The following is a 144,179-nucleotide window of genomic DNA, read 5'->3' on the forward strand; positions in this document are numbered from 1 at the left end:
ACGGGTAAGAGCCATAAAGCCCCTTTCCCACTGCAGCTTTTAAACGGTAAATTACCGTTTAAAAGCCGTTTTTGTCCCATTCCCACATACCCATTTAAACTAAAGACCCGTTTAAAATGATAGTAAAGATGGAGGGGGGGGGGGGTAAAAAAACAACGACGTGGGGTCCCCCCCACTGCCGTATCCAGCACCAGGCTGAAAGGGATGCGGTCATCTATTAGAATGAACTTAGGTCTACAGTCATTAGGTCTACCCCACTAGGTCGACTGGCAGGAAGGTCGACCTGACTTAAGGTCGACATGGGCCAAGGTCGACATGACTTAAGGTCGAATTTGCATAAAGGTCGACATGAGGAAGGTCGACTGGTCATAAGGTCGACATGGGTTTTTCACTGTTTTTTGAGCCGACATGTGCCGACAGGCGGTATTTCATGCCCTACCATCCACTAGGGCGTGGTGGGAGAATAAAATAGTGTGCCGAGCGCAGCGAGGCACCGTGCCCGAAGCATTGCGAGCGAAGCGAGCGATGCAAGGGTCCGATTCTCAATGCCAACTGTGTCCATGTCGACTGTGTCGACATTCGGATAAAAAAACAGTGAAAAACCCATGTCGACCTTATGACCATTCGACCTTCCTCATGTCGACCTTTATGCAAATTCGACCTTAACTCATGTCGACCTTAAGTCAGGTCGACCTTCCTGCCAGTCGACCTAGTGGGGTAGACCTAATGACTGTAGACCTAAATGCAGTCTGACGAATGATCCCATTCCGCTGAAAGAGCCGGGGCTGGTATTAAAAAATCAAATAGGGGTTCCCTGATTTTTTAAAACCAGTCCCAGGCTCCAGGTCCGGGGCTGGTTCCCAAAATACGGGGGACAAAATGACTAGGGGTCCCCCGTATTTTAAGAACCAGCCCCAGGCCAAACCAGCCAGCAGGGTAATGCCACAGCCGGGGGACACTTATAATATAAGTTCCAGCGGCCAAAACATTCATCCCTACTGACCAGTCAGCCTGGCCAGGGGCCCTGGGGGAGTGGGGACCCCCCCCCCCCAATGAAGGGGTTCCCCCCCCTCCAGGACTTACCTGACCAGGCTGAAGCCTGGTGCTGTCCCTGATGCCCCTGTGCGGTGGGCATCGGGCTGATGGAAGTGTAAAAAAATAGAATAAAAACTATTGTCTTTTACTGTGGAACTATGAGTCCCAGCAAGCCTCTCCCGCAGGCTGGGACTTGGAGAACCACAAGTCCCAGCCTGCGGGGACTTGTGGCCAATCAGAGCCGCTAGGCCGCAAGCCGGCCAATAGCGGCATTTGGGGGCGGAGCCTCACGATGCAAACAAACACACGTGCGGCTCCTGCTAACAGTTCGTGGGTTTCGCGTTATACCGGTTTGTTATTTTGCCAAGTCCCGGGGATGCTACATGGAAAGAAGAGGACGTGATCTTCGCCGGAGGACACTTGTAAGTATAGTTTCCTTCCACAGCTAAACCTATGGATTGCGTCGGAACCGGACACCGACACCGGAGGAGGATGCCGACACCGACTGAAGGCTACCTACAGGCTCAAGATAGGTAAGTATCAGTATGTGTGGGCTGTGGATGTATTAAACTTTTATTTTTCACGTGTGTCAGTGTGTGTTTATTTAACTATTTCTTTTACTGTGGAACTACAAGTGCCAGCGGGCCCTTTAATGCCCTGCAGGCTGGGACTTGTGGTTCTCCAAATCCCAGCCTGCGGGGGAGGCTTGCTGGGACTCATAGTTCCACAGTAAAAGACAATCGTTTTTATTCTATTTTTGTACACTTCCATCAGCCCGATGCCCACCGCACAGGGGCATCGGGGACAGCACCAGGCTTCAGCCTGGTCAGGTAAGTCCTGGAGGGGAGGGACCCCTTCATTGGGGGGGTCCCCACTCCCCCAGGGCCCCTGGCCATGCTTACTGGTCAGTAGGGATGAATGCTTTGGCCGCGGGAACTTATATCATAAGTGTCCCCCGGCTGTGGCATTACCATGCTTGCTGGTTTGGCCTGGGGCTGGTTCTTAAAATACAGGGGACCCCTAGTCATTTTGTCCCCCGTATTTTGGGAACCAGCCCCGGACCTGGAGCCTGGGGCATGTTGTAAAAAATCAGGGAACCCCTATTTGTCGGGTTTCCTGATTTTTTTAATACCAGCCCCGGCTCCTTCAGCCTGGTGCTGGTTACGGCAGTGGGGGGGACCCAATGCCAATTTTTTTTACGGGTAAAAGGGCCACCCCTTTTCCACTGCCGAAAAAACGGCTTTTAAGCGGGTACAGCAACCTGGAGCATTCCCACTGCAGCTGTACCCATTTAAAAAGCCTAACAAAATGGCAAATTACTGTGTAAAGGCTGCAGTGGGAAAGGGGCATAAGTAACAATACATGGTTTCTCCCAGCACACTGAATGGTATTAGTAACCAGTCTAGAACACTACATATTAATAGAATTCAGAGATATTAGTTACATATATTTGCGCAAATTTATGTGTAAGCCCCCAAGCCGTCGTCAAGGCTTCTCTGTGTTTTGGGGGTCCCTAGCGCTATATCTAGGTGCAGGGTGCGGCACCCCAAAAATCAGCACAAGCCATAAAGTCCAGAGCAGCACACCAGTGAAAATACTATAGTGTTAATAAGGATTAGTGATAAGAAGCTGAAGCTATATATAGGATAGTGAGAGAGAGAGAGAAAATAAAAAAATATAAAATGTAATTAAAATATTAAAGAAAGTGGCAGTGAGAAAAAAATAGTGCAGAGTATTAATATAAAGTAAAGGTGTGCCACACTAGAGCCAACAAGCCAAACCTGTAACCAATATCTCTGAATTCTATAATTATGCAGTGTTCTAGACTGGTTACTAATGCCATTCAGTGTGCTGGGAGAAACCATGTATTGTTATTTCCTGGATTCTCCCTGAATTGGTGGCAACCCTCCAGGACGTTTTTGCAGTCTCCCGAATTCTGGGATTCTCCCGGAATCCGGGTGACTTTGAAAGCCTCCACAGCCTCCCAACTGAGTGTGCACACTGTCAGGGGCATAGGGAGGTTGATTCCAGGTGCCAGAAAGGCCACAGGGCATGCATAGTGTGTCTCCAGCAATTGCGAGTTCCTGCCCGCCCCACAGCTCCCTCTACCTTCAGAAATATTTAAACTGGGCCGCGGGAGAGGAGAGGACAGAGGAGCACTGTGCAGCCAACAGCTTAGGATGCTGCAGCAGTGCTTCCTCCCAAACTGAGCCTCAGAGGAGAGATAAGCCGGCTGCTACTGTGTATCAATCCCAGGCAGGGCCGTTTCTAGAGGCGGACAAGCCGTGCAGCAGCCCGGGGCGCCGCACGGCTTGTCCGCCTCTGAAACAGCCAGGGCGCCCGGCAGTCTAACCCCCCCGCCCGCAGCCGCTGCCGCTGTCTCCCCGGCCGCCCGACTCCACGCTGGAGAGGGGAGGGGAACGCATCGTGCGTTTCTCCGTCCCCTCGCCCACGTCACTGGGCTGCCGCTGTCAGCCAATAGGAGCTCGGGCGCGGGATAGGAGAGAAGCACGATGCGCTCCCCTCTCCAAGTAAGTTTGTTACTGGGGGCATATGTTTGTGACACTGGGGGGCATATATCTGTGGCACTGGGGGGCATATATCTGTGGCACTGGGGGCATATATCTGTGGCACTGGGGGCATATATCTGTGGCACTGGGGGCATATGTTTGTGACACTGGGGGGCATATATCTGTGGCACTGGGGGGCATATATCTGTGGCACTGGGGGCATATATCTGTGGCACTGGGGGCATATATCTGTGGCACTGGGGGCATATGTTTGTGACACTGGGGGGCATATATCTGTGGCACTGGGGGGCATATATCTGTGGCACTGGGGGCATATATCTGTGGCACTGGGGGCATATATCTGTGGCACTGGGGGCATATATCTGTGGCACTGGGGGCATATGTTTGTGACACTGGGGGGCATATATCTGTGGCACTGGGGGGCATATATCTGTGGCACTGGGGGCATATATCTGTGGCACTGGGGGCATATATCTGTGGCACTGGGGGCATATGTTTGTGACACTGGGGGGCATATATCTGTGGCACTGGGGGGCATATATCTGTGGCACTGGGGGCATATATCTGTGGCACTGGGGGCATATATCTGTGGCACTGGGGGCATATATCTGTGGCACTGGGGGCATATGTTTGTGACACTGGGGGGCATATATCTGTGGCACTGGGGGGCATATATCTGTGGCACTGGGGGCATATATCTGTGGCACTGGGGGCATATATCTGTGGCACTGGGGGCATATATCTGTGGCACTGGGGGCATATATCTGTGGCACTGTGGGGCATAATTGTGGCACTGTGGGGCATAATTGTGGCACTGTGGGGGCATATATTTGTGGCACTGGGGGCATATGTGTGGCACTGTGGGGGCATATATTTGTGGGACTGTGGGGGCATATATTTGTGTCACTGTGGGGGCATATATGTGTGGCACTGTGGGGGCATATGTGTGGCACTGTGGGGGCATATATGTGGCACTGTGGGGTATATATTTGTGGCGCTGTGGGGGCATATCTGGCACTGTGGGGGCATATTAGTAAACAGCATCGGTTGTGCGGCAGCGGCACATGGGGCATAATGTGTAATGGGCATTACGATGTGGGGAGTATTGTGTAATTGCCATCACAGTGTGTGGTCTAATGGGCATCTTGGTGTGCGGTGTAATGTGTAATTGTCATCACGGTGTGCGGCGTAATATGTAATCGTCATCACAGTGTACGGCGTAATGTGTAATTGGCATCACAGATAAATAGTGTATAATGATTTAAGTAGCCTGTCATTGTGAGGCGTACTAGGTCATTGTGTGGCCTTCAGCCAGCCAACTTAAGTGCGGGAGGACAATAACAATTCCTGCAGCAACCAATGTCTGGTCTTGCAGGTTGCAAAAGTGTGATATAAGGTAATTGTTTTCCTGCTAGACCACGCCTTACATTAAGCCACACCCCTTTTAATATCAAGCCACACCCCCTATTTCGGCGCGCGCCTTCGGCGCGCGAAATTACTATAATACCATGCTATGTATTGGGGGGGGGGGGCGCGCATTTTTATTTCTTCGCCCTGGGAGCTAAATTGTCTAGAAACGGCCCTGATCCCAGGGGACCTCTGCTCTCTGTGCTGTCAGCTGAGGAAACGGTGAGGATTGTTTTGAGGGGGGGGGGGGGGATTTGTATGTGTTGACGGTCAGTGTTTGGGGCAGATATGCATGTTAGAGCAGTGAGGGGGTGGGGGAGGTTGCTGTGAAGTTTTTGTCACAGGTGTCAGGGTGAGGGGAGGATGTGTGAGGTATCTCTGTGGAGGAGTTGTCAGTAGGGGAAATGTGTTATTAAATGTAACAATAGGGACTTAAATACATGTCTGTATTAGAGGCCATGCCCACTTTTATGAAGAGGTGATGCCCATTTTACAAAGACACGCCCACTTTTACGGGAGCGTACGCGCACATGAATGAGTGTGTGGAGGGAATCTCGTGGAATCGAAGATGCCTGAGGTGGCAACCCTAGCAGTGATCCATGCTGTACTACACTGGGTGGGTGATTTTAGGGTCTAGACCAGGGGTGGCCGGACTTTTGCTACCCGGGAGCTACTTTTTGTACACTAATGTTCCGGAGATCTACCGGCGCCAAAATATTGCCCTCCAAGTGCAAAACGTCCTTTACACATTATGACACGTCAGGGGTCAAAATTGACATTATGACTCATGGTACGTGCCAAAATTCACATTACGGCACACGGTATGGGCCAAAATTCACATTATGACACACGGTATGGGCCAAAATTCACATTATGACCCATTTTAGGCATCAAAATTCACATTATGACACATGGTGCTGTCTAAAATTCACATTATGACACACGTTAGGGGTCAAAATTGACATTATGACACACGGTGCTGGCTAAAATTGACATTAGGATACACGACAGGGACCAAAATTGACATTATTACACACAGTGCTAGCTAAAACTCACATTATGACACACGGAATCAGAGCAACACTGTCCACTAACCTAACACAAAGGGTCATCTATGCTGTGCCCATCCATCCTGCTACCAAAACAAATTTTCATATAAAACCTCATTCCCTTTCCATTGAGAAATAATATAATTAAACTAGGATGAAACCCTTTCTCCACCCCATCCACAGCAACCACAAACAAGTATTTTGCACTTACAGTTTAGTTTCTGGCAGCTGCCCTTTGCCGCTGTATGATGCCCTCTGCCGCTGTATGGAGACCGCCCGCTGCTATATGCTTCCTGCTGCCGCTGTATGGAGACCACCCGCTGCTATATGCTGCCTGCTGCCGCTGTATGATACCCGCCTGCTACTGTATGCTGCCCTCTGCCGCTGTATGGTGCCCACCTGCTGCTGCTGTATGCTGCCCTCTGCCGCTGTATGGTGCCCACCTGCTGCTGTATGCTTCCGCTATATGCTGCCTGCCGCCGTTCAGTGTTCCTGCTTCTGCCGATCAGCTTTCCGTCCAGAGCCGGTCCTAGCCTAAATTATGCCCTAGGCAAGATTTTGGCTGGTGCCCCCTAGCACCGCCACTAGTTCCGCCTCTGACCCTGCTCCCCTTTTCCAGCACCATCAACCCTCATCATAGCAGTCATCATTTTGGTGCTCTTACCCGCAATATTTTAAATAGAAACAGTGCACACATTTGGTGCGCAGCCCAAACAGGGGTGTGTTCTTGCTGGGAAGGGGCAAGGCCACACAATTTTACCCCCAATTCAAATTATGCCACACAGTAGTGCAACTTTATTCACATTATATCATGCGATGGTGTCCCTTATTCACGTTACATCACACTGTAGTACCACTTTACCTTATATACATTACTCCTCACATTATTCACATTATACCCTTAGAAAAAAATCCTGAGAAAATATTGTATTTTAACCACCTCCATAGCCACACTGCAACCCAGCACAAAGCAGTGTGTGCTGGGCAGAGGAGAAGAGCTGCAGCTGCTGCTGTCACTTAAGGGGAGGGGGCCCGGGGCCCCCACTGGGCCCTCCCATCAGACTTTGGCCTGGGTAATTTGTACCCCTACCCCTTTCTCTAGGCACCCCTGATAATACCACACAGTAATGTCCCTTACACATGACACACATTTTTAATGTCCTTATAACCATAATGCCCCTTACAAATTATGCCAACCTTTATTAATGCCCTTCATACACATGACACACATAATGCCCCTTACACATATGTTGCACATTATTAATGCCCTTATACACATGACACACATAATGCCCATTACACATATGTTGCACATTATTAATGCCCTTATACACATGACACACATAATGCCCATTACACATAGGTTGCACATTATTAATGCACTTATGCACATGACACACATAATGCCTGTTACACATATGTCGCACATTATTAATGCATTTATACATGACACACATAATGCCCCTTACACATATGCCGAACACTATTGCACAACCAACCCACCAATAGACAGCACTCGCACAGCCGCTAACACTGTGACCTCTGCTTGGATACAGATGTTTCCTCATACATCTTGTCTCAATAGGCCATGCAACTCCTGGCCAGTTCTGCTAACGTTGGGTGCCTTTTTTGCTGAAAATTCGTCTTATTTGCATTGTTATGACCAGCACACACAAGGAGCTTCCGATGATTAAAATTATATGCGGCATGCTATATTTTGTGTGCGACTGTGGCTGTACCTGCATACGGAATGCTATGTTACAGTGATTTCCATGAATACACTATTTCATATGCAGATACAGCCTCACTCACACACAGAATATAGGCATGCTGCATATCATTTTAATCAGCAGAAGCTGCTGATGCCCCAAGGCTTTCCAAATGCCCTAGGCAATTGCCTAGTTTGCCTATGCCTAAGGCCGGCCCTGTTTCCGTCAGTCAGACTGCTCAAGCTTCTCTCAGCCCTTGCAGTGCGCGGTGACATCAACTTGCAACTGTGCAATGCATTACTGGGACCGCTGGAGCCAGAAGAGGTGAATACCTAGGGAAATGATCGCAATCTACTGGTGTAAGGTCCACTGCAGCGCAGCTGAGCCCTCCTTCAACTATATCGGCGCACTGTACACACTCGGTAGGTCCCTCTTGGGTGGCTATCCGAGGGGTTTCCATTCAGCAGCTCTGCCGAGCTGCTACCTGGTCGGGTAGACAGACCTTTGTCAGGTTCTACCAATTTGATACCATTGCAGACTCTGCTTCTCAGTTTGGTCGCGTGGTTTTGAGGGGATCTCAGCGCTATCCCGCCCGTGTTGAGAGCTCTGGGACGTCCCCACTGTAACTCCAGTGACACCTAGTGGATGAAGGAGAAAATGGGATTTTGTACTTACCTTTAAATCCTTTTCTCTGATTCCACAGGTGTCACTGGACGCCCGCCTCTGCGCTGAAGCTCTTGTTGCTTCATTACAACCAGGGTGTTTTCTTTTTGTGTTTTTTTAACAGCACCGTAGGTCTGTTCCAGTTTGGTTTGAGTTTCTGCTAGTTGCCTTTGCTGAATCTCTCCACAGTTGTATGTGTGGTCTAGGTTGTGTGTTTCAACCTTCTTTCCATTTCAGTTCTTTTCTTATACTGTTCTGTGTAAGAGAGTGTTTTCGTTTGTACTAACCTCCTCCTGGGAAGTGTTTTCCTATCTTCTAGCTCCCTCCGGGCACAATTCGGTTGACTGTCTGGGGGAAGTAGAAGGGGATGAGCTGTGGGCGATGGTGTTGCACCTTATGATTCGAAGGGATGGTCGAGGTGAAAATTATTATCACTGTCATGTTCTTCCCTCCATGATGACGCACCTCACTGTGTTAAACTGGAATGTCCAGGGTATAAATGACAGAGTCAAGCGCTCCCTAGTACTTAAGATGATCAAACAATATGGCTCAGATATTACTTGCCTGGTGGAGACCCATCTGGAGGGCAATAGGTTACTATCATTACGTAGGCCCTGGGTGGGGTTATCATGCCATCCACCCCGACGACTGTCCCTCAAACTTTGCTAATTACATTATGTCGCTTGGCCTGTGTGATGCATGGCGTGTCAAACACCCTAATGCTGCCCAGTTCTCATGTTACTCTAGGTCACACCACTCATTTTCGCGAATCGATCTCGCTCTGGTCTCCCTGTCTCTCTTATCTAGAATTATAGATGTCTGTTACAGGGCGAGAGGTATCTCAGACCATTCCCCCCTCATGCTAGCAGTAGATATGGAATGCCGGAGGGGACAATCCTATTGGAAATTACATCCCTCATGGCTGCTTCAGTTTGCTGAGTCCTCAGATCTCCAGAATTTATGGGAGGGATATTTTAACGATAATGTGGGTTCGACCTCTACCCCAATGGTTTGGGAATCCTTCAAGGCGTACCTGAGGGGCACTCTAATATCCAAGATCGCCTCGCTTAAGAAATCTGTCAGAGCTAGTGAGGAGAAATGTTGGGACTTGGAGATTAGATACTTGGGCAATGGCCTGGGGGAAACTAGGGTGGAGTGGGATCTGGCGCAGGCTGAGTGGATTTCACACCTAGAGGATCGAAATGCCTGTAGTCTTTTATTCCGATCCCATCGTATGTATATGAGCGCTGACAAGACGGGCAGTCTTTTGGCACACCTGGTGCATTCAGTCCGACCTACGAACTCAGTTGCCCAGATTTATGGATCTGATGGAATACTGCAGACCTCTACTGAGGGTATAGCCGACGTCTTTTTTTACTTTTTTTCAGGATTTATATAGTTTTAAGTTGCTAGGTTCACAGGAGGATCTCTGTTGATACCTGGAGTGCATTGACCTCTCCATGTTATTTACTGAGGCTAGAACTTCTCTAGATGCCCCTATTACAGTGACCGAGGTGGAGGCCCGGGTATTGATGGCATACCGGTGGAACTGTATAGGTCAAACTTAGACTTGTTTGCCCCCAAAATACTGAATCTATTTAATAGTCTTTTTGACCTTAGTGTTATGCCAGACTCTATGTCGGAAGCGGTCATAGTGTTCTCCCTAAGCCCGGGAAGGACCCTGATTACCCCGATTCCTCTAGGCCTATTTCCCTGATTGCAACAGATGCTAAAATCCTGGCCATCCGGCTAAATGGCGTAATCTTGTCCATAATCCACCCAGACCAGACTGGCTTCATGCCAGGCATGTCCACCTGTACCAATCTGAGACACCTGTACACACATGTTCAGGCTACCCATTTGGAGGAGGCGCCCTCAGCTTTAGTCTCCTTCGATGCTAATAAGGCCTTTGATTTTGTCAAATGGCCTTATCTATGGCAAGTAATGAGACTCATGGGGTTTGGCCCTCAGTTTTTAAGGTGGGTGCAGCTGCTGTACCTCTGCCCGATGGCCAGGATTTCTGTTAATGGCCACACGTCACTCCCCTTTCGGCTGGGACGAGGTACTAGGCAGGGATGCCCACTTTCTCCTAGCCTATTTGCCATAGCAATTGAACCATTGGCATGTATACTTAGAAATCATTCTGATATAACTGGGCTGACACTGAGACAGCGAACTGATACTGTGGCGCTTTATGCAGACGACCTGTTGCTCTTTCTTAGGGACTATAGGTTATCTATTCCGATTGTTTTACGAGTAATGGAGGAGTTTGGCAGCTTTGCAGGCCTTACCATGAATTGGTCCAAGTCGTCTATCATCTTAACCCGGGTATCTCCCTTCTACTACGCTGGGTTTCCCAATTCAAATACTTGGGGATCCTTATTACTAATAATAGCCATGATTTTATTCCTCAGAACTTGACCCTGATTCTATCCTACATTAACCCCTTACCGCCGCAGCCTGTTTTTGCCTTCCCGACAGAGCCCTTTTTTTCAAATCTGACATGTATCACTTTATGTGGGGATAACTTTTTATTGCTTTTACTTATCCCAGTGATTTTGAGATTGTTTTCTCGTGACACATTGTACTTTAAGTTAGTGGTAAATTTTGGTCGATACAGTCTGTGTTTATTTGTGAAAAATACCAAAATGTCGTAAAAAAATGGAAAATTTTGCGATTTGCAAAATGTTAAATTTTCTGCTTGTGAGACAAATAATCATACCACTCAAAATAGTTAATAACTAACAAAGACCATAGGTCTACTTTATGTTGCCATCATTATTTCAACCTCCTTTTCATTTTTTTGGACACTAGGGGGCAGCAGAGACAAAATTATACACAGAACACAGAAAACGCTGCAATTGGCTGTTCACATTTGAACAGCCAATCGCAGCGATCGCCGATGGGGGGGGGGGCATCGCTGCCCCCCCTGGGCAATGAGGGAAGATGTCTGCTGTCAGGGACAGCAGCCATCTCCCCTCTGTCACCGCGTCTATAGACGCGGTGACACTTTAAATGCATGACGTACATTTATGCCATGCGTCGGGAAGTACATCCCGACCATGACGTAAATGTACGTCAAATGTCGGGAAGGGGTTAAAGACAAAACCTCAGTCTGGAGTAAACTGCCTTTAAATGTCCTTGGTAGGGTTAGTCTAATTAAAATGATCGTGCAACCTAAGGTACTATATGTGTTGCAGCAGGCGCCAGTTTATGTCTCGGTTTCCTTTTTTTAGACACCTCAACAGTCTGTTGTCCTCCCTGATATGGGCAAACAAACGCCCCAGGATTAGTATTGGTACACTCACTAGGCCGAGGATAGATGGACTGGCCCTGCCACAGTTTAGACTTTATTACCACGCCTGTCAGCTTTCCCATGTTAGGCTGTGGGTGCAGGATGATTACCAATCATCGCTCCCCGTTGCATTCTTACAACAGATTTGCCCCGTGGTGACACCCCTACAATTGCTGCTGGGTGGTAAGTTGCCCAGATGTGCTCCCCCACTGGTTGTCCAGGCTGTCAAGATTTGGCAGGAGGTCCAACGATTAATGGGGTATTCTGATATTGACCCGGAGGCTCCCCTATGGCATTCCATGCAATTATTTGAAACCACCCATTTGTCGGGTAGGCGGCTCTGGTTGTCTCGGGGAGTGGTGATTATTGGGCAGCTCTACGAGGCCAGTGTTCTGAAATCATTCCAACAGTTGAAGGAGTATGGACTGTCCCAATTCTACTTTTTTAGGTACCTGCAGCTGCGCCATGCCTTGGGTACACAATTCAACAATAGTCTCCCTGTATTGACACCCTCCCCAACAAAAACCTTTATAAGCAACCTGGGTCAGACTAGGGCTATTTCCTTGACATACTCGCTTTTGTTGTCCTATTTACATAAAGATTCCCTTCCCACTCTGAAGTCCAAATGGGAGGCGGATATTGGGCAGATTGAGGATGAGGAGTGGGAGGAGGCAGTGGCACTTCCACGACACGCTACAGTCTCTGCTAGATTTCAGCAGGTGCAACTATTTATATTGCATAGGAAGTTTCTGACCCCAACTAAACTTGTGAGGTTTGGAGGACGAGCTACTCCAGACTGTCCTAAATGCCACTCCCTCCAGGGGTGTTTTTTACATCTCCTATGGGATTGCCCCTTGGTGTCCTCTTTCTGGGCGAGTGTTAGGGCGACCATAGTTTCCACTGGGATCCCTAACCAGGCACTGACGCCCAAGCTGTGTGTGCTGGGCAGTAAGGACAACACCCCACTTAATAACATAGAATACCAATATGTGATAAATCTCTGTTCTCTCGCTAAGGTGCTGATAGCTAGGTACTGGATGGCTAGCTCGGGACTTCCGCTGGTGGAGTGGAAGGCTCTGGTAAACATCACTGTACAACATGAAAAATATGTATATATGTCCCGTAGTACCATGGCTAAGTTTGACAAGATTTGGAACAGATGGTTGGAGTCCCCACACTCTTCGTCTCCTTCCTAATACTACTGTGCCTGATCTTTATTGGCCACTTTGGGGATTGATGTCTGAGGTGGGGACCTGCCTTGGATGCACATTGTGCTGATTCGTACCGACCATTTATTTACTGCCTACCTATTTGTTAAGTGAAGAAACCCCAACGTAAAGGTGGCCATACACACGCAGATTTATCTTCAGATCTGGCTGGTTGGAACAAAAACATGGTTATGGATGAGAGCAAATGACAGTTGACCATTTGTATGGAAATGCTGGAAAACTGACAAACTGTCACTCATCCATAACCATGTTTTTGTTCCAACCAGCCAAATCTGAGGATAAATCTTACTAGTGTATGGGCACCTTAAGGCTCTCCATACATGTGGATTGTGCCCCTCTGATTGATGATTGTTATTTGCTAATTGGTATTTGCATGATACCCCTTTCTTTCCCTATTTTCTCTCATTTATTTACTATAAATTGATATTATGGTTTAGATATCTAACACACATGGGACTCAGATAAAGTGTATACTTATTATTTATTTATTATTCTTTATTTAGGTATGCATATAATATTGTATATCTATTACACTTGCATTTACGTTTCAATTCAGCTATGCATAATCATTTCTGTACATGTACAACTGTTCTGATATGTTGTTCTGTGTTATAATTTGTATTGTCTAATAAAACAGTCTTTATTCAAAAGATATTAAAAAGCACTGGTCCAAGTACAGATCCCTGGGGTGCTCCACGGGAAACCTTTCCCTCCTGAGACTGCACTCCATTTACTACAACTCTAGTTAAGCCTACAAGTCTAGATAAGCTATATCTACAGCCCCACCTTGATCTATTACTTTAGTCACCCAGTCAAAAAAGTCAATAAGATTTGTTTGACATGATCTTCCACCAGGAAACCCATGCTGTTTAGGATCCTGTTGCTGGTTTTTAGACATTCTATAACTTATTTTAAGAGTGTGTCAATCAATTTCCCTACTACTGATGTAAGGCTCACTGGTCGGTAGTTGCTTACCTCTTCCTTGCTTACACTTTTGTGCAGTGGGACTACATTTTCCTGTTCTCTGGGATTACTCCAGTAGCTAGTGACTGGTTGAATAATTCTGTTAATGGTTTTACCAGCTCCCCTTTAAGCTCTTTTAGTATCTGTGGATGTATCCTGTTTTGAGAGATCTGTTAGGACTTCCACCTCTGCAAATGTACTTGTTTCCCCAACACTGGCCGTGACAGATCGCTCAGCACCCATCGCTGGTGCAGCGCTGTGCTGACCCATCTGAGCTGAGTGATCTGTGTATAGCGCATTAGGGAAGATGTGGGCTAGTTGAAACCTCCAGGATATTTAAAATTCTTCTCTACTGTACTACTAGATCTTTGTGTTAGATCAGGCATGTCCAAACTGTGGGAATTGTAGTTTCACAACAGCGGGAGGGCTATAGTTTGGACATGCATGTGTTAGATGACTCTTCGTACTTTGCCATTCTGGTTTTCTGCCATAGGGAGCAATTCATTTTGTTTTACCCCATGGCTGCAGCTGGATGGCCTGGACAGAACAACTCAATGACCACAGGGAGACACATTTAACTCGAAATATCCTAAGGTGAGGAACTGAAATGTGCAATGACGGGAGTTTGGGTGACCAAAGCAGTACTTTGCACAGCTAAACCCATCATTTCTGGATGCACACATGGCTTATGCTGGGAGCAATAACTTTTTTAAATTGACCATTAGGTTTGGGAGCATACAAAACAATTGAAGCCCTCCCATAATAGCCATTAGAATGGTTGGAAAATGTTTTGATACGTAGAAACCATTCACCTTAGATCACTTGCATGCATTTTACATCATTTGAAACTATAAACTAAAACTATTATAACTAAAGTATTTACATAATGGGTGGTGCTACAAAGGAAAAACAAAACAAAAGGACTGGGGCACCCCAGTACTTTGGGAACCAGTGCCGGGCTCCACTAGCCAGGGAGGTAATGCCACAGTCAGAGGACACATATCATAGGTCCCATGACCGAAGCATTCAGCCACAAGTCTAGTCAGCCCAGGCTGGGGATTCCCGGGGAGGTGGAGACCCCTTCAAATAGAGGAGTCCCCTCTCTAGTGTACCTCAGGCATGTGCTAAAGCCCAGGGCTATCCCCCACACTCCTGGGCGGCAGGGTTAATATGTGAAAAAACATTGTTCAGTGCAGGAGGACTACAGGTCCCAGCATGGTGACATTTGTAGAACCACAAGTGGCACCATGCCAGGACTTTAAAGTATTGCTGGAACCTGGAAGGCCCCTGTAATGAAAATAATACACACAAAGTTCTGGAATTTTTTTTTTTTATTAAACAGCATTCTTCACCTAGAGAGCAACAACCTTTTAGCTTTTGCATGGCTGCTGCCATCTACTAGGACTTTCCTTGTCTTCTTCCAGGCATTTTCACCAAGGAGGACCGTGGCCTACCACCCTCCCATGATATGCTATTATTGCATGGAGCATCAGCAAAAAAGTACATTGAGACAGATTATCCTGAACCACCAGGTTCTCAAGATGAGTCTTGAAAACGGAGCCCTGCAGATGAAATGGAAGGAAGGAACACCGCCGCAGAGGGAAGGCTAACCTCTGTCGCCCACCCCCAACAGGGACAAGAACCCCTCCACACCACTGCTGCCGAAGTGGGAGTGGAGGACCGTGGCTGAGGGTTTGCAGATCTCCATCACCCACCCCGCCATGGACAAGGGACCCTGCTGCCGCCATTAAATTATACAGAGCACCACTAGTGGGGGAATGCAGATCTCCACTGCCCACCCCGAACAAGGGACCCTGTTGCCATAGGAATACACATCACAGCCACCCACAGGAGCTCAGCAGTCGGGGAACAGCAAGTCTATTATAAATATATAACCGTAGGACATTTACCCCACAATGTATCTACCTCTCTTCCCACCCTACAAGAAGCCCCGACCATATACGTGTATACCAGTGTATCAGAGTTTTTCCACAGCACCCCTAGGTGTAGAAAAAGAATTATAAAATTAAGTAGATTGTATTTATATGTGATTCTTAGGGTCAGTTATGTGGTACAGGGCAGGATTTGCTTGTTTGTACACATTTTATGATTGGCAGCCATAAATAATTGATCACAAATAATTAGAATTGGTCCTGGACCACCAACCCGAGGCACCCCTGTAAGTGTCCCGGGGTGCTACGCCACAGTTTGGGAACCACTGCTGTATACATTAAAAAAAGAAACCCAAATCAATCAAGATTTTTAAACAATGTCTTAAAAGCTGATTAAGCAATCCCGATCAAATTTTGATCAGAATCGCCAGAAGGGGGAGCCCACACATCAACTTTTAATTGTGACAATCATCTCCAGAACGGAGGATTGTCACAATTTATCGCAAGTATATGGGCCGCAGTACTTAGGTTGACTTGAGGTTACAGGGTTATTTTTTTGTGTTCGGATCACAAAGGCCACAGCGGTTATTCACTTGTTGCAGGTGCATTTGAGATGGGAAAGCAAAGAGCCAAAAGCACATTTGGAAGTTGCTGCAAGACAAGTGGGCTACAATGGGGTACAAAGCACGTGTATTTGCCAAAATAATTATATATTCAGACTTCTTTTGTTTTGTATATTCTGCTTTTGTCCATTACTTTCCCCAAAATCAACAATTTGGGTGGAATATTGAAATGTTGTGTACAAACCTGTAGAATAGCTGAAATTTGTTATATCATTCCAAGAGGCACCTACAATCATACATCAGAAATGCATAGTTCACTATCCTGTGATTTGATGTCAACAAAAGTTTTAGGATCCCTCTAGGTTGTGTATACCGCAGTGATGCTCATTCGTTAAATACAAACAGCCTTCCCTGTCGTATTCCTCCCACCACCAAGTTCCTATTGGGGTGTATGGCACAGATCCGGCACTCGTTATAAACGTTTTCAGCTTTAAAAATAGTATGTATTTTCTGTCCATCCTCGTGGAAGAATGCAATCTGTTGATAGTCTGTCTGACTTCCAACCATAAAGCAGTTCTCTTGATTAGGGTCCCAAACGGCTCTGAAATATCCCGGATGATAGCCTGAATACATTTTATGCCTGAAACAAAGAAGACATTTATCAAAAATCATTTGGTTCTGTACAGTAGGAGGTTCCACCTGCATTAATATAGAATAGAAGGCCCCGAATGGATTTTTTTTTATAATAAAGTCAACACAGAAATAGCATTGAGCCTAGGTGCTCCATGTTAATGTGTAGTGATGTAGAAAGCAGTCTGTCACTGTCAAGGGTGTGGATGAGGCTCATACTCTCAGATGCCCTCTATTTGAAGAGACTTCTGTGCAGCCTAGAAAGCTTCTGATTGCCATTCTGTAGCAGTCTTTCTGGAGGTTGACTGGAGAGTGATCATAAGTTCCCTCTTATCACCAATATCTGATGCCTGACTATAAGCCCCTCTGCTATTTCTTGCTCAGAGGGGACTAATTGGTCCCCTGTGGCCTAAATGCTACAGGCTCTGCATACATTTTGTATAAATTTAATTCTGCCAAATGTGTGACCCTTCGCTTATATAACAGGCACAATTTTTTTTTATGTATTAAAGCTTCAATACACAGCAATAATACAGGCACAGCTTTTGTCCATAGAGTGTAGTGTTCACACTTGGCTGCCTAAGCAGCTCTCTGCTAGAACAGCCGGCCCATCCATCCCAGCGATGTGCTCAGGAGAAGCCCAGCTCCACCGCAGATGCTAGGCACACCCCCCACATTAATGCCAATGGACCCGAGCCACCCCAGCAATGATGCAGATGGGCCCAGCCCACCCTCAGCAGTGGTGCCAGTGAGCCCTCCCCAAACATGGATGCCTGCTGACCTGTAACAGCGCTACTGGGGACATGATATGTAACGAGTATATGTGCAAGGACAGGATTGCTTAGCATTCAACTTTAGTGCCTGAGAGTACACAAACTTTGTTTCATGTTTTGAAACCTTGTTTTATGCACAAATAAAATATATTTGTATGTACAGTATTTCATGTATTTGTACAACATAATTGCAAGATAAATAACTGAAATCTGAAAAATATTGTGAAATAAGGAATAATCCCTTACCCAAAATTCTTCTGGTCCCTGAGCATCCAGGGCACTCCCAGCAGCTGCGTTCTCTCACACAGAGGAGAGGCAATTGTGCAAAGTCGCCCTAAACACAGCACTTCAAGGAGCAGATTTACCACCCTGACAGGCCGTGACAGCCCCATTTCATGCAGGGATTGATAGAGGACCACTGAGGACGCTCCCGATGCTGGCAATTGGTGTTACCAGTATTCAGAAATGGAGGTAACCTTATTAACCATTTGTGGTTTATTAGCTGGATATCCCTGTATGACTTTAGTTTATGCTGGACAGTTCCACCGACAGCCAATCCATGTAAGGATTACATCTTAGCCAATCGGGAATTAAAGCCTTTTCTTGCATATAAGCCGTCTTCCATCATGATCAGCATACCTACTATTACCTGAACAGATGGATACCCACTTCTAACTTTACACCCCCAGGTGGGTCATTCAATTGCTAGTTGTCATTACATATTTATTATTTTTTGTAGTTATAGGTTATTGTCCATTTGAGACTTTTCATATGTATTTTTTTATAAATTGGTCTTTAAATATTGCTTTTGACTGCATTACTAAGCGCCTGACACTTTTCCACATTACTTGTTTAAGTTTTGGAGGCTGGCAATCCTCCATTGTGGTGGCAGCTGTGTTCTACATCACTAATTAGAGTTCCCTAGCACTGTAGACATCAGTCTTTAATTTGCTAGACCGACTTTAAAACACGTTAGATTTGTTTTGTCCGAAATGGCCACAAATTCACAGTCGTTTTTGGACAATTCGTGGCAGTTTTTGCTGATTTGCGGACTTTCCACCAGTTGGTAAACTGTCAAGTTCCTGTTGGAAGGAACTAAAAATGGCCTGGATTTCGTCTGTCAGGATGTTCCGACAGTTGGAATCCGGTACTGAATACTCCGCTTAATGTAGGACAAGAATGTACATAATAAAAGTCCAAGCTAAATACAGTATGTGAGCCTCTCATTACAGAAGATCCCCCAAATAGTGAAATTACAGATTACCTGATTTCTTTGTGGAGTTTAACACTGCTGTCCCATGTTTTGCTTTTAAATACTCTGGAATGACAAAAAAAAAAAAAAATTTGTATTTCAGTTGTATGATGAAAATAAACCTCATTATGTACAGTACCATACAATTGGTTGGTTGGTATTACAATTTCGAGTGCACCCATTTGTCCGCCAAATGCATTTGAAGGTACACACCCACTTACATGTCCTTGTAACTGCTTAATAGGAAAAAAAAAAAAAAAAAATCTGTACCTGGCCTTAAAGATTTTGGAAAACTGAAAAACCACATGGTGGAAATAATGTCAATGAGTGTTCTGTTCTAAATAGAACAACTAGAAGGGTCATCTCAATTTTTATATGAATTCATTAGAGGACATGGAAGAATCTGTTACGTTCACTAGCCTAAATGTATTAATGGTCCAGAGTTTATTCGCCAGTGCTGGATAACAAAATAACTTTTACAATGTGCACCACTGTGGCAGTAGGTCGGAGGCATTGGAATAGTGGTTTCAACACTTTATATAACAACCCAGAAGTCAAATGTCCTGGGCTCTAATTTTGGTCTGGGAAGGAGGAGGCAAAACCAGTAATATTGGTTGAAAATAACAATAACCTGGACACCACCTTAGGAAGGTGAGAAGGAACAGCTCGAAGTACCGCCCGATCAGAATGGAAGATCAGAAATGGGGACCCACAGGACAGAGACCCTTCTGGCTGAAGCAATTTCCAACAGGAAAACGGTCTTCCTGGTGAGCCAACAAAGGTCCACTGACTGCAAGGGCTCAAATGGTGGGGCCTGAAGTGCAGAGTACCACGGAAAGGTCCTACGGGGCTACCAGGGGAACAAAGGGAGGCTGGATATGTAGGACGCCTTGGATAAATGTGCGGACATCCAGCAACAATGACAACTTCCTATGGAACAAGAGGTACAAAACAGAAACCTGTACCTTCAAAGATCAGTGCAATCCGGTCTCCAGGCCCTTCTGTAAGAAGGACAGAATCCTGGCCAAGTGGTAAATCGTGGGATAGAAGTGGTGAGCACGACACCAGGAAAAGTAAGCCGCCAGATGCGATGGTAAGCACCGGCAGAAGAAGGTTTATGTGCCCTGAGCATAGTTGAGATTACCCTGGAGTTAAAGCCTTTGGCTCTCAACAGCCACCCTGTCAAAGCCAGATGCTGCAAATCTGGGTGTAGACACGGTCCCTGAGAGAGCAGGTCTGGACATAGAGGTAGAGGGACCAAAGGGCCCACTGACCAGGCCTGCAGGTCCGAGAACCAGATCTGTCTGAGGGAGAGGAGCTGCGAGTGGACAAGTTCTGTTGGTTGGGCGACTGGTCCGGATCTGGGGTGAGGACCAACCGCCCAACCAACAGAACTTGTCCACCCACTCCATCACCCCCTCTGGACTTCCTCTTCACCATCTTATGGAGAACACTTGCCAACATGCATCTAAAAATGGGATAAAATCACCTGGTGACTGCACTGTGGTAACTATAACCTATCTGCATTTGCAGAGACTGTCATATTGGTGGCCCCTCTGTGAAATTTGGTGGCCCCTCTGTGGGATTTGGGTGTATGCTTTACGTCACACCACCTGCCAGTGCCTGGTTTGGTTGCCTAGGTAACACCCTAGTGGTGTAAATGAGTTTTAGGAAGTTATCCAGAATCCGATCTGCCAGGTCTTTGAGGGACGCAGCTGGGATAGGCAGCGTAGAGGATCTCACTAGCTTAGCCACATGTGAGTCTACCTTAGAAGCCATTTCCCAGTGGACCTTATCCTCTTGAGGGAGGGCGTATAGGGAGGCAAAACATCTAGGTAGGGTAAACATTCTGTTTGGTACCTCCCAGGCCTCAGAGGATTTTTTCCAAGTCGGGGGACCGGGGGAATAAAGGCAGAGTCCGCTTAGGGCCTCTTTTACCGCTGTGACTAAGGCCGCCACATCAATGCATGATGGGGTGTCCCCTTTGGCTGAGGCGTCCCCTTGTCAGCATCTACAAGTTCCTCCTGGTTATTATCTTGTTCATCCTCCCAGTCAGTGTCAGAGTTATGTTGACATAGGAGCTGAGAGGAAGAGCTATCCCTGACCATAGCCCTGCGCTTATGAGATCAAGGGCCAGATTCTCTAAGCTTCAAAAGTGATAAAATGAAGAGTGATAAACAGCCAGCCAATCAGCTCCTACCTGCCATGTCACAGACTGTGTTTGGAAAAATGTCAGACAGGAGCTGATTGGCTGGCTGGTTATCACTCTCCATTTTATCACTTTTGAAGCTTAGAGAATCTGGCCCCTACCCTGTAAGGTTTTTGCGAACACTGGACAGAGGCAGATCAAGTGCTTACCCACGGTGGCACTACACTAATGCCAGGGGGGGGGGGGCAACCCGGCCAGGGATGAGCATGGCATCACAGGCTGCTGGGGCAGTACAGATGAAAGCCTATATAAGTAAGCAATGTTGCCCAAGCAGGCTCCTGAGAGGAGGCTGAAGCTGTGGGCGGCGCCTATGTAATGTAGCAGCTTGCGCATAAGCCGTCCTGGACATAGTCCTGGGGTGATAGGCCAGCACTACAGGCTGTACAAGACAGCAGTGCTGGGGCCCCTGTTTTACTGGATTTACCACTAGCAGATATCACCAGGCACTGAATATGCTTAAACAGTGAAATAGACAGGTAGCTTTTAGGTACAGCTAACACAGTATCTTCTGACAGGCAGTTCTAGTGTTAATGCAAGCATACAATGCAAAGAAAGAAAGGTCACTCAGCTCCCTAAGCAGCTATGGCTGTCTGGAGCACAGCTCTGTAACCGGTGTCCTTGCAGGAGAGGTACAGGGAGGACTAGCCCAGGCTCTCTGGCAGTGAAGAAATGGATCTCTGGGTAGCTGAACAGCTGTTCATGTCCCTAGCTGCCTAAGCGGATGGGCAGGAAGGATCAGTGGCGGGAATCACTGTGGGGTGTGCCACCTACTGTCCACAGGGGAGTGGCTGTGTGAGAAGAGCCCACTCCCCCTGCTAACAAATGGCCGCCAGGGAAGTGCCTCACGCAGCACCAGAAAAATGGCGGAGATCAGGCGTGGTGGGCAGCCCCGCTACCAGCGCTGCTGCACACATATTTATTACCCTGGTGGTCCAGCAGTAGTGGGTGGTGGACAAGCCATCCATTTGTTAGCGCAGCCCGGTGGTCCCCACCAAGCTGCACAGCTGCTAATTGCCCCCCATGTGCCCGGGGAGCGTGTTACCTTAATGGGTGCCCGGGGACAGCTGCGGTCACATACCGATACGTGGTGTTGCAGCCGCCAGGCCAGGGGGATGGAGCAGCAGCGCCTGCATCTTATAGACCCCCTGCGCTGCTGCTCTGTCACTGACTAAAGTCAGTGTAAAAATAATTACAAACAAAATGAAGAAGTAAAGCTGCATATAGCAGCCCCTCTGTAAGGTGCATGTTGGCTTCTGCCAGCACAAAAAAAATCTGAGTGGCCTGGCCTGGAGTAGAGGAGGAGCCTGATCTTGGGTGCTGGAATCTCTCTCTCCCACTCCACTACCCAGCGTTAGCCTGTGGCCCCTGACGGGTCCCGAAGAATGAATACTTTTAGACTAAAGGGTGGGTGTAGAATGTTCTCCAACGTACTTTGAGAAAAGGATTGAAGGAGAGCACAAGAATCAAGGTCTATTGCATCCTATGCATGCACTGGTAGTTATAACTCTGAATCTGCAACATGAAGTATCGTCTTTCCATAGGAGCATAGGAGAAAAACATACATACATTAATAAAGCTAGACTCAAAAGGAAAGGGGATTGAATTTATTACCGTAAACAACCATCAGTACAGGTGGTGAGACAGGTGGTGAGAATGCGGTTGCCTGTGTTTGGGGAGAAGTATGCAGATATAACGGAGTGTGTGTGTCCTGGTACCGCTAAAGCAGGTTGGGGATTCCTCTTTCGTATATCATAAATATACACACAGCTGCAGAGAAACAACAAGAGAAACTGGTAAACCATATTATTTGTAAGAACACTTTTGTGAGACCATTTACAGGAGGCAAAGCATTTGGTAAAAAAAAAGTATCCTGTCCCCTGAAACATTCTGCACCTATACCTTCCAATTTTTTTTTATAATTTGTCTGTCAGTATCCTGTCGAAGGATCAGTCACATGGGAACCCCCTTTCTTCCCTGATTGATGGACTTGCCCTGAGATATCTTTTTTTACGGACAAAATACACAGCACCCTAAACTCAATGGAGGAAGCTTAGAGTCCTAAAGACCCTTAGATTTTCCCTGATCTCCTCAAAATCACGGTCAATTCAATGACGACATACGTTTTTCACATACTTTCAGCTACCAAATCAGTGACTGCTTACAACTTTCCCTTTGTCTCCAGATTTTGCTTCACATTGCCCAGAACCTGTATTTACTTATTTTTTATCTTTATTTTTTTATTATTAATATTTAGGGATGCCAATCCCAGGGCATTTTTTCAAATCCGGGATTGAAAAAAATGCTCAATCACGGGACTGGCAAACCGCTATTTACTTACATATGCAGAGTGAGGTTGCTGAGTGGCCGGGCTGATCGGGTGTCCGGGAGCCGGGTTGGTAGGCAGGCTCATACGGCAGGGTGGCCAGGAGCCGGGAAGGCTGGGTGGGCACCCTGCGCAACGTAACCTCTGACCCGATTGGCCACCCTATTAATATCTCTATTTTCTTCATATTCTTATTCCTACGTCATATGCTTAAATTACATGTATATTAATTTTGAATTTATTTAGCATACTTATCTATAGATTTTTACTGTATCTTTAGCTCTATAAAATTGTATCATCTATATTTCATATTTATTAATATATCCACCTGTCCACATATAGCTATTATTGTGTCACCGTATATGGACATTTGCAAGTATAGGCAGATGTATCATTTAAAGAAGTATACACCCCTAATAATCTGGAGCGTACATGAATAATGCCTATTTATTAATACCATAAAGGATCTATCTATAGGTCTGAAGAGGGGCCATAGAGCATATATAACCCCAACGTTAGACCATAAGATTAAACGTATTATCTATTAACTTAACGTGTTCATATCCCTCCCTCCCCTTCCCCACCTTCCCTCATGTGTAATAACAATGGTATCAGCAAAGTTAAGAGGGAAGCCTATTTCCCTAAAGACATTGTTACAGCCTTAATGGTGAATATAACGCACGTGATGCCGGGAACAAATAAACACAGAAAGTGTCTAACAGTTTCCATGGATACCCACGCTACTATAGCAACGAATAGACAACACCTCATCATGGACGATGATGGGCAGGTTTCCCGTACATCACTGCCCAGTGGAGTAACCTAGCGCGGAAACACCGCCTGGATCAGGGCAGAAGTTGTGAAGAGAAATGGGCGGAATTGGCATCACCCGAGATGGCACCGCTGCACAGGAGAAGCGATGGAAGCTGCCCACAGGGGAAACACCAACCCCGTCTATACCTCCAGAATAAAGGAGGAACAGGGAAGCAATCCAGACACTGCGACCACCCTGAGGAAGCCAGTTACCTGGCGAAACTAGTTGAGACATCGCAAGTATCTGGAACTGCCGAACACCCCTCTGTGCTAAAAGGATCATCGACGGGAGTCTGCCGGCAGACACTTCCATGTTTACCCCCTTTTGGAATAGGTACCATAGCCCTAAGTGGCACTTTTTAAAAGACTGAGACTTTAACACTATTTGGTCTGAAGACCGTGGAACATATCTCAAAGGACATCTCCCTTGTGTGTTACTCCCTTCCCCAACCAACCCAGTGTATGTGTATACCGGTATTAGTATAAGAACTATACCCTGCATTTTTAAATACTGTATTACCATTTTAGAACTGTGGAATTTATAACATTTGAAAGAACTTTCTCCCTATTGTTTTATTTATATTTTATTCTTAAATAAACACCACATATTTTTTTCAATTAAAAAGTGCTCATTCTCATTTGTCGCTTGATTATGCAAAAGGTTTAGCGCCCCTATTTCACCTATAGGTGTCTCCTAGCGCAAAGTGACACTGCAAGGTGTAAACCCTCCCACTATTCACTATCTCAAAAGGTACTAGTAGCATACCTAACACTATGCAGCTTGAAGACCTTCCCACTGTCCACAGCGCAACCTTCCCGTAACCCCATCCCCAAAACACTCATAAAAGCTGCCAGATGGCTGAGGTACAATGTGTAAACATACATAGAGTTGACATGATGATATCACTAATCATCTAAACACGGATGACATGTTAGAATGGCAATATATTGCTGGTTGTCCAACACTCCCTTACCTGCTGCAGCCCACTTTTTCTCCAGTCACTTCAGGGGTGGATCTCTGATCCTACAGTGTTCCGATAAACATCAACCCTATCCCTAATCCATAGCCCTTTCTCTAGTTACTGGCTCTAATGCTGTGTACACACGGTCCGATTTCCTTTCCGATGTTGACGATATAGTCAACATCGGATCGGCATCGGATGCAGATCGCAAGGGTTTTAACCCTTGCGATCCCGATCCGATCCGCAAAATTTTTTTGAAAACAACGGATGTGTCTTTGGCGCTAGAGACTGAGGGGGTGTATAACTTGTAACCCTGCTGCCAACCACGTGGGAGGATTGCCAGCCTCCACAAACCAAAAAGCCAAAAAGAGAAATACGTGGGGCGCTCAAAGGTAAACAAGAATATGAATTTTATTAAAAACACATACACACAACACAATAATCACAATACATATGTATACATAAAAAACACTAAAATCAATACGTGGCACTGTGTCACAATTGTAAGCACTAGATGAATATGCACAAAATAGCGTGGACTCTTTTCCCTTTCCAATTGGGGAGAGATGGTATATGTTAGGGTAATCCAATTATTTTAATTGAGTTAATGTCCACTTCTGCTTGAACCATATAGATTTGGAATAAATGGCCAGTGTGCACACTTTAGCAGTCCACAGCAATGACGTTTGCTTTTATGAGAATAGACAATACTGAATGGGTGATGACAAGGACTTCTGTTATAGATGGTGAAAACCATCTATAACAGAAGTCCTTGTCATCACCCATTCAGTATTGTCTATTCTCATAAAAGCAAACGTCATTGCTGTGGACTGCTAAAGTGTGCACACTGGCCATTTATTCCAAATCTATATGGTTCAAGCAGAAGTGGACATTAACTCAATTAAAATAATTGGATTACCCTAACATATACCATCTCTCCCCAATTGGAAAGGGAAAAGAGTCCACGCTATTTTGTGCATATTCATCTAGTGCTTACAATTGTGACACAGTGCCACGTATTGATTTTAGTGTTTTTTATGTATACATATGTATTGTGATTATTGTGTTGTGTGTATGTGTTTTTAATAAAATTCATATTCTTGTTTACCTTTGAGCGCCCCACGTATTTCTCTTTTTGCCGATCCGATCCGCGTTCATGTATCGGAAGCCAGAAAGTCTTGGCTGCCTTGTCTATATAGTGCAGATCTGCACTATATAGTCAAGATAGGATGCAAATCGGATGTGCCTTAAGATCCTATCCACGATCCTATCTGATCAGATCGTGGATAGGATCTTAAGGCACATCTAACGTGTGTACACACCATAACCTCCCTCTAGCCTAACTCTGATGTCTAAATTCCTTCTTCATTCAGCCTCATCACGGTAGTGTCAGTCACTTTCACGGTAGAATCACTACCCCTCTGCATCTGGGTCCTGAACCAATCCATACAAAAATGCTGAACAAGACAGCCCTTGTATTAGTTAATTTGGTATTTTGCCCAAGGCATAACAGACTGAACAAATTAATTTGCCCAGTGCTTAGCTTTTTCCTCTAATATGAGGTGTGTTTAAATTTTATCAATGATACAGCGGCTCCACCAATAGGCAATTGCCTAGTGGCTTCACAATCTGGGGTGGTACCCCGGTGTCCCACTATCCCAAAATTAAGGATGATTTAGAGGCATCCTTGTTGAACTTAACCCCTTCCCGACATTTGACGTACATTTACGTCATGGCCGGGATGTACTTCCCGACGCATGGCATAAATGTACGTCATGGCTTTAAACTGTCACGGCGTCTATAGACGCGGTGACAGTTTGGAGATGTCTGCTGTCCCTGACAGCAGACATGTCCCAGCATGTCCAGGGGGGGCGGCGATGCCTCCCCCCCGTCGGCGATCGCTGTGATTGGCTGTTCAAATGTGAACAGCCAATTACAGCGTTTTCTGTGTACCGGCGAATAACGTTCGCCGGTGACACAGGGATCGGTGGTGATTGGTGCTGTAAAGTACAGCACCAATCACCACGGGGTGTAAGGGTGACACTGGTGTCACCCCACCTCACCCCACCCGCCCCCAAAGGCCGTGATTGGTTCGTCGGACCGACGGACCAATCACAGCCATGGAGGGTGATTTAAACTAACGGTGACTGCACTGCAGACGCCATTCCGGTCTGGAATTGCGTGCAGTGCGGTCACCGTGCCTATCTGCCGTGATATACTGACCTGATCCTTGCAAATACTTACCTGATCACTGCTTGTAGCGTGCTGGATGCTTCCTGGATCTTGTGACTTCTTGTGACTTCCTGTGTTGTGCTGCTGCAGTGTGATAGAGTTATAGATAGAGAGATAGAGAGAGAGATAGAGAGAGATAGTGACAGAGTGCTATATTTTGTGTCTGCTGCCCCCCCCCCCCCCCCCCCCCTGTTGTGCTGATCAGTATATCTGTGCTGATCAGCAACTTTTTGGGGGTGCTGGGTTTTTTTTTTATATATATATACAGCTGTGCTGCGTGTGCAACTGACTGCTGCCCCCCCTTTTGTGCTGATCAGTATAAATTAACTGATCAGCAACTTTTTTGGGGGTGCAGAGTTTTTTTATATATATACCTGTCAGTGCTGCTGCTGCAGTGTCAGAGTGATAGATAGTGAGAGATAGAGAGAGATAGTGACAGAGAGTGCTATATTTTGTGTCTGCTGCCCCCCCTTTTGTGCTGATCAGTATATCTGTGCTGATCAGCAACTTTTTGGGGGTGCAGAGTTTTTTTTTTATATATATACACCTGTCAGTGCTGCTGCTGCAGTGTCATAGAGTGATAGATAGTGAGAGATAGAGAGATAGTGACAGAGTGATAGAGAGTGCTATATTTTGTGTCTGCTGTCCCCCCTTTTGTGCTGATCAGTATATCTGTGCTGATCAGCAACTTTTTGGGGGTGCAGGGTTTTTTTTTTTATATATACCTGTCAGTTGCACCAAAGGTTGTGCACCTGCTGCCCCTCACTGGTAATCAGTGTCGCATCAGTGATCACCTTTTTTTTTTTTTTTGAGGGTGCTGTGGGGTCTTTTTTTTATTTTTTATTTTTTTTACACACACTGTGATTTTGTGGGTGTCCTGTGGCCACTGTGCGCTGATCAGTGACGTACATCACTGATCAGCTTTTTCGGCACAGGGTTGATCTATTTTTTTTTTTTTTGATCAAATTCCTGTTGCCTTTGAGCGCTGTTCAGTGACGGACGTTACTGACCAACACCTGTGCTCAATTTTTGGCGCAGGACCTTTTTTTTTCTGCACTACATACACACTACATACCCCCCCCCCGGGTTGAAATAAAGTTTGTACCCCCCCTACACTATACACGTGTTGAAACATTTCACTACCAGAAACACAAAAATAAAAATGGCATCCCAAATGTCATCCCAGTCATCCAGAAGAATGTATTCAGCGGAGGAGGCATATGCCATGCTTGCCTCTGACTCTGACACAGCCAGTGAGGCAAGCGGGGAATTTGAAGGATTCATCTTAAGCTCCTCTTCCTCCTCTAGTGATGAGGGACCCCCTCAAAGACGCCCCCGTAGAGCAGCTGAGACCCCCCCCCCCAATAATTGATCTCGTATGGACCCCACCACCAGACAATTTTGAGCCCCAGGTTCCTGAGTTTTTGGCCATCCCAGGAATCCAATTGGTCTCAGAGAAATTGACTTTTTCAAAGTCTTTTTCTCTGATGATTTTATAAATTTAATGGTGGACCAAACTAATTTATATGCCCAGCAGTTTATTGCTCAAAACCCCACGTCATCATTTGCTAGGTGGACCCCTGTAGATGCAGTAGAGATGATGACGTTTTGGGGTCTGGTGTTTCATATGGGCATAGTAAAAAAGCCAGAAATTAGGCAATATTGGAGTACAGATGTTCTGTACAGCACCCCACTTTACCGTATGGCCATGACCCGGACTCGTTTTGAGTTAATCCTTAAATTTTTGCATTACAACGATAATGCACAGTGCCCACCCAGAGATGATCCCACCTTTGACCGGCTATTCAAAGTCAGGCCGGTCATTGATCATTTCAGTGCCAAATTTGCAGAGATGTACATCCCAGATAAATTCATTTGCATAGACGAGTCCCTTATACATTTTAAAGGAAGGGTTAAATTCCGCCAGTACCTTCCCAATAAGAGGGCAAGGTATGGCATAAAAATGTATAAGCTGTGTGAAAGCACCTCAGGGTACACCCACAGGTTTAGGGTATATGAAGGGAAGGATTCAAGAATTGAACCGCCAGAATGCCCCCCCTCACTCGTAGGTGTTAGTGGAAAAATTGTCTGGGATTTAGTGCACCCCTTCCTGGATAAAGGTTATCACCTCTATGTGGATAACTTTTACACTAGCATCCCCCTGTTTAAGGCCCTTGGTTCAAGAGGTACAGCAGCTTGCGGTACTGTGCGCAAGAACCAAAGAGGCCTCCCAAAAACGCACATTGCCCAAGTAATGAGAAGGGGTGAAAGCAGGGCACAATCCACCGAAAATATGTTGTTGGTCAAATATAAGGACAAGAGGGATGTCCTTATACTGACAACAATTCACGGAGACAGTACCACCTCCATCCCTGTACGAGGTACCAGTACCCACACCTCCAAACCTAATTGTATCCTGGATTACAATAAGTACATGGGCGGAGTGGATCTTTCAGATCAGGTACTGAAGCCGTACAGTGCCCTGCGGAAAACAAAAATCTGGTACAAGAAGCTGGCCGTGTACATCATCCAGATGGCACTGTATAACGCTTACGTGCTATTCCGTTCTACCAGCCAGAGGGGGACATTTATGCACTTTCAAGAGGAAGTCATAAAGGGCCTAATATTTGGGAACCAGCAGGCAGAGGGCCCCAGTACTTCTAGTACTGGCCCCCGTATTGTACCAGGGCAGCATTTTCCTGATGAAATCCCCTCCACTGGGAAAAAGGGCAGGACACAAAAAAGGTGCAAAGTTTGCTATAAAAAGGGAATAAGAAAGCAAACTATTTTCCAGTGTGACACTTGCCCCGACAAACCCGGCCTATGTATAAAGGAGTGTTTTAAAATATACCACACATCTATGGATTATTAGGTTCATCATTTCACCGTGCTTCGGGGGTCTTGCTAATGCCACATAGCACCCACCATTCATTCCACCAGAATCTGAGCCGCAAAATCCAAAAATCACTCCTTCCCTTCTGAGTCCTGCCATGCACCCAACTGGTATTTTTTGGTCACATGTGAGGCATTGCCGTACTCGGGAGAAATTGGGGCACAGATTTTGGGGTGCTTTTTCTCCTTCATACCTTATGAAAATGAAAAATTTTGAGCCAGAACTCCATTTTTGTGTAAAAAAATGTAATTTTTCATTCGCACAGCCCAGTTGTATCAAAATTGGTGAAACCCCTGGGGGTTTGAAATGTACACTATACCCCTAGATGAATTCCCTGAGGGGTGTAGTTTGCAAAATGGGGTCACTTGTGGGGGGGTTCCACTGTATTGGTGCTTTGGGGGTCTTGCTAATGCGACATAGCACCCACCAACATTCCACCAGAATCTGTGCTGCAAAATCCAAATATCACTCCTTCCCTTCTGAGTCCTGCCATTTTTGGTCACACATGAAGCATTGCCGTACTCGGGAGAAATTGGGGCACAGATTTTGGGGTGCTTTGTCTCCTTCATTCCTTGTGAAAATGAAAAATTTTGAGCCAGAACTGCATTTTTGTGTAAAAAATTTAATTTTTCATTTTCACTGCCCAGTTGTATCAAAATTGGTGAAACCCCTGGGGGTTTGAAATGTACACTATACCCCTAGATGAATTCCCTGAGGGGTGTAGTTTGCAAAATGGGGTCACTTGTGGGGGGGTTCCACTCTATTGGTGCTTTGGGGGTCTTGCTAATGCGACATAGCACCCACCAAAATTCCACCAGAATCTGAGCTGCAAAATACAAAAATCACTCCTTCCCTTCTGAGTCCTGCCATGCACCCAAATGGTATTTTTTGGTCACATGTGAGGCATTGCCGTACTCGGGAGAAATTGGGGCACAGATTTTGGGGTGCTTTGTCTCCTTCATTCCTTGTGAAAATGAAAAATTTTGAGCCAGAACTGCATTTTTGTGTAAAAAATGTAATTTTTCATTTTCACTGCCCAGTTGTACCACAATTGGTGAAACCCCTGGGGGTTTGAAATGTACATTAAACCCCTAGATGAATTCCCAGAGGGGTGTAGTTTGCAAAATGGGGTCACTTGTGGGGGGCTTCCACTGTATTGGTGCTTTGGGGGTCTTGCTAATGCGACATAGCACCCACCAAAATTCCACCAGAATCTGAGCTGCAAAACACAAAAATCACTCCTTCCCTTCTGAGTCCTGCCATGCACCCAAATGGTATTTTTTGGTCACATGTGAGGCATTGCCGTACTCGGGAGAAATTGGGGCACAGATTTTGGGGTGCTTTTTCTCCTTCATACCTTATGAAAATGAAAATTTTTGAGCCAGAACTGCATTTTTGTGTAAAAAAATGTAATTTTTCATTTGCACAGCCCAGTTGTATCAAAATTGGTGAAACCCCTGGGGGTTTGAAATGTACACTATACCCCTAGATGAATTCCCTGAGGGGTGTAGTTTGCAAAATGGGGTCACTTGTGGGGGGCTTCCACTGTATTGGTGCTTTGGGGGTCTTGCTAATGCGACATAGCACCCACCAAAATTCCACCAGAATCTGAGCTGCAAAACACAAAAATCACTCCTTCCCTTCTGAGTCCTGCCATGCACCCAAATGGTATTTTTTGGTCACATGTGAGGCATTGCCGTACTCGGGAGAAATTGGGGCACAGATTTTGGGGTGCTTTGTCTCCTTCATTCCTTGTGAAAATTAAAAATTTTGAGCCAGAACTGCATTTTTGTGTAAAAAATTTAATTTTTCATTTTCACTGCCCAGTTGTACCACAATTGGTGAAACCCCGGGGGTTTGAAATGTACATTATACCCCTAGATTCTAGGGCTTCTATTATGAAGCCTGTGGTTTGGTCAACGTGCACACTAGGGCCACATATAGGATATTTATGAAAACAAAAGAATTGGGGGAATCAATTTTTAGTCACATTTCTCTAGTAAAATGTACTGTGTTCCTTAGAAAAAATGTATTAAAATTGAAAATCTGCAAAAAAAATGAAAATTTGAAATTTCACCTACACTTTGTTTTAATTCCTGTGAAACACCTAAAGGGTTAACAAACTTCCAAAATGCTGTTTTGAATACTGTGAGGGGTGCAGTTTTTGAAATGGCATCATTTATGGGGGTGTCTCACATACAAGTCCCTCAAAGTCACATCAGAACTGAACTGGTCCCTAAAAAAAAATCAGTGTTTGAAATTTTCTTGAAAATTTGAGAATTTGCTATTCATATTTTAAGCCTCCTAGTGTCCAAAAAAATTAAAAGGAGGTTGAAATAATGATGGCAACATAAAGTAGACATATGGTCTATGTTAGTCATTAACTATTTTGAGTGGTATGATTATTTGTCTCACAAGCAGAAAATGTAACAATTTGAAAATTGCAAATTTTTCCATTTTTTTTTACGACATTTTGGTATTTTTCACAAAAAAACACAGACTGTATCGACGAAAATTTACCACTAACTTGAAGTACAATGTGTCACGAGAAAACAATCTCAAAATCACTGGGATAAGTAAAAGCAAAAAAAAGTTATCCCCACTTAAGTGATACATGTCAGATTTGAAAAAAAAGGACTCTGTCAGGAAGGCAAAAACAGGCTGCGGCGGGAAGGGGTTAATGCAAACTGAATTTCTGAAAAGTTGGTATTGCCAATGGGTGATGGTGGGAGCAGTGAGCTGGAGGAGTATTGCCAAGGGCGCAGAAAAAGCTGGCACCTGCCCTGAATGCATGACACACCCTCTTTAAGATTACAGCTTGCTGGGAAGTGAACCGTGACAGATGCCTGAATCAGCCAGGTTTCTGACCAGAACATAGACTTGTGTTTGAGCAGGGTGTTCGGGGGATTTGTGGATCTTGGCTTCTGAACAGGTTTAAGGTAAATATCGCTATTGCTATACTGGCCTGTCTGCTCCTGCAGCTTAACAGGGAATCAAATATTTTGATTGGGTAATCCAAGACAGTGCTAATATTATTTATAGATTTGAGAGCTCTTGTATAAGTTCAAACTAATTTGTCTTCAAGTGCTGGCAATCTGCTATTTGAATGTTTGTTTATATTTGAGTTTTATTGCCTGCCTTGTAATTGGGGAGGGGTGGATTGTTCAGGCTTTGATTAGTTGTATTGACTTCACATGGACAGAATCCATCATTTATAAGGGAGCCTCACTAGGCTGTTGGGTTATTTTATAAGGGTTTATTTAAAAGGGTTCTGTAATGATCCAACAAATTCAGGACTTATTCAGGACTTAAACAGGATGAAAACAGATGAACTCATCACCAAGACATCTTCAAGCCTAAGAAAGTTTAAAAACCCTTTGCTTTAACCTCTAAAGTTGAACGTATGTACCTAACCTACACTCCTATATACTCACACTGTCACTATGCTGCCTGTTTGTGTATGTGATTCATCCATTCTAATAACATAATCTGCTTCTATATTGCAATACTCGTGTTTGTACATTTAGACATTGCGAACTTGCGAATTGGAGCCATATTAGGCTGGTGTCTGCTTCACAAAATACAGGGTAACTATAACTGAAAGCATTTACTTCACTGCATGCCATAGCATTGTATGCAATCTATGGTCAGCTGTGCTAATCAGCGTGCAATCACATATATGTAGGGTTTATAAATGACTATATCAGTGGTTCCCAAACTGTGTGCCGTGGCTCCCTGGGGTGCCTCAGGACACTTGCAGGGGTGCCTCAGGTTGGTGGTCCAGGAACAATTAAAATTATTTATGGTCATTGTAAGAGGCAATGCCAATGCAGGTGGCTGCCAATCATAAAATATTTGGGTACTTGTGAGTTATCCGGGCTGCCGATTTCTAAATCGGGTCGGATCGGGCACATTGCATCGCATCGCATCGCATGCGACCATCGGATGCGATGCGATGCCCCGATTTTTCCATAGGAATCAATGTTAAAATGGACTGAGTCCATTTTAACATGGAATTCAATGGGAAAAAGGGGTCCTTTTCATACCCCTACTATCCAAGTGGGCATGGAGTTGGATATAAACCTGTGGCGAGCGTAGCGAGCCACCGAGCCCGAAGCGTGGCGAGCGTAGCGAGCCCCGCGAGGGGACACAGAATACCGTCGCTTCGCTCGCCTCGCTACGCTCGCCACAGGTTTATATCCAACTCCATGCCCACTTGGATAGTAGGGGTATGAAAAGGACCCCTTTTTCCCATTGAATTCCATGTTAAAATGGACTCAGTCCATTTTAACATTGATTCCTATGGAAAAATCGGGTCATCGCATCCGATGATCGCATGCGATGCGATATCGCATCGCATCTGATTGTATGCCTTAACTTAAGGCATACAATCAAAAAATCGGCAGCCCAGATAACTCACAAGTACCAATATTTGTATAAACAGAAGCAAATCTTGTCCATCGCCATATAACGGACTACATAAGGATGACATTTAAACACAAGTTACTTAATTTAATATTTGTTTCAGAATTTTTCTAAAATAAATATTTCGCCTAGGGGTGCCTTGCCAAAATTTTGATGCTCTAGGGTGCCGTGATTCAAAAAAGTTTGGGAACCACTGGACTATATGACCAACACCAGTAAGCTGGTATTAACTATTGCAAGTCTAATATAACTCGTGGCCTATAGAACTAGTGTTCCCGCTAGGCTGTTTTAGCGGGGCGTTGCGCCCTGCCCGATTTTTAAAGGGCAAAATGCGCCTTGCCCCATTAGCAGCGCCCCGCTAAATCAGCCTGCATTCTGCCCGCTGGAGTGCCCGGGCCGTCGCATCGCTGAAGGGGGCTTGCCCGGCCATGGCTACGTCCCGGCAGCTCAGTGACGTAGTCATGGCCGGGCAAGCCCCTTCATCGATGCGGTGGCCCGGGCACGCCTCCTGGGGTGTTGCGGCGGCCCGGGCACGCCTCCTGGGGTGACGCGGCGGCCCGGGCACGCCTCCTGGGGTGACGCGGCGGCCCGGGCACGCCTCCTGGGGTGACGCGGCGGCCCGGGCACGCCTCCTGGGGTGACGCGGCGGCCCGGGCACGCCTCCTGGGGTGACGCGGCAGCCCGGGCACGCCCCCTAGCGTGACGCGGCGGCCCGGGCACGCCCCCTAGCGTGCCGCGGCGGCCCGGGCACGCCCCCCGCCGTGACGCCGGCGTGCCCGGTCCGCCGAACCAGCGCCCTGCCCCCCATAATTCCTAGGGGGAACACTAAGAACTGTTCAAATACACCATGTACTACAAACTATTGCTCTGCTTCGCTCTCCATGGTTTTCTCTCAAAATCAGTCTCTTCTCTCTCTCTCCCTGAAGCTCAGCCCTCTATACACATTTCTGCCTCAATTATCCACACCCCTCTTACTAACACTCATGAGATTTTTACATATCTCTCTACATTGACAATAACATCCACAAACTGTCGCCAGAAACAACATTCACAAACCACCTGCAGCTACACCTATCTCTCTCTACTGCTTCTATTAGCTGGTGACATTTCACTTAATCCAGGCCCCAGCTGCTTGCCCCGCTCGTAGGCACCTAACTCTCAGGAACATAATAATCCAGCTAACCTCATAAACATCAAATGCCTCCCTTCATCCCCCAAATCACTAAAATGTGCGTTATGGAATGCACGCTCTGTTGGCAACAAATTAACATCAATCAACGACCTCTTCATTTCAAACAACTTCAACCTGCTAGCTATAACAGAAACATGGCTCTCACAATCAGACACAGCCTCCCCTGCAGCCCTGTCACATGGTGCTCTCCACTTCACACACACACCCAGGCCTGGTGACAGCAGAGGAGGTGGGGTTGGAATATTACTATCCCAAGCCTTCACATACAAAGTTATACCACAGGTTCCATCACTCACATTCACATCATTTGAAGTACATTCCATCAGAACTTACACTCCTTTCTCGCTGCGTGTTGCAGCTATCTATCGCCCACCTGGGCAGCCAACACGATTTCTGGAAGATTTTTCTGCCTGGCTCCCTCACTTCCTTTCCGCTGACATCTCCACCATCATCATGGGTGACTTCAACATTGCTATTGATAGCCCAAATTCTGCTGCTCATGCCTCCAAACTACTCTCTCTAACCTCCTCTCTCGGCCTCTCCCAATGGACTGACTCCTCTACTCATCGGGATGGCCACTGTCTTGATCTGATATTCACCAAGCTGTGCTCAGTGTTGGAATTCACCAATTCTCCTTTCCCTCTCTCAGATCACAACCTTATCACCTGCATGCTGTCCTCTAGTACTTCTAACTCAAAAACACAGAAATCCTTTAATCCACCTCAAGCCCGCAGAAATAATAATGATATTAATTTTCAAGTACTCTCCTCACTTGCTCCTATTTCTGCATTCACTACTCCTGAGATGGCGGTATCACACCTAAACCTAACCCTCAAAACAGCCCTGGATGAAGTGGCTCCAGTTACCCACCACACTCCACGTAGGCCTAGACGCCAACCGTGGCACTCTAAATTAACGAGACACCTACAAAATATCTCACGCAAAGCTGAGCGTAAATGGCGTAAATCTCACAGTCCAATGGATTTCTTTACATATAAGAATATCTACCAGTACTATAGTTATGCCCTGGAAACTGCCAAACAAACATCTTTCCAAACTCTAATTTCTGCTCAAGCTTCTAACCCAAAACGTCTTTTTAATACATTTAAATCCCTTCTCAACCCTCCCTCACCCAAGCCACCAACCACTATCCATGCACAAGATCTTGCTTCCTACTTCAGGGATAAGATTGACAAGATCAGAGATGAATTGGTATGCTCCAACTCAGTTGGTGATATGCTCAATTCCATACCTGAGCCCTCTGAAGCATTTACTTCATCTTCATTTGTGGGATCAAATGAAGCATCTGCACTTTTCTCTGCCTCCCACTCTACTACCTCTCCTCTTGACCCTATACCCTCGCAAATAAGTAAATCTCTGTCTCCTGTGCTCATTCCAATCTTAACTAAAATCTGTAACCTCTGTTTCTCTACTGGTGTCTTTCCTTCATTGTTCAAACAAGCAGTTATTACTCCGATTCTGAAAAAAACAGAATTCTGATCCAAGCTCTCTCTCAAACTACCGTCCCATTTCTCAACTTCCATGCACCTCCAAACTACTTAAAAGACTTGCTTATACTCGCCTCACACACTTTCTTAACTCGCACAACTTAATGGACCCGCATCAGTCAGGCTCTTGTGCCCAACACTCCACAGAGACAGCACTGACTAAAGTTGTGAATGATCTGGTCACTGCTAAGTCTAAAGGCCACTACTCACTACTAATTCTTTTAGATCTCTCTGCTGCTTTTGACAATGTTGACCACACACTTCTCATACAAACACTACAATCCATAGGTCTTAAAGACACAGCCCTCTCTTGGATCTCATCCTACCTCTCTAACCGCTCCTTTAGTGTTCGTTTCTCTGATTCTACCTCCTCTTCGCTACCTCTTTCAGTTGGAGTACCTCAGGATTCAGTTTTAGGTCCCCTGCTTTTCTCAATCTATACCTCATCTCTTGGCAAACTAATCAGCTCCTTTGGATTTCAGTATCATCTGTATGCGGATGATACTCAGCTCTACCTATCCTCCCCGGACCTGTCCCCATCTGTATTGAGCCGTGTCTCTGAATGCCTTTCTGCTGTTTCATCCTGGATGTCATCTCGCCACCTCAAACTTAATATCTCAAAAACAGAATGAATTATATTTCCGCCAATAAATAGTAGTTACCAACCTGATATCTCTATCGCTGTTGAGAAGATGCCTAGGTGTTATCCTTGACTCAGAACTTTCCTTTGTACCCCACATTCAATCTGTCTCAAAATCATGCCACATGCACCTAAAAAACATATTTAAAATTCGCCCTTACCTTACACAAGACACTGCAAAAACTCTAATCCATGCTCTCATCATCTCACGCATTGATTATTGCAATAGTCTCCTTATTGGCCTTCCCCAATACAGACTCTCACCACTACAGTCCATTATGAATGCAGCTGCAAGGCTAATCTTCCTAGCCAGACGTTCATTAGCTGCAAAGCTACTCTGTCAGTCACTTCATTGGTTACCTGTATTCTACCGTATTCAATACAAAATTCTTTTACTTACACACAAAGCCATAAACCAAACTACACCAACATACATATCTTCTCTTATCTCATCCAATATCATCCAACACGACCTCTACGCTCCTCCCAAGATCTGCGTCTCTCATCCACACTCATTACTCGCTCCCATTCCCGACTGCAGGACTTTCTTCGGGCTGCACCCACTCTGTGGAATGCCCTCCCAAGCACAATAAGACTCTCCTCCAGTCTACAAACCTATAAGCGTTCCCTTAAAACTCATCTCTTCAGGCAAGCTTATCAAATTCCAGGACCAGTCATAGAACCTTGCGTTCTGGTGGAATCGATGCAATAAAGAATACAGTATCTATCCTTATGTATCAATGCCTATTTCCCTATAGATTGTAAGCTTGCGAGCAGGGCCCTCCTACATTTTGACTGTCTGTAAATACCCTGTTTTGTTGTATCACTGTCTGCTATTGTAAAGCGCAACGGAATATGCTGCGCTATATAAGAAACTGTTAATAAATAAATAAAAAAAATAACATGGCCACAATCTCACCTGGATCCTGCCACAACACACAGATCTCTTTTTAGTGGATGGACACTAACAGTTCGGGCACTAGGCATGGACAAAGGTATCTGCATTTCATGTGTTGTCCCCGGAGTCCTGCGATCTACCACTGATAAACAAGCATCCCAGTGACTAACTATCAGCACAGAGCTGTCAGCTGACAGGAAGTCAAATGAGGAGAAACCTCCATCACCATCATCACGGTAAACCTGTACAGAGACATAGAACAAGGGACCTGTTACAACATAGAATGTACAGGGGGCAGACACTCTATAAAAAAACTGGTCTTTTCATTGTAAGGGGTAAATTTACTAAATCTTCTAAAAAAAAAAAAAAAAAAAAAAAAGTAATGTTGCCCATAGCAACCAATAAATTGCTATGGCAACATCACCTATTTTCATTGACATTCACAACTTGATACATCTCCCCTTAAATGCACACTTATCTGTTCATGATGTTCCTATACAGGTTCATGAGCATTATTTCCTTTTGTCTCACTGTTCAAATATATTTCATCATTAGACTGATTGTGGGCCAAGATGTAAATGTGCAAATAGCAAAAGGGAACTTCAAAAGACTTAAAAAAAAAAAAAAAAAAAAAAAAACATCCTCACCACATCAAACATGAAGGAATCGAGATCGGAGCAGCGTATTGTTCCATCGTTACTGAGTGACAGCAGATGTGCAGGATTAGATGGAGAGAAAAGTAAAGTGGAAACTCTTTTGCTGTGGGGTACAAATGTATACACCCCTTTACCAGGTGGCTTGTGTCCCTAAAAAAGCAATGTGCAAATAGTTATAAGAGAGAAAATGAGATTTATGTCTTACCTGGTAAATCTCTTTCTTCGAGGACATCAGGGGCCACAGCGTTACAGTGGGTAGTAAGGAGATGGGAGAGCACCAGCACCCTAGAGGTTAAACTTGAACTGCCTCCCAGGCAGCCGGGCTCCTCCCCTCCTCTACCCCGCCTCCAGGCCAGGAAGCTCAGTTTTTTTTAACAAGCCAAGGCAGGAGACAAGATAGAAGGAAGAGAAGCACCGCACAGAAACACATTCTGAACATGTTAGTACCCTCAACCGAGGGATAATATAACATAATCATAACTTAACCATAACGGAAGTAAAGCAGGCGCGGCAGGGAGGGATCCCTGTGGCCCCTGATGTCCTCGAAGAAAGAGATTTACCAGGTAAGACATAAATCTCATTTTCTCCTTCGGGAGACATCAGGGGCCACAGCGTTACAGTGGGACGTCCTAAAGCAGCCACCTATGGGTGGGGACGCGCCTGTGCCGCAGCCAACACACTCTGGCCAAAGGCCGAGTCCTGGGAGGCAAACGTGTCAAAAGCGTAAAAACGCAAGACAGTAATGGCGGACGACCAAGTCGCCGCCCTGCAAATTTGCTCAACTTTAGCACCGCCTCTTACAGCCCAGGACACCTCCACAGACCTAACGGAATGTGCCTGAATCCCTGCCGGAACCGGGAGGGAGGTGTCCAAATATGCCTGCCAGAGCGACTCTAGCGGGCAGTAGTTTGCGTAGAGGCGGGCCACCCTCTCATCCGAACACCATATAGTACAAAGAGAGAGAGAGAGAGAGAGAGAGTCTGACTAGTGCAACAGCCTAGAACGGTGCACATAGCACATAAATACGCCCCGGCCGGACAACGTCCAAGGAGGACCAAGCCGTAGTAACAACAGACTGTCTAAATGCCGGAACAATAATGTCCTGGTTGACCTGAAAGCCGGACACCACTTAAGGTAGTTGAGAAGGGACGGTAGGAAAAACCGCCCGGTTATAACCAAGAACCAAGGACTTACAGGACAGAGCTGACAGGTCAGAGACTCCCCTGGCCAAAGCTATCGCCAACAAGGAAACAATCTTCCAGGCGAGTCAACACAGGTCCACCGACCGCAAGGGCACAAAAGGTGGGCCCTGAAGAAGTCAGGATTAGAGAGATCCCAGGGGGCAACTGGGGTAACTAAGGGAGGCTGGATATGCAAGACATCCTGCAGGAATGTACAGACATCCGTCGACAGGGCCACCCGTCGACAGGACAAGATGTGCAAGGCTGAAATCCGAACCTTTAAAGATGATCAACGCAACCCAGCCTCCAGACCCTTCTGCAAGAAGGACAGAACCCTAGCCAGGTAGTAAGTCCCGGAATCTGAAGCGTAGGGTTCGCAGCAGGAAAAGTAAGGCCTCCATATGCGATGGTACACCCCATCTAGGGAGGTTTCCTCGCCCTGAGCATGGTGGAGTGAAACCCGCTGGGTCTTACCCGGGAGGTCTCAACAGCCACCCCGTCAAAGCCAAGTGCCTCAAAGCCGAAAGAGAGAGGCGGACCATGAGAGCCTGCCTGTGTCCAGGGGTAAGCGAATAGGAGGGGCTACTGACTGCAGATCCGAAAACCAGATCCGTCTGGGCCAAGGTGGAGCAACCAGAATCAATGTGCCGCCCTCCGGCTTCAGCTTGCGAGACATTCGCAAAAGGAGGAAAGTGGTGGAAAGGCGCCATCAGTGTGGACGGCCACGGAGCGGACAGGGCGTCTACCAGGCAAGCCCCCCCCTCCGGGTCGCAAGACCAGGACCCGCACAGTGGTGGTTTGAGGGTATGGCGAGAGGCTGTCAAGGCCACCTCGGTTGGGCCCCACCGTTGTACCAGCATCTGAAACATCACTCTAAGGGGGGTCAAGTCGTCGGCATCACAGGTCTGACGGCCGAGGAAGACCGCCACCCAATTCTGGACTACCAGGATAAAAATTTCTGAAAAAGCAGGGATCATCTCTGAAAGATGCCGGATGCTTCTGTCATAGTGGGCTGACAACTAGTGCCACCCTGGTGGTTAACATATGCCACCCTTGTCGCAATGTCCGACTGGACTTGCACCGGCCAACCCCTAAGTTAGGGTTCCGCCAAGCGGACTGCCCGGAAGATTGTCTTTAGTTCGAGGACGATGATGGAGGGCTGGGCCACTAGAGTGGTCCAGAGACCCTGGAACGACCTTTGAGAAGTGACCACCCCCCAAACACGGGAGGCTAGCATGCATGGCTCCAGTAGCGAGGTCCCGTCCAGAAGCCCCCAGGAAAGGGGGGCCCTGCTGGAGACCAGGCGAACTTCTGGGCATGGATATTGTGGGAGGAAACCGGAGTACCAGGAGTAAACCCATGCAAGTCTGGGGAGAATATACAAACTCCGCACAGTTAGGGCCATGGTGGGAATCGAACCCATGACCTCAGCGCAGTGAAGCAGTAATGTTAACCACTACACTATCCGTGCTGCTCCTTGGACAGTATTGTAGAGGGTTGGTATGGAACTGAGCCTATTCTGCCAATTCGAAGGCCGATCCACCAACCCCAGGGACCCCACGCAGGCATGCACAGACACCTGCCAGGGGGACAAGAGATGTCTGATCCTGGACTGTAGAGCCAGATGGCAATCCCCCAGAAGGGATATCCTCTGCCGAATGGTATCTAAACCGGCCCCCATATTTGGCACTGGCCCAAATAAAAAGGAACCCTCAAAAGGGACTTTGAGTTCAGGCCTTCCAAGAGCACAGACACTGGTATGTGTGTGCAGCTATGGCCGAGGGTGACCCTCTGGAGGCGATTGGTGTAATTTCCAGAGCCGTCACCCCCAGGTAAAGTGTCACCTGATACTCAATAGAAGGCAGCAGGGTTTCCTCCGACACCCCTTATGCAGCGTCCGCTGTGAGAGAAGTTGCTCACGCAACTAAGGCCTTAGCCACCCAAGCAGATGCCTGGGGCAGGAGTGCGTCCACTTTAGGGACAGTCTCCCAGGGGACTATGTCCTCCTGTGGAAGGGGGTAAAAGGAAGGGAAACCGCCGATGGCAAGCTAAACTTCCTGTTAGGAATCTCCCAACTGGTGACCTTAGTCGAGTTCACAGATTTACGGAATAAACCCAGAAAACACCTAGGGAGACACCCAAAGGTGTAGGCGGCTCAGCGGGGTCGTTTAAGGTAAGGACCTATTTGACAGCTGAGACCAAGGTCGGCACCTCAAGACGAGGTGGGGGGGATTCACCTTATCACAGGCCCCCCATCTTCCATACCGTCGTCGACGGTCCCCTCTAGACAATGCTAATCCCAGGTGTCCTCCTCTCTGTGTCTGCTGACGGAGGAGTCTGGATGACGGGGGTATCTGCGTCTACCTGCAGGTACAGAGCGCTTCCACTGTGCGGGGAGCTACACCCGCCAAGGATGGGGACGGCATTTCTGGGGACCTTGTCTGGAGGCAGATAAGCACTCAGCCAAGGGATGAGGCTGCTACTGCTACTAGCTGCACCGGCAACGGAGTAAAGAACGTGGCCCAAGCAGGCTCCTGTTTTCTAGAGGAGGCTGTACCTGTGGGCATCGCCCAGGCATTGTAGCAGCCTGCGTATAAGCCGTACTGTACTAGTAATGGGGGCATAGGCCAACATTACAGGATGTACAAGACATCCGCGCCGGAGCCCCAGAGTCACTGGGACTGGTACTCCTGGAAGACGTTGCAGTATTATAGCACTGTGAACCGGCTGCTAAAGCACAGGTAAGACAATGTACTACAAGTATAGAAGGCATACAATGCCATAGAATAGGCGGGTAGCCTATATGGTACCGCTAACACAGTATTCTTTGACCAACAGAGATAGTGTTCAAGCCATACACCGTAAGCTGGTACTATGTATACCTTGCGGTGGCGTAGACATTTGGCCCATATGTACGGCTAACACAGCATACTTCTGTTTTAAATTTTGCAATGTGGGAAGAAACCGGAGTACACGGAGTAACCCCACTAAAACACGGAGAGAACGTACAAACTCTGCACAGTTAGGGTCATAGTGGGAATTGAACCCACGACCCGAGCTGTGCTGCCCCCACAGTACGCAGTAAGCTAGTACTAGGCACATATAGCAATCATTGGCAGGCAGCCTTTCTGACAGGCAGTGATAGTGTTACACAGTGCACAGCCAGCCTGTGATATACATACAATGCAGTGATATAGACAGTGCAGTGATATACATACAATAGACAGCTGCCGTGATATAGACCGGCAGTCTATACGGTACAGACAATGCAGTATGCATCTGAGCCAGCTTGTAATAGACATACAAAGCAGTGATATAGACATACAGTGCAGTTATATATACACAGGTGCAGTGGATATACTGGCAGTCTATATGATACAGACAACGCAGTCTGCATCTGACAGCCAGCTTGTATCTGACAGGCAGATAACTGCAGAGTTTGGGTCATGTTGGGAATCGAACCCATGACCTCTGCACTGTGATGCAGCAATGCTAACCATTACACCATCCGCTCTGTCCTTTATGCTTCCGACAGGCAGTGATGGTGTTAATTCACAGGATACAATGTTGCACTTGGCTCTGCTGTGCCCACAGTTTGAACTCTGTCTGCTCTGTAACCTGACTCCTGGAGGAGATTATTACAGGGGAGCCCAGGCAGTGAAGGAGTGGAACCCCAGACTGGCTTGATAAGCTCTCTGTGTCCCTCCACACATGTTAAGTCAGCATGACCTAACCAGCAATACATGGCCATATAGTACAGTGTAACACAGATTAAACTGACAGGCAGCTAAACTGTTAACAAACAATGCAGCATACAAGGGCAATGCAATTAATGGCACAAGGCTCCTTTCAGAGCACAGTACTGTACAGTTTCCCGAAGGAGGGGTACAGGGGGGACATGCCCAAATGACCTGGCAGTGAAGGAGTGGAACTCCGGGTGGCTATGAGCTCCTCCGTGTCCCTCCTCACATGTTGCAGGCAGGCAGGAAGGGATCTCAGTGGCGGGAACTCTCTGTGTGATAAACACAGTTCCCTGCCTACTGTCCCCGGGTGGAGAGGCTGATGTGGGGGGAGCCTTCTCCCCCTGCTGACAAATGGCCCCCAGGGAGGTGTCCACATGCGGCGCAGGTAAAAATGGCAGGGGTCCGGCGCTACCGGGCGGCCCCGCATACCTGGCGCCGCTGCCCACAAACCGTTTCCCTGGTGGTCCAGCGGGAGCGGGTGGCGAACCAGCCGTCCGCTTGTCAGCGCAGTCGGCGGTCCCCCCCGCCGAACTGCTGCAGCCGCAATGCCCAGCAAGCGCAATCGCGCGCGCTCCCAGCGGGGAGCGCGTTACCTTTGTCAGGTCCCCGGCGTCCGGTGGCGGCTGTGGCTCCCCAGTGCCCGGGGGCCGCTGCAGGTCCCCACCCTCGAGTGGCGATGCAGCTCCGGACCCGGGTGATGGAGCAGCAGCGCAGGTGTCTGTGCAGACCCCCAGTGCTGCTGCTCTGTCACTGACACAAGTCAGTGTAAAAGAAAAATGAAAAATAAAATATAAAAATCAAGTTAGGCTGCTAAATAGCAGCCCCTCTATTAGGTGCATCTGGCTCCTGCCAGCACCCGAAAAAACTGAGCTTCCTGGCCTGGAGGCGGGGTAGAGGAGGGGAGGAGCCCGGCTGCCTGGGAGGCAGTTCAAGTTTAACCTCTAGGGTGCTGGTGCTCTCCCATCTCCTTACTACCCACTGTAACGCTGTGGCCCCTGATGTCTCCCGAAGGAGAAAGCATATCATCTAAAGATTAGTCATAATAATGAAGGATGATGTGAACAGCTGCAGGGTGTCTAATAGAAATCCACCTATTCCAAGCAGCCGTAAAAAATTGCTTTTCCAAATGTCGACAATTTTTCAGTAGCTCTTAAATGGAAAGCAAAATCTCACCATAACAATTATAGTTTAAAATAAACAAAAATCCTCTCGAGGAACTAGGGTTGTGGATCCCTTCCACATAGCAAACACCTTCGCGGAATACTATTCCCAGCTCTATAACCTAAATATGGTTGCCAATACCCCTCAACCTGCTCCAGCTGACATCGAAGCTTTTTTGGGCGGTATTGATCTCCCGAGGTTGGACTCTGAGACCTGTCTGTCCCTGTGCTCCCTCTGGTCTTTGTCCGAGGTAGAGGCGGCCATCGACGCCTTGCCACGAGATAAAGCCCCTGGCCCCGATGGCTACCTTTCTAATTTTTATAAATGTTTCAAGACAGATTTTGCCCCTATATTGCGGGGAGTTTAACGGTGCTTCCGATTTTAAAAGCTTCCCAAAAGAAATGCTTGAAGCCTGGATAGTGGCGATTCCAAAACCAGGTAAACCACCCACATCAGTACAGAACTTTCGCCCCATAGCTTTATTGAATACGGATCTAAAACTTTACGCAAAGATGATAGCTAACAGGTTATCGCCTCTGCTTCCCTCTCTGGTGGCGGCTGACCAGGTGGGATTTGTTCCGGGCAGACAGGCCCCGGATAACACGCGTAGGGTGTTTAATGTTTTAGTAAACGGTGATCTGAACCAAGAACCTCTATTACTGCTCTCTCTAGACGCCGAAAAAGCTTTTGACAGACTACACTGGGGATACCTCAGATCCATAATGTTAAAATTTGGTTTTGGAGGCAAGTTCCTAGACTATTTTCGCATTCTACTCGTACCCATCCGCGAAGGTGTTTGTAAATGACTGCCTTTGCTCTAACTTTAAGATTTCCAATGGCACTAAGCAGGGTTGCCCCATATCCCCACTTATCTTTGCGTTGGCCATAGAACCTTTAGCTGAAAGGATTAGCTCAAGCAGTGGGATTGTCGGTCCAGTTATTGGAGGGATACCACATAAAATATGCCTATTCGCTGACGACATACTCCTATGCCTACTACATCCAGAAAAATCTCTTGCTGTACTACATTTGGTCTTAACAGAGTATACTAACATCTCCTTCTACAAACTGAACACATCCAAGACCAAAGCCCTCCCCCTAAACGTTCCTCCGGAGACTGTCGCGTTACTGAAAGACAGATAGCAATATGCTTGACAGACGAGGTCTATTAAATATTTGGGGGTGCATGTGACCTTATACCACTACTTAATTCCTTTGAAAAGCTTATTACAGAGTGGTCTCTTCATGAGATCTCCCGGATGGGCCGGATTACGGCCTCTAAGATGGTCCTATTGCCCAAGCTCATGTATGTTTTCCGTGCTATCCCTAGGAACCCCCCCAAAGTTATTATATCTAAACTAAATACCTTGTTTTCTAAATACATCTGGAAGGGTGCTAGACCTCGAATCTCAAGGAAGACCCTTACCCTCACCAAGCGCTCTGGGGGTGTTGCCTACCCAGATATTGATGCCTATCAAATGGCATCTATACTCAGGCCAGGGGTTGGTTCGAACCTCACTCTCCTAAACCTTGGGTAATTATGGAACTCTCTTTTATACCTAAATTCCATCTCACTGACCTTTTCTGGATCCCCTCACATGCATCCCCAACCTGGTCTGGAAGGGGCGCAGCTATTAGAGCTACACTATCTGTCTGGCACAGGACTATCAAAGACGACGAAGAGATATCCCTACCGGGTCCGGATTTAACACTTAAAGCCATAGCCAGACTAATCCCTAATTTGCAGTTAGACTCCTGGACTATAGTTGGCCTGTCTTCCCTGAAACAGTTGTCCTCCGAGGGTACTCTCTTACAATTCTCCACTCTCCAGTCACAGCATAATGTCCCTAAGCAAGATTTCTACAAATTCCTTCAAATACGCCACTGGTTATCCAATGCTTTTAAATCTACATCTAAGGTCCCAGCCTTCCCTAGAATCCTATTCTCTAGACTGACTTCCCCGTTACATAAAGGAGAAATCTCCAGATGGTATGACTATCAAATAACTAAATCAAAAAAAGGGAAGCTACCAGCACATACAGGTCGAGTATCCCGTATCCGAATATCCGTTATCCGAATTATTCCGAAATACGGACATTCCAGAAAGTGAAAAAAAAATATTTTTTTTGCTAAAAACTCACTGGGGACATTTGTAACAGCATTACTGAGGACATGATATGTAACTGGCACTATATATGTGCAAGACAATGATTGCTTGGCATTCAAATTCAGTGCTGAGATAGTACACACATTTTGTTTCACGTTTTGAAACCTTGTTTTTTAAACAATTAAAATATATTTGTGTGTATTTTATGTGGTAATAAAATATATTTGTGTGTATATTATGTGTTTATACAGCATAAATGCAAGATACTTCAAAATACATCATTGAAATATTAAAATATTCCGAAATACGGAATAATCCGTTATCCAAAATTCTCCTGGTCCCGAGCATTTTGGATAAGGGATACTCAACCTGTATTAAATGGGAATCAGACCTCTCTATCACTTTAACTAAAGAGGAGTGGGATTATATTTCCTATCCGGCTTTAAAATGTCCAAATGTCTCCAACAAATGGAAATCGAGCCGATTTATCACATGTAAAAAATGCCACATCAAGTGCCAAATCTTATATATCTCTCCCGGGGAGCTGCCGGGAGAGCTCAGGGGAAGTCGGGCCGACTTGTCCTTAGGACAAGTTGGCCAAATGTATGGGGGCCTTTACAGTGCACAGGTTATCTCCCTTACCCTAACATAAAGGGAGTAAGATTACAAGTACATTTGAAAAACTGATCTGTCATCATTGGTTTGTTTAACCCTTTTGAGTGCCAAGTGAATTTGTCAAAATTGGTGTAAAAATTGGCGTAAAAATTGGCAAGCAAACATTCATTATAAATGACTTAACGTTTACCTTACATAAGAAATATATATTTTTTTTTTTACACACCATTTAAAAAATAAAAATAAAAAATGTATAAAATGTGTAAAATGTGAGCGACGCTGGCATTTGTTGCAGATATTTTGCGCATCTCACAGATGTTGGCACTCAAAGGGTTAAGCTGTGTTGTCCTGGTGACTAAGCAATAAAGACGAGACAACACGAGTATCAGTTCATGCGGAAGCCAGGCTTACGTGTGGAGAATGCCCAAGGACGCCTATAATCCTTATTGCCTCATTCTAACTCTGAGATTTGGAGGCTGATCTGTGATTGTTTGGAGTAGCAATAAGTGGTTTTGCTGGTCTTAAGCTGTGTACACACGGCGCAATATGATCGCTGGCAATATATTGCTCAGCAATCCTATTGCTCAGTGTCCCGTTTTCATCAGAGATGGTCACTGATGAAAATAATAAACTGCTGGGAGAAGAGGCAGGGGAAGTCGCTGGTCGGAAAAGCATGCTCCTCCGACCAGAGACCATTAGAGGGCTGAAAACGGGAGGGCGCACCCAGCGACCATATTGCCAGTGATAAGTGTACAGTGTGTACACAGCTTCACAATCGGCTTCCAGTGTCAAATTACCGCTAATGCCAAGTGAATATTTTAAGCAATTAAAAAGGTGCCCCCGTGGTCTAGGCATTGTTTACAAAATGTATTACATTTTTCACGATGTCAGCACCCCATACCCGGTCAGATGTGTTGATTTGAAAAAGGAGGAGAACTTCCACATCATCCCTGGCCAGCACAATTTCTAGAACGGGAGGCACATGCACCTAATATATGTGAAATGTATGCACTACTCCTGTACCCAAGTCTCCCAGTTGGAGGACTAAAACCATCCACTTGAAATATATAACTAGGCTGCATTTACATTATGAACACATACTACAACCGCATTACATCACATCACTCTGGAGGACACAGTACACATTTAATGTCAGATCAGTACCCACCACATCCCACAGACCAACATGGCCATCCTGGTCTCCAGCCGCTACCAGAATTCGGCTCTTTGAAGGATGAACAGCCAAAGAGCAGATCGTAGAAGGAACAACCCTACAGAAACTGTTGTCCCTCAGCTTCAAAGCTTGCAGATCCTTTGTATAACTGCCAACATTAAAGAAATACCAAAAATCATAAAAGCAGAAGACATCAATGTAGACAATTATAGGTCATTGGTTGGAAGCGTTTTCGTTAAATTACCATTCCAAAATGTACTAAATTAAATCTCCAAATGTTAGCTCCATTTATACAACTCTATGGATGTACCTCTGCCCTGGCGTCTAAATTTCCAATGGCTCCAGCAATATTTGTGGTACCCCAGACTCTGGTTGTACCTACCCATTCTGGGGCCTAAGAGAAATGTATATGTAACACTATGCATAAATTGACACACACATATATAAATGATGATACTGTTTATTGTGTTAAGGAGGAGTGATGGTGTGGTGAGCTAGCAGCAGGCCCTATAATGGGTACACAAGTCACAACGTTTTCAAGCAGTTCTCTCTGACCCAGAACCCTCTGACAAGCGCCGTGACGTAAATGGCCAGGCAGGGAGTCGGACCCTGCTCCAGCATGTGGGTGGCTCCCTTTGGCAGACTTATTGCCCCATATCCCAAAGTTTCAGCTGGAAAATATTGAGTGGAAGAGTCTGGCTGGTACTCTTTACCTAGATGGGCGCCCGTCGTGGTGATCGCGGGTACATTTATGTGTGGCCGCGACGCGACCGACGCGATGCCCGCGATTTCCCATTGAAACCCATGTTAAACATGGAAATCGCGTCGTTCGCGTCGCGGCCGTCCATAAATGTACCCGCGATGCGATGCACCCGATTTCCCATAGGAATCAATGTTAAATGGCCCGACGGACGCGATTTTACTGTTAAATGCCTCAATGGACCCGATTTGGCCATAGGAATCAATGTTAAATGGGCTACAGAGCCCAAATAGGCACAATTAACCCTTAAATGTCCCCCCAAATTTTTAACGCCACCCCACGATCCACGCCAACCCGAAGCGTGGCGAGCGCGAGCCCGCGAGGGGCGGCGGTACGCGTCCTCTGACCTTTTCATGCCCTACTATCCACTAGGGAGTGGAGTGAGAATAGAATAGTGTGGCGAGCGCAGCGAGCCACCGAGCCCGAAGCGTGGCGAGCGCAGCGAGCCCCGCGAGGGGACGCGTATACCTTCACAGTTATACGCGTCCCCTCGCGGGCTTCACAGGTGTCCGTGGCGACGCGGACACCTGTGAAGCCCGCGAGGGGACGCGTTTACCTGTGAAGGTATCCGCGTCCTCTCGCCACACTATTCTATTCTCACTCCACGCCCTAGTGGATAGTAGGGCATGAAAAGGTCGGAGGACGCGTACCGCCGCCCCTCGCGGGCTCGCTGCGCTCGCCACGCTTCGGGTTGGCGTGGATCGTGGGGTGGCGTTAAAAATTTGGGGGGACATTTAAGGGTTAATTGTGCCTATTTGGGCTCTGTAGCCCATTTAACATTGATTCCTATGGCCAAATCGCGGGCATTGAGGCATTTTACATGAAAATCGCGCTCAATCAGCCTTTTTAACATTGTTCCCTATGGGAAAATCGCGGTCATCGCGGGTAGCAGATTTTTATGTACCCGCGATTTACCCGCGATTTTTACCCCCGACGCCCGCGATTCCAATCGCTGGCGCCCATCTAGGTAAAGAGTACCGTCTGGCTTCTTGAAGGGAGCAACCGCAGTGTACACGACAAACACCTACAGGGTACACAAGGCTTTCGGACCCTCGGTTATCAGTCCAGTGCTTGTTGCTATCACCAGGACGCAGGTTGGCAACATCATAATTAAACTCCGATGTGCTAATTGAATGACAGATCCAGCAATTGAAGCGAGAACTTGTGAGAAATGTATCAAGCCTTAAAAAGTGTTAACGTGAAGAGTGATAAAGTACCAGTCTATCAGCCCACAACTGTCATGTCACAGGCTGTGTTTGATATATTACATTAGGGGCTGATAAAAAAAAAACTACCCAAACTGTTATTTGTCACAGCCTGTAACATGGCAGTTAGGGGCTGATGGGCTTGTACTGTATCATTGGCTTCATACATTTGGCCTTGTTATCTGGCAAGTGCAAAATAGACTATTGGCGCTCACAGAGAAAGTATTATAGATGGCTACCTGTGAACAGCTGCCTCAGTTTAACCAATTCTAGCAAAGTCTGTGCGATGAAGACAGCCAGATTCCTGCATATAACTACAAGGGGCATTTCACTTTCAATAGGGACGAGATAGAGTCTAGTCCTCAAAGAAAGAGCATATAAGTCTGCACAAAACGGGAGACAAAACAGCGCCTGGTAAGAAAATCGCTGTTCTCTCTCCCTGTCACTCAGTACGCTCCTCCCTGAGCCATGATCACCTCACAGACTGCGCGTGGCTTCATCATTTTCTCACCTGGCAACTGGCTGGCAGTTGATTGGCTGAGAGAACTGTCTCAGCCAATCAGCGGCCAAAGAGTTTTTTATTTTTATTCTGATGCCACTCACCACTGTTCGCCCTGCACGGGACCGCGCATCTGGTCAGATGGGATGTCAAACACATGCGATTTGGTCAGATTTATTGGATTCGGGTCAAGTCGCAGTAGTGTATGGGGTCCTTAAATGTCACCTGTCCTTGGGGCCCTGCATATGGGAGTCCAGCATTTTCGCCCCACACACTGGGTGCAGCACATGCCTAGCGCCAAATGCACCAATGAACTGTATAAAACTGCAGCGCGCCCACTGCTACTAATAAAAACTTATACTATGTAAAACATTATTAATCATTATACAGCTATACAAAGGTGTATCCCAAAGAAGGCATTCTTGGGCTTTCTGAGCAGCAGACAAATAAGATTACATAAATTTAATGGCATATCACAATAAAGTTTCACATGTTTCAGTCGTCTCCGATCAATGTGCTTCATACACAGTAACATTGCTAACATATTCAATAGAGTATCAATACAAGAAGGAGCACCTACGTTTCAAATCAGCTGAACTGTTCTACCTTCATTTATGGGGTCCCATGGTCAGAGCAATTATAGGTGACTGGATCGATCCAGCTCGCCTATTGTTAAGGCTGTGAACGGTTATGGTTTTGGTGTTCCTTGTAAGGTACAATGGTCTATGCTAATTAACCAACATTTCTTTCAGCTGACGTAAAATAGATGAATTACAGTAAAAAAATATATATATAATTCTGGTGGTCTCAAGAGAATGTTATCAAAAGACTATTGTTTTTGATGAATATTGTAATATTGAGGTGACAAGATATAAAATATTAATGTCACACTTAAGAAACCTTCTTGGTTTCTGCCGAGAGCAAATTAGTCAACAAATTGAAAGATTATGTCAGAGAAGCCATATTAATAGTTTCTGTATGAAAATGAACCTCCTTACATCTCTGGAGAAACAGGAGTTTGTCGGACACATGTAATACCCCTATAGGTGTATTTCCGGGATTACTTTTTCCGGTACTTATGTAGTATCTGGGCTGCCGATTTTTTGATTGTATGCCTTAAGTTAAGGCATACAATCAGATGCGATGCGATATCGCATCGCATCGCATGCGACCATCGGATGCGATGACCCGATTTTTCCATAGGAATCAATGTTAAAATGGACTGAGTCCATTTTAACATGGAATTCAATGGGAAAAAGGGGTCCTTTTCATACCCCTACTATCCAAGTGGGCATGGAGTTGGATATAAACCTGTGGCGAGCGTAGCGAGCCACCGAGCCCGAAGCGTGGCGAGCGAAGCGAGCCCCGCGAGGGGACGGTATTCTGTGTACGCTCGCCACGCTTCGGGCTCGGTGGCTCGCTACGCTCGCCACAGGTTTATATCCAACTCCATGCCCACTTGGATAGTAGGGGTATGAAAAGGACCCCTTTTTCCCATTGAATTCCATGTTAAAATGGACTTAGTCCATTTTAACATTGATTCCTATGGAAAAAATCGGGTCATCGCATCGCATCCGATGGTCGCATGCGATGCGATGCGATGTACCCGATTTAGAAATCGGCAGCCCAGATACTACATAAGTACCCTTTTTCCTCCTAAATAATACAACACGTTGCACATCAAATAATCTTACCTCCACAACTCTTTGCAGTGCTTCCTGGGGCTTTCCACAGGATTCTATTTTATTGCCGGGGGGGAATAAAATACAATGGATGATTGTCATTACCTTAAACATAGATCAGAAAATGACATAAAGCCAAAACAGAAATGCTGAACGCTGCTCTCCTGAGAATTGTTTGGAATGAGAAGCCCTCAGAATCGCCTTTTCTGCTCTTAGAATGCCAAGATCTGAGGGTGCTAGGGGCTACCCTGATGAATAGCATTATTACATGGCCTGTCATTTAAGCCAGGTGGTTGCCACCTTTGCTCCTCCACGATCTATCTCTTGGATTGACTTGGAGGCTGCTTATATAGGGGTTCGTTCTTTGGCCTCTTTATGGGGTCTGTCCAAGCCTCATAGGTCCTTGCTGGCTACCCCCCTGTCATCTCCGCGGCGATCTGAGATTCTTCTTATTCTGCCTACAAATTCTCCTATGTTTGCTCCCCTCTTACTCCTCTATGAAGTAGCCCCACTTTTCCCCCACCTATTCAAAACATGGAGCTTAGCTGGCCTCTGCATAGTTTATGACCTTACTGTACTGGGCTCTTGGGCCTCGGTAGATGAAATCAAACCCACATTTCCCTTCCTATCTCCTACCTTTTTTTAGTATTTCCAGCTCAGGTATTTTCTCTGGTCTCTCCCTCAAGCCGACGCGCTCCGTAACCCCACCCCTTTTGAGTCTTTATGTCTGAACTGCTTGATATCTTCTGTCTAGTCAATGTTAATCCAAGCCACTGCTGTTTCTCTTAGCCGCCATGAAAGGGATTGGGTGGTGGACCTGTGGCCGGCGCCTGATGACTCTTGTTGGGATGAGGTACAAGAGGGCATAGCTAAAAGCTCTATCTCCACCCGACTTAAAAAGAAACATCTTACAAACTATACTACAGATGGTACTATACCCCTATGAGGCTTTCCAAAATGTTTATACCCCTGTGTGCTGGCGTAATTGTGGCCATAGGGAGACGCTTTTCCATATTTGGTGGACGTGCCCTTCTATTTCCCTTTTTTGGACTAGGATAGCCCTGCTCCTGAAATCTCCCTCACTCTCCCCTAGACCCATGGCCGTTTCTTTTCGCTCCTTTTTTCTGACTTAGACCCTTCCTTGAATAAGTTACTATCCCATATCCTAATGGCGGGCAAATCCTTAATTGCTAAGAACTGGAAGCCCCCCCCCCCCCCCGTGACAGTTCTTAGTGCGTTTCTATGGCTGGTATGGATATTTCTGCTGTATCGGGACGCCCCTGCATCCCCACAGGGTTTCACCTCTTTTTTGCAGTAAGTTTTCCTTTGTTTTCTTTTTTGTATTTTCAAATAACTGCAATTTGTATTTATCTATATTTTATTATATATATATATATGCAAGGAATCGTGATCTATTTGTACATGTTCCTGACCCTCTTCCCCCCCTTTTCTCTATCCGCTCTCCCCCATGGTTTCCCTTTTATTTGTTCCAGTTTTAAAATAAAATAAAAAAAGCGAATGGTATTTTCCTTTTATCTAATGTGACTTTACTTTGTATTGATTCGCCTAGTAAATAAAGAGTAAAAAAAGAAAAAAAAAAAGAAAAGCTGAACGCACAGAAAAAGATACCTCACTAATGGATGCCCACGTCCGCAGGAATGTTCGTACAGCCCCACAATCCACATTTTCAGCAATCATAGGAACTGGAGTTTTCTGCACATCTGTGCAATTCTCTGTGCCAATCATTTCTGGAAGTTTCTGGTCTACTGGTTCCACTGGCTGTAGAATATGCCAGAAATATTACATCAAAATACATACAAATAAACTTTTAAATGCTACCAAGTGGCAAATAATATTGGAGTTAAGCTACTAGGATCAATAAGATCAATAATACTGTGGAAAAACACAAGAGTTTTGTGGAAGAGAAGTATGATAAACTTACAGGCCCCTGACAACTACATATCCAAAGACAAAAAGTGATTGGGAACAAATCTATAAACCATGTGTGTGGCTGTAGACAATGTTGATCTATATCAGTGTTGCTGTGGGAGAACGATATTGACCGTACACACTGGCCAATATCGGTAAGTGATGTCACCTTCCCCCACATGCAGTCGCTGACAATATTGTCAGATTAAATTGCATGTATCGACGATAAAGGAGTTAACGACACCCCTTTGCGCGCATCGTTAACGTTGACAATATATCGTCCAATGTGTACAGCTTTAGAAACAGACTGACAACCACAATTGGGAATTATACACCAGATGGAACAGATCTCTGATATGTAATACTAAACATGTTTTTTTTATAAAAGTTGCAACCCTTGGTCTCACTATAAACCCATACCCATCCTGGGGACAAATTAAAAATGGTTATTTCGCCAGAACTGTCTCAGATAGTTCTAAAGGTGCCCATACACGTTGCGATGCGCACTTCCACAGAAATCCCATCGCACAGTTCAAAAAGTATGTGCTGTGCAAACTTTTTGAACTAGCTTCAGATCGCATGCAAATCACATGTGATGCAATGTAGTCCAAAATGCATGCAATTATCGCACCGTGTATGGGCATCTTAAGTCTCCACAATCAATCAGTTGCTTGGATTCTCTCAAACCCTGCAACTTCTTCATATTCCCTTTGATGTAAAATTTTTGGATAAAATGTGGTTTCATTTAAAGGGAACATGATTTATATATTGCATTTTCCAGTAATTTTGTTATTGTACATTTAGTTACCAGAGTATGAAAAACTTACAGGAGTCTTGTATAAACCATGCCTTGCAGTACACATTAAATAAGAGCTAAAAGCAACTACTTTTCAGCTTTAATAATTTAGTACAAAGGAAGCTCCACACAAAATGGCAAAAATACATACAGTATCACCCCCTTTGTTACTTCTGTTCATAGCAGTCATCACCAAATGCCTTACTTGCAATGGGTCTGGTTTGTCCCGAGGTTTAACACCCTGAAGCCTCAGTGAATATCGAGTGGCTGTATACACTTTCTTTTTAAACTCTCTTAAAAGACAAAAGCAAAAATAAAATAAAGAATCAATGCTTCAAGCACAGAACCGGGATATGTTTTCCTGCCTATTATGCTAGATTACGTCTGCAAAAAATTGGAGACACTCACCAGGCTTGCTGAAGCAAAGTTTTTAATGATACATACCACTTAATTCAACCAGTGCATAACAGTGGGTACAGGTCTACAGACCTGTTCCCACTGTTATGCACTGGTTGAATTAAGTGGTACGTACCATTAAAAACTTTGCTTCAGCAAGCCCGGTGAGTGTCTCCAATTTTCACTTGCACATGTTTGGGACTTTCTTGCTTTAGGCACCCTGGCAGTTGTTTGAATGTTGGGAGTGCGAATATACAGAAAGTCCCACACTCTCATCCAAGAGCCATTAGAGTAGTTGGGGTGCACCTTTAAGTAGATCCATCCGGAAAGCCGTAAACAATTTCAAATGCTTTTCAAAAAAGCAGTGGCACTAATCAATTTGCAGTCAGCATCATTTATTATAAATCATTAAATCCTGGTCAACGTTTCAACCCTCTAGGGGCCTGTGTCAAGACATCACAGAGCATCATCACAGGCACAGCAAACAGGAGAAGCACACACATACAATATATATATATATATATATATATATATATATATATATATATATATATATATATATATATATATATATATATATTATACACATATATATATACACACACACACACACACACACATACATACACACACACACACCTAAGAAGTCTAGCATTTTTGCATGCGTGATATGTGACTGGCTGGTCGGCGTGTGCCATTGCCTGCTCCCCGGCGCAATTTTACTATGTTGTTATTGGTGAGCTAAACCATTTGTTACACCGATATATGTGATTGTTGTTACCTTGTCTATGAGTGTCTCAGTGGATTACTTCCGGGTATGATGTCAGACGCTGAACGGCAGTCTCTAATTAATTAATTAGCCTACCCCAATTAGGCTTGGTATATCTGGAGGATCAACATCAGTAGTCAGTACACCATCACTTTCCTGTTGGCTCATTGCTGTGCTGTCTTGACAAAGGCCCGTTTAGGGTCAAAACGTTGACATATGAGTATGGATTTTATATGAATAAACAATCTTTTGCATCGAACGGTGAGTGCCCTCTTCAGTGTTTGTACTAATGCTGGACTTCTCAGTTATATTTGGATATCCCCCTTGGGATCTCTCTAATGGTGCACCTCACTATCATACTGTGAAACATTTCTATGTATTAGAAACCAGGTCAACCATATTTATATTTAAATTATGTGATTTGACATCTTGCAATAAAAACCACAATTTTTACTTCGGATTAATAATAATTAATCTGTTGATAGACTGAACATACAGTAATAAAACATACAAAGTACAAAATACAAAATGGAAACTGCAAAAGCACTTCTCAGAGAAACATACACACAAAAAAAGTAGGAATGGGCAGGTCATTGGCATTGTACATTTTGAATAATCCTAGTTTTAATATAAGCAGCTTTTGATTTTAGAAGCATAATACAGAGAGTACCCTGTAAGCAAGAACTAAAAGTAGTTTTAATTGGAATTTAGCAAATACAGAGCTGTGGGACATGTCTGTACACTATTTCTGCACTGTGATTGGCCATTGATTCTGAAGATCAAAAGTAGTGCTGACTGATCTCCAGCAGAGGATTAAAGATATTACAGTTTCTTATATAGCGCACACATAATCCGCAGTGCTTTACAGATATTTCAACATTCACATCAGTCCCTGCCCTCAGAGGAAACCCACGCAAGTATGGAGAGAATAAACAAACTCTGCACAGTTATGGCCATGATGGGAATCAAACCCATGTCCTCAGTGCTGTAAGGCAGTAATGCTAACCATTACACCATCCGTACTGATGGACATATTTATTAACTTTTACATATAAGCTGACTATGGATTCTGGTTTGGTCTTTTGAACTGCATGGTGTTCTGCTCCCAACGTTATGTATCAATAAACTGTATAGCTATATTTCCATATAAATGTACTGATTCAATGTCCCACCTGCCGATCGGCACAAAGGGGGTGTGGCCGCAAAAACGGCCGTGGTTTGTCGATCTGCGGCCGGGATCAAAAACAATTCTGCCAATCCACGGTCTTTATTGGCAGAACGGGCCCGACAGCTTCTAAAGTTGGGCCCGTTCTGCCGTGATATCGCTTTAATGCAGTCGCTAAAGATAGCATTGAATAGGGAGCCGCCACTATTTCCCCAGTCAGGAAATAGCGGCGGCACATTGAATACCCCCCTATATGTAGGTGAGATAATGCAACCAGACCCATCACATTCAACATTGTTAGATTTTACCTTTTACAAATCTGTTTTTTAGGCGGTTGTAGACTTGATGCGGTCTGTAAAATAGCAAGGATATAAACAGTATGATATGGTCAAACACAATATAAACTTAAAAGCAAAATTGAACATGTAAATAAAATTTGGTTTTACATTTTTTTTTTAATGTTAAGAACTACACATTTACCTAAATGGAAAATAAAGCCCTTCTCTAATGCTGTATTGTCCATACTGAATAAAAAATGGACACTGAATCGAAGCGTGTTAGCTGCATATGATCCCAATGCAGGCAAGTCTATTTCTGCTTCGATCTGCCAGATCAAAAGCAGTACCATGCTGCTAAATGCAGCAACCCTCCAGATGTCGATATCCAATGGATATCGATGGCCGCCGCGTGTACACCCCTTAACAACGCAAATCAGATATATATTACATATGGCAAAGACACAAAAGAAAATATATCCAGGGGCCACTGAACAATTACATTTTGCTAATATATATATATATATATATATATATATATATATATATATATATATATACACACACACACACACACACACACACACACACACATATATATATATATATATATATATATATATACATATATACACACACACACACACACATACATACATATATACACACATATATATATATATACATACACACACACACACACACACACACACACACACACACACACACACACACCTCATCTATATATAGTGATCTACTTAGCGATAACCTTTGTTGGAGGAGTTGTAGTAATATAGAAAAGGTTCCTGGGTGCCTTAATATGTTTGGTATAATGCTGCCAAAATTAATATGCTCTTGTCTCCTACAGATGTGTCCACTTACATCTAGCCTCCTTGCATATTAAACCGCCCCCGCAGTGGAGTCACGTTTTAGCACCAAGTGTCTTTTGGTGCGGCTTTCTCCATTAAAATGCATCTTATTTGCAAAACAATAGGACACACACAGCATCTGCTTAATCAAACTCGTAAGTGGTATGCCCATATTCTTTGTTTGACTGTGGCGGAGTACACCCAGGGTTCACAAATACGCGCTGTAGCACATATTTTACCCGTTATTGAACACTAGGGACTCATTTCTCAAATATGCTTTCGTCCCCTGGGACGCACTCCGCCCCAACCAGTGTGCACTTAAGGTTCCGGCTGGGGAGGGAATGGATCTTGCAGGGCCACCAGGGCACCAGGCAGTCAAGCACACGAGGAGGAGACCAGCCTCATGACTGAGTACTGTGCACTGCAGTGCCGCCCCCCTCCCTGCTGCTCCGGATTGTTTGACCGCTGGCTGGGACCTCACAGCAGTGGCTGCAATGTTATCCTCATGCTGGGTATGTATGTACACTGCTGGGGAGGGGGTGGACATACCCAGCATGATAGTAACATTTCAGCCACTGTTGTGAGGTTCCGGACAGCTTTTAAAGAGGAGTTTCAGCAGGGCCGTAGTTAGGGGGGGGGTCACATGACCCGGCAGCAGAGACAGGCCAGAGCTCCTATGCAGGGGCAGATAGAGCGGGACACAGGCAACAGGCAGCTAACGCTGCCTGAATGTAGATGGAGCTGCAGCGCATCACACAGCCCCGGAGCGTGCAGCGGCCGCATTGCATAGGTGGTCAGTGTGTCTCCGGGGTCCTGGCAGGGAGGGGGATGTGGGGGCTGTAGCTATTCATTGGACTGCATTAATTTTGTTAAAGGAAAGGTGTATGGTGGGCTATATATATGTGTGTGTGGTGTGCAGTATGTGTATGTATGTATGTATGTATGCATGCATGCAAGTATGACTGGTGAGCTGTGTGTGCGGTGTGTTGTGCTATTTATGTGTGTGCAGTATGTGTGGAACCACTGCTATAGATGACACAATACAATGTATAGCCCAGGCAAAAGCTTCATATTGGACTTAAGTTTTTAGATAATTAACCTTCACTCCATTGGGACCCAGAAAAGGCTCAGGTAGAACCCCAATTTTTAGAAGTGAAGGGTCCCGGGGACCCACTTTTTTGGTGGGTTTTCGCGATCACTGACGCCTATTAAACGCTACGTTACAGCTTATCCTAGAAATCACAACAACATTATATTTTGTATGCAAATTCAGCAGCATGCTGCATAGCATTTAAATCAGTTTGCTTGTAGGTCTTATTCAAATAGCGATGCATTTTTAGGAAACACTAACAGAGTTGCACGGTAACGGTCAGCTCACTCACACCAAGCATTTCCAGCTGCGTGGCTAACGGAGGCAAAATGTATGAGTACACATAAGTAAATTACACCTATAATTATGCACGGGTGTCAAATCTGAAGAACAACATAGTAGATAGAATAGGCAAGAAGGCCTAATTCTAATTGAGGCAGCAGGATGCCTCAATTTCTCCAAGATAAGATAAAGTCATGTTCATGCCTTTTTGTGATCAATGTTGTTAGGAAAAACACTACTGGAAACAATGTCTCAAATCAAAACACAAACCTCAAGCAGTTTCAAGGTATTCAGAAATTTTGAATTTTCTTTGATATTTTTCAATCTTTCACGTTCATATGCAGATAGACCAGATTGCTCCTATGAGAAAAGAAGAAAAAAAATAATAAAAAAAGGGTACTTATGTAATATCTGGGCTCCCGTTTTTCTTATGAGACCGTGTCCCCTCGCGGGGCTCGCTGCGCTCGCCACGCTTCGGGCACGGTGGCTCGCTGCGCTCGCCACACTATATAAAATCAACTCCATGCGTATTTGGATAGTAGGGGTATGAAAAAATGGGGTGCATTTAACATGGGAGTCCAGATAATACATAAGTACCAAAAAAAGAAAAAAAAAGTAAAGAAAGGGGCCAAACTACAATAAACAGGTGAGAATACCATATGTTAATTTGCGATATCCCACTTAGGTCGTATTATTTAGAGCAGGGGTTCCCAATATTTTTTGATTCAGGGCACCCTAGAGAATCAGAATTTTTTTCACGGCACCCCTAGGTCCAAAAAAAAAAAATATTTAGATTGGGTGTATATGCGATTTTTAGCGGCAGTTATGCGGTAAAGGGCAGGATTTGTTTCTGTTTGTACACATTCTATCATTGGCAGTCACCAGCACTGGTTTTGCTCATAAATAATTAACCATTAATAATTTGAGTTGGTCCTGCACCACCAAGCCGCGGCACCCCTGCATGTGTCCTGAGGCACCCCAGGGAGCCACGGCACACAGTTTGGGAACCACTGATTTAGAGACATCTTGCCAGGAAAAGGGAGCAGCAAATATCACTTTTATGCAACAACGGAATAGCCACGCAAGAGGCATTACCTGAGCGGAGAGTTGATCATAGTCCAATTCATCTGACTCCTCTGATTCATCTGAGGACTGCTTCTCCTCTTCTTGTTCTAGCTCCAACGTCAAGCGTGGCAACTTAACTACAGGCTGCTTCCAAGCAAAGTTTGTGTCAAGTGAAATACAATCTTTGCTCTCGTAGGCGTTTTTAAATTGGTGTGTCTCTTCGTTAATCACGGTCCTAAAAGGCTTATTAGAAGAACGTGGAGGCGAAATATAACGAGGAGCATCGCTATTATCAGTATTTTCCTGTTGAGACACAAAGCAAACAAATGTGCACAAGTGAGGAATTTACACTTTAAGACGTTACCAATGTATAACGCAAAGGCTCAAATTGTAATAAATCATACAAAGGCCCAACACTGATAAAAACGCAGTAACATAGAATCTCATAGGAATGCAACAAATCTGAAAGCATAATTAAAGCAGGACCTCAAATATCTAAAAGCTGTGGCGCATGCAGGTGGTGGAGGTGGAGGGCCGTACCCAAAGAAGGCCACTGACAGGTTGACACATTGTCGCGATGATGGCCAATGGTCCAATGCTGCTCCCAAACAAGACAGCTAGTCCAGCAAGGAGAGAAGGAGGAGAGTAAGACAACAAGAATCCTTGGGCGGTATTTAATGTCTTTGGCGAGGGGGTTTCTGCAGCGAGGATGGCTTGTTTTCAGCAAAAACAAGCCATCCTCGCCATCTAACCCCCTCAGCGGCCGCTCACCCTAATCTATGTTCCTGGGAAATCCTTGCTGGAGAGGATTCCATCGAAACGCAGCTACCCTCGAATGCGGGGGGGGGTCAGTTGAATACGGACCTGTGACAGTGCAGCTATCGACACTGCTCACCGTCACAGCTCGCCGAAGGTATTGACTACACCCCCATGAGTAGCCTTGGTCTGTGTTCCTCTAAATTCTTGAAATGGAAAGATTTACATTCAAAATATGTTTAGCATCAGCTGTAATAAGGATTGCAGGACATCCCAATGCTACTCTAAATGCCAAGAGACGAGTGCTCAAGACTTGACTTAGCTGCCTGGAGAGGAGTATATTCTTTTCTAAGCACAAGAAACCACCAGCTGCCATCCTGAACGACTCATTTATGCTACTTCAGGACCACTGTATATTTCATGGTCAGGGAGCTTAGAAGTAATAAAGTCCCCTTGATACATCCTTCAAAATAAACATATCACCATTGGTAAAAACACACCAAAAGCACTTACTATATCAGAATGTTGTCCTTCCTTTAATGGTTTTTCAATTTCAAGTATTTTCTCCGCACTAAACAGCTTAACATTTGTTTGCGATCTCAAATAGCCTCTCCTTACTGGGGTACCTTTCTCTTCCAGTAGGCGTTTCTTCCATGAGCCACTCATATTAGACGTGAAGAGTCCATTACGCATAAGGAGAGGAGGTCTATCAGGGACTGAGCTTCTATTGGGTGTAATTTCCTTTTGGAGACACACAATTATAAATAATAAACCTTAGTAGAATATGAAACTCAAAGAAAACATCTATTTATGGAAATACAGTAAGCATCAATAAAAAAAAAAATCCAGCAGCACACAGAAAAATGTAATTCAGAAACTAATCCGTTAAATCTGACATGACCGTAAGTATCCAGGGAGGACTTATGGGTTATTGTGATTCACTCAGAAAGGCACAATAACTTTTTAATGGACAAAACCATATGCACTGCAGGTGGGGCTGATGTAACATGTACAGAGAGAGTTAGATTTGGGTGGGGGGTGTACTTCAAACTGATATCTATGTTGCAGTGTAAAAAATAAAGCAGCCAGTATTTACCCTGCACAGAAATAAGGGGATTTTTGGTTCTTACCTGTAAAATCCTTTTTTCGTAGGCCAAGGTGGATGCTGGGAAAATGGGTATTCCAGGTCTGGGAGTACCGGGCACCAAGGAGTACTAGGTCTTTAAGACAGTGCAGCCCATAGCTCCTCCCCCTAATACCCCATCCTGTCAGAGACCAGTTTTAATTTAACCCCTTCCTGACAGAGCCAGTTTTTGCCTTCCTGACAGAGCCCTTTTTTTCAAATCTGACAGGTATCACTTAAGTGGGGATAACTTTTTTTTGCTTTTACTTATCCCAGTGATTTTGAGATTGTTTTTTCGTGACACATTGTACTTCAAGTTAGTGGTAAATTTTCGTCGATACAGTCTGTGTTTTTTTGTGAAAAATACCAAAATGTCGGAAAAAAATGGAAAATTTTGTAATTTGCAAAATGTTAAATTTTCTGCTTGTGAGACAAATAATCATACCACTCAAAATAGTTAATAACTAACATAGACCATATGTCTACTTTATGTTTCCATCATTATTTCAACTTCCTTTTAATTTTTTTGGACACTAGGAGGCTTACAATATGAATAGCAAATTTTCAAGAAAATTTCAAACACTGATTTTTTTAGGGACCAGTTCAGTTCTGATGTGACTTTGAGGGACTTGTATGTGAGACACCCCCATAAATGATGCCATTTCAAAACCTGCACCCCTCACAGTATTCAAAACAGCATTTTGGAAGTTTGTTAACCCTTTAGGTGTTTCACAGGAATTAAAACAAAGTGTAGGTGAAATTTCAAAATTTCATTTTTTTTGCAGATTTGCAATTTTAATACATTTTTCTAAGGAACACAGTACATTTTACTAGAGAAATGTGACTAAAAATTGATTCCCCCAATTCTTTTGTTTTCATAAATATCCTATATGTGGCCCTAGTGTGCACGTTGACCAAACCACAGGCTTCATAATAGAAGGAGCACCTACTTGATTTTGGAGCCTCCTTTTTATGAGATTATTTTTTAGGCACCATGTAGGTTTCTAGGCACCATAAGATGCTAAAAGTTAGGAACCTCCCCCACAAGTGACCCCATTGTGCAAACTACACCCTTTAGGGAATTCATCTAGGGGTATAGTGTACATTTCAAACCCCCAGGGGTTTCACCAATTTTGATACAACTGGGCTGTGAAAATGAAAAAATTTAATTTTTCATTTTCACAGCTCAGTTGTATCAAAATTGGTGAAACCCCTGGGGGTTTGAAATGTACACTATACCCCTAGATGAATTCCCTAAAGGGTGTAGTTTGCAAAATGGGGTCACTTGTGGGGGGGTTCCACTGTATGGGTGCTTCAGGGGTCATTCAACCAGAATCTGTGCTGCAAAATCCAAATATCACTCCTTCCCTTCTGAGTCCTGCCATGCACCCAACTGATATTTTTTGGTCACATGTGAGGCATTGCCGTACTCGGGAGAAATTGGGGCACAGATTTTGGGGTGCTTTGTCTCCTTCATTCCTTGTGAAAATGAAAAATTTTGAGCCAGAACTGCATGTCTCCTTCATTCCTTGTGAAAATGAAAAATTTTGAGCCAGAACTGCATTTTTGTGTAAAAAATGTAATTTTTTACACAAAAATGCATTTCTGGCTCAAAATTTTTCATTTTCACAAGGAATGAAGGAGACAAAGCACCCCAAAATCTGTGCCCCAATTTCTCCCGAGTACGGCAATGCCTCACATGTGACCAAAAAATACCATTTGGGTGCATGGCAGGACTCAGAAGGGAAGGAGTGATATTTGGTGGTGGAATGAATGGTGGGTGCTATGTCGCATTAGCAAGACCCCCGAAGCACCAATACAGTGGAACCCCCCCCCCATGTGACCCCATTTTGCTCACCAGCTTTGGGAGGGGGGCTGGCGCTGCGGCTGGTGGGGGGGTGCTGGCACTGCGGCAGCCGGGTGGGTGGGAGGGGGGGATGCCGGGTGGGAGGGGGGCTGGCGATCGGTGGTGATCGGTGCTGTACTTAACAGCACCGATCACCACCGATCACTGTGTTACCGAGCGGCTTAGCCGCCGGTAACACAGAAAACGCTGTGATTGGCTGTTCACATTTGAACAGCCAATAACAGCGATCGCTGATTGGGAATCAGGGACAGCAGACATCTCCAAACTGTCACCGCGTCTATAGATGCGGTGACAGTTAAAACCATGACGTATATATACACGTCTCCGGTCGGGAAGTACCTCCCGACCATGACGTATATATACGTCATATGTCGGGAATATCTTTCTATCTATCTATCTATATCTATATCTATATATATATATATATATATACATATACACACACACACACACACATATATATGTCTATATACACACACACACATACATATATATATATACATATATATATATATATATATATATATATATATATATATATATATATATATATATATATATATATATATATATATATATATATATATATATATATATATATATATAAAATTCAGTGTGTCTTTTTTTTTTTTTTTTACTTTTACAGCAGCTCATGTTGCTGCTGCTGAGCCTGGCGGGGGGGGGCGGGAGGGGGGAGCACTGCGTGCGCTCAGCGCTTCCCCTAGTGAGGACCTGCCGGGCGAGTGGGTGGGGGGGCTCCTACTCATCGGTGGTGATCGGTGCTGTATTTAACAGCACCGATCACCACCGTTTTCTGTGTTACCGAGCGGCTTAGCCGCCGGTAATACAGGAAACGCTGTGAATGGCTGTTCAGATTTGAACAGCCAATCACAGCGATCGCCGACCGGGGGGGGCATCCCTGCCCCCCCTGGGCGGCGAGGGGGGATGTCTGCTGTCAGGGACAGCAGACATCTCCTAACTGTCACCGCGTCTATAGACGCGGTGACAGTTAGAACTCATGACGTACATTTACGCCATGTGTCGGGAAGTCCTTCCCGACCATGACGTAAATGTACGTCAAATGTCGGGAAGGGGTTAACAAGCCGAGGAATAGGGATAGGAGAGAGAAACCATTCAACAGAACATACAACAAGGCAATAACTACTGCCAACTAATTTAACTGCTGATCTGGAGCGCAAAAGGGAAGGAGCCCAGCATCCACCTTGGCCTACAAAAAAAAAAAAGGATTTTACAGGTAAGAACCAAAAATCCCTTTTTTTCTAACGGCCCAGGTGGATGCTGGGAAAATGGGACGTCCTAAAGCTTTGTCCCCTAAGGGTGGGAGCGCTCCCGAGCTGCACTGAGTACACTTCTGCCAAAAGCCGCATCTGCCGAGGCGAAGGTGTCGAAATGATAAAGTTTTATGAACGTGTGAGCGGAGGACCACGTGGCTGCTCTACAAATGCTCTCAGCAGAGACACCAGCCCGCACCGCCCACGAAGTCCCCACTGACCTAGTGGAGTGTGCTCGAACTGAATGAGGGACTGGTACGCCTGCCGACATATATGCCTGGCGTATGGTGTATCTTAACCAACGTGCATTTAGATACTGGCCAGCCAGGTTTTTGAGCATTGTACAGGACGAACAAAGAGTCAATTTTTCGGATAGCTGCTGTTCTGGAGACATATAGTCGTAAGGCCCTCAACGTCTAAGGAGTCATCTACGGATGATTGCTCATTTCCACTTAATGCCGAAGAACCTGGAGAATAGACTGGGACCACAATCTCCTGGTTAATGTGGAACCTAGAGACTACCTTAGGAAGGTAGTCAAGTCTGGTACGAAGCACCGCCCTATCTTTGTGGAAATTTAAGAATGGGGGTTTACATGAAAGAGCACTGAGATCAGATACCCTATGGGCAGAGGAGATGGCCAGTAGGAACAAAGTTTTCTGTGTGAGTCACGGGAGGCCCGCTGAGTCCAGTGGCTCAAAAGGAGGTTTAGACAAATATCTCAAAACTAGGACCAGGTCCCATGGATTGGTGGTTGTAAGTGCAGGACTCCCTGTAGGAAGGTATGAATTGTCGACGAAGTTGCAATTTTATGTTGGAATAACACCGAAAGAGCTGATAGAGGAGATGGCCAGTAGGAACAAAGTTTTCTGTGTGAGTCACGGGAGGCCCGCTGAGTCCAGTGGCTCAAAAGGAGGTTTAGACAAATATCTCAAAACTAGGACCAGGTCCCATGGATTGGTGGTTGTAAGTGCAGGACTCCCTGTAGGAAGGTATGAATTGTCGACGAAGTTGCAATTTTATGTTGGAATAACACCGAAAGAGCTGATACTTGGACCTTCAAAGAAGAGTGACTAAGGCCCAGTTCCAGGCCTGATTGAAGGAAGGCCAGAACTCTAGACAGGCGATTTATTCTTGGATTAAAACCCTTAGAGGTTCACACCAAAGAATATATTTGTGCCAAACTCGATGATAGACTCTTGCAGATGAAGGCTTTCGTGCGGCCAACATGGTCTTCACCACTGTGTCCGTGAACCCCCCGTTTTTTAAGACAGATTTCTCAACAGCCACCCCGTCAAAGCCAATCTGTGGATGTCGGGGTGTTGGCAAGGGCCCTGCAACAGTAGGTCCGGTCGTAGTGGCAATGGGAATGGAGGTTCCTTGGATAGACGAAGAAGGTCCGGGTACCATGACTTCCTGGGCCACCAGAACCACTGTTACTCGCTCTCTCGTTATCCTTTGAATAAGTCGTGGTAGAAGAGCTATCGGAGGGAACACGTAGACTCTTTTGAAGGGCAATGGTGCCGATAGGGTGTCTATCAGGCATGCCTGAGGATCCTTTGTTCGTGAGCCGAACAGCGGAAGCTTGTTGTTGTAACGTGACACCATGAGGTCCACTTGTGGACGGCCCCACCGCTTCACCAGGAGGTTGAAGACATCTGGATGAAGGGACCATTCCCCCGAGTGTATTATTTGGCGACTTAGGAAGTCTGCCTCCCAATTTAACACCCCTGGAATGTATACCGCCGATAGAGCTAGGAGGTACTTTTCTGCCCACCATAGGATCTGTGAAACCTCCTGCATTGCTGCTCGTCTTTTTTTTCCGCCCTGATGATTGGCGTACGCAACAGCTGTTGCGTTGTCCGATTGTATTCGAACGGTCTTCCGTGAAGCAGGTTTCCTGACTCGACAAACGTCCTGAGAATGGCCCGTAGTTCTAGAACGTTTATTGGAAGACTCGATTCTCGGAGTGTTGTTGTACCACCGCTCCCCAGCCCTGAAGGCTGGCGTCTGTGGTAACTATTACCCAGTTGTGACTTGCGAATAGACGACCCTTCTTGAGGTTCTCCGACTGGAGCCACCATACAAGGGAGATACGAACTTCCCTGGTTAGGATCAGGAATTGGGTGGAGATGTGATCGGTTCCAGTGACTCAGTAACGCTAACTGAAGGGTGCGGGAGTGGAATTGTCCGTACTCCACCATTGGGAACGTTGAAACCATCTTCTCCACTACCTTCATGCACAGATGTAGAGACACTCTCTGATGCTTGAGGAAGGACCTGATAAGGGTCTGCAGCTCCACCCTCTTTTCTCTGGGTAAGAACACCCTCTGAGAGACGGTGTCTATGAGAGCTCACCGATGTATCATGGAGGTCGCTGGAGTTAAACTGGACTTTCTCCAATTGATCAACCAACCGTGTGTCTGGAGGAGAGCTGTTGTCAAGTTCAAGTGCATCAAGAGGACTTCCCTCGATTGCGCTAGGAGGAGTAGATCGTTGAGATAGGGGATGATCCTTACTCCCTGTTGATGAAGAAGAGCTGCCATCACCGCCATGGTCTTTGAAAAAACTCGGGGAGTCGTTGAAAGGCCAAACGGCAGGGCCTGAAATTGAAAATGGCATTCCAGGACTGCAAAGCGAAGGAAACGCTGATGTGCCAACCTTATGGGGATGTGAAGATATGCGTCCTGGATATCCAGGGACGCCATGAGATCCCCCGGTTCTATTGAGTGGAGAATGGATCTTAGTGATTCCATGCGGAACTTCAGTACCCGAAGGAACAGGTTTAGTCTTGAGATTGAGAATTGGTCGGAAAGATCCATCCTGTTTGCTGACTAAAAAGAGATTGGAGTAAAATCCCAGCCCCTTCTGAGTGGGAGGAACCAGTTATTACCTGTTGGCGTAAAAAGTGTCAATATTGCTGTCTCGAGGGCGGTGGCCTTCAACGGGTCTGCAGGAAGACCTGTGGTAAAGAACTGGGTAGGTGGTCTGGACCGAAAGGTGAGGGAATAGCCCTGCGATACAACATCCAACACCCAAGAGTCTGTTGTTGAGTCTACCCAGTTTCCTGCGAACAGAAGAAGGCGACCTCAGACTGCCGTTTCCGGCGAAGTAAGGCTCTGGCGTCAGGCTTATTGGCCTGCTTAGGAGCCTGTCTGCAACCTGTCCAGTCCTGGCGCTGCTTGGGCTTTTGTGTTTTCGGGAGGGTGGACTGAAATCTGGCAGATGTATGACCTCTGGCCTTACTCTGTGGCCTAAAGAACCGAAAAGACTGCTTAGGCTTTTAAACCCCCGAAGGGAGAAAAGCTGTCTTTGAGGCTGCCAGGGAAGTAACTATCTTATCCAATTCTGGACCAAAAAGTACTGTCCCTGTAAAAGGCAAGGCCTCTAAAGCCTTTTTAGAATCATTGTCTGCCTTCCATGATCTGAGCTGCTACTGAGAGGGCCGACACCTTTGAAGCGAACACTCCACCATCTAGAACACCTTCGCTGAGATAGGTGTTTGCCTCCCTGATGTTGTCTTCAAGGGCTAGTAGTTCAGATCTGCGCGTGCCAGATTGAAGACCCTCTAGTAATTCATCCGCCCAGTGACCTATGGCCATTGTAGTCCAGGCCCCTGCAAAGGATGGGCGAACTGCCGCTCCTGCATTGGAGTAGATAGACTTAAGAAATTGATCTAATTTTTTATCTACTGGATCTTTGAGTGACATCCGGTATAGGGAGTGTAGTGGATTTCACTAGTCTAGTCACATGAGCGTCCACTTGAGGGGGCATTTTCAATTTGGTATAATCCTCAGGGATAGGATAAAATGTTGAAATCCGCTTAGAAAGCAGGAATTTCTTATTTGGGTGTTTCCAGGCCTCTTGGAAAATCTTATCGAACTGGGAGGACTGAGGAAAAACTGCGGGGTCCTTTTTCTTTCTTTTAAAGATAGGACCTTCTGAAGGAGGTAGGGCCTCTGCTTCCTTCACATTTAATGACAGTCTAATAGATTTAATCAGGCTGTCCACCCTGGCCTGAGTCATATGATCCTCCTCAGGTTTGGGATCCTCATCATCTACAGGATCATCAGTATCTGGATCATCGTCAGTGTCTGTGTCCTGTGCCAGTAAGGGTTGTAACCTGCTGTGCCTTGCAGGCGCGTGTGCACCAGCCGTGCCTAGGGCACTGGTAGCATCTAATGCCTGTTGTAATGAACTAGACACCTGTACTAAGCCCTGGACAGACTGACAGGCCCTGTACCCACCCAGGCTCCTCTGGCTGGGGTGCAATCTGTGGCACAGGAGGGGCTACCACCGTACATGAGGCTGCCAGCTGAGACGCCAGTTCCCTCATTGCAGAGGACAAGGCATTAGTCCAGTCAGGCTCGCAGGGAACTTCCACGGTTGCCCGCAGACTGGGTCCCGGCAGAGTGCAACGCTCACATATACCAGTATGGTCCTACTCAGCACATGCAAAGTTCTCTTTACATGCAGTACATGTATATGCCCTTTTGAGGTTCTCTGACTGCAGCGCTGGAGCGTTACCCTTGGCCCTAGAGGACATTGTAAAAAGGTGGCTAACAATGCAATTTATTCACACAATAGTGAGAATAACTTAAGGTGGGAGTACTGTACCCAGGCACTAATAAATAAATTAGCGACTAATACTGCAACCTGTTAGCCAACACAGGGGATGACTGAGCAAACTACTCACATCCAGTAAAATAATAAACTGCAGAAAATAACAACAACACAGAGTATCACAGTCAGTATTTGTACAGAAAACTCTCACACCAGAAAGAAAGGTATATGCACTATCACCCTGCACCAGCACCAAAGAGTGGGGTGAGGGGGTTAAACCTGAGCACTGAAAACAGGGGAGGCACAGGGGGACGATTTCTGGGCTCCTCTCCTCAGACCAGCCAGCTGCCGACAGAAGCAGAATTCTTAAGATGGCCACCGCGCTCAGAGAGGGGGGAGGAGAGGAGCTCCATCGGCAGGAAGCTCAGGAGCGAGTCACAGGCGTTTAGGGGCTGAAAGCCCCCCTCCTTGAAAATTGCGCCCTGTTCCTCAGAGCACCAAGGAAAAAACTGGTCTCTGAGGACAGAAAGGAGTATTAGGAGGAGGAGCTACGGGCTGCACTATCTTAAAGACATAGTACTCCTTGGTGCCCGGTCCTCCCAGACCTGGAATACCCATTTTCCCAGCATCCACCTGGGCAGTTAGAAAAAAATTAAACACCCAAATCTAACTCTCTCTGCACATGTTACATCAGCCCCACCTGCAGTGCCCATGGTTTTGTCCATTAGAGAGTGATTGTGCCTTTGCGAGTGAATCCGAATAACCGCCTTAGTGCACTGATAGCAGATGTAATGGGTAGGTGCAAACAGCCATGTGGCTACTGCATAGATTTTGAGATGTGCTCAGCAATGCTACAGAGTCAATGTTTGGTATGGGTAACTTTTCTTTAAAAAGAACCCAATAACTAAGTAGGAAATGAAAGACATCAGCTCTGCAAGGTTTCCGAAACCCCACAGTGATTAAAGAAAAGCTTAATGTGAATAATTAACTTACATTTCAGGAGAGGGGTGTAGAAAGAAGTTTGAATGCAATATCACCAACAGTGTGTAGTATGCCGGATCTTTTACTATCTTGTCTAGTGTGTACATGCAATATCATTAACGATGAACAAAAGGTTATAACTTTGGATGCTCTTGGTAATGGAGAGGCCAATCTTTCCAAAGCCTTAGAGATCTGAGCTGTTGCATATGCATGAAAAAAAAAAAAAAAAAGGCTAGCTTCCGGACCATAGCATTCATCAAGGAGGGAAGGTAGAAGAAAAGTGGTGGCCTTAGCGAATAAACCTATGTGACCTTGATGACTAGATGGATGAGCGTTTCAGAAGTCCCCTGGCAGGATCGAAGCATCAGAATTTGATTAACAAAAAAATATATAAAGCTAGTCTGCTACCTTATGTGTTTGTACATGTGTGAGAAGGATGTAGATTCACTCTCTGCCAGCAGAAGGCAGTGTTTCGGGAACTCACGGACACTAGAAACACAAATATATTTATATTTTTTTTCTAGTAGTTTCTCCAATGTCACAAAAATACCAATCTCTCTGAGCTAGCTGCTCTTCGATGTACACTGAACTGGTGAAGTCATATCCCACCTCCGACCACCAGGATACCATGGATGCACCTTCCTCTCCTGTGCGCCAAAAGCCACGAGAAGGGACAGATTTGGGTCTTAATAGAAAACTGCACCACAAAGCATTAGATATAGGAGAGCAACAGTACTGGTGGCTTCAACTGAAGTAGGCAACAAGGGGAGGATAATTAGTCATGATTGGGCAGAACATTTTTTGTTACAATAAGGAAAGTGGAACTCTTGTAGTTATCCTAGCAGCAAGTGATGCTGCCTCCTCTAACAAATGTGTATCTGCAGGGTCAAATCTATAAAGTACCATTGAGTCAAAATAGGCGGTCAAAAGAAACACTGTTGTGCAGTAGCACCCCCATTGACGTCTACAAGTGACAATTTTGTAAAACGGTGCCAACACAGGAGAAAGCAAAGAACAAAAGAATGATGGCTTTCTAATGGCGATCTTATCACCTGATACAAATGGTGTAAAGAATAGAAAGTTCTCCTTGTTACAATTCTTCTCTGTGTCGTTTCTCAGGAGATATATGTAAACAAGAGAGGAAAAAAAAATAGTGTAATACGTCAAAAAAAAAAAAAGTTCAACGAAAGGATACAAGTTCTACCCCTACAGGCGATGTGAAATTATTTTTCTTATGGGGTCACCACAGTGTAGACTTGAGGTGGCTTACATTCATTCAGGAATCGGAAAACATAAAAAGGTATCTTTCGATTATTCACATCTACCACATACAAGGGTTATCAATAGGTGTTTACAAAATCGCTTACACAGACTTGCTGTGTATCCTCCTATCAAGGTTTCTTTCAAAATAACTCCTCCTGGCTCCAGAAAACAATTCCTTCTTTCTGGAACCAGGAAGAGTTCTTTTGAAAGAAACCTTGATTGGTGGAATAATCCTATCGCCTATAGGGGGAAAACTTATATCCTTTCCTTGATCTCTTTATTTAGACGTACTGTACTACACTATATATTTTTCCTCTCTTGTTGTTTACATATATATCCTGAGAAACAAAGATAAACAACACAGAGAAGAATTGAAACAAGGAGGACTTTATTCTTTACGCCATTTGTATCAGGTGATAAGAGCGCCATTAGAAAGCCATCATTCTTTTGTTCTTTGTATTTCCAATTTAGCTGCTCTTGGCACAGTTTGAAATCTGTCATTTCTTGTGTACAGGAGAAAGCAAGTCTGCCACCCTGTGCCAAAGTCTTCTGTGCATGCACCATCTTTCCAAATTTTTTGTAAAAACAATGGCACCAGCCCCAGAGGTGGAATAGGCTCACTGCACAAGGACTCATCTTACCTTAAAATGCTTATGGGTGTTTCATTTGCCCTGTGGTGGTATACAAGTCACTTAAAATCCTTACCATTGAGCCCACAGGTCTACTTACACATTTAAAAAAAAAAAAGTACCTCAAATGAGGGATATGGTGGCACTACAACAGGCTTCTTAACCAAGCTGCTGCTCAAAACAGGGTAGCTAGGCCTGTATACAATGGAAAAAAAACAACAAAGAAGGGGAGCAGCGCTATAAACCATTAAAACGATTGGATCATCTTCACATAATTTATTACAAAATAAAACAAAAAGTAATGCACATTTACATTGAAAATGATCTAATGGAAAGAATATGGGGGTAGCAGTCTGTTCCTAGTATACCTCAGGGACCTTAAGGTAAGTTCCTTTAGAGCCAAATTGAATGGAGATTATATTTTACCAGTACTCAGTAGAAGTGGTAGTGACCAGCTGGCTTGGTCTCTGTTTGTTGTGTGGTTACTGCTCTGTAGCAACGGGCTTGCTGATGTCCACTGGAGAAAAATTTGCTGGTAGCCACAGTGTTACGGGTATTAGGCACAAATGTCCAATATTCTTGTTCTAAACTGGCAATGAGGACAGGTACGGGGCTGGTTCAGGCTAAGATGAGTCAACCCAAGTTTCCATAACAGTGGGTGTGCAATAAGTGAGGCCTTCATTTGTGTTTCGCTGCATACCCCTAGCAGCTTTTTCAAAAGGTACCTTACCTTAAGGTCCCTGAGGTAAACTAGGAACAGAAAACAAAGGGTGGACTTTCCAAACTTTTAAGGCGCAATCAGTCCAGATATTATCCGACCGTTTCAAGGGCTCATTCAGTCTCTCTTGTCTGATTGATCCAGGGGTTCTCGGGGGAAATCAGAGACAATAGCAACCATCAGTTAGATATAAATCAACAGGGGACGGTTTTTAACTGTTGGTGAGGAAATGAAGGAATGTAAGTGGGCGTACCCTACTCACAGTGTGACAGGTGGTGTAAATACACGTAGCGGGTACTTGTCCTGCCGGTGGGTCTTCTGTGGTCTCTTTCAGTGGAGATGGCGATACGAATATATGTGGCGGGTATTGGTCCTGCTGATGATTTTCCTAGGATTTCCACTCAGCCTCTCAATGACGTATATGCCGTGTAGAGTGAAATAAAAATAAACAACAATGTGTAACTCTATTATTGTGCACAAATTATTTTAAAAGTGTGTCTTGACATTAGAGTGTCTCCATAGGCGCACCTCACTCACTTGGAATCAGGGTGAGGTACACGTATAAAGGTTTCTTTATATTTAAAGATTTAGTGTAGTTCAAGTGATAGGCGCACCTCACTCACTTGAAGACAAGGTGAGGTACACTCATAAAGGTTTCTTGATAATCAAACGATATAAAGTGCAGCTAAAGGTGATAGGCGCACCTCACTCACTTGAAATCGGGGTGAGGCACATTTATAAAGGTTTCTTTGTGCTCAAAGGGTATTTGGTGAAATACAGGTGATAGGTGTACCCCACTCACGGTTCTTATGAAGATTCGAAAACCCGTAGCGGTTTCTTTGCCTTTGTGTGTGTTAGGTTAAAACTTTCTGATAATTATCAGGATTTTCTCCATCCGAGGGGTGTATATGAATAAAAAAGAAAAAACAATGTGTAGACCTATAACAGGCTCCCCATAAATCTGTTTAGGGCGAAAGCTTTTTATTCACCCACATTAAATTAGTGAGATTACTCAGAGTGCTCTCGTACCGAAACTCACACTGGGTGGTGCTTTTTACAGGTGCATAAAGGTATCTTTCTTATGCGTGCCACAGCTCCGTGAAATCTTATCCGTCACCAAAAGGGAAATCAATAGTACCCCGTGGTGCTAGGAGATCTTGAAATGATGATGGCGTACCCGAACTTACAGTTAGATAAGTGTCTGGACTCCTATCATGGTTTCTTTAACTCTGTATCTGCTGGTCATCTATTTCAGAGGTATTTCTTCCAGATGTATAGCCGGCATGTACAGAGTAAGAAAAAAAGTGTTTTCACAAACCAATCCCACCACGTGGGATTATCTCAACACTGTGACAATAGACTCTTTTCTCCTTCATAAAAAAATTGATTTTATTCTTGCTATAAAAGATCCTCCATCCCCATGATGGCTGGATCACACAATCCAAAACAGATAGTAAGACCCACAATGGTCAGACATAGAATATAAAATACCACAGGAAAAAATAAAATAAAAATAGGTAATAAAAAAATAATAAAAAATTCAAAAATCTCTTAAAAAATTTAAAAAGAGAAATCCAATACATACATCCAATGTTGGGCATAAAGAGATGCTGGCTGCTCACTCTCCACACTGGCTGTCGACGCGTTTCGGTGTTACCACCTTTCTCAAGACATGCCAGGAGAGAGTGAGAGGCCTCTCACTCTCTCCTGGCATGTCTCAAGACATGCCAGGAGAGAGTGAGAGGCCTCTCACTCTCTCCTGGCATGTCTTGAGAAAGGTGGTAACACCGAAACGCGTCGACAGCCAGTGTGGAGAGTGAGCAGCCAGCATCTCTTTATGCCCAACATTGGATGTATGTATTGGATTTCTCTTTTTAAATTTTTTAAGAGATTTTTGAATTTTTTATTATTTTTTTATTACCTATTTTTATTTTATTTTTTCCTGTGGTATTTTATATTCTATGTCTGACCATTGTGGGTCTTACTATCTGTTTTGGATTGTGTGATCCAGCCATCATGGGGATGGAGGATCTTTTATAGCAAGAATAAAATCAATTTTTTTATGAAGGAGAAAAGAGTCTATTGTCACAGTGTTGAGATAATCCCACGTGGTGGGATTGGTTTGTGAAAACACTTTTTTTCTTACTCTGTACATGCCGGCTATACATCTGGAAGAAATACCTCTGAAATAGATGACCAGCAGATACAGAGTTAAAGAAACCATGATAGGAGTCCAGACACTTATCTAACTAAGTTCGGGTACGCCATCATCATTTCAAGATCTCCTAGCACCACGGGGTACTATTGATTTCCCTTTTGGTGACGGATAAGATTTCACGGAGCTGTGGCACGCATAAGAAAGATACCTTTATGCACCTGTAAAAAGCACCACCCAGTGTGAGTTTCGGTACGAGAGCACTCTGAGTAATCTCACTAATTTAATGTGGGTGAATAAAAAGCTTTCGCCCTAAACAGATTTATGGGGAGCCTGTTATAGGTCTACACATTGTTTTTTCTTTTTTATTCATATACACCCCTCGGATGGAGAAAATCCTGATAATTATCAGAAAGTTTTAACCTAACACACACAAAGGCAAAGAAACCGCTACGGGTTTTCGAATCTTCATAAGAACCGTGAGTGGGGTACGCCTATCACCTGTATTTCACCAAATACCCTTTGAGCACAAAGAAACCTTTATAAATGTGCCTCACCCCGATTTCAAGTGAGTGAGGTGCGCCTATCACCTTTAGCTGCACTTTATATCGTTTGATTATCAAGAAACCTTTATGAGTGTACCTCACCTTGTCTTCAAGTGAGTGAGGTGCGCCTATCACTTGAACTACACTAAATCTTTAAATATAAAGAAACCTTTATACGTGTACCTCACCCTGATTCCAAGTGAGTGAGGTGCGCCTATGGAGACACTCTAATGTCAAGACACACTTTTAAAATAATTTGTGCACAATAATAGAGTTACACATTGTTGTTTATTTTTATTTCACTCTACACGGCATATACGTCATTGAGAGGCTGAGTGGAAATCCTAGGAAAATCATCAGCAGGACCAATACCCGCCACATATATTCGTATCGCCATCTCCACTGAAAGAGACCACAGAAGACCCACCGGCAGGACAAGTACCCGCTACGTGTATTTACACCACCTGTCACACTGTGAGTAGGGTACGCCCACTTACATTCCTTCATTTCCTCACCAACAGTTAAAAACCGTCCCCTGTTGATTTATATCTAACTGATGGTTGCTATTGTCTCTGATTTCCCCCGAGAACCCCTGGATCAATCAGACAAGAGAGACTGAATGAGCCCTTGAAACGGTCGGATAATATCTGGACTGATTGCGCCTTAAAAGTTTGGAAAGTCCACCCTTTGTTTTCTGTCTACTATTGTGTTTGGTTATTTGGGTGATAACCGAGGATTAGTACGGACTAGAGGCTGCATTGCGCCATAGAAAGGTCATATCCTATACTTGTTTTTTATAAACTAGGAACAGCCTGCTTCCCCCATATTATTTTCATTAGATCATTTTCAATGTGAATTTGCAATACCTCATGTTTTAATCAGCGTTTAGTTTTATTTTGTAATAAATTATGTGAAGGTAATCCAATCGTTTTAATGGTTTATAGCGCTGCTCCCCTTCTTTGTTGTTATTTCCTATGCACACATTTGCTTGTGACATCCTAATCAGTTACCACAAAACATAGTGTTATCATAGTATGGGGCTGATGTACGTATATTAACCAGGTTTTATCATTACTACACAAGTGTATTTTGCTACGGATCATAAATATCAACCGCAATCACCACTAATGTAACGTATCTACAGGCCAGGACATGCCCTAAATATCTGGGTGTCCCGGTGAATAGTCATACATCATCCTATTGCACACCCGCACACAGACTATTTTCCATTCGATTTTGCTTATGTAAACAAAATCGAACGCATTAGATCCAGACGAGCGGCCCTGCAGCATTGAAATCAAATAGAAATACAGTTTGTGCAGGCAATATTATATAGTAGAGATCTGTACTATATAGTCTAAATCGAATGTGTACAGGGCGCTGTGCGATTAGATCGCATGCAGTCATTCGATAAATCAAACTCACACATGCACAGCCATTCGAATTTGCGCAACAGCGATCCACTCTGAATAACCCCCCTAGTGCAGAGAACTAGTTTCTGTGCAGTGCTGCTAGGTACTGGATTGCATCTAATGCACAACAATGTGGGAACATGTACTGGGAAATGGAATATCCCGAATTAAAAACATAATAATAAATAAAATAGGGCAGCTTGAGTTACAGTAATTGTTTTATTTTACACAGCCGGGCTTCAAAAGTGCGGGGGAATTCCCCCTACTATACGAAGTGATGGAGACACATTAAGTATACTAGCAGTGTGACAATGCTACCCGCACAGAACGTTACTAACCTGGGGTATAGGGGGCACCTTCCTGCTATCGTCTCGGGATACTGGACGCAGAGCAGACATAGCGCCGGACAGTATAACCGCAGCCCGCGAAACTCTGACAGCGCCGGCAGCTTCTTCCCGCCAGCTGAGTTATGTAAAGAGACTGAGATATTGCAACGGATATGACGTCGCTGCCAGAGAGAAGCCTGCCGGGCAGCCTGACTGCATCGCATCCGCCAGGACAGGAGCGAGCGTGGGTTATGGTTCGCAGTTGCGCTTGCCTTACATGTATTTAATGCTGTGCTCCATAATTAAGTTATTGCAAAGATGAACAGCGGGCAACGAGTGGCAGTGGCACTCCTTCTGCTAAGGGATTATAAATCTCATGATTGCCTGCACAATATTACAGTTAGAGCATTTTGGGAGATGCAGTATCACAGCCCCTGGAGCACCATACACATTGCCTACCCTTTTATAAGGAAACAACTGATTTCATGTAATTTCAAAGCTAAAACGGTTGTGACTGCGGATCCCCCATCAGTGGAGGCAGCTGCCAACACAAGTGATGAAACGAGGCTGAAGTTGGCTTCTTATTCGAGCTCCAGCTTCTTATTCGAGCTCCAGCTTCTTATTCAGAACAATCACTTTTACAAGGGTTAATGAATCATGAACCACAAATTTGACTGCAGAAATCAACACAGGGGGGTCACGTACATATGACCCACTTGCCATTTCTTTTGACCAACAAGGATTTGGGCAGAAATAGGGCAGTAAAGTGGGCATAGGTCCCAGATGTCATCATTTTGAATAAGTAGCTGGTGTCCTGCAAGGGTTAAACAGCGTTGGTCAAAAAATCTTACACTTGGAATCCACACAGGGGGGTGTGACATCTGTGACCCATGCCCACTTTACTGCCCTATTACTGCCCAAATCCTTGTTGGTCAAAAGAAAAGGGAAGTGGGTCATATATAAGTGACCCCCCTGTGTGGATTCCAAGTGTAAGATTTTTTGACCAACGCTGTTTAACCCTTGCAGGACACCAGCTACTTATTCAAAATGATGATTCTGGGACCCATGCCCACTTTAGTGCCCTATTTCTGCCCAAATCCTTGTTGGTCAAAAGAAATGGCAAGTGGGTCATATGTAAGTGACCCCCCTGTGCGGGTTTCCAGTGTAATATTTTTTGACCAACGCTGTTTAACCCTTGCAGGACACCAGCTACTTATTCAAAATGATGATTCTGGGACCCATGCCCGCTTTAGTGCCCTATTTCTGCCCAAATCCTTGTTGGTCAAAAGAAATGGCAAGTGGGTCATATGTAAGTGACTCCCCTGTGCGGGTTTCCAGGGTAATATTTTTTGACCAACGCTGTTTAACCCTTGCAGGACACCAGCAACCTATTCAAAATGATGAATTCTGGGACCCATGCCCACTTTAGTGCCCAATTTCTGCCCAAATCCTTGTTGGTCAAAAGAAATTGCTAGTGGGTCATATGTACGTGACCCCCCTGTGTTGATTTCTGCAGTCAAATTTGTGGTTCATGATTCATTAACCCTTGTAAAAGTGATTGTTCTGAATAAGAAGCTGGAGCTTGAATAAGAAGCTGGAGCTCGAATAAGAAGCTGGCCGAATAAGAAGCCAACTTCAGCCTCGTAGTGATGAATAACACATTTCAGATGAATGCTGATGCTATGTCATTATGCTATGCTATAGGCAGTGATCCATGCTGTACTACGCTGGTTTGGTGATTTTAGGGTCTAGACCAGGGGTGGCTGGACTTTTGCAACCCGGGAGCTACTTTTTGTACACTAACGTTCCTGGGATCTACCAGAGTCTCTTCCTGGGACAAATATTGCCTTCTAAGTGCAAAACGTCTCTTACACATTAGGACATGTCAGGGGTCAAAATTGACATTATGCCACAAGATATGAGCCAAAATTTAATTTATGACAGACAACATGGGCCAAAATTCACATTATGACACACAGTATGGGCCAAAATTCACATTATGACCCACGTTAGGGGTCAAAATTCACATGACACATGGTGCTGGCTAAAATTCACATTATGACCCACGTTAGGGGTGAAAATTCACATGACACATGGTGCTGTCTAAAATTCACATTATGACACACGTCAGGAGTCAAAATTGACATTATGACACACAGTGCTGGCTAAAATTGACATTAGGACACACATCAGGGACCAAAATTGACATTATTACACACAGTGCTAGCTAAAACTCACATTATGACACACGGAATCAGAGCAACACTGTCCGCTAACCTAACACAAAGGCATATATTTAATGCCGTGGGCGAGCGGTGACTGCGAGCAGGACTTTTTGCTCGCAGTCACCGCTCACCCTGTCATTATTCAACTGACCCCCCCTCATTCGCAAATTCCCCCTCGCTCCGTTTTTTGAGCGAGGGGGAATTTGCGAATGTGCCTCCAAAAGCTGCAAGAGCCGAGGCTAATTACAGTGAGTTTGCTGCACTAGCCGCGGCTCTCGCAGTTTAGGGGAATCCTCGCCGTTCTGTGACGGCGAGGATTCCCCCGGAACGTTGCATAGTGCGAGTGGCCGGCGCGGGAGTTAAACTGCGAGGATCATTGGTTTTCTGTAACCCCCTCACCGGCATTGAATACTCACCAAAGGGTCACCAAATTTCCATATAAAACCTCATTCCTTTCCATTGAGAAATAATACTCACCAAAGGGTCACCAAATTTCCATATAAAACCTCATTCCTTTCCATTGAGAAATAATATAATTAAACTAGCCTTTCTCCACCCCATCCACAGCAACCACAAACAAGTATTTTGCACTTAGTTTAGTTTCTGTCAGCCGCCGCTGTATTCTGCAGCTGCCCTCTGCCGCTGTATGCTGCCCGCTGCCGCTGTATTGTACCCGCCTGCTGCTGTATGCTTCCTGATGCCGCTGTATGCTGCCCTCTGCCGCTGTATGGTGCCCGCCTGCTGCTGCTATATGCTGCCTGCCGCCGTTCAGTATTCCTGCCAATCAGCTTTCCGTCAGTCAGACTGCTCAAGCTTCTCTCAGCCCATGCAGTGCGCGGGTGCGTGGTGACATCACCGTTTACCAGCCCAATGCATTACTGGGACTGCAGAAGCAAGAAGAGGCTTAAGCAGGTGAATACCTAGGGAAATGATTGCGATCTACTGGTGTAAGGTCCACAATTAGGGTTACCACCTTTCCCCTTTAATTCCGGACGCATATTATTTACACAGGTTCTGTGGAAGTTTAAAACCAGGTGAAATGGAGTCTTGAAGTCAGCCAGCCACAGAACCTGTGTAATTAATATGTGTCCGGAATTAAAGGGGAAAGGTTGTAACCCTATCCACAATCGACCGGTAGATCGCGATCAACATAATGGCCACCTCTGGTCTAGACACATCACTTGTCAGTAACATACACACGGCGCAATACATTTTCATTTCAGGAATTTCAATTTAGACTATATAGTATAGATCTGCACAGTGTATTTCTCTGTTCGATTTCGATGCAGCACATCAGGATCAAATTGCAGCTGAACCTTTGATTTTAATTTGGTTTTGCTTATATAAAGCAAAATCGAAAAGAAAAAGACCAAATCAGACCATGATGACAAAGATGTCGCATCGTACCAATGCAATATATAAAAATACTAGGATATTACATTTGGACTGCAAACCTTTCTCTCCCAATTAGCAATGAGCTGTAAAAACATGGATACTTTCAGATAATGAATACTGCACTCACTGTATGCAAATGTAAATTTCTTGTTTGTATCCCGAGTATTGGTGATGTTTAGGGCATCAACAGATATCATCAACCATCTTTGCTGCTTAATATCCTTTAGTAATGTTGCGCACCACATTGTACCAATTGGACCCAATTTTGCTAAAGGAGCCCATACACGCTGCGATCGCGGCTGCTCCATTTTGTACTTTGAGATGCACGCTCCCACGCATCTCATCGTACAGTACAAAAAAGAATGTGCTGCACTTTTTGTACTAGCTTTTCATTGCATCGCATTGCATGCACAATGCATGCACAAGGCATGCGATGCGTACTATTTAAGTACAAAACGTACGCCCAAAACGGAGCGTGTATGGGCTCCTTAATAGCAATAAAGAAGGGTTTAACCTTACCTGCAATTACCTTTACAGCACAGGTTCTCAAAGTCGGTCCTCAGGACCCCACACGTGCATGTTTTGCAGGTCTCCTCACAGAATCAAGTGAAATAATTAGCTCCACCTGTGGGTCTTTTAAAATGAGTCAGTAAGTAATCAAGGCACCTGTTGGGTGACCTGGAAAACATGTGTCTGAGCAAAATAAATAACCCGTCTGATTAGTGTGATATTAAATATAATTTAGCATAAGCATGTTATGTCTGGCTAAAAATATAAGTAACAAATAAGGAATTTGTATGATGAGCATGATGATCATTATGATATTATGTTATTATTTAGCAATGCTATAAAGACAATCAATAATTATAGTGCAATAAGTTAGAATTTAGAAGCCTTTTTAACTTGTTTAGGAATGAGTTTTTGGACCAGTATAATACAAGTTTTCAGAGCATGTAAATCCATTTACAATGTAATGGCTGATTTGCTTTTACACTTAATGCTGATACTTATGGATAAGATGAGCCCCATTAGTTAGTCAGGGGTAGATGTATGAAGCAGTGGTAAGGGAGCATAAGTGATAAAGTGCCTTGTACTTTATCACCGGCCAATCAGCTCCTGACTTTTAAGTTACAGGCTGGGTTTAAAAAGAGACAGTTAGGAGCTGATTGGCCAGTAATAAAGTACCAGGCATTTTATCACTTCTCATCCCTTATCACTGCTTCATACATCTACCCCTCAGTCCTGTAATAAAGCACCAATATTTGGAACATTAACTGGATTTGTTGGTTTGAATGAGAAGGTGGAGAACATGGTTTTGCACACAGTATCTCTGGGAACCACAAAAATGCTATATTTACTTTTTTCATACTTGTTAACAGGCTACATCTAAGAAAATTACAGGCTCTACACAGGGCCGGATTTAGGGGTCAGGCCGCCCCTAGGCACAACATTTTTGGCCGCCCCCCCCCCCCCCCCTATTAGACTATGAATGGATATTTGGGGGTAATATTATGGGGGAGACAACAAACAAAAAATACCTGTGGTGATCGGGTCTACTACATGTGGCACAGGGGTATATAAGGGTTTTTTAGTGACCACTATAATACATACTGCAGGCATAGTTACTTTTACAATGGGTACAGGTAGATACAATTAGGGCCCAGAGCCCGTTCTGCTGGCTTAAGATAAAACCCATGACACTGTAGGGTCCCCACCATCAGGTCACTGTGGTGTCACAGGCATAACCCTGGGGTACAAAGCCACCTGTGACTTCCAGGAGGGAAGGGGAGAAACAAGGTCCCGGGCAGAGGAGGGGAGGACATAGGCACCAGCGGGGAAACAGGTACACATAACATGCTACAGACCTTGCACAGCTGCTGGCCCCAGGAGAGCACCTCAAATGGATATTGCTAGTAACACTTTAAGCAGGCAAAAGGGGCCAAGGCCATCCTCCACAGGCAGTCAGTTAGCCAGGCAGTGAGCCTGGGGGTGAGGACGGGGAATCCGGGACAGAGTCACATAGAGCGCATTTCCGGCTTCTCACTGCATCAGGTCTTTCTGTGTCCGGCACCTGTTCACAGCTTTATTACACTCCCCGCATACACAGTGACCCCGTTATAAAGGGAAGGGGAGAGGCTGGCACGCGGAGCAGCGGCATCTGATAGCGTTGCTCATTCAGGATCCCACAGCTTCATACTGCTGCTGCCCGCCCGCCACTCTGTTAGGTAGGTCCCCCGTCGCTGTATCAGCCCAGTACTGCAGTCCCTGATGGTGGCACCGGCTGCCGTCCGTAATAGGTGCCGCCCCTAGGCCTAGTGACAAAAAATGGCCCTGGCTCTACACACAGGGCAAATACAACCCCATTTCTAAGCAATCTGTCTAGATCGCTTAAGGTGCCCATACACGTTACAGTTATTGTATACAATATCGCATCTCATTGCATATCGGTTTTGCGATGAGATGAGATCTAGTACAGAAAGTATGTGCTGCACATACTTTTTGTACTAGATCTCATCTCATCTTATCGCAAAACCGAGATTCGATGAGATGCGATATTGTATACAATAATTGTAACGTGTATGGGCACCTTTAGAAATGAAGCAAGGATAACTCCTTGTGTATGTGTGATTAGATTTATAATGCACGCAGTTTAAATCTAGTTATTGCTAGTTTTCCCTCCATTGAGAAACATAGAACTTGATGGCAGATAAGAACCACTTGGCCAATCTAGTCTGGCCCTTTTTTAAACATGTTACCTCAAACCATGTTTGATCCTTATTTCTTTGTAAGGATATCAATATACCTATCCTGGTTATGGTATAAAACATAGACTGACTCATGACATGATAGACACTCATATGGTCGACCACTAATGGTAGACAGTCACAAGGTCGATAGGGTCTAAACGTCGACAGGTAAAAGGTCGACATGAGTTATTGATATTTTTTAGGGTATATATGTTGACATAGGTCGACATTGACACTAAGGCCCTTATTCAGATCTGATCGCAGTACAAATTTGTTCTCAAAATGGGCAAAACCATGTGCACTGCAGGTGGGGCAGATGTAACATGTATAGAGAGAGTTAGATTTGTGTGAGTTATTTTGTTTCTGTGCAGGGTAAATACGGGCTGCATTATTTTTACAATGCAATTTAGATTTCAGTTTCAATACACCCCACCCAAATCTAACTCTCTCTGCACATGTTACATATGCCCCACCTGCAGTGCACATGGTTTTGCCCATTTTGAGAACAAATTTGTACTGCGATCAGATCTGAATAAGGGCCTAAGTGTGCTGCGCTCGCCATGCTTCGGGCCGGTGTTTTGCTGTGCTCGGCACACTATTTTATTCTCCCTCCACACCCTAGTGGATGGTAGGGCATGAAATACCGCCTGTCAGCACATGTCGGCTGAAAATTTTGTTAAAAAAATGCATGTCTACTTTTTTCATGTCGGCCTTTAGACCCTGTCGACCTATTGTGTGTCAACCTTTTGACCGTCGACCATTAGTGGTCGACAATATGTCTATCATGAGTCAGTCTATGATCAGTCCGGATCCCAAGCTTGTTTAAATTGCTCTACTATATTTGACTTTACCACCTCTGATGGGAGGCTATTCCACTTATCTACTACTCTTTCTGTGAAGTAATTCTTAATCAAATTTCTCCTGAATCTTTCTCCCTCTAGTTTCAGTGCATGTCCTCGTGTTCTGTTGCTCCTCTTCCTGTGAAGAATGTCTACTTCATGTACCTTGTTAAAACCCTTGATATATTTGAAAGTTTCTATCATGTCCCCCCTTTGCCTTCTCTGCTAAACTATACATATTAAGAGCTTTAAGTCTGTGCTGATAAGTTTTGTGATGTAGGCCATGCACCATTTTAGTTGCCCTTCTTTGTACAGTCTCTAATGCAGTGGTTCCCAAACTGTGCGCCTATACTCCCTGGGGTGCCTTGGAGAACTTGCAGGGTGCCTCGGTCTGGTGATCCAGAACCAATTCAAATTATTTATGGTCAATGTAATAGGCAAAATCAGTGCTTGTGGCTTTATTTTAAAATATGTGGATAAACAGAAGTGAAATCTGACCCTCACCACATAACTGGACCTAAGGATGACAAATAAGCACAACTTACTTAATTTAATATTGTTTTCTGAAATTCTCGGTAGCAAACTTTGCACCTAGGGGTGCCTTGACAAATATTCTGATAATCTAGTGTGCCGTGATGCAAAAAAGTTTGGGAACCACTGCTCTAATGTATTTATATCCTTCTGGAGATATGGCCTCCAGAACTGTACACAGTACTCTAGATGAGGTCGTACCAATGACATTTACAGTGGCATTATTACTTCTTTCTTTCTACTGCCAATTCCTCTACCTATGCAACCAAGCATCTGACTTGCCTTCTTCATTACCTGCCTGCCTTTAAGTCACCTGAAATAGTGACACCTAGATCTCTCTCCTCCTCAGTAGTTTCCATTATAGTGCCATTTATACTATATTGAGTCTTTGGATTTCTGAGACCCAAGTGCATGATTTTGCATTAAACTGTAGTTACCATGCTCTTGACCATTCCTCTAAACTACCTAGATCATCAATCATTTGTTTTTCCCCTTCTGGTGTGTCTTCCCTGTTACATACCTTTGTGTCATCTGCAAAAAAAGGCACATTTTACCCTCAATTCCATTTGCAATATCACCAATAATGATATTAAAAAGCACTGGTCCAAGTATAGATCCCTGGGGTACTCCACAGGAAACCTTTCCCTCCTGAGACTGCACTCCATTTACTACAACTCTAGTTAAGCCTACAAGTCTAGATAAGCTACATCTACAGCCCCAGCTTGATCTATTACTTTAGTCACCCAGTCAAAAAAGTCAATACGATTTGTTTGACATGATATTCCCCAGTAAACCCATGCTGTTTAGGATCCTGTAAGTTGCTAGTTTTTATATATTCTATAACTTATTTTAAGAGTGTTTCAATCCATTTCCCTACTACTAATGGATGTATACAGAATATACTCGAGTATAAGTCGAGTTTTTCAGCCTTCTTTTCAGCTGAAAAAGCCCCCACTTGGCTTATACTCGAGTCAGTGCGTCCAGCCATCCACTTCGCTGCCCTGGCTCCACTTTGAACATAGGCGCGGCTACGGCAACATGGCCGCCGGCCTCCTACACTATACATGTCCTCAGTGCAGGAGTCCGGCGGCCATGTTGCCGTAGCAGCACCTATGTTCAAAGTGGAGCCGGGCAGCGAAGGGGACGGCAGGGCAATGGCGGCGGCCGTGTACCAGAGGAGCCAGTCAGCGGCGCACCCCAAACCCCCTGGAATTGGCAGCTGGAGGAGGTAAGGGTTGGCTGCTCCCTCCCCCCTCCGTGTGTAGTGTCCCTTGCAGGGGGATCAGCCTGTGGTGTATTGTGCAGGGGGAGCCACCTGTGGTGTCCTGCTATTATGCAGGGGGAGCCACCTGTGGTGTCCTGCTATTAGGCAGGGGGAGCAGCCTGTGGTGTCCTGCTATTAGGCAGGGGGAGCAGCCTGTGGTGTCCTGCTATTAGGCAGGGGGAGCAGCCTGTGGTGTCCTGCTATTATTATACAGGGAAATGTACCAGTAGCTGCTGCATTTCCCACCCTAGGCTTATACTCGGGTCAATAGGTTTTCCCAGTTTTTTGTGGTAAAATTAGGTGCCTCGGCTTATATTCGGGTCGACTTATACTGGAGTATATACGGTATGCGAAATTCAAAGATAAAACAAACAATGTGTAGTCCAATTTTTACAACACAGGAAGTCCCCATTTGTGTTGCATCGTGCTGCCAGGACTCCATACCTAATGCACAAGGTTAGGCTAAGGTCTGTGTTCATACCTTTTAGACTTTTTTATCTGCACTTTGTTTTTATCAATAAAAATACAGTTTTTTACTAACCATGATGTCCGGGGAATCCTTACCTAAAGAAACCATGATATGAAGAGTCATACGCTTTTCAAAGTAAGCATACAAGTAAGCAGGCGAGTTTTAAAGAAACCTTGATGTGTTTATTCATTTTTGTTCACATGTAAGCATACATGTACACATATATAGGGCAGTATTCAATGTCAAATATTCTCCGTGCATGGCGAGAGATTTTTTCTCTCGCCATGCACTCTCCGTGTTCCGGAGCCTCCTGCTCCCCCTATTCAACGTGTTAAAGACTCGCCGCCACTCGCGGCGAGTCTTAACCCCTGCAGCGGACGAGCGTCCGCGGCAGGGAGCTGTCAGGGAGCCGGGGGACGTAGCAGCCAAGAGAGATTAAAGTCTCTCTTGGCTGCTGCAGGGGATATGGGGTGGGGAGCAGGGCTCCCCTGGACCCAGGCAGCACAGGCTGCCCCCCCTATAGCCAGCGGGGGACCCAGTATTCACTGTACCCGAACGTGCATCGGGTGCAGTGAATATATGAATATCTAATGAGCGGCTCGAGCGCTCCGGCCCCCTGCTGGCTGCACTGTGTAAAAAAATAAAAATAAAAAAAAAATGTAAAAAAATATTTTTTTTTAAAATTAAATATATATTCATGTGCTATAGGCACATGAATAAAAATAACATGGCCCTTCACAGAAAAAAAAAACTGATTTTTTGACACCAAAATTAAAAAAAAACACCCTTTTAGTTTAAAAGTTCACATTCCTGCTCTCCATCAAAAGATGGAGAATTTCTACACGGAGAGAGACGGCGAGAATCACTTAGAAAGACGGAGAATATTTCACATTGAATAGGGTGGCTCGCCTTTGGAGAAAAAAAACCTCTCTCCACCGCGTGAAAAGCACAAACTCTCCAGAAATCACAGCGAATTTTTCTCATTGAATACTGCCCTTAATCTTGTGGTGACACGTGGTGAACCGATAAAAACTACCCCAGCAGACACATAAAGGGAAGAGGAAAAGAAGGGAAGGAAATCAATGGTTTACATCCTGGGACCTCTTATAAACTTTTAGTGTTGTAAAAATTGGGCTACACATTGTTTGTTTTATCTTTGTATTTCACATATACATCCATTATGGAGAAAAATGTATGAAAAATTGTGGACCTTCTGAGGACATTCACATTGAAAAGTAAGATAAAAATATCCACTCTTCCTGTGTTCCTAACTGTTGGGCGCTTGACCGTCTATATTTGTTTATTATTGCTAGTTTACACCAGGAAGGTAACTCCTGTTTCGTTAAAGCTGCCCTTACCAGTGCCAAAGGTTGTATATTTGTTTTGAATCTCACTGGTCGTAGTTGCTTACCGCTTCCTTGCTTACACTTTTGAGCAGTGGGACTACATTTGCTATTTTCCTGTCCTCTGGGATTACTCCAGTAGCTAGTGACTGGTTGAATAATTCTGTTAATGTTTTTATTAGCTCCCTTTTAAGCTCTTTTAGTATCCGTGGATGTATCCTATCTAGCCCCATTGATTTATCCACTTTTATTTTTGAGAGTTGTTAGGACTTCCTCCTCTGCAAATGTACTTGTTTCCCCAACACTGGCCGTGACAGATCGCTCAGCACCCATCGCTGGTGCAGCGCTGTGCTGAGTGATCTGTGTACAGGGCATTAGGGAAGATGTGGGCTAGTTGAAACCTCCAGGATATTTAAAATTCTTCACTACTGTACTATTAGATCTTTGTGTTAGATCATGGGCCTTCAACCTATGGCCCTCCAGATGTTGTGAAACTACATGTTCCAACATGCATTGCCACATTTTTTCCTATAAGAGCATGCCAAAACTGTCAGGGCATGCTGGGAAATGTAGTTTCACAACAGCTGGAGGGCCACAGGTTGAAGACATGTGTGTTAGATGAATCTTTGTACTTTGCCATTCTGGTTTTCTGCCATAGGGAGCGATTCATTTTGTTTTAGCCCATGGCTGCAGCTAGACGGCCTGGACGGAGCAACTCAATGACCACAGGGAGACCCATTTAACTCGTAATATCCTAAGGTGAGGAATTGAAATGTGCAATAACGGGAGTTTGGGTGACCAAAGCAGTACTTTGCACCGCTAAACCCACCATTTCTGGGTGCACACGTGGCTTATGCTGGAAGCAATAACTTTTTTTTAAATTGAACATTATGGGGGTTATTCTAATCCACTCTTTCTGACAAAATCCTTCTTAGACGGACAAAACCATGTGCACTGCAGGGGGGGCAGATGTAACATGTGCAGAGAGAATTAGATTTGGGTGAGTTATTTTGTTTCTGTGCAGGGTAAATACTGACTGCTTTATTTTTACACTGCAATATAGATCTCACTTTGAAGTAAAACCCCACCCAAATCTAATTATCTCTGCACAAGTAACATCTGCCCCACCTGCAGTGCACATGGTTTTGCCCATCTAAGAAGGATTTTGTCAGAAAGAGTGGATTAGAATAAGGCCCTATGTTTGGGAACATACAAAACAATTGAAGCCCTCCCATAATAGCCATTAGAATAATTTTTTTTGTCAATGGTTGGAAAACGTTTTGATGTACGTAGAAACCATTCACCTTAGATCACTTGCATGCATTTGACATCATTTGAAACTAAAGTAGTGTCCACCCGGTGCGGTTTACTTTCTATTTAATACCAATCGAATTGCATGGCACTGTATATACCTTCGATTTAGACTATACAGTACAGATCTGTACTTTATAGTCTTGCCTGCACAGTCTATTTTTCTATTCCATTTTGATGCTGCGGGGGCCGCACGTCTAGATCATATTGAAAGAATTTTCATTCGATTTTGATTAGGTTTTGCTTATATAAGCAAAATCGAATAGAAAAATAGACTACATCGAACCGTGTGTATGCACTTTATATTTTCCTTGCATGGTATACGGAAAGTGACATAGGTTTCTTTCCACCCACAAGTGTTGCCCCTTTCAATTTCATAGCTTTGCTGCTCATATGTCACTGATAATTTTGTATGGTCACCACCACTGTTCAGTAGTCTAGGTGCCCCATCATCTATGCCAGGCATTCCCAACCACGGTCCTCAAGGCACACCAACAGTGCAGGTTTTCTAGATATCCAGGCTTGAGCACAGGTGACTTAATTAGTATCTGAGGGATTCTGATTAAACCATCTGTGCTGAAGCCTGGATATCCCTAAAACCTGCACTGTTGGTGTGCCCTGAGGACCGTGGTTGGGAATGTCTGCTCGATGCAGACATATCAGAAGCCATAAATCTGTTCAGATTTCCCATGAACTCTCCCAGGAACCAGGGAGCTGGGCAGGCCAGTCGCTGCTGGTTTCTGAACCCGATTCCATCAGGCAAACCTACTACATCTATATACTACTAAAACTATATCTAATATCAACTGAAAGAGCCAGATAAACACTTTGTCTTGGGAAACCACAGATAAGTTTAAAACGATTTGAGCATTATTCTGGGAGGTAGAGCATAGCGCTAGAGATTTAATATTTGATTTTAGAATTACATATAAATAGACTTACCAGAAGAAGAGAGAGAAATTACAATATTGTTTTATTCTATTTGAGTGTATTGTTTATTTATGTGATTTGTAATGATTAAATGAAATATCGATGAGCCTCAGTGCACTCTCTTAATCGATTGTATCTTCTGGGAGCAGCACAGCTTATAAAGCATATCATACCTCCCAACTTCTTGGCTGCTGGATTAGGGACACTCGCGTGGCTAAGCCGCACCTATGCAAATGAGGGCGCGGCTTATGCAAATTAGCCGCAACCCCATTTTCGGCCGTGAATAGATGCTGTGCGCATGCGCACAGCGTCTATTCAATCAGCTTGGGGGGGCTCCCAACTGCCACCCCCCGCAGCGGGAAAATGCCGGCCGCAGGTGGGACAGCGGGACAGGACCCGAAAATCGTGACACTTGGGAGGTATGGCATATGTAAATAAATTTACTTTTCCTTACAAATTCTTAGTTGCGCCAGATTTATGTAGATATTAGCAGATTCATCTGGGCAAAAAAAATGGTACTTGTGTAGTAGCACGGCTCCCATCGCATGCCATATGTAGTGGCATGCGATGCGATTTCTATGGATTTTTTATGCATATTTCTATTTGTGATAAAAATCGCATGCCATGCGATGGCATGCGATTTTGATCACAAATGCATCCAATTAGTAGCAAACATGTTAAATGCAACCCAAATGTCATTTTTCACACTGTACCACCCCCACTATCAACGCCAACCCGAAGCGTGGCGAGCGGCGGCGGTACGCGTCCTACGACCTTTTCATACCCCCACTATCCACGTCGGCGTGGAGTTGAGAATAGAAAGTGTGGCGAGCCCGAAGCGTAGCGAGCCCCGCGAGGGGACGCGGATTCCTTCACAGGTATCAGTGTCCCCTTGCGGGATTCACAGCTATCCGTGTCCCCTCGCGGGGCTCGCCACACTTTCTATTCTCAACTCCACGCCGACGTGGATAGTGGGGGTATGAAAAGGTCGTAGGACGCGTACCGCCGCCACTCGCCACGCTTCGGGTTGGCGCTCATAGTGGGGGTGGTACAGTAACAAATGCCCTTTGGGGTGCATTTAACATGATTTTAACACGTCAATGATTTCTGTGAAAAATGGCATTGCATCACATGCGATGCGATTTTTTCCTGTACGATGCACATCGTGGGAGCCGTGATACTACACAAGTACCAAAAAAATATATACTCATTCCTTTGCTAATTGCTGTGGCTATCAATTATTGTTATACGGTTTGGATCAGAGGCACGGCACAGATGAGTTTGTTGATACTGCCCATGAACAAGATTTTAGCTCAGATATCCTTCTCCTATGTTTTCTTAACTTACAGTATCTCGCTTCTATGTGACATGTCCTTTAAACACAAAATATTCTACTTTCCACTAGGGCAGTGGGTCCCAACCCTGGTCCTCAAGTACCCCCAACAGTGCACGTTTTCTAGGTCACCCAGAAGGTGCACTCATTATTCAAAACACATTTTAAAAGATCCACAGGTGGAGCTAATTATTTTGCCTGTGATTCTGTGTGGAGACATAGAAAATGTGCACTATTGGGGGTACTTGAGTACCAGGGGTAGCTGCTTTGGGAGCAGTATTTAAAACAATTATTTAACCCTGGCAATGAGCACTGAGCCATGCACAAATTCAATAAAATCAGCAAATGTAAGTTACATTGACCCATCTGAAAAGAATGCCAAACCTCTAAATATATTTAAATTGCAGAAAAGGAATATCAGGTTGCGCTACTACAAACACAGCTGACACATAACTACATATAATAAAAAACAATTTAATATATTTTCCAAAAGCAGTACAAATACTACCAGGAGTAAAAAGGGAATTTAAACTCATAACATAGTATTAAAATACAGATAACAGGCACGCATAAATAAAATAACTAGATCATTTGAATAAACATGCACCCATTGCAGTCATAGCCAGGAAGACATAATGAAAGTGTGGAAACTCATCCAAAAGAGCAGTGGTAGATATTTTAATTGTGCAGAGATTTTAGCTCAGATCTCTCTCTCCCAAGCCTTTTTGACTTACGGTACCTCGCTTCTCCGCTATATTTCCTTTAAAACAGCAAATGTTCTACTTTCCACTACAGATGCTGCTTTAAGAGTGGCGCACTCACAGCTCAAAGGGTTTTTCTCTACTTTGTTATTTCGACCCTCGGCCTTTAATATGGGGTACTCAGTTAATGGGTAATGGAAATAGTATAGGCACTGGGTGTTGGGAGACAGTGAGTGGAACCGATTAGGAGAAATGTCAATAATCTAAAGAGATCAATAACATCCAATAATGGGGAGTAAAAAAAGTATAAATGACAGGATAAGGATTTACTAGTAAGCACGCTTAAAGCAAATGCTTCGAAAGCTAATAAGGTAGCTAATGTGAGAGAAAGAGATGTAGTTTTACTGGCTGCCAACAGATAGCAGTGTTTCAGTGACACACACACATTATATACAGTCGGGCAAAAAAGTATTTAGTCAGCCACCAATTGTGCAAGTTCTCCCACTTAAAAAGATGAGAGAGGCCTGTAATTTTCATCATAGGTATACCTCAACTATGAGAGACAAAATGAGGAAAAAAAATCCAGAAAATGACATTGTCTGATTTTTAAAGAATTTATTTGCAAATTATGGTGGAAAATAAGTATTTGGTCAAAAACAAACAAGCAAGATTTCTTGCTCTCACAGACCTGTAACTTCTTCTGTAAGAGGCTCCTCTGTCCTCCACTCGTTACCTGTATTAATGACACCTGTTTGAACTCTTTATCTATATAAAAGACACCTGTCCAACACTTCAAACAGTCACACTCCAAACTCCACTATGGCCAAGAGCAAAGAGCTGTCAAAGGACACCAGAAACAAAATTGTAGACCTGCACCAGGCTGGGAAGACTGAATCTGCAATAGGTAAGCAGCTTGGTGTGAAGAAATCAACTGTGGGAGCAATTATTAGGAAATGGAAGGCATACAAGACCACTGATAGTCTCCCTCGATCTGGGGCTCCCCGCAAGATCTCACCCCGTGGGGTCAAAATGATCACAAGAACGGTGATCAAAAATCCCAGAACCACACGGGGGGACCTAGTGAATGACCTGCTGAGAGCTGGGACCAAAGTAACAAAGGCTACCATCAGTAACACACTACGCCGCCAGGGACTCAAATCCTGCAGTGCCAGACGTGTCCCCCTGCTAAAGGCAGTACATGTGCAGGCCCGTCTGAAGTTTGCTAGAGAGCATTTGGATGATCCAGAAGAGGATTGGGAGAATGTCATATGGTCAGATGAAACCAAAATAGAACTTTTTGGTAACAACTCTACTCGTCGTGTTTGGAGGAGAAAGAATGCTGAGTTGCATCCAAAGAACACCATACCTACTGTAAAGCATGGGGGTGGAAACATCATGCTTTGGGGCTGTTTTTCTGCAAAGGGAACAGGACGACTGCTCCGTCTAAAGGAAAGAATGAATGGGGCCATGTATCGTCAGATTTTGAGTGAAAACCTCCTTCCATCAGCAAGGGCATTGAAGATGAAACGTGGCTGGGTCTTTCAGCATGACAACGATCCCAAACACACTGCCCGGGTAACAAAGGAGTGGCTTCGTAAGAAGCATTTCAAGGTCCTGGAGTGGCCGAGCCAGTCTCCAGATCTCAACCCCATAGAAAATCTTTGGAGGGAGTTGAAAGTCCGTGTTGCCCAGCGACAGCCCCAAAACATCACTGCTCTAGAGGAGATCTGCATGGAGGAATGGGCCAAAATACCAGCAACAGTTTGTGAAAACCTTGTGAAGACTTACAGAAAACATTTGACCTCTGTCATTGCCAACAAAGGGTATATAACAAAGTACTGAGATGAACTTTTGTTATTGACCAAATACTTATTTTCCACCATAATTTGCAAATAAATTCTTTAAAAATCAGACAATGTCATTTTCTGGATTTTTTTTCCTCATTTTGTCTCTCATAGTTGAGGTATACCTATGATGAAAATTACAGGCCTCTCTCATCTTTTTAAGTGGGAGAACTTGCACAATTGGTGGCTGACTAAATACTTTTTTGCCCGACTGTATATATAATGATTTTTGGTACTTGTTTCCTAGCAGTGCGCCCAGATTTTGTACGTACGCTAACGTACTGAAATCGCATAGCACAGTACATTATTGCCGTGTGATGCGATTTCAGTACCACTCCAGTTCCCGCCCCCTGTCACATCCTCTCAGAAATCATTCTGAGGGGATTTTCTGAGAGGAGTGGAAACATATTTCTGAGCTGCTGTTTTACTGAGAGAGTTTGTATTTTGTGAAAGGTGACGATATACCTGCTTCGCAGAATATGTTCTCATTGCCTCAGACGGAGGCAATTGAGTTTTTTCAGCACCATCATCTACTACCGGTGGCGGCGAATTGCGCAAATGGACACATAATGCACCTAAGTGTGAAGGAAGGTATGTGGCAGTGCCATGTCAAGGTTTGCCGCCTAAAAGGTTAGCCTCAGAGCAGCACACTGGTTTCCAGGGTGCTGCTTACCCTTTCTCACCTTGCTGAGGTTCATATATTCATAGGAGCAGGCGCTTACATCGATCGACTACTGTCAGCAACAGCTGGATATGTCTAAAAAAACCCGCTGTGTTATATAATAAGAGACACTTACCCCCTCAGAGAAAGGATGGATCCGGCACACGGTAGTATAGGTGAAGAAAAAGAGGTTTATTAAGAGTGCAACATTGCACTAAGTGACAGCTGCTGACCTGACAGCCGTTTCAACTGCTGGGTGCAGTTTTCATCAGAGGTGAGGCACAGTAGTACAGAGCAGGTTCAAATAGCTTCAAATTGCGCCAAAAATCATGCAAATGAGGTCAACCAAGCCTTCCTGCATCACTGCAGCTGAGTGACAGCAGGGAAGGGGGGGGCGTGCCCCCCCCTTCCCTGCTGTCACTCAGCTGCAGTGATGCAGGAAGGCTTGGTTGACCTCATTTGCATGATTTTTGGCGCAATTTGAAGCTATTTGAACCTGCTCTGTACTACTGTGCCTCACCTCTGATGAAAACTGCACCCAGCAGTTGAAACGGCTGTCAGGTCAGCAGCTGTCACTTAGTGCAATGTTGCACTCTTAATAAACCTCTTTTTCTTCACCTATACTACCGTGTGCCGGATCCATCCTTTCTCTGAGGGGGTAAGTGTCTCTTATTGCTCTATTATGTTCCTGGCACCGGATTTTTATTGAAGCCACGAGTGCCAACCCGATACACCTACTTACCTGTTATATAATAAGTGCATGCTTATTGGACCTCATGGCGCAGCCACAGCGCCGTATCGGTGGACCAGATCGAATAGTCGAGGTGGATGAAAGCTTATTCATGAGGAGAAAGAGCAATGTTGGCCGGATGTTACCCCAGCAGTGGGTTTTTGGGGGAATATGCAGGGAAACAGGACAGTGTTTCCTCACAATGGTGGCCACCCGCGATGCCAGCAGGTTGATGACCGCTATCATTGACAATGTTGAGCCTGGATCTACAATTTACACAGACTGCTGGAGGGCGTATAGCACTGATCAGCTCCAATTGGCAGGATATCAGCACGCCCAGGTTAACCACCGGTATAATTTCATCGACCCATCCACAGGGGTTCATACCTCATACCCAAAACATAGAAAGAATGTGGGGCGCATGCAAATGGCGCAATAAACGCCATTGGGACACCGCAAGACACATGCTGCAATCGTACCTGGAGGAGTTTATGTGGCGAAAAACATTGGGTGGGGATAACCCATATAATCGTATATTGCACACCCTGACACTTCTCTCCCCAAGGACAACTAAATATTTTTTTCCTAATTGATTACATGTTCTTTAATTAATCTTTAACTGTTTTAAATTTAATGATTGTTCGTATTACCATTTATTTAATGCTTTAGGCATTATTTCAGTAAATTATAGTTCTTAGTCAACACATGTCGTCATTACTGTGTCAGTTGCATGATTTTGCAGGGGTGAATGTGTTCATAAAACACCACCACTATCCATGCCGCCCCGCGAGGATACCCCCATACCCCCACTATCCATGTCGGCGTGGAGTTGATTTTAAACAGTGTGGTGAGTGCAGCGAGCGGACGTGGATTACTTTACATGTATTCCACATGCGCTCGCCACAACTATATAAAATCAACTCCACGCCGACGTGGACAGTGGGGGTATGAAAAGGTCGGAGGACGTGTTCCGCTGCGATTGCCACGCTTCGGGGTGGCGTTGATACTGGGGTTGATGCTAAACAATGGCATAGGCAGCACCCATCACATTTCATGGCATGGGTGCTTGTACAATGAAATATCGCATTGCATTTGGTGCACTGAGATCGCATGCGATATTTCATTGTATAAGCACTCCTGTGCACTTCGGTGCGTGATGCAATATCACTATGGAGAATAGCCCAGTACGCAAATTGCGTACTGGGCGCCCTGCTAGGAAACAAGCACCTGATTTTAAAAGTATATATATATATATATATATATATATATATATATATTTATATTATGTTGGTTTCAAATGGGTCCGGTACTCCTGCTGTGCTGTATCAGCTGCTCCGGTGCCCCCCCGCAGAACGAACAAATGCAGCAGTGGATGGGCAGTGGCACTCAGGAGACTTATAATTTGACTCCTACATCTCAGGGTTTTTTTTTCTTTACAATACAGCTTTATAAAAAAAAAAAAAAAAATGTTTAGTGACATTTTTCCTACTGCCTTACTGAAGGTTATTGATACAGGAATTTTTTTTTACAATGGTCATTTCAAGAACACTTTTCCTAATGAGAAATTCGGTCAGTATTACTCTGCTCCCTTTTCAGTCATCTTGCTGATTGAGGTGGACTAGAGAGCCTAATTCATGATTGTATGGTACTGAACAGCCGTAAGAATCAGGAGGTGGAACTATGTGTACCGTATTTTTCGGACCATAAGACGCACTTTTTCTCCTACAACATGTGGGAGAAAAACGATGTGCGTCTTATGGACCGAATGTGAGTATGTGTGTGTATGTATGTCTGAGTGCCCAGCCATAAATATAAAGCTGGGAGGAGAGACAGTACTAGAGTCTGATTGGAGGAGAGGCAGTACTGGAGTCCGTTTACCTGATATGCGCCGCGCCAGCATCCCCCATCCTGCCGTATAAGCTGGAAACGAGTGCCGGGTCAGCATGGGGGAGGAGCAGCGGGAGTAGCGGGGCTCCATGATCACACTCCCTCGGCACCCCGATCTGCGGTGATGTGCGCCTGGCTGCGCGCTACCCTGACAGCCACCATAGAAGCACAATAGGTAGGACAGTTGAGCGATAGCTCAGCAGTCCAATAGAGCCCCTTGCAGCAGCCTGCAGCTCAGTGATTGGCTTGGCATGCAGGCTGCTGAGAAAAGTAGGATTGAATCGCTGAGAGTAGAGCCAGCGTATCGTGCTGCTTGGGGAGAGAGAGGAGAAGAATGTGCAGGCTCTCTCTCCTGTATTCTGTAAGTACAGCCTGTCTCCCAGCAACAATACAAAAAAGTAAGTCAGGCTGTACTAACTTCTTTATTTTCTGATGTTATTAAATATTAGTCTCTCAAGCTCTGGGCTTATAACACATATATGTATGGATGTGCGTGTTGTTTACATGTCACCAGTCAGACGAACACTGAAGGACCGAGCACTGGTGTCCCTGCTTTCAGTTCACTGAGCAGCCTGTTGGCAAATGAGCTGGCTGCGGCAGGGCCTCGAGGCCTCCGCAGACACTGTGTGTATAGGAGGAGCTACAGCAGCAGCCACACAGTTGCTGCATGTGGTTATTGTAGAGGCTTCTCATCTCATGAATCTATGTATATAATACCACACTTGCTGTAAAACCACTGTCCACTATTATTTTATAGTGCTATGCCAGGGCATTGGATGGCAGCGACTGTACCTGGGCACTGTGGTTCAGAATATTTTTTTCCCGTTTTCCTCCCCAAAAACTAGGTGCGTCTTATGGTCCGAAAAATACGGAAAAATTAAAATGCAAATACAGCAGGTGTCTGCAGGAGATAAATGCCTCCTGCATACATTCAGAGCACAGTCACGATTATTGGATGCAATTCATGATGGTTTAAAGCTGAAGCTTACTTAAGCTGACTGTCAAATCCAGACACACAGATCCAGTACATCTGCATCAAACAGTCTCTTAAAACACAGACCACTATTAAATCTGAATTAGGCCCAGAATGCAATAAGGGTAGAGTCTCACACCCTTCTCAACATCTCTGTCCCAATACAGCCTAGGTCCGGAGGAGGCAAAAACCTTCTTTTGAAGCCCCATAAGAAGGATGCATAAACCTTCCCATAAAAGGAGGCATAAACCTTCTTTTGAAGCCCCAAGTTAATAGATCAGTGGTTCCCAAACTGTGTGCCTAGGCACCCTGGAGTACCTCTGGACACTTACAGGGGTGCCTTGGGTGTGTGTTCCAAGACCAATTTATATTATTTATGGTTAATGTAACAGGCAAAACCAGTGCTGGTGGCCATCAATTATAACATATGCGGACAAATCGAAGCAAATGCTGGCCCTCGGCACACAATTAACCCTTTGAGTGCCAAGGGAATTTTTTCAAAATATGTGTGAAAATTGCCAAGCAAACCTTATTAACCCTTCTTTTTTTTATTTGGGTGCAATAATTAACTACGCTTCAATTAATTGAATCGGTATTTATACTAAAAGAACAGTCGCTCTGAGCCACGCCGGTATTTTTAACGGATATTTTGAGGATCGCTCACACCAACGTTGGCATTTAAATGGTTAAGGGTGACCTATAAACACAATTTACTTAATTTAATATTTGTTCCCGAATTTTAAAGTAAGAAATGTTTGGACAAGGGATCTCTTGAATATGTATTGATGCTCTAGGGCGCCATGATTCAAAAAAGTTAGGGAACCACTGTAATATACTGTAGGTTGCTTAAAAGCAGAATCACATGAATAAGCAATCTTACTTCTTTACCTTTAACAACTGTGTTGAGGACCTTTTTCTATTCACTTTTAACAAACAAGTAAATAAAAAAAAGTCCTCAAAAGAAGCCATTTAAGCCATGTACACTTCAGCAATAAGTGGTCACTGCAGTAGCCAATTTCAGCACTGCATAATGCACAGCAGTGATGAGGTAAAACACAAAGTCCATAATATGATTATAAACAGCAGCATACATCTCCGCTTATAGCACAAAATATTAACTGTCCATTAATGCCACCAAGCATTATGAAATATACAAGACAAAAATTGTATGTTAATTCGATGATCATTATTTATAGTACAGGAACTTGTATAAACAGATATGTTTATGCATAACTATTCTCAAATAGTCCAGATTCGAGTGTCACAGGCATGCAAATTAGCAGAACCAATATACTACCTAGTACATTCGTGAAGCAAGACACAAAATAATGGAAAAGGACATAGGTTTAAACTTGACAAAAAAGCACACCACATGGAAAAAGCACACCACACAGATAAAAAAGGATAGATGTAAGGAGACACCACTGTGCGAATGTCACATTTACAGTATAAAGTGAGAAAACAGCTTATTTACCAGCAATGTGTTTACAATTCTCATACAAACTATGAACATTTGTATTAGTAACCATAAAATACACACACCAATGTCTAACACGATAAAACATTTATTTAGCATTCGATATCTGGATCGATTTAAAAATAAAAATATAATACAATAATTTAATGCAAAAATAATTCTTCTTGTAACAATGTCCATATCAAAGAAAAGTGTAGGATGGTTTCAGGAAACGCCGATTGTTCTGCGGCATTGGAGGTGCCATGAACCCGGGTTTTTTCACTGCACTTGGCTTAGATCCACTGTTGTAATCACAGTTATAGCCACTTGATGGTTTAGCAGCAGAAGCATTATTCCTGTTGTATGTAGCGTTGTTACCGCTAGTAGAAAAAAATAATAATAATAATAATAATAATAATAATAATTTTGTTTAAAAAACATAAAAAAAAAAATAGCAAGACCCAGGGTGAGATTTCATAGGATGAGAGATTCAGAAAGTGAGAGATTTAGTGAGAAATCTCCAGTTTTTTTTAAAGCGGCAATCATTTACACTGCAAATTCAAACTGGTTGTGCAGTGTAAATGATTGCCGCTTTAAAAAACCTGGAGATTTCTCACCAAATCTCTCACTTTCTGAATCTCTCATCCTATTAAATCTCACCCCCAATTTCTTAATTCAGAACTATTGTTACATAGTGCTGCTAAATAAAATGTCTACAAATCAATACGGATTAGTCAAACTACCTTTTTGAGCGAGAACGCTGACCATCCCCTCCAGTCTTCCTTTTCTTGGATTTCCGGACATACGGAGCATTTTTTCTCTTTGTGCTATTTTTTCTATTAGAGGCGAAGTAAGAGGAAGTTCCGCTTCTATCTGCCTCTTCCTCGTCACTATAATTCCTTGTAGTGTGGCTTGTTGACCCTGTGGACTTCTGGGAAACTTCTTCTACTGTAAAGGCAGACATTTGATTGATGGAAGATATTAAAGAAAAAGATTTAAAAGTAGAAACGTAACAGCATACAGCTCTGTATTAGAATAAGAGGCATACCTGGAAGTGTCCACTCGGAGTATTTCTGTAAAACATCTATCAGCGCTGCTCCATATTTATCTAGCTTATCTTCAGTGACTCCATCAATCTGCAGTAAAACGTCAGGTTCTGGAGACAAAGATTCTGGAACACACAAAGTCATATACGTAACATTACAGCTTTCCATAACTTTCTACTTAACTACTTTTTCGTGTATTGCATGCCAGATAGCGGATAAAGAAATCATTAACCGTCAGAAGAAGACATCCACATAACACTAGTGTTCATTCTAGCACGAGCCATATTTGAAAACCCAAGCAGTTCCTCTTTCCTGCCTGGGGAGTCGCTGTCTGTTGTAGTGCTTCTAACACAGTGTGGCCTGTATATCAGCACTGATATGCAAATCAGACCTGTGCTAGAAACCCCACAGCAGACAGCGACACCACAGGCAAGGAAGAGGACACTTACCAAGATTAGATTTATAATATAATCTCTGATTTAAGACTCATTTTTGCCAAGCATATGAGGTGGAATTTGACAACCAGTCATGGAAGAGAAACATGAAAATCCCACCATGGATGGGCAGCCTGCCTGTTATAGATACCATTTTTGTCTAAGTGCTGGATAGTTGGACACAAAAGTTGCCCAAGCCTACAGTACACGTTCCCGTTTTATAATGTGTAGTTAGCTCAGAAAGCTCAGGTATGGACTAGTTGAAAACACCAAACCCATGTTGGTTCAGTTCTGTTGACACTGCAATTGGGCGCGCTAAGCAGAAGACCCCTATTTCTTACTGAGGATACTTGGGAATAACATGGGTAAATACTTCAACTGTAACTATCTTTTTCATCAATTAATTAATGCTTTCTAAATATTTTGCTTTGTCTAAAGAATCTCATAAGCATCAAACGAAATTGTGTATATGATTTTAATAGTAATAATAAAGATTTGACCATTTTAAAATCATGATTCTGTGCAATGGCTGAAGTGTATCCTTTTGCAATGTAGTCAGTATACCAGTAGTGGAGAATCAGGGGTCTCGGGTGTCAAAATACTGACAGTTTGGCTCACAACACCTGAATCCCAATGCTCAGTATGCCAACAAGATCCCGGTAAATATTTTAACCCTAACTATCCCCGTAGCCTATGGTTTTCAAGATTTTTTTTTAATACAATATTCTATATTAAAAAAAAATTCACATAGCATACAAACATACACATTTTTTTTTTTTTTTTTAGTTACATTAGAAAAGAGAACAATATAGTTTAGACATACATCTTCTATGAACTACTAGCGACTCGATGTGACCCTCCCTGTACCTACGGGGGGCCCCTAATACGGATCCACCTTCTGTGTCCACGTCTTCGTCTCCTTCCATCTGACTCCCCCCCTGCATTCATTCTCCCACATTCATAACCCCCCCTCCCCCTATTCCATCACTTTGATTATATTTTTGGGTTTCTTTCATTTATCATATCCTTCATTTTGGTTTCCACCTGTGTCTTTCTTTCCTTTTAACAACAGTGTCCCACATTTTATATTTCCACCTCTATTATTTTTTATATATGTGCAAAAACTATTTTTTTTTTCTTTCCCCATATATCAATCTTTTCCTCCTCCCCTTCCTTTCCCCATCCCTCCTTCCTCCCCTTCCCCTTCCCTTTTTATATATATATGTGTATACATGTTTTTACTTAATTACCTTTCTATTATACTTTAAGGTGCTCTTTGTGCCCTTAACATTTTACAACTATACACTCGCATTTATTCTCACATCTATTTATTTGTGTACTTATTTATTTCTAAGTGCGTTTATGCATATTATTAATAAAAAAAAAAAAAAATGGTTTTCAAGATTTATTTCTCTGTGGTTTAACCTTTTTCAGTCCAAATATTTTTTTCGATTCAAACAGTCTGGTTTAAATTAATTGTGCTTTTTTTTTTTTTAATGGTTACATTGAACGATGTTAATGTTCTTATTTTAAAGCTCACCATTGCATCTGCTACTAACGTTAGGGCTGTTGAGCCTGACTAGACATTGGACTTGAAAGGGTTAAAAGTCTTATTACACAGCCCTGTCCAACCTGTATCATACGGATGTGCAAAAAACCAAAAAACAAAAAAACAAGTACCTGCAATCCTTCGTATGGTTGCTGTGTTAAATATATTAAAGTAATGTACACCAAAGATTTTGCCAAGGCTTTTACAGAGCTCCGTAACCTCAGCCTGGCATTTTTGCACCATCTCCTCCCTCTTTGATGTACTAGCCATTACAGATGCCTTCTGCTTCCTTATGCTGCTGGCATTTTCAGTGTCCTGGAACTCAACCTGTGAAAGTAGGGAGCCTGATATTACTGAAGTTATAAAAAAAAAAAAAAAATCCCAGAATTTTAAATAGCCAACTGTGATCTTTTAAATTCCTTTTTAATGTATACCCAGTTACCACTGGGGAGAAGATGTAGGCCCTATTTTGTGTACCTTGCCTGGGAACTATTTAGTTACCTTAAAATCACCTACAAATGGAGCCGCTCTCTGCCATTCCGCCAGCTCGCCATATTTGAAAAGCTGGCAGACGACAAGTCTCACACACTCGCACGTCCCATTGCCGAGAATGTACCATTCCCGCATTCCGTGTGTGACCCATTCTTGCCAGACAGTGGTTCCGGCGCATGGCGGTAGTCACGCAAGGTCCCTATCCAAAGAGAGCGGCACCGTGTGTGTGTGTGTGTGTGTGTGTGTGTGTGTGTGTGTGTGTGTATATATATATATATATATATATATATATATATATATATATATATATATATATATATATATATATATATATATCTAATGTAATATGTCGAGTGTCCGTTTGTGTGTCTCCGAAATACTGCCATTTTTTGGCAGCAAGTGAAACCTCTTTCCCAAGGTAGCAGACTAACTTTCAAAGCATTTGTTTTGGGTGTGTTTACTAGTAAAAATATTGATTTGGCACTGCTGTAATCTGAATTATCTTAACAAAAGTGGGACAAAGTCAAAGGGCTGTACTAATTACTATAACATACTGTACATATGGGGAAAAGCATGGAACACACTGCTTAAGGAAAGATTTTTTTTTTTTTTTAATATGGGGCTTTGTATGAATGACTAAACCAGTTTAGTTTGAAAATTTTAAGAATTTGTTTTATAGGCCTCACTATCTTTTGCTGCCGGCATTGTAGTTATTGCCTGTTTTCTGCAATGTACAGAACAAAAATGGAATACAGGAGTGCTGTCCAGACATCAGGTAAATATTCTAATTCATTTAATTCTACAAAAGGTAATTTACAATTATTACATCACATCCATAACTATAAAAACAAAACAAAAAAAAAACATTTTTCTCTCAAGCCTTTGGAGTGCCAAGGAAATTTGTCAAAAGAAAACCTTTTTATTAACCCTTTGACCACCAACGAGAGCCTCAAAATATACACATTAAAAATGACAGCGGCGCTCACAGCGACTGTTCTTTTTTTGGGTGCAATATTTAAGTAAGCTTCAATTAACTGACTTGGCTGTATTTGAAAAAAAAAAAAAAACAGTTGCTGTGAGAGATGGTGGCATTTATAGCGGATATTTTGAGGATCGCTCACAGCAACGTTGGCACTCAAAGGGTTAAATATATTTAAAGAGAAGTCACAGTGTGACTATTGTAATAGTGCAAGATAGTTTTGAAGTCTTCTTATTTTTAATCACACCTCCGTATCGTCATAGGGGTAACCATGGTTAATTATCCAGATTGAAAACCAGGCTTAATAAATATCAGTTTTACGGGGCATATACAGTAAGAAATGTCAGTCTGTCCTTCTTTTTGAGCTCCCACGTGGATTAGAAGATAAGGCAGTGGCCAAAAACTCACAGCTGAATATGGCATACTGTCACAGCTATGTGCTCATCAGTTTCTTCGGCGTGTGCCGTTATAGCCAGTAGCTATAGCAATTCGTGCACCATATTACGCCCCCTTTTGTCGGGACCCGCTAGTTAATATACAGCTAGGTCTGCCAGAAAAGCCCAGCAGCTGAGATACCTGTTAAGGACTTCTAAAAGATCCACCACAGATGATGCCCGAGGAGAGAGTCTTACCCGCTTCTGCGCGGATAATACACCTTGACCGTTGGAAGCCAGGAAGCGGGACATAGCAGCATTTTAACTAGTGGGCCCCTAAAAAAAGAACCAGAACTCTGTGCACCACATCCAGCTACTGGCTATACTGGCACACACCGAGGAAACCCTGCCACATAACCGTGAGTACAAAGCCACAACCAGCTCCTAGTGGAACAGGCACTTGCCGCAGTATGGATATTCAGCTGTGAGTTTATGGCCACTGTCTCTTCTTCTAATCAGTGTTTGAGCTTCAATAGAAGAACATACTAACATTTTTAAATTGTATATGTCCCAAAAAACAGATAATTATTAAGCCTGGTTCTCGGTCAGGATATTGCATATTGCACTATTACAATTTTTTTTAATACATTTATGTCTTTTTTATTGTTATGGATGTGATGTAATATTTGAAATAAAATTTTGTCCAATTTAATTGATTATAATATTTACCGGATCCCTTATTCCTTTTCTGTTCAGTGTTCTTGTTTGAGGGTGAGCTCCTTGTATAGGTGTGGCAGCAGTCCAGTTACATCGGATAAAATGTAATTGTATTAGGTGGATGTACTGTAGGTGTATTGTGTGGCTTTCTGCAAGTAGTCAGCAGGTGCCACAGCGGACACATACCTTTGAGAATCCGCTCAATAGAGTCTGAGCCCGTTCTCCGATTTTGATGTATGCCACTGCCTGGTCATTCACTGTAATATATAGTTCTTCATCCAGAATCCTTTCCAGAATCAGTTTTCGGAATAATCGCTCAGCATTGTGCCTGGAGTAAGCGGCTCCCTTTCCATATATACCTGTCTGGATCTTTGCAGTTTTACTACCTGGTTAAGAAAAATCAGAATTGTAACACCCTTGGGGAATTCCTTTCTGATACTTTAAAAGTGTGTATTTACCCATGCAGCCTACCCAGAAATATATCCACCATCATGTTGATCGTTAGCCGGTTTTTGGCATTCTGCCCTCTCCCACTGCCTGTAGAGCAGTGCTCCTGGACGAATCTAACAATGTTCTTCACCTCATCGGTCACATCTCTGGACTTGTATTGCTGTAATACCAGAACACAGAGATTAAGCTGTACAGATACTGTTCAATCGCTAAAGGCCCATACACACTGGACCACTTTATCGCTGGCCCCGCCCCTCATCTGCTGCTATTGGAGCGTATGGACCTTAACAGTTTGCCTTAAATAACTGCACACATTCATGAAACTAAGATCATAAATGGCCTCGAAAATTCCTTTAGAATAAGCCAGATACAGATGTAGCCTAATTAGTGAATACAGAGCATTGTTGTCTCCTCACCGTTGTCCTGCAGCAGTTGTCGCATGCCACCCTCTGGTTCTCCTTGCAGAATTTTGGATTAAACGTATGCTCACCAAAGTAAGCCAGAAGCTGCATCCGACGACACTCCAGCACATTCTCGCAGTAATGCACCATGCTGTATAAGTTATTAAAGTGTGTCTGCTTCGTCTGATTGTTACCATCCTTTTCCACTGAGAAAGAGGACACAACAACTTCAGGTTTGCAGGAAAATAGTGTTGTATATTTGTGTGAAAATAATCAGTGGCCTGTATTTTAGTAAAACATATTTATATTGTGTGCCACTTGCACTACTTTGGGGAGGCCACTTACACTGCACAGACAATAAGTACTGTCACATTACCAGCACAGTGACTGTACATTGAAGGTTACACCTGATTGGACAGCTGCCGGATAATACCCGAAATCAGAATTTGTAAGCACTGAACACTATGTACAATGGTCATTCATAACTACAGCATTGAACTTAACTGCTACAACAAGCCAACAGTGAATACGCAAGAACAGAGAATTTGGAGATGGATGCATGGTGGTCCCGGACATTAGACTTTTATAAAGCTGCCGCATTCCGATACATTTGGGATTGGCTACTTTCACGTTTTTCCTATTCTAATTTAGCTCTTGAACTAGATCTGCTTCAACCATATGCTCTGTCCAGCTTACTACATACAGCTCGGTCCTCCTTACCTGCAGTAGCAAAATCAAACCCTTTTATTTTGGGAGACTTATTTAGCGTGGTGGTCTGGCAACAAACTTTTGAAACAACCTGCCCATTCCAAATGTATTCCCTTTTGTGGTAATCCGTTTTCCGGCTGCTTTTGACAACACTAAATCTGCTGTCTGGTGACAAAAATGTACACTAACTATAAAGGATGTGTTTGACCCTGGAGGCTCTGTCTCTTCCTTTACTGATATAGCTGCTAAGTTTCAGCTTTATAACTTTATTTATTTACAATTAAGGCATTATGACCAATTACTGCCACCACCTTATGACCCTACACTGCTCTTAGACCCTCTTAATTCAATGACAGCTATGGTTTCCCTTTCACCATATAGGATTAAACGGTACTTGTTTCCTAGCACGGCGCCCATCGGGTCCCATCGCATACCTCAAGTTAAGGTATGCGATGGGACCCGACTGACCCGATTTCGGGCTTTTTTACGGCTTCCCCGACAATTGTAAAATCAGGTCCATCGCATGCCATTATAATGGCATGCGATGCGACGACCCAATTTTACATTGTATTCAATGTTAAATTCCTATGTAAAATCAGGTCCATTGTATGCCATTATAATGGCATACAATGTGACCAATGCAATGGACCTGATTTTACATAGGGAACAATGTTAAATGGCCCACCATACCCGATTTTTGATTGTATACCCACCCTGATGGGTAATTTGTATGTGAAATGCCCCCCCATTGATAACGCCACCCCACGATGAACGCCAACCCAAAGCGTGGCGAGCGCAGCGGTACGTGTCCTACGACCTTTTCATACCCCCACTATCCACGTCGCCATGGAGTTGACTTCTATAGTGTGGCGAGCCCCGAGAGGGGACGCGTAATACCTGTGAAGTAATGCGCGTCCCCTCACCACGCTTCGGGCACGCTGCGCTCGCCACACTATATTAAATCAACTCCACGCTGATGTGGATAGTGGGGGTATGAAAAGGTCGGAGGACACGTACCGCCGCCGCTCGCCACGCTTCGGGTTGGCGTTCATCGTGAGGTGGCTTTAACAATGGGGGGGCATTTGACCCATCAGGTTGGGTATACAATGAAAATTGGGGTCTGGGGGGCATTTTACATTGGTTCCAATGTAAAAATCGGGTCGGTCGCATGTGATGTGATTGACCCGATTTTTCCGACCCGATGGCTTACAATTAAAATCGGTGGCGCCGTGCTAGGAAACAAGTAGCGATTAAACTCCTCTGCTGGGATTTCACCCAACTCAAATCTGAAAACTCTTGTCGCGTAGTGTGTCAGCCTGGGAAGAGGACTTGGCGAGACCTGTGTCATTGAAGATCTTGCAAAAGATTCTCAAATCCCTCCACTCAGCACAGCTGAAGTAAACTCATATGAAATTTCTGCACAGGCTTTTATTTCACTCAGTCAGTGATCGTCTATGGTTCCCGATGCCTCTGTTAAGGGTTTGAAATGAGGTACTTTCAATGTTTTATATACAGTATGCACGGTTTTTGGACTTGCCACAAGATTAAAAAGTTTTGGTGCAAGATTCTGTGGTTTATCAATTGTACTTTTAAACTCCAATTGAAATTAGACTCCCTGTCTATACTGGGCCTCAACTTTTCTACTTGGGGCATCTCTGGGAACCAAAAACATCTTATCCCCTTACAGTTTGTAATTCTTACTTTAGGCAGAAAACGGATACAGTGTGACTATCCCTTATCCAAATTATTCCGAAAACCATACATTCCAAGAAAAACATTTTCTTGCTAAAAACCTACTGGGGACATTTGTAACAGCAATACTAAGGACATGATATGTAACTGCCACTAAACATGTGCAAGAAAATTATTGCTTGGCATTCACATTCAGTGCCTGAGAAGTACACAAATTTAGTTTCATGATTTAAAACCTTGTTTTATGCACAAATAAAATATATTTGTGTGTATTTCATATGGTTGATGTGTTTATACAGCATAACCGCAAGATACATCATTGAAATATAAATATATTCCGAAATACGGAATAATCCGTTATCCAAAATTATCCTCGTCCTGAGCATTTTGGATAAGGGATACACAACCGGTACTTACTAAATGGCTAGTCCACAGGGGTTCGAGGCCGTCTGGATTTTATATGTCCTTGCTCTCCATCACAATTTTTCATACTGACCAATGTTTAGGATCTTTTGTTACAAGTGTAACAATGTTCACTTTTCTACTGTAACTGTGCGACTTGTCTATTCTACCAGATTTGTACTGTATTACAAAATGTAATGTTTTATATGAAAAAACAACCCCAATAAACATATATATAAAAAAAAAAAAAAAGGATAAAAGCAACCCCCCACGATTAAGGACACATACTGGAGTAGCAGTAGACACACCCATCATGTTTATTTTCGAATCAGGACAAAGTAACCTACTCTGTATCAGCCTTCGTATTCTTGTTACGTCACTGTAACTGTAGAACAGAAGGCAGTGGGACATCTCTCCATCTCTGCCAGCTCTACCAGACTCTTGGTAATATCCCTCCACAGACTTCGGAAGAGTGGCGTGAATGACGTACCTCACATCCGGCTTATCAATGCCCATTCCAAACGCAATAGTAGCGCAAATTACCTGCAGTCCAAAAGCAGAACAATAAGTAGAAGTAAAGTGAAAGGGGATTTTGTTGTACTTTCCATTAAGTTCTTTTCAATAAAGTTGTAGGGCACAAATAAAATGGGGTAATGTTTCAAAGCTATTGCTTTAAGAAAAACAAACTGCTCCTCACAATACCTGCTCAGGAACAAGCTCAAAACTGTGAGAATAGTTAAAGATAGAATAGACTTCAAACTCCTGAGTGGCCTGGCCATTGGATCCCTACTTTTTTTTTGTTTGCGAAAGCAAAAGGGCACAGGTTGTGGAATATCTAAAATACATTTTCAATGGCAGGAAAGAGAAAACAAAGAAAAATACAACTTTACTGCCAGACCTGGTCTACTGACATGTATTGCTCAAGAAGGGTCAATCACCGTAGTTGAGTGTACCGTCAATGCCAGTAACGGTTATCTGAGAATAAGCCTGCCTCATTCTCCATACTTATACAGCAAGAGATCCACTGAGAGGATGCCATACATACTTTCCTATGGCCCTTGTAAAGGACAAACAATGTACGACACAAAATACCCCCCCCCCCCTCCATTTCCCAGTCACTGTGGAAAGGCAACTTTTAATTTACTTGGTATACCAACAGATCTATATACAGGACACCAAAATCTGCACAAAGTCTAGAAAAAATTATTATTAGGAGGAGGAGGAACCACTGTTGGGTCCAAGTGATAACAGAACACTGGAAAATAATTAAGAAGGAGCAAAATAATAGTAGGGTTAAGTATGGTGAGAGTGGGATGCTCATGGAGATCCGAGGCTCCTAAAATGCAGAATCTAGGGATGCCAATCTCGGGATAGAAATGCACATGCGCATTTCATCCCTTACTGCCAGTCAGCATGAGCAGCGCTAGGCTCAGATGCTGCCCAGAAAACATGCTGTGCTGCCCCTCCGCTACATCCACTGGTCCATGGCACGCCAGCAAGCTGCTCTGTGTTGGGAGTCAGGACCACATCAGGCTGTAACCACGGGTGAGCAGCGGACGTGTGGGGAGTGTCTGCTTAGTGTGCCAGGCAGCGGCAGCAGAACATGCCAGGCGGCTAATGTCTGTCTCTTCTGCCGGCTGTGACACTTGCAGATTTGAGAAGTTAAGACAGCCCCTGTGCTGCGCTGCCTGCTGGGCCCCACACTTCTTGTTCGCCAGTCCCCGCACGCAATGTTCAACTTCTTCCCCGTCAGGAGGTCAATCCCGGAATTGACAGTCTTTCAATCCAGAATCCAGGGATTGAAAAAAATGGCCCGGGATTGGCCACCCTAGCAGTATCCATGACGTACGTATTTAGCAAGAATCAGAAATAGTCATTTTAGAGCATTTTACCCCAAAATATATTTAGATACGTTTAGAGACATTATTACCACCTTAATTTGAAAGGAAGGAAATCATATAATTGTAATACACACTGTACCCCCAGAAATTGATGATAAATCCTGCTCGTACGGTACACAGCCTGGCAGCCATTGATGATGATTACCATATACGGCTGTGTGTGGTACAACATTTGTAAAACAGGTTATACAGAAGGACCTGATGCGTCAGGTCCTTGTACACTACAGTACTGTAACACACACAGCCGGGCATGCATATAGAATCTATTTATACATTCTATATGCAATTAAATAAAATTCCTGGGGGTAATGGACGGTCACGCTTCCAAAACAGCCGGGCATGCATATAGATTCATATGCATGGCCGGCTGTGTCTCTGCAACACAACCGTCCATTAGCTCTAGGAATTTAATTGTTACCCCATTTGGGGTAATTTACCCCTGTTCCCTGACCACTGATTTAGAGGAAAGAATGGTTTAAGATAAGATCTAGCACTCCCGCAGTCTTACCTCACAGCCATCCTGATTAATCCACTTCTGTTGTACATAGTCTCTGTTAGAGTCGCTGAGCCCAGCATGATAGGCCAGAGCAGCCAGGCCCTCCTTCTGCAGGGTGTCAGCCACAGTGTCACACTCATGTCGGGACAAGCAATAAATGATCCCAGATTGTTCTGCAAGACGAAGTTTGTCAGCATCTAGTATAGCTTTTTCTAGCACTTCAGATTTAATTATTATAATGTTAATTTTATATTATTTTACACACAATAATAGTAACCTAAACAAATGCATAACAATGACATTTTTTGGGCAGAAATACAAAGTAATTGATGTGGATAAGAGAGATCTGAATCTGGCCATACAGCGAACGATTATCTTTCCAACCACCCAACTAGTCGGTTGGCTGGAAGTAAAATCAGATAATGGATGGGAGCCAACAAATGGTCATTTAGACAAACTGGTTAAATCCAATTAATTTGCCTCTCGCCTGGTAACCTCACATATTGCTGTACCTATGTGTTCAGGAACGAACAATCTGCAGGGAGATTTTCCTTCAACAACAAACATATGGCTGAAGCAAGCTGTGATAGCAGTATAAAACAGAGCCAGGGATTTAGTACAGAGTGGATTTACAAGACATGTGACATACACTGCGGGGATGTGTGACTGTCAGGTGTCAGTCTGCCAAGCTGTACATATTGTGTACTGTACGTTCCCAATATTAAAAAGATTACTAACCAACCAACTCCCGTCCAATGCTGGCCATACACTAGACCAGTGCGGCCCCCGTAGCCGGTCTAAGTGGCTCTCCTACCCACCCGGCGGTTTTGCTGGGAGTAAAGTACAGGGGAATTCTTGTGAGAGGTCCGTAGTTCTTGCGAGATTCCTCTTAATCAACAGCAACTGGAGACTGTCAGCCCTATTCAGCGGCAGCTGCCGGAGTGTGGGACGGCTGCAGCAGGACAATTTGTAAGAGAAATTATGGCCCCCGAAGGATTTTTCCACCATACAATTGGCCCTTGGCACAAAAAAGGTTCCCCACCCCTGCACTAGACCAATAGTTTCCAAACTTATTTGAATCATGGCACCCTGGAGTATCAGAATACATTTCTGGCACCCCTAAGATAAAAGTTTCTTATTGAGAAATTTAGAAAAAAATATTTACATAAATTGTGTTTATAGGTCATCCTTAGGTTTAACCCCTTCCCGACATTTGACGTACATTTACGTCATGGTCGGGATGTACTTCCCGACACATGGCATAAATGTACGTCATGCCATTAAACTGTCACCGCGTCTATAGACGCGGTGACAGAGGGACGATGTCTGCTGTCCCTGACAGCAGACATCTTCCCTCATTGCCCAGGGGGGGCAGCGATGCCCCCACCCATCGGCGATCGCTGTGATTGGCTGTTCACATTGAACAGCCAATTACAGCGTTTTCTGTGTACTGGCGAATAACGTTCGCCGGTGACACAGGGATCGGTGGCGATTGGTGCTGTTAAGTACAGCACCAATCACCACCGGGTGTAAGGGTGTCACCCCACCTGCCCCCAAAGGCTGTGATTGGTCCGTCGGACCGACGGACCAATCCCAGCCATTACACCTCAAATGTAATAACGGAGACAGCCCTGCAGCCGCCATTCCGGTCAGGAACAGCGTGCAGAGCGGTCTCCGTGCCCATCTGTGCCTATACTGACCTGATCTGCGTTGGTGGCATCCGTGCTGCCAGCTCCTGCTGTGACTTCCTGGTGCTTGTGCTGCTGCTGCAGCAGCGTCATTGTGTCAGAGATTTAAATTGTGTGATATAATTTTGTATCTGCTGCCCCCCTTTTGTGCTGATCAGTGTAAACTAACAGATAAGCATTTTTTTTGGGGTGCAGGGTTTTTTTTTTTATATATATACCCTGTCAGGTTGCCCCCACAGTTGTGTGCCTGCTGCCCCTCACTGCTAATCAGTGTTGCATCACTGATCAGCGTTTTTTTTTTAGGGTGCTGTGGGTTTTTTTTTTTTTTACACCCACGGTGATTTATGTGGGTGTCCTGTGGCCGCAGAGCGCTGATCAGTGACGTACATCACTGATCAGCATTTTTTATCTAATTTTTTTTTTTTGATCAAATTACTGTTGCCTTTGACTCATCAGCATTTTTTTTGTATTTATTTTTTTTGGAGGGTGCTGTGGAGTCTTTTTTTTTTAAATTTTTTACACCCACGGTGCTTTTGTGGGTGTCCTGTGCCCGCTGAGCGCTGATCAGTGACGTACATCACTGATCAGCATTTTTGATCTAATTTTTATTTTTTGGATCAAATTCCTGTTGTCTTTGACTCATCAGAAGTTTTTTTAAATTTTTTTTTTTTGGAGGGTGCTGTGGAGTCTTTTTTTAAATTTTTTTTTACACCCACGGTGCTTTTGTGGGTGTCCTGTGCCCGCTGATCAGTGACGGACGTTACTGACCAACATCTGTGCTCAGTTTTTGGCGCAGGAGCTTTTTTTTTTTCTTTTAACTTACACGTGTTAAAGCACTACATACACACTACATATCCCCCGTGTTGAAATAAAGTTTGTACCCCCCCCCCTACACTATACACGCCTACACAAAAATAATAAAAATGTCCCAATCATCGCAAAGACTGTTTTCAGCGGAGGAGGCATATGCCCTTATTGCCTCTGACACGGACACAGCCAGTGAAGAAAGCGATGAATTTGCATTCGTCTTAAGCTCCTCTTCCTCCTCTAGTGATGAGGGACCCCCTCAAAGACGCCCCCGTAGAGCAGCTGAGACCCCCCCCCCAATGATTGATCTCGTATGGACCCCACCACCAGACAATTTTGAGCCCCAGGTTCCTGAGTTTTTGGCCAACCCAGGAATCCAATTTGATACTACAGGCCTCAAAGAAATTGACTTTTTCAAAGTCTTTTTCTCTGATGATTTTATAAATTTAATGGTGGACCAAAGTAATTTATATGCCCAGCAGTTTATTGCCCAAAACCCCACGTCATCATTTGCTAGGTGGACCCCTGTAGATGCAGTAGAGATGATGACGTTTTGGGGTCTGGTGTTACATATGGGCATAGTTAAAAAGCCAGAAATTAGGCAATATTGGAGTACAGATGTTCTGTACAGCACCCCACTTCATCGTATGGCCATGACCCGGACTCGTTTTGAGACGATCCTTAAATTTTTGCATTACAACGATAATGCACAGTGCCCACCCAGAGATGATCCCACCTTTGACCGGCTATTCAAAGTCAGGCCGGTCATTGATCATTTCAGCGCCAAATTTGCTGAGATGTACATCCCCCAAAAATTCATTTGTGTAGACGAGTCACTTATACATTTTAAAGGAAGGGTTAAATTCCGCCAGTACCTTCCCAATAAGAGGGCAAGGTATGGCATAAAATGTATAAGCTGTGCGAAAGCACCTCAGGGTACACCCACAGGTTTAGGGTATATGAAGGGAAGGACACAAGAATTGAACCGCCAGAATGCCCCCCCTCCCTCGTAGGGGTTAGTGGAAAGATTGTCTGGGATTTAGTGCACCCCTTCCTGGATAAGGGTTATCACCTCTATGTGGATAACTTTTACACCAGCATCCCCCTGTTTAAGGCCCTTGGTTCAAGAGGTACAGCAGCTTGCGGTACTGTGCGCAAGAACCAAAGAGGCCTCCCAAAAACGCACGTTGCCCAATTACTGAGAAAGGGTGAAAGCAGGGCACAATCCACCGAAAATATGTTGTTGGTCAAATATAAGGACAAGAGGGATGTCCTTATACTGACAACAATTCACGAAGACAGTACCACCTCCGTCCCTGTACGAGGTACCAGTACCCACACCTCAAAACCTATTTGTATCCTAGATTACAATAAGTACATGGGCGGAGTGGATCTTTCAGATCAGGTACTGAAGCCGTACAGTGCCCTGCGGAAAACAAAAATATGGTATAAGAAGCTGGCCGTGTATATCATCCAGATGGCACTGTATAACGCTTCCGTACTATTCCGTTCTACCAGCCAGACGGGGACATTTATGCACTTTCAAGAGGAAGTCATAAAGGGCCTAATATTTGGGAACCAGCAGGCAGAGGGCCCCAGTACTTCTAGTACTGGCCCCAGTACTTCTAGTACTGGCCCCCGTATTGTATCAGGGCAGCATTTTCCTAACGAAATCCCCTCCACTGGAAAAAAGGGCAGGACACAAAAAAGGTGCAAAGTTTGCTATAAAAAGGGAATACGAAAGCAAACTATTTTCCACTGTGAAACTTGCCCCGACAAACCCGGCCTATGTATGAAGGAGTGCTTTAAAATATACCACACATCTATGGATTATTAGGTTCATCATTTCACCGTGCTTCGGGGGTCTTGCTAATGCGACATAGCACCCACCATTCATTCCACCAGAATGTGTGCTGCAAAATCCAAATATCACTCCTTCCCTTCTGAGTCCTGCCATGCACCCAAATGGTATTTTTTGGTCACATATGAGGCATTGCCGTACTCGGGAGAAATTGGGGCACAGATTTTGGGGTGCTTCGTCTCCTTCATTCCTTGTGAAAATGAAAAATTTTGAGCCAGAACTGCATTTTTGTGTAAAAATATGTAATTTTTCATTTTCACAGCCCAGTTGTACCACAATTGGTGAAACCCCTGGGGGTTTGAAATGTACACTATACCCCTAGATGAATTCCCTGAGGGGTGTAGTTTGCAAAATGGGGTCACTTGTGGGGGGTTCCACTGTATTGGTGCTTCGGGGGTCTTGCTAATGCGACATAGCACCCACCATTCATTCCACCAGAATGTGTGCTGCAAAATCCAAATATCACTCCTTCCCTTCTGAGTCCTGCCATGCACCCAAATGGTATTTTTTGGTCACATATGAGGCATTGCCGTACTCGGAAGAAATTGCGGCACAGATTTTGGGGTGCTTTGTCTCCTTCATTCCTTGTGAAAATGAAAAATTTTGAGCCAGAACTGCATTTTTGTGTAAAAAAATAAATGTAATTTTTCATTTTCACAGCCCAGTTGTACCAAAATTGGTAAAACCCCTGGGGGTTTGAAATGTACACTATACCCCTAGATGAATTCCCTGAGGGGTGTAGTTTGCAAAATGGGGTCACTTGTGGGGGGGTTCCTAACTTTTAGCATCTTATGATGCCTAGAAACCTACATGGTGCCTAAAAAATAATCTCATAAAAAGGAGGCTCCAAAATCAAGTAGGTGCTCCTTCTATTATGAAGCCTGTGGTTTGGTCAACGTGCACACTAGGGCCACATATAGGATATTTATGAAAACAAAAGAATTGGGGGAATCAATTTTTAGTCACATTTCTCTAGTAAAATCTACTGTGTTCCTTAGAAAAATGTATTAAAATTGAAAATCTGCTAAAAAAAATGAAAAAAAATTTTGAAATTTCACCTACACTTTGTTTTAATTCCTGTGAAACACCTAAAGGGTTAACAAACTTCCAAAATGCTGTTTTGAATACTGTGAGGGGTGCAGTTTTTGAAATGGCATCATTTATGGGGGTGTCTCACATACAAGTCCCTCAAAGTCACATCAGAACTGAACTGGTTCCTAAAAAAAATCAGTGTTTGAAATTTTCTTGAAAATTTGAGAATTTGCTATTTATATTTTAAGCCTCCTAGTGTCCAAAAAAAATTAAAAGGAGGTTGAAATAATGATGGCAACATAAAGTAGACATATGGTCTATGTTAGTTATTAACTATTTTGAGTGGTATGATTATTTGTCTCACAAGCAGAAAATTTAACATTTTGCAAATTGCAAAATTTTCAATTTTTTTACGACATTTTGGTATTTTTCACAAAAAAACACAGTATCGACCAAAATTTACCACTAACTTGAAGTACAATGTGTCACGAGAAAACACTCTCAAAATCACTGGGATAAGTAAAAGCAAAAAAAAGTTATCCCCACTTAAGTGATACATGTCAGATTTGAAAAAAAGGGCTCTGTCAGGAAGGCAAAAACAGGCTGCGTCGGTAAGGGGTTAATTATAACATACAGACATTCCTCACTTAACGACCTACCTGTTTATCGACCACCCGGACTTAGGACCTGGGCCTTCGTTTAGCGTCCATGCTGTGACTCCTCAGACTTATGACCCTGCCTGCTCTGATTTACGACCTGCCCGCCTACCCTCTCGCAGTTACGACCTGCCCTGGATGTTTAGCGACCCACGTCTCAGAAGTCTTAAGGGGTTTAATATAGGCTCGTTTAACAACCAATTCACTTAACGACCGGGTCGTAGGAACAGAACCTGGTCGTTAAGTGAGGTATGTCTGTATGTGGAAGAACATAAGTGAATCCTGTCCCTCCTCATATGATTGGCAGCTACCAGTACTGGTTCTACCTATTACAATTACCTTAAATAATTTGCATTGGTCCTGCACCACCAACCCAAGGCTCCCCCAACAGTGCACGTTTTCCTGGACTCCTGGCAGTTGCACAGGTGCACTCATTATTCACAGACACATTTTAAAAGATCACTGGTGGAGCAAATTAGTTCACCTGTGATTCTGTGTGGAGACCTGGAGAACTGAACTGTTGTGAACTGTGAGCTGTTGTGTGACCTTGAGAACCACTGGTCTAAACAACAGTTTTTGTCCATTTCCAGATTTTGGAAGCAAATTATTGAATTACAAATTACATTTATTTATTATAATTATTTATTAACAGTTTCTTATATAGCATAGCATATTCCATTGTGCTTTACAATAGGAGACCAATTCCTCAATGGCTGTTGCTTTGTCTGGCGGAAGGAAGATCCTCTGGGCCACTGTGTACAGAATCATCCCCAGAAAGAGAAGTCTCTGGTTAGACAGCAGGTGAGACTTCTGATAATTTAGAAGTCACCGGTGTTGGGACAACAGCTGAGCGGTCCGAGAAATGCTGGCTGACAGCTGTTCCCAGGACCCCGTTTTATGAGATCGTCCAGGTAAGGGATGATGTTGATCATCTGCAACAGCAGTATCAACTCCGCCATTACCTTTGTGAGCACTGAGGGTGGACAGCCCGAAAGGCAGGGCACGGAACTAGTAATGATCCTCCAGCAGGGCAAACTGACTGATGGGGTGGCCAGATTGGGATGTGCAGGTATGCATCCCTGATATCCAGAGAGGGGCCAGAAACTCCCCCCTTTCCAGGCCGCAGATTACCGCCCTCAAGGACTCCATTCTGAACTTTAACACTCGTAGACATGGGTTTAGTGATCTGAGGTTCATTATTGGTTGCACCGAGCTGTCCGGCTTCGGTACAACGAATAAGTTTCAGTAATAACCCAGACCTCTTTTGGGAGAAGGGACCGGGACAATAACCCTGGTCCAAACCAACTTTTGTAACGCCACTAGTAGCGTATCCTGAGTAACCTGGGAAACCGGCAGACCTGACTTGCGAGTAGGGCCCTCATACCTTTGACTGTCTGTAAATACCCAGTTTGTTGTATCACTGTCTCCTTTGTAAAGCGTAACGGAATATGCTGCACTATAAGGAACTGTAAATAAATAAATGCTGAACTCCAGTTGATACCCCATGAAAATGACATTCCATACCCAGGAATCATGACAGGAAATACGCCAGATGTGACCGAAGAACAGCAACCGCAACCCACCTTTAGTTCCCCCAGGGACTGAGGTATGGCATCAGGCTGAAGATTTGGAGCGGAAACCCAATTGAAAACTCCTGGCATGGAAACGCCCATATTGGATGGCGTCGTAGGATGCCATCAACTTTCCCAACAGGCGAATACAGAGATGTACTGACACCTGGAGTTACTAACTCCCTGACCAATTCCTCAATGGCCGTGCTTTGTCCGGCATAAGGAAGATCTATCCGGGGATGGCCAAGCTTTTCTGAAATGGTCATACAAATCCTTAGAACCAGAATAGGGGACACTAGCCCTTTTTCTATGTAAAGAAAAAAGGATTGCTGCGCCTCAGATTCCTCAGCATGGATATGTAACACATCTCTGATGGCCACAACAAGAAGTTCAAGGCCCTGAGTTGGATAAACCTCTTCCAAAACAGGCTCCACCTCCTCGATTTCCACCTGTTCATTCTACTCTTCGGAGTCAGAGCCAACCTCTAAAAGCCTGTGCTTCTATAGTGCATTAACACCTGAAGAAGAAGCAACCAGTCTGTCAGATTTCTGCAGGCCTTCCACAGACACCTGTAAGAGTTGAGCTATTTGCTGAAACATTTTCAGCATCAGTCTTCATTGAACTCAGCCACTGTGGTTCAGGACCTCCCCTCAGAGGCCCCATATGCTGAGATAGCTGGATGCACTAATCACAAGATAGGGTCAGCGGGGGAAGGGGAAAATCTGGTGTTACATACAGTGCACTTTCTCCCCATGATGAAAGAAACAGTCACACTTGTACACAGAAATACACACAATAAAGCTCCAACGTCGCATCTATAGCCCATAGTACTAAGTGAATCCCCAGTATCCCCTATGGATGGTACAGAAATACCTTAAGAACCTTCCTCCAAAAAACATCATCCACCAATGCTGAACAATTATTTAAAGTAGAAAAGCCCTTTAACGGTGACACTATTATTACAGGTTTTTTTCTTAGTTATGGTTTAAACCATAGAAATCACATACAGTACAATTATTACTCAATAGTGACCTCTTTAGTGTAAAACTCACTGGGATGATTTTTCTTGATCCACTCCACACAGTCCTGAGCAACCTTCTTGGGCTTCTTTGGCAAAACTTCATATTTGAGATTTACCCTGTTGAAACTCATTGAAAATCTGTAATAAAATATAAAAATCAGGAGCATAGAGATACAAGAAGCTAATTTATTCATAGATTTTACAAAACAATCAACAAAACAAGAGGTAGCCCACAAATATAGATAGTGTCGGATAATTCCCTTTCTTCCTAGAGATCCCATGGCAGTCATTACCTTGGGATTTCATCCCCTTTCTAGTAGTTAGACAGGCTAATTTTTTCCCCCGTGCCTCCCACTGAGGGTATAAATCCCTGCTCGTCCCTATCATGTTGTCTTTTCGAGTGTCTCTTTAATTCCCCTGGGGAAAAAAAACAAAACAACATGGGAGGCATTATAGTGGCTGCCATGGGATCTCTAGGAAGAAAGGGTATTATCGGTAAGTATAATCCGATACTTTCTTCTACGATCCATTGCAGCCATTACCTTGGGAAATACCAAAGCAAAAACAGAGGGAGTGACAATATTGAACTGTAACATACATTACTTGTTAAGGACACTCTTGAGGACACGCTCCCCAAATTGAGGTACAGACACATTTCATTCACAATGTCTGGAGAAAGTGTGAACTGAGGACCACGTGGCAGCGTTACATAAATCCTTGATTGAAGCTTTCGCCTTTCAGGACCAAGATGTCGCCATAGCCCTAGTAGAATGTGCCTTAATAATGGAACCTCTTTATCTTCCAATTTGTAGACGAAAGTAATGAGTTCTCTTATCCATCTTGAAATTGTCTGTTTAGTAGGAGCTACTTCTGGTATCACAAACAAGTTCTTGTTCATCTTATTTCCTTAAGCCGTTTCAAGTAAATAGTAATACCTCTTAATACGTCTAGATTGTGCCATAACTCCTCCTCTTCATTTTCTGGATTAGGATAAAATGCCGGCAAAGAAATTTCTTGATTAATGTGAAACAACTTTGGGTAAAAAATTTGGGTTGGTTCTTAGTACTACTTTCTCTGGTAGTATATTCAAATATGGCTCTTCTGCCCAGAGGGCTTGCATCTCGCTCACCCTTCTTGCAGATGTTATTGCCACAAGAAAAACAAATTTCCAAGTCAAATGTTTTAGAGATATTTCAGACAGAGGTTCACACGGACTCTTCATTAATGCTTTCAACACAAGGCTTAGGTCCCACGGCGCCACTAAATTCTTTACTGGAGGTCTTAATCTCTTGATAGCATTATTAAATCTTATTATGAGATATTCTTCTGCCAATTTCCTATCTAATAGGGCAATAAGTGCTGAAATTTGTACTTTTAGAGTTGAGATGGACTGGCTATCAAGGAAACCTTTACTAAGAAATTGAAGAACTTCAGGCGTGGAACTACATTGACCATTTCCTCTGAACCCTTCCAATTAATGCTCTCCAAACTCTATAGTATGCTAGAGAGGAAACCTCCTTGCTAGCTTGAAGTAATATAGATATGACTTGATCTGATAGACCTTTACACTTTAACGTGTTCCTTTCAATTTCCATGCCGTCAAAGATAAAGCTGCCGAGTCTGGATGCACCACCTAGCCTTGTAACAAAAGGCGGATCAGAGAGAGAGTCCATGGTTCTTGCACTGTTAACTTCAGGACTGTGGTAAACCACGCTCTCCTTGGTCAAAAAGGGAGGATTATGATCACTTCCACTTGATCCTCTATCACCTTCTGGAGAACTCGATGAATCAAAGGAAAACACGTACCCCAATCGACCGTTCCATGGGACTGAAAAAGTGTCTACGGCTGAGGTCTGGGGCAGATAATATCTTGAGAAGAATTTGTTGACCTTTTTGTTGATGTGTGTTGCCATCAAGTCTACATCTGGTTTCCCAAACCTTCTTACTACTTCCTTGAAGACTTCGCTGTTCAATTCCCATTCTCCCGGAAGGATCTTGTTCCTGTTGAGAAAAATCGGCTAAAGTGTTCTCCTTGCCTGGTACAAATACTGCTGTAAGAGACATCAGATTCTCCTCTGCCCAAACTAAGATCTTTGAAATTACCAGCATCAGGGACTTGCTTCTGGTCCTCCCCTTGGTGGGATGTGTTATCGGAGAACACCCTTAGGTGAGATCCCTTGATTCGATGTGTGAATGCACTGATCGCACTCCATATGGCCTCCGCTTCTCTCCAATTTGATGACATTGAGGCCTCTATTCTTGTCCAAAACCCTTGGACAGTGTTCCCTTCTAGATGAGCTCCCCATCCTGATTGGCTTGCATCTGTTAGGATAAGGAAACTTGGTAACCGTAAGAGCGTGCTTTCTAGATTGGGATAAGTCCACCATCCTAGTGACTCCCTGACTTTGACACTTAGATTGACATAAACCTCTCCTTGCAACCTTTTTATGTAGGGCAACACTTCTCACCGAAGGGTTCTCATTCTCCACTGGGCCCAAGGTATGACTCCAATGGTGGAGGACATCATGCCCAGTAGTTGCAAACAGTCTTTTAAAGGAGTCAATCTCTTCTTCATTAGTGACTTTGAGAGAGCCCTGATCTTGGTACACCTCTCTCCTGACAAGCGAATCTTGAAGTCTAGGGAATCTATTATTACTCCCAAAAACTTGATCTTCTGGGATATAACCAACTGGCTTTTTGGCAGGTTCACCACCCAACCATGTGTCTCTAGAGAGGTAATCACCACTTCGAGATCTTTCAGTATTTAGTTTCTGGATGGTGCTGCGATAAGAATATCATCTAGAAATGACCAAATTTGAATTCCTCTTCTTCTCAGAAGCGCTATAAGGGTAACTAACACTTTTGTAAACACCCTCTGAGATGTGGAGAGGCCAAAAGGTAGACAGGTGAACTGGTAATGTTTCCCTTTTACACAGAATCGGAGGAATTTCCGATGTTGAGCATAAATCGGTATATGATAATATGCGTCTTTTAGGTCTAATGAGACCATGAAGTCTCCTTTTTTGACTCCCTATGTAATCGTCTTTAAAGTCTCCATACAAAATTTATTAGTTTCTATGAACTGGTTCAGATGCCTTAAGTCTATTATGGTCCTGAAGACTCTGGTAGATGTAGTCCCGCCGGGAGGCGGAAGTGAAGCCCGTGTGGACGCCACCAGCAGAGTTTGAGACCAAGAGAAAGCTGCCCGACTGTTACAGCTACCGCATCCATAGTAAAAAGGTATGAAATGGAGACTTACGATATACCGGCTGCTTGTTTAAGTGCTGCTGCGGTCATGGACAGGCACCCCACCGAGGGCCACGTTACCATGTGCTTCACCCCCAGAGTGAAACCCTGTATCTAGAGGTGAGCCCTTGAAATAAAACAACACTACTGCTCAGCTAACTAACACAAGGAGACAGGAAAAAAAAAAAAACAGGATAGGGAGGAGCAGGGATTTATACCCTCAAGGGGAGGGACCTGGGAAAAAAGTAGCCTGTCTAACTAAGGAAGGGGATGAAATCCCAAGGTAATGGCTTCCATGGGGATCGTAGAAGAAAATAAGAATCTTAAGCTCGGTACACACTAAACGACATGTTGGTCTGGACGGCATTTCATTCAGTGTGTATGCTCAATATGCACACTCCCGTGGATGCATGCAATGTCCTCAGGTTTGATGTGTCACAATGATTGGCGGTCGACCCAGCTTTAAGAGACTTCTGGGAAAATAGCACATAAATTTGTGGAAGAGCTCTGTGCAAATAACGTAGATGAGAATTAGGATACATTTGCAAGTGTGTATTTCCATGCCGAAAAAGACGTTGTAAACAAGTTATGGTGCTTGTGTGAGTTTTCCTCCCTCAATACAAAAGATATTGGTAGACTAATTAGCTCCTGACAAAAATGAACCCTACTATGTACATGTGGCTGGGAATATATGGGCTGACTTATGCCCCTTTCCCACTGCAGCCTTTTGAGGGCAAAATACCGTTTAAGGCTGCAGTGGGAAAGCGCCAGAGTTGAAATACCGTTTAAAGTTAAACGGTATTTCAACCCGTTTTCAGAGCAGGGTTTTGCACGGTAATCTACCGTTTAAGATGCAATGGGAATGCATCTTTAAACGGTAGAGATGATTGCTGATTTTTTTCAGCAATCATCTCCGTGTGTGTACGCTGCCGGGCTGAAAGATTAACCACTTTCAGCCCGGCGGTACGCCCCGCTGCCCCCCCCCGCCCCCCCCTCCCCTGTCATACTCACTTGTCCACGGCGCGCTGCCCCGCTGTGTCCGGCTGGCTGCTGCTGCGGCTGGATGCCGTTAGCGACGCTGGCCGGGTCCAGCCACATGCCCCGCCTCCCTCCGTCCTGCTCCACACGGAGCAGCACTGGCCACCAATGTCTGATTTTGTAAGCCAGTAATATATAGATTGCTGGCACATGCCAGCAATCTATATATTTCTGGAACCACTGGGCACCAATGAAAATCCTAAGCCAGTAATATATAGATTGCTGGCACATGCCAGCAATCTATATATTTCTGGAACCACTGGGCACCAATGAAAATCCTAAGCCAGTAATATATAGATTGCTGGCACATGCCAGCAATCTATATATTTCTGGAACCACTGGGCACCAATGAGAATCATAAGCCAGAAATATATAGATTGCTGGCACATGCCAGCAATCTATTTAGCACCACTGGGCACCAATGATGCTATGGGAATGCATCCTTACTGTTAACAGGCAACAATTCCACTGATTGGTTGTTGCCTGTGTAGTGTCATTTGTGCTGTAAAAACGTTTTGAAGAGCTAAAACGTTTTACCTGCAATGGGAATGGTACTTAAATGGCATTTGAAACTGTAATCTGCTGCAGTGGGAATGCTAAATACCATTTAAGATTACCTGTAAACTTAAACGGGTCTGCAGTGGGAAAGCAGCATTAGAGGTGGATGAAAATTTTGGCCAATCGCTATCAGGATCTGGCTAACTGCACTGCTAACAGCACTGGCTAACAGCTGCAGCACTATCACAGGACTTGCACACTGCTGCTACGGAGCATGTGCAGTACAAAAACCATCGGTCAGTTGCGACTAAATGGAGACCACAACAAGGGTTTACACAGCCCCATAGAACGTAAGCTCCACTTGAGAAGGGACTGCTGTGAATGGCAAAATATATATATAAAAAAAAAAAAACCTGACACATAAAAGGTGTAAACCCCCCAAATAACAAAACATATAAACGAATAGTAGAGACGCCTCCCTCATATGCACTACTTTAAATCTACTTTTAGAAACTAAGCATCTACTCACAGGCTCCAGAAATTAAAAGAAATGCTAGTTACTCATACCGTACACATCTTTTAGGTGTAGCGTAACCCTTGCATGAGTGTCTGTACAGTAATAGTGAATTGCTCATCATTTATATTTGTTTACCAAATTGAGGAAGCAAAAAAAAAAAAAAAAAAAAAAACTATTATGTAAACCACTGACCCCAGTACCTATTCTAAAAAACATATCCATTTAGCTCTACTTTTAGAGCTGCACAGCTTTAAAGTTCTGATTTAATTTATGACAAATGATTAAATCCTAGGAATGGATCCAAAATTATTGTAACACATCTTATGGGAGATAAGAGGGTAATTATTTCCTGCATTTGGTGTCTGACTGAAATCTATTATGTGTCCAAATAGCACACTATGGGCCTGATTCTGTTTGGTTCGATCAGCTGCGGAGCTTACTGAGCGCCAGAGAGGCTGCCCCGACGAATACACCCCCTGCCGTTTCCCCTCGCAACCATGGTCGGAGATGTGTAACGAAGACACGTCCCGTGCATGAGAAATCATTCGATGGTCTCCGACCATCAAATGATTTCTCCTGCCCTCGCTAATAAAAGTTAGTCTGAACTGACTTTTATTTGCGGGCGCTAGGACGAAGACAGGAAGAGTGGTTGACGTCAGCCACCTGCCCTCGTCAGGCATCATCCCGCCCACATACCCATGGGTACGTATGTATGTATGTATGTATGTATGTATGTATGTATATAATATATATTAATTACAACGTATGCACGACTAGATTACCTTATTTACCCCGCTACTTATAAGCCAAGATTGCCGTTTTTGTGATTTATAAATTTCCGTGCTTCAGAACAGTTTATATCTTTTATATTGCGCACAGCTCCGGGAAACCCGGAAGCGTGTGCGTTCCAGCCTTGCGTTCCACAGGCCTCTTCCGGCCGACGCACTTCCGGTTTTACCGGAAGTCCCATAGCGCTATACAGACTCCGGTCTGTGGCGCTGCGCAGCTGCAACCCCTTAACTTAAGGTATAAATAGCCGGACCAGAGGGCAGTCAGATCAGCTGGCTGACCCTGTCTATATCCAGGCTGTTCCTACTCCGTTGATTATGTGACTTCTATTTGAAAAACGTAACTATGTTTTACCTTCATGTATTTCTGCATGTTCTTCATTTTCAGCTAGATATGCAGTCTATGTAAATATCTGATGTATTGTCTGTATATTCTAGGCTCCTTGATAAAGGTCCATGTTGGGACCGAAACGTCGGGGCTTATATACTTCTCAGTTGCTTATAACGATGTTGACTCGTTTGGATTAAAAAACTTCTTTGCTTTTATCACAAGGCTGATTTGTGATTGTGGCGAGTGCTCTGCTTCTACACCACCGTGTGTGGATATCTTGGATTTGTATTAAGGGGCATGTGATTGCATGTACCTTTTGCTGGGCACCCCACCGCTGTCTATATTTGGGTGAGAGTGCGGTCTTTCTCTGTGTTCTATATATATATATATATATATATATATATATATATATATATATATATATATATATATATATATGCAATAAGATCGCACTCCATACAAAATATGCAACCGCTGGGGTGATGTCCAGAACTTTCCTTACAAGAAACAAAGTCCATGTATATAAAGACCAAAAAGACACACTCTCCAGACTGTTTGATGCAAAATAAAAAGCTGTGTATTTGTATTCACATAGACATCATAGTATAAAGAAGGGTACTCAACGTTAGCGTTTCAGTCCATATAGGACCTTCCTCAGGAGTTAGACAACAAGGGCATCCATTTGGGGTGAAGCACAGCGTGGACCACACAGCAGGTTCCTATATATATATATATATTTATTGCTGGGCATTCCCATTACCCAGTGCCGCCCTCGTCCCTCCCCACTGCGAACAGCCCGACGAGTATCTTGCCACGGCGATTCAGTCGGTGATTTGATTATGGGTAAGCGCAAACCCCGACCATCGAGGCAGGGGCCAAATTCATGTAATGCAGAATCTGCCCCCATGTCTCTATCAAAGTCTGAATTACTGCGCTAATATTTTAGTGAGAGGTCACTTTAACCTCAAAGGGCATAGCTAACATACACAAGGATATATTGCCTTTCAAGGATACCAATAGAAATAAATGTTATCAGTTGGCATCTTTAGCACATATCTCTGAGTAGGAGAGTGCCCACAAGAGTCCCTTTTTGTCTGCTTTCGTTTATTAGCACGAACACCTGGTTTGGGGGCACACTACTGACAGTCATAATTAGACGCCTTTATGGATTATTCTTCCTGCAGTTCTGATTTTATTTTAAGCACTTACATCTGAGGCTTGGTCATCTTGAGTTGGTTCAGAATGTCTTTCTGTACACGTGGATTTGCAGTTGCAGTGAGAGCCATCATTGGAACAGAAGGGAATTTTTGACGTAACATGTTCAGTCTCTTGTAGTCTGGCCGGAAATCATGACCCCACTGTGTTAGAAAATAAAACAACACATCTAGAAATGCATAAAAAATAATAATACTGTAGTCAACCAACAAGTAGTGTAGGCATTATATTCTGGGATGAACCAGCATTAAGCCCATCACTTAGTTGTGACATCACTGAGACACCGCTCCACTAATACTCAGGAGGAATGTACAATATTCCTATTGTATTACTGGGCTGCATTCTAACAAATATTATCATTTAACGCACACATTTAAAGCCTCCACTGCACTTTGGTAACTGGTCCACTAGAATTATAGCTCTGTGCTTTTATTTGAGGGTGGGAACATTTACCTGGCTTACACAGTGAGCCTCGTCAATGACAAATCTTGCCAACAGCTTACGCTCGTACAGATTTTCCATTGTGGTGATCACCCTGGCACTCGCACAGACCTGAAGTACAAAACAACAGCTAAAGCTAGCACAATTTAAAAATGACAACAAAAAACCCCCAAAGACTTAATGGCAACTCTTTGCTAAATGTGCATTTCTATAGGGCATACCTCCCAACTGACCCCATTTTCACGGGACAGTTCCGTTTTGTTTTAGCACTGTGCCGATGTCCAACCAGCATGCACACAGTGTCTATTCACCGGGAGAGGGGGACAGGGGACATGCCAGCAGCTCACAGTGCACTGGGCATGCCCCCAAAGTGAATAAAACAGGAGTGGCTTGCGAACATGTAGATCCTTTGAAGTCCCGCCCTCTTTTGAGACATCCCTTGATGGAGACAAAATGTTGCAAAGTATGCTGATGGCCTATGTTACCAAGGACCTGTAGCTATGAGCAAATAAAACAGTGTGCCATCAGCCACTTGCCCCCCAGGTTTGACAAAGAATCTAAAAAAGCATGTGAAACAGGTTGGAGTAGATGCTGGATACTATAGCCTGAAAGACACAGCGGCATCAATTATCTCAATACTTCTATTGGCTTGACACAGGTTTAAGTAAAAGCCTCTGGAGATTGTACCTCCACAAGTCTGGCGTTCAACCAGTTTAAAGTGCTGAATTTGGCTGAGTTTATACTTGAACATTTGCCATTGAATTTACTTATACACACACACACACACACACACACACACACACACACACGTATGTGCAGGAGTCTCTCTCATGGCCAACTCCTATACAGGGTGCTGGAAAGGACTGAATTTGGGAAAAGGAGACATCTGTTCTTGTTTTCCAGTCTCTAGCTTCCCTGAAGTTGAAACATAATCCAAGGTCTGTGGCCTCAATTGTTGAAGGAGTAAAACATACAGGAGGAGACTCGCTGCAAGTGGATGTCCTATCACCTAAATCCCAACATTCATTTCTTTCAGATGTCTAAAACTTTACAATTGTGTTTCTCGTGTTAAGTGGTACACTAATGTAATAGTGGTAGGTTGTTCTCAGAAGTCTGAAATAAAACATTAGTAACCCTGAAGAAAATTTATCTCTAAATCTCTATAGCTATGGCACCTTACTTTATTAGCAAATACTAGCATTACAAGTAAGAAGGCGTTACCTTCTCTGGAGTGACATACAGAAGCTTTATAATCGGATCCTTTTTGGATAGCTGCAAGTAAATACTGGAAGCTTCGGAGTCCGTCTTATCCCCAGTCAGAGAAGTGGCAGGAATCTAGAAAATAGAACAATTGGTTTCACATAAATTCAGTTGTGCAAATCCATAATAATTCCAGAGTCCCATAGGGGAGGTAGCCCTTTGGGTTTGCCCAAGAACTTTGTGAATGAAGTTTAAGAACACCTGTGTCTGTAACAGAACTGTTAATAATGCTGTATTATAAGCAGTGTAATCAAAATATCTCTATGAACATTTTTAAGAGTTATTTAAATGGACATAATATGGAAAAAAATACTCTGAAAACAATGCTCTACATATCTCAATTCACAATTCAAAGCAGGAAAAAAATCTTCACTAAAAGTTATGTACCATTAAAAAGTTGTTTTTAAAAAATAAATAAAAACAAAGCAATTATTCTAACATTTCAAGATGCCATTTGGCAACTTTCATTCTCGAAATAGGTTAGAGCAGGTCTGACCAAACTGTTTCTCCAGCTGTTGTGAAACTACAAATCCCAGCACACCTTGACACAGTTTTAGCATTCCCACATAGAAAGACTGTGTCGGTTGACCAGACCTCAGATAGCGGTTTAATTCTATTTGAAAGAAGCGGCCATAGAAATATTTGCACGGCCGCGAATACACAGCGGCCAGCATTCAGTTAAGCCATCGCCCACTCCAGTGAAATCTCACCTTGCAAATGAATGTGCTCCCTGTGGGAATGGATGTGTAGGGCGCACCCTTGCGAATATGTCCAAATTCCTTTGTAACAGGCTCACCACTGAATGATTTTTACACTGGCCACAAGTCATCACAGGGACCTTATTGCCCTGGACTTACTCGGCGCTATGATGAAAAATAGGCACACCTGGGTTGCTGTTGAGATGGCAGTCTCAAGGGCCGCGGCTTTCAAAGGGTCTACTGGGAGCCACATTGTAAAGAACTGTGTAGGGGCCTGGACCAAAAGGTGAGGGAATAGCCGTATGATATCACATCCAACACCCTTGAGCCGACGTGGAGCTTGGCCAAGCTTCTGCAAAATGAAGAAGACTACCAACGAGACAGCTGACTCTTGTGGTATGGCGTCAGGCCGCAGGCTTGTCAGCCTGCTTTGGGGCCTGGCAAGTCAGTCAAGCCCTGTCGGGGCTTTGATTTCTCAGCTTTTGAGAAAGAATGCAGGGGTCGGAGTTCTTGCCATGCGCTTTGGGGCAAAAAAAAACCTGATAGACTTGTTGCCTAGGCTTTGGAACGCCTGTGGGAAGGCAAGCTGACTTTAAAGCGGCAATTAAAGCAACTATTTTGTTTAGCTGGAGTTTGTCCTTAAGATTGGCCTAGCCCAAACCCTGAAAAACTGCTAAATACCAAACATACGGGATAATGCAGGTAACGTTCTGCCGGCATCTTCCAAACACAGACTCGCCCATCTGGCTGCCAAACGTGTACTTCATCACACCCCAGAACATGTTTCCACTGCTCCACAGACCAGTGTCTGTGTGCTGTACACCATTCCATCCAACGCTTGGTATCGAACTTGGTGATGTGAGGATTACATGCGCTTGCTCGGCCATAAAAACCCATTCCATTCACATCCAGCCGCAAAGTTCTTGTGCTTAAATCTGCGTGTGTATGGCCACCTTTACAGTTGGCCATGGAATATCCAGCAGGGATGAAATTTCACAAACCGTTTTATTGCAAAGGTGACGTCCTATCACAGTACCACGCTTGAAGTCATGGAGCTCTTAAGAATGACCCATTTTGTATCTCAAATGTTTGCCAATGGTGATTGTGTTTGGTTTTATACACCTGTGGTTGAATTCAATTCAGGCGTGGGCCAAATGCTTTTACATTAGACAAATGCACAAAACAATAAAAACACTTGACAAAAGTTCACAAAGTTCACATTGAAGAAAAAAAAAAATTCTTACATCCAGAGACGTAAGCTTCTGAACCTGGTCAACTATCAAGGAACGGAGGGGAGAGATTATGATGGAAACGCCGGGAGACAGGCAACCAGGAAGCTGGTAACACAAACTCTTCCCGCCACCTGGAAAGACATATCACATTATGAGGCTGAAGCGGTCATCAATAACTAAATATGCCATAAACTTTCGATACCTTCACATAATACATAGCTGCATTTAAGTACAAAACCCCAGAGTTTAGAGAATCCTTTTGTTATTCAAGTTCAAATGAGATTCCTTTCATTATTGCAGCTCTTTTAACTTTTACTTTGCATGAAATAAAGAAATTCTCAAGGACAATTTGATTCAGTATAAGAAAATAATAGGTGTCTAGGCTAAGATTTTTGTACTTACATTAAAGCCTTATTTTTCTATATAAGTCTCACAGGACAGAGCAGACAGGAATGAAACAAAGAGAAGGAAAACATCCCCAAACTTTTAGCGGAGTAAACTTTAATTGCTGAAAAGTATAAAGAGCTGGAGTGCAGTCCCCCCACTGTATTCGGAGATAAAGGAGTTAACAAAAATAATCCCGTTTTCTTTTTGACAGTGGAACGTCATTGGAGGGTATTCGAAGTTCCGATTCCATGGGAAAACTGCGTAAAAGCGTCAGTTTCCGCATACAATAGATGGAATGCAATTTTTTTAAATATATTTAATGTTTTTCCTTTTCTCCCCCAATTTTCGGATTGTTGTAGATACTCAAATTAGCATCCTTTTTCGTGGAAACGGCTGGTAATTCTAAATTTAGCGCCCGGACGTTTTTTGCCATGAAGTGACTAGTGAAATCAAATTATTACAAACAACTGGAAATAAGGGGAAAACATTGAATACCTCCCAATATGTCCTAAAGCTGTCCTGACATCTGGGTACTAAAAGCACCTTTTATCCATATTTAGCATCTTTCGATGCAGAAAACTGTAAACACCAAGTGGCTGCCTGATAACTGCTCAGCCAAGCTCCATGCTACACCGCATGGGAAGCGCTCCCTTTATCAGATATAATGGGGCAGATGTATTAAGCCTGGCGAAGAGATAAACTGGAGATAAAGTGGAAGGAGATAACGCATCAGCCAATCAACTCCCAACTGTCATATTTCAAACACAGCTGATTGGCTGGTGCGTTATCTTCTTTCACTTTATCTCCAGTTTATCTCTTCCCCAGGCTTAATACATCTGCCCCAATGTGCCATCACATTGTCATAAACAGGTTTCACCTAATTGATATAAGGCTGCCAAATAACCAAATGCGTCAACTGCTAAAAAAACATCCCAACTTCTTATGACAGGAGACGCCATGCAAGGGTCTGAGCCTGTTAAGAGGGGGAGTTGTATCAAAAAGCTTGATAAGAGATTTAGGGGTCAGTACCAGTCAATCAATGGCTAACTGCCAGGTTACAGGATGTATATTTTGTCAGTCTCCCTAGATTGGCCAGTTCAGGAGACTATAAAGAGGAGTGACCAACATGTCCTTGGAGACGGCAAAATAACTTGGCCAGTAGAGAGTAAAGGTGGCCATACATCAGAAAGATATTGTACCCAATCATACAATCTCAATTGATTGTAAGATGGATTGTATGCAGATTGTGCGCACATCTTGTGTACACAAATCATACAATCAATCATCAGATGGATTGTATGACTGATTGTATGATGGATTGTATGCAGATTGTGTGCACATCTTGTATACACAATTATACAGCAGATGGATTGTATGACTGATTGTAAGATGGATTGTGTGTAGATTGTGTGTCCAAAAACCACCAAGGACTGCCGGGGATTTCAAGGGAAATTGTACACAATCATGAGCGCAATCGATCTTAAGATCAATCTTTCTGATGTATGGCCAGCTTAAAGGCCCCTACACACTAGAACGATTTTTTGGCCAATTGTCTGACCGACCGTCTGATATATCGGCCGATTTTTTACAAATAAGCGACAATAATCGGCCGATATATCGGACCATCGGTCGGAAATCGGACAAAAAAATCGTTCTAGTGGGTGGGGGCGGTTTATTTAATATAGATTTCCTTTTGGATTACATTTTTATCTTCATTTTTAAATGTTAGTAAAATGTGTGTTCTAGCACTGGAAGGTCAACATCGATTAAGATCATTTTTTTTATCTCCCAACATCGACCTTAAGTAAATATAGCCCTGAGTATTTTAATATGAGCTCTATTTGGTACACCCTAGAATGCAATTGTGCAAATTGCACTGCTCCAAACTCATGCAAAAACATACATTTGAGAACAAACAGCAACAATGTCACATCTTTGCAGCTTTAAGATTGTAAAGGAGCGTTGTTACCAAACGTAAGTACTTAAGAACGACACTAAATACACTTCCTAACACAGTAGGACACATTATTATGGGATAGGGCCAAAAAAGGTCCAGTATATATAATAGAAATATCAACTATGTATGAGAACTGCAACTTATGCTGCACATACACGGTGCGATTATTGGATGCGTTTTGGTCCCGGTCGCATGTAATTTGCTTGTGATGCAATCAAGAGCTAGTCCAAAAATGTGCAGTTCATACTTTTTAAGCTGCGCATTGCATCGCACCACCCCATCACACTATGTATGGGCACCTTTAGACAATGCACACTAAGACTTCCACCAAGACATTAGACACAACCAGCGAAGGCTTACCGGTTGGCATGAGAATAAAGCAGTCCTCCCCAATCAGTGAGGCGTTTATAGCTTCCAGCTGGTTGGTACGGAAGCGATGTAACCCAAACTTTTTGTGGAAAATCTTCATCATTTCTTTGGAATGGGGAAAGTTGAAGCCCCGGAAACGCTCGTGAGCTGGGTTATCCACTGGTGGCTTTAGGAGCGAATCTACATGAGGCATGCAGGAAGAAGTAGTGCAGGTGACAAATAAAATTCAATCAAACCAATTCTTTTAATTTCAATTGTCCTATCTTTTCTTCAACGGACACATTTAATTAAACACAGACATTGTCCAAGTAGTAATCTACTGTATATAAAAAAATATTTCATAAAAATCAAGGGTGGAAAATGGAGAAAAGAGTATAATGAAGACATAAAATATATAAGTAGGAAACATTTACCGCTGATGCATATAATGATCAATGGCTGTATGTCTGTCAGGTCCAAACCCAGTAGCTATCATTATGCTTCTAGCCTTGGCTAATAGAGGTCTATTTCAGAATCTCTATCCCAGCATCACAACCATAATAAATGAGTTGGTGTGTGGCAATCATTTAACAACCGTTTTAAAAATGTAGTTGGATTTAAATACAGCACTTAATAGGTTAATTATTCTATAACCACACTGCCCACTGGCTGTTAATCAGGTTAATGGAATGATTTAAAGTATTATACAAATGGGAAAATCTCTGTGTAACGAATAAACCTTTACACACAAATATTCAATGGTGTAGACATAGTTATGCCCTATAACCAGGGGGCAATAATCTTAAACTGGGTACACTAGACAAAAAGTTGTCGGAATGACATAGCAGGCACATCTTCCGCTTTGTACCAGTTATGTTGCAGGCAAAGCGTGCTCCCGTGCATCGTCAGCACCAACCTCCATCAACCCTACATGCAGGGCCAACAGAAGATGGACCATGCTGCTGGATGCACAGTTTGTATGCACTTGCTGATGCTGGCTCCCCCGCCGAGTTTTGTCGCCCATGATGTCGCTGGGTACACACTTTGCCTAGTGTGCACCCACCTTTAGGGGTCGGTCCTATTAATTGGGTATGAGTAAATTTATTGCAGCTAACAGGATAACCCCTTAGCCAGAAAAAAAGGGAGAAATACGTGGGGCGCTCAAAGGTAAACAAGAATAGGAATTTATTAAAAACACATGCACACAAAAAATCACATTACATAAATATAAAAAAACTCTAAAATCATTGAGTATCACTGTACCATAATTGTAAGCACTGGATGAGTGTGCACAAAATAACGTGGACTTTCTTCCCTTTTCAGTTGGGGAAGGATAATATGTATTTGGTTAGTCCAATTATTATTGGGGCTAGTGTCCACTTATATTTGAACCATATGGATTTAGAGTGAATGGCCAGTGTGCACACTTAGCAGTCCATAATAGCAGCGCTTTCACAGAAGTCCTTGTTTTCACCTACTCAATATTGATACCTTTACAAAAAGCAAAGCGCTGCTATTATGGACTGCTAAGTGTGCACACTGGCCATTCACTCTAAATCCATATGGTTCAAATATAAGTGGACACTAGCCCCAATAATAATTGGACTAACCAAATACATATTATCCTTCCCCAACTGAAAAGGGAAGAAATGGTACAGTGATACTCAATGATTTTAGAGTTTTTTTATATTTAAGTAATGTGATTTTTTGTGTGTATGTGTTTTTAATAAATTCCTATTCTTGTTTACCTTTGAGCGCCCCACGTATTTCTCCCTTTTTTTCTGGCTATCTGGTTTGTGGAGGCTGGCAATCATCCTACGTGGTTGGCAGCAGGGTGACAAGCCACACCCCTTTAGTCTCTAGCGCCAAAGACACATCTGTTGTTCCAAGGATAACCCCTTAGCCTTTTTTCTGAATAACCAGTAATTAAATCACTGTTCATATGTGATTTATTGCAACAATGTATACAATCTATAATCTGACAACGTGCTCCAGCCACTGCAGAAAGTGAAGTTATTATACTACACAACATTACACTAAAAGAACACGATTGCTAAGTATAATTAATCCTCCACATTGGAAGGCTGCTGCTACTTATAATTCCTCAGCCAGCAAATGAATAAATTTAAAATATTAGATACAAGGCACAAAGGAAAAGTGCTAATCGTATAGTATAATCAGGTAAATCAAGTGTAGAACAAGGAACATTAACCGAACACTCAAGTAAACAATAATTGAGGCTTCTTTGTATTATAATCTCTAAAAGCTTCTCAGATCCGACAGCAACAATGCTATCCGGATCAGGACTGCACAGAGGACCAAAGATGCTGCACAAAACAAACATTATATTAAGACAATAAAAAACCATTAGAATTGATAAACTCTATTTCAATGTTATTCATGGTCATTTTTATTAAAGGTCTTATTAATTTATTTCAAAAGTACTACACATGTGCAGCTCAACAGTGCCTCTGCTTATTCCTAGGATCTAGGTCAGGCATGTGCAAACTGGGGCCCTCCAGCTGTTGTAAAACTACACATCCCAGCATGCCTTGCCATAGATTTAGCATTCCCTGAAAGCAAAACTGTGGCAAGGCATGATGGGACTTGTAGTTTCACAACAGCTGGAGGGTCATAGTTTTGACATGCCTGGCCTAGGTGGTCCCAGTAAAGGTTTACTTAAGATCCTAATTGTATTGTAACTACTGAACCTAAAAAGCTTAACGAAAATTATCATACAGATAAACCTCATAGATTACTTATTATACTACACAGTCACATATATGTGTTATACTTAATATTCCTGTATTTTATACTTTGCATTGCTTACCTGACAGCCCAGAAGGATGAGAGGTGCTAATAGGGGTCTTTAAAGGCACTGTGCTGGTGAACTTTTTAACTGTAGGTGCTTCCTTTATTGTGGGATATGGTGATGGCACAATTCTGCCAGCAGGGGGTGCTATGGGGCTGTCCATGCATTGGATATCCTCATCATCAAAGTCTTCAATGTCAAAGTTGTCAATATTAAAATCCAGGTCATCATCATTGTCCAATGTCTTTGGGGGATAAACAGTGGGCCTGGCACATGTGCTGGAAGTAATTGGTCTCTCATTCTGCGGGGTGCTGAAATGGCTAGCAGTGAAAACGGAGTCCTGGAAACTGGATGAATCTTTTACTGTGGTATCAGATGACTTAAAGGAAAATAATGTTTTGGTCTGCATTTGGGGCCCAAACTTGGTCCCTGCATCCATAGAACTTTCTTGGCTTTTTGCTTTTAACTTGTCGGTAGCAGCGAATGAGTTAAATCTAAAAACATTCCCCAATGGCCCACGAGATGAAGTGTCTGCTGTTGAGGTACGCAAAGACATCTGTGCTGAATCACTAAGTTTGGTAGAGGATGGTGGTTTAGGACTTGGGGAGAACACAGGTACTTCTACAGTTGAAGATTTCAACACCGAGTCACTTGACAAAAGATGTTTTCTGCCAAAAAAGAAAGCATAAAATAAATATACACATTATGATAAATAAGATAACATGTGAATTTCCATCTGTTGTTGAATCACAAGTTCCAGCAATGCTGGAAAGTCACAGGTTTCCCTCTGGTGGGACGGAAGACGTCATTGCGCCAGCACATATCATTTACACACCGCATTTCCCTCTGCTTCTGAAGCTCCTTCCCACAAGTCAGCAGCTGTAGCTCTGACAATGGAATCCTATCGACTAAGTCACAGATCTTTGACATCGTGATCCAGAGCTCAGGGGATACATTGCGCCCATCTGTAAAGAACATAACGACACATGAACCTGCCTCTTCTCAATGCTTCATGGTACTAGCAAACAGGAATCAGCTTCCTACCCTGTGAGGAGGAGATACACCGCCCAGCCACAACTTCTGGAGCATTCTCTTTTTCCGTCCCAGGGGAAACTGACAATTTCTTCAATGAACTGCAGAAAAAAAAAAAAAAGAGGAAGGTTGAAAACACTTATACCAAGTAATAGAGTAACTAGGCGGTTTTGTAATAGTGCAGCATCAATGAATTTGCTCCCATTGATGAAGGAGGCACACAACATTGGGATATTTGCATCCATATAACATGTCATGCTTACCAAATACCTCTGAGCACTGGTGGAGAGGACACACTGCTCTCTTTTGGAGAGGGTGGAATAAAATCAGCATCAAACTCATCCTCTGCCATTATTTTTATCCCTTCTGTGGTTTCTGAATTAAGGTCTCCATCATATATTTCTACATCTTTAGTGCAGTCATCTGACAAACAAAACACCCAATTAAAATTGATCAGAGATGAACACACTACATTTATATTAGAAAGTAGCAAATACAAAAATCATGTATACGAGGAGAACCAAAACATTGATTGAGATCAACCGCAGAACACATAAGATGTTCTGCTGCAGCCAATAAGAATTAGGCTGATTCTTATTTGCCGCTGGCTAAAGGCTGTCACTGTTACAGCAATAAACGAATAACCTCAGTCAATGGGGGTTAGTCTGGTTGATTTGCAAGCGTGTGTTCGTATGCAGGGCCTGTGGGCAGATGGATGTTAAACATAAACATCCATTTGCAGCCTGATGTGGAATGTGCACGCATATCTAAGTTACTCTCAGGTGCACCGGGAGGAAGTGGGCGGGCAGCTCACATCCAGTGATGTCAGCTGCCTGCCCCCAGCACAGACGTCACGGCCCGATTACCATGGGAACGCCCATGAAAAGCTGGGCGTTCCCATGGCCGCGACTATCCATCGCCCGCAGCCTTTGGTGCGTGCACCTGGCGAACAGTCTGTGCACCGTGGCTGGATGCACCCAGCGTATGCACATGTGCAGAAGTGACTTTGCCCATGCACCCACCATCGGTCCACGTGCAAATGTTCTGGTCCTTGCAAACGGACCAGAATAATCCCCAATGAGTATCAGATTCTTGAGTAATCCCCAATGATTATCAGATTCCTGATTCCTCAAACAAGGAGGTGTCAGCTACAGTGCACAGTGTTGACGACACAGGACCCTGGACCTATCCATCAGCCATTCCGCCCAGACAGTTCTTTGGAGTCTTAATCGATTCTGCTAATGTACTGTACTGCATTGGATGAGTGCAGGTAGAAACTGCGAACTACTCTATTTTGACAATCATGCCTGTCTTTAGGTCAACATAGATATTTCCCGAATGTCGACATCATATCTGTGAGCTGCACTCACCATGCTTCGGGCACACTATTATACTCTACCCCTATGCCATAAAGAATGGTAGGGCATAAAATTCCACCTGTTGGCTCAAAAAAAAAAAAAACGCAACATGAAAAACCCATGTTGACCTTTTGACTGTCGACCTAATGCATGTGTCTACCCTTTGACCCAATGTATGTCGACCTTAATTGTGTCGAACTAATGACCGCGTCCCCACTCCCCATTAGCCAGATTTGTTTAACTGGTGCCACAGGATGCTTACATTAGTATCAAGTGCGGGGAAAATAATCCATAATAAAGGCTGCATCACAGCCAAAACAAATGACGCCTATTAATATCATTAAGCAACCATCTGTGTACTTTTAGAGAACTGACCTGCACACAGAACAGAATCCGTACTACCTTCAGTAAGGACACTGTCCAGCGGATTAGCCATAAACGGATTTGCGGAGCTCTTATCATTATTTTTGCGTAAAAAGGGCACAATTTCAAGGGTTGGCGATTCCGGAGAAATTGCTGTTTGTGCTTTGCTGCATTTTTGTGGTGTTTTACCGCATTTCCTGTTCTGACTCTTAAGCGGGGACACGGCTGTGTCAAAATCATTCATATCATCCCATTCCTCAAGGCTGATAACAGAGCTGAGAGAGGAATTGCAGTCTGCTTTCTTGGGACAAGAGTTTTCTTGTGCGATATTCTCACTCTTCTTGTGGCCATTTCCCAGAATAACTCTCTCAGATGTCAGTGATGGAGAAGCACTCGGTGATTGTTTGCGGACAGGATTGAAGATTCCCTTCACTGTACCATTTTTCTTGGCATCTGAAGAGGTTAGGTGGTTTTTCAAGGGATGTGGTTCTTGTGCAATATTAATACAGCTATCTTTTATTGACAATTGCTGCTTTGTCTGAATTGAACTAGTTGACACAGATCCATCAGGAGAATTTCTCTTTTTAAATGTAAAAACACTGTAAAGAGAGAAAAAATAAATAAAAAAAGACATATAATAACATGCGTCATCCAGGCACTAAAGAATTTCAAAATGTCATAATTAAGATGAATGTACAGTTCAGGACAACCCTGAAAACAATAATTTTCAAACATTTCCAAATTTTGGCAATGTTCTAAGCGGAAGAACCTAACAAAAAACATTGTGCTTACCCAGTTAAATTAATCTTAAGGGGCATACACACGTAGAGCTGTGTGCTAAGCAATTTAGGGTAGGCGATTTCCTGGTGTCCAGATCTCCCAAGGGGAGCACATACACATGCAGAGATTTGTGCTAAGCGATATAAAGTCCAGGTAGTGGTTCAGAATGAGAGATTGCAATCAGTTTCTCTCATTCTGTACACACAGAGAGATTTGCAGTCACTTGATTTTGACTGCATGCACTGACTTAGTTAGCAGGAGATATTTAATCTCTTGGAGCATACACATGGAGAGATCTGTGCTTACTTTCTAAGCAGTCTAGTTAGGTTGCTTAGAAAATAGCAAAAATTTGCTCCGTGAGTGTGACCCTTATGATAAAAAGTAAAATACAGAAAAGTATTTGATTCCCTAGTTACAATATCCTATTTGAAAATATTATAGTATTCAAAACATAATAATGCTGATTTGTATACATTTTGTGAAAACAAACCATTCAGGAGAAAAAAAACAAACAAACCTCACTAGCGATTTGGCACTTGATGTGCCATTTGTTACATGGGATAAATAGCATGCAATTTATCCACTGTAATTCCCGGGGAGCTGCGGGGACAGGAAAAAAAAAACCCGAGCAGCGTGTGGTCCAGGCTGCAATGAGCTACTGGGGGTGTGTGGGTGCAGCAGTACGACTCCGCAGTCTCTGGGAAGTGCTGCTGAGAGCAGACCTTCGGCGGGAGAATTAAAAAAACATTGTGGGTGCTATGCTGCTGATGGTTTGGGTCCGATCCGACAGACTGAACCTGCAGCAGGTTCAATCTGTAGGGTCCGACCA

General features: G+C 44.0%; 2 protein-coding genes across 3 annotated transcripts in view; both read right to left on the reverse strand.

Moving 5' to 3' along the window:
• Positions 1-15,194: 15,194 nt before the first annotated feature.
• LOC146075329 (WD repeat-containing protein 76-like) lies at positions 15,195-80,371 on the reverse strand. The gene is made up of 14 exons (XM_083184458.1): positions 80,146-80,371; positions 63,775-64,002; positions 62,536-62,808; positions 61,711-61,800; positions 59,233-59,276; positions 56,800-56,887; positions 55,499-55,648; positions 53,882-53,925; positions 49,718-49,871; positions 39,734-39,892; positions 39,108-39,328; positions 22,812-22,967; positions 19,004-19,057; positions 15,195-16,976 (listed from the first exon to the last, which is right to left on the reverse strand). The coding sequence occupies exons 1-14, from the start codon at positions 80,203-80,205 to the stop codon at positions 16,721-16,723; spliced, it is 1,977 nt and encodes a 658-aa protein (XP_083040584.1). The 5' UTR covers positions 80,206-80,371; the 3' UTR covers positions 15,195-16,720.
• A 22,494-nt stretch (positions 80,372-102,865) lies between these two features.
• BLM (BLM RecQ like helicase) overlaps positions 102,866-144,179 on the reverse strand; it is a 43,674-nt gene continuing 2,360 nt past the window's right edge. The window contains exons 3-22 of one of the 2 annotated variants that reach the window (XM_083184460.1): positions 142,760-143,169; positions 141,113-141,272; positions 140,862-140,950; positions 140,653-140,782; positions 139,836-140,485; positions 137,018-137,206; positions 134,326-134,444; positions 132,345-132,458; positions 131,136-131,234; positions 130,677-130,825; positions 123,081-123,187; positions 114,426-114,586; positions 112,364-112,559; positions 109,230-109,420; positions 108,835-108,973; positions 108,550-108,749; positions 105,933-106,128; positions 103,821-103,943; positions 103,516-103,720; positions 102,866-103,152 (exon numbers count right to left, since the gene is read on the reverse strand). In XM_083184460.1, the coding sequence (XP_083040586.1) occupies positions 102,975-103,152; positions 103,516-103,720; positions 103,821-103,943; positions 105,933-106,128; positions 108,550-108,749; positions 108,835-108,973; positions 109,230-109,420; positions 112,364-112,559; positions 114,426-114,586; positions 123,081-123,187; positions 130,677-130,825; positions 131,136-131,234; positions 132,345-132,458; positions 134,326-134,444; positions 137,018-137,206; positions 139,836-140,485; positions 140,653-140,782; positions 140,862-140,950; positions 141,113-141,272; positions 142,760-143,169 (3,805 nt within the window). In that variant the 3' untranslated portion in view covers positions 102,866-102,974. Of the gene's footprint in view, positions 103,153-103,515; positions 103,721-103,820; positions 103,944-105,932; positions 106,129-108,549; positions 108,750-108,834; positions 108,974-109,229; positions 109,421-112,363; positions 112,560-114,425; positions 114,587-123,080; positions 123,188-130,676; positions 130,826-131,135; positions 131,235-132,344; positions 132,459-134,325; positions 134,445-137,017; positions 137,207-139,835; positions 140,486-140,652; positions 140,783-140,861; positions 140,951-141,112; positions 141,273-142,582; positions 143,170-144,179 lie in introns of both variants that reach the window. The other variant, XM_083184459.1, reaches the window with a different exon arrangement.

This window comes from Crinia signifera, chromosome 4 (assembly GCF_055691185.1).
Source record: "Crinia signifera chromosome 4, ASM5569118v1, whole genome shotgun sequence".
NCBI lineage: Eukaryota > Metazoa > Chordata > Amphibia > Anura > Myobatrachidae > Crinia > Crinia signifera.

Coding starts and splice junctions, on each gene's coding strand:
- LOC146075329 (XM_083184458.1), bottom strand. CDS start 80,205: ATGTCTGCTCTGCGTCCAGTATCCCGAGACGATAGCAGGAAGGTGCCC. Junction 19,058..22,811: donor TGTACTGATGGTTGTTTACG/GTAATAAATTCA, acceptor TTGTCATTCCAG/AGTATTTAAAAGCAAAACAT. Junction 16,977..19,003: donor AAACTCCACAAAGAAATCAG/GTAATCTGTAAT, acceptor TCTTTGTTTCAG/GCATAAAATGTATTCAGGCT.